The 121,896-nt window shown below is 44.9% G+C and overlaps 4 protein-coding genes and 1 long non-coding RNA gene across 7 annotated transcripts; 2 read left to right on the top strand and 3 right to left on the bottom strand.

Moving 5' to 3' along the window:
- Nucleotides 1-201: 201 nt before the first annotated feature.
- NUDT19 (nudix hydrolase 19) lies at nucleotides 202-8,148 on the bottom strand. The gene is made up of 3 exons (XM_010989101.3): nucleotides 7,258-8,148; nucleotides 2,350-2,557; nucleotides 202-1,485 (listed from the first exon to the last, which is right to left on the bottom strand). The coding sequence occupies exons 1-3, from the start codon at nucleotides 7,963-7,965 to the stop codon at nucleotides 1,280-1,282; spliced, it is 1,122 nt and encodes a 373-aa protein (XP_010987403.3). The 5' UTR covers nucleotides 7,966-8,148; the 3' UTR covers nucleotides 202-1,279.
- Nucleotides 8,149-10,887: 2,739 nt separating this feature from the next.
- On the bottom strand, nucleotides 10,888-17,512 carry RGS9BP (regulator of G protein signaling 9 binding protein). The gene has a single exon (XM_031458559.2). It carries the CDS (start codon nucleotides 16,652-16,654, stop codon nucleotides 15,941-15,943), a length of 714 nt encoding a protein of 237 aa, XP_031314419.1. The 5' UTR covers nucleotides 16,655-17,512; the 3' UTR covers nucleotides 10,888-15,940.
- Nucleotides 17,513-17,692: 180 nt separating this feature from the next.
- ANKRD27 (ankyrin repeat domain 27) lies at nucleotides 17,693-60,552 on the top strand. 3 transcript variants are annotated; one of them, XM_010989100.3, is made up of 29 exons: nucleotides 17,693-17,849; nucleotides 26,532-26,663; nucleotides 30,465-30,575; nucleotides 32,401-32,557; nucleotides 33,267-33,421; nucleotides 33,880-33,939; nucleotides 34,021-34,074; nucleotides 34,187-34,252; nucleotides 34,340-34,416; nucleotides 35,074-35,195; nucleotides 36,276-36,354; nucleotides 36,858-36,990; nucleotides 39,344-39,436; nucleotides 40,437-40,564; nucleotides 41,118-41,200; nucleotides 42,030-42,145; nucleotides 42,927-43,019; nucleotides 44,479-44,676; nucleotides 46,862-46,921; nucleotides 47,015-47,134; nucleotides 48,194-48,238; nucleotides 50,238-50,360; nucleotides 53,870-54,067; nucleotides 54,787-54,906; nucleotides 55,681-55,842; nucleotides 56,944-57,055; nucleotides 57,803-57,881; nucleotides 58,068-58,140; nucleotides 59,200-60,552. In XM_010989100.3, exons 2-29 carry the CDS (start codon nucleotides 26,562-26,564, stop codon nucleotides 59,416-59,418), a joined length of 3,138 nt encoding a protein of 1,045 aa, XP_010987402.2. In that variant the 5' UTR covers nucleotides 17,693-17,849; nucleotides 26,532-26,561; the 3' UTR covers nucleotides 59,419-60,552. The 3 variants fall into 3 exon arrangements, with proteins under 3 accessions (XP_010987402.2, XP_031314413.1, XP_010987401.2); XM_031458553.2 differs by having other exon boundaries at nucleotides 33,270-33,421; nucleotides 46,862-47,134; XM_010989099.3 differs by having other exon boundaries at nucleotides 46,862-47,134.
- A 2,547-nt stretch (nucleotides 60,553-63,099) lies between these two features.
- PDCD5 (programmed cell death 5) lies at nucleotides 63,100-69,770 on the bottom strand. Its single transcript, XM_031458560.2, has 6 exons — nucleotides 69,598-69,770; nucleotides 68,405-68,442; nucleotides 66,187-66,248; nucleotides 64,613-64,704; nucleotides 63,613-63,684; nucleotides 63,100-63,292 (listed from the first exon to the last, which is right to left on the bottom strand). The coding sequence occupies exons 1-6, from the start codon at nucleotides 69,661-69,663 to the stop codon at nucleotides 63,245-63,247; spliced, it is 378 nt and encodes a 125-aa protein (XP_031314420.1). The 5' UTR covers nucleotides 69,664-69,770; the 3' UTR covers nucleotides 63,100-63,244.
- Nucleotides 69,771-69,830: 60 nt separating this feature from the next.
- On the top strand, nucleotides 69,831-79,153 carry LOC105096701 (uncharacterized). The gene is made up of 3 exons (XR_837860.3): nucleotides 69,831-70,036; nucleotides 72,868-72,925; nucleotides 78,188-79,153. It is a non-coding gene; the product is annotated as an uncharacterized LOC105096701 (long non-coding RNA).
- Nucleotides 79,154-121,896: the final 42,743 nt, after the last annotated feature.

Genomic DNA, 121,896 nt, shown 5'->3' with positions numbered 1-121,896 from the left:
GATGATTCTTCGTCGTGGTTGGCTGTCCTGTGCATTGTAGGATATTAAACTGTGTCCCTGGCCTCTCCCCACTAGGTGGTGGTAGCATCTTACTCTCAGTTGTGACAACCAGAAATGTTTCCAGACGTTGCCAAATGCTTCCGAAGGGCAAAAGTGCCTGGGGTGAGAACCACTGATCTGGACGTATTCCACCAGTCAGGATTAAATAATCCACATAAACTTTATTTATCAATACATCTATTTCATATGTAGGAAAACCAAAACATTTCATGAAAAATAGAATTCATTGTACAATACATAATATAGTCAAAGATCTGAAATAGAATTAGTCTTAACTATTTCCCATCTTTAACCAATAAACATGTTTTTCTTAAGAGGAAGGTGAAAAAATTTTCTATATTAAAAATACTGAAAATAAACATCATTAATACGTACTATTAAATAATGAATAGTTCTACATCTCTCTAACCTCTCTGTATTCTATTAGTTAAGAGAATTATGGCTTTTGTCATGGCTTCATATTTCTTTAAAATAGTCACTAAAGTAATTTCCAATTTGGTAAATCTAATATCTAATGCCATGTAGTTTTACACAGAATTGTATCTTAATCATCAAGCTGAAGTCATATGAAAATAATGACACTGTCACTTAGAGGTTGTCTCAGGCTTCAGTTCACAATCTAATCAGACATCCTTAAATTTATCCTAGCAGAAAGTCTAAGGAATTCATGGCTCGATCTCCTAAGCACATCAAGCAAAGTGTTAAAGTTGCATAGTTAAAAGACAATGGCAAACAACAAGGACCTACTGTACAGCACAGGGAACCATATTCAGTATCTTGTAATAACCTATAATGGAAAAGAATCTGAAAAAGATGATATACATATACACATATATATTTAACTGAATCACTTCTCTCTACACCTGAAACTAACACAACATTGTAAATCGACTATACTTCAATAAAAAAAAAATTTTTCTTAAGACAATGGCAGTAGAACATCTTACTTAAACTTTTGACAGTAAAACAATACAGAAGTGGAAACCCTTGTGAAAATTTTTTTCTCATTCTGGCAACAAGATCATTAATACTTTCTACTTGTGTGATCCTGTAAGGTTCAAAGAGTAAAATAAGACAACTCCATAATACACTAGAAATATGAGAGGCTGTACTAGAACTTAGATAGGCACAGAGTTCCTTAAGTTCCAAGCAAGTCTGGTCAATTCTCATTTGTCGTGAGGACAACCTCAGGTAGGCCAGCGTACAAAGAAGCAGTTCTCTACAAACGGCTCTTACTTACTACGTAGTTCTTAGGATAAACGTGTTTATGCTTTGACTGAACAGTCACGTGGATGTTATAATCATGACGACTGTAAATCACTACTCGGTGAAACTTCTTCCCTTCCTTCATGATTTCGGCATTCTTTTTTTCAGTGGACATAAGATTTTCTAAAAAGTTTGAATCTTCTAAGTACATCTCATCTCCTGAAAAATAGTAATTTAATTCCAGTGTTATTTTATAAAACATTCCAATATATTAACATGTAAATCAGTATTTTTATCTATTTCACATGTTTAGAACTGAGATGGTTGTTAAATAATCCTAATTTTATGAGAGTACCTCAATTTCTTTGTGTTTTTTAATACCACCCCTCTCACCCTCCCCAGCTCCCAATTTTCCAGCCAAGAATTTTCTTTGGGCACATGAATATTTATGACTGGTATTTTTTTATCATAAACTATAATTTTTTATATTAGTTCATGACTCTCTTTACCCCAGTCAATATTAATGTTGGCCTTGACATCCATATATTTTTGGTGTTTCAATGTGGGCTGCTCTAACCATTGTAAGGTTAAATTAGAGAAATTATGATTTACACATCAAAACTGCTAAGTTGTCCCACTATAGAATAAGTAACAAATAATCACAGTTCTGAGAACTGAAGACAAGTACCCATAAGTAAGACAGGTCACAAAACTCCACTCTAAGCTGTCACAAAACTTCTCTCCTGTTCTTACTCAACAAGAACTGACCAACAACAAACTCTCTAATGCATTACAAGTTCTCATCATTCAAAACTAAACTGTAAAAAGGTGAGATAATATATGAGAAAGAACTTTGTCAATGTCTAGGAAATATACTTACATAAGTGTATGTAAAATACCCAGAATTTCTGTCTACAACAAATAATATGGATGTTTTGTTGACCTTGACCTTATTTAATTAGCACCTCTGTAGTGTGTACAACGCAGAATGTAATTCATGTCTCTGTGTGGGGCAATACTGCCATTCGGCCCAGAGCATTAAATGTGAATGCTAACAAGAACACTGATGCTTCGCTGATTTACCTGGTAAGAGATGCATCATCCCATCAGCAGTTACTAATGTGATCGGCATCCATCTCTCCACCTCTTCTAATTCATGATCCAAGCAAAACTTGTGCAAGTCAGAGAGAGAGGCGAAGTTTTCCAGTCTTCTTATTTCGTAGAACTGTGGGGGTGCAAACCAAATTTCTTTTGATGTGAAACTTTCGGTTGCCTCTGATGGCGATGACCACTGTGGAAGACAAAGGTAGGGTTTCCTGAGGTTTATCCCAGAGACAATCAAGATTTAAGATCCTTAGGTCAGTACCTAAGATCTGACTGAAGATTCCTCTGAAACAACATGAAAGGATTCGGTGAAAAAAGCTAGGCTGATTCCCTTCAGAGGTGGATTATTGGGACAATGATTCTGAGAACTAGTAAGTAAACCAGGAGAGATCACCAAGGGCTGATGTGGGGGAGTGTTCAGCACAACAGGCAGGCGACGCTGAGAAGGCAAGGTGGTCTGGTCACTCCCGAAGGAAGACCGAAGTGTAAACTCATGATAGCAGATTGAGAATTTAGTGCCCATTCATTCCTCCCATCCATGGGGACCTTGACTAGGCCCTGAGGATTCGATGGTGGATAAGACAACGCTCTCTCAGGCCCCAAAGGGCCCTTCAGCAACCAAAATGTAACATGATGTGTGCCACGTATTACAATGAAGGTAAAGAGTCAGGGGCATGAGATGCTTTCAGGAAGGTCAAGAGGCACGACTCAGTCTGTAGTCCTAGGAGTGTAACATCTGCAGGGTATTAACCAGGCAACTTTATCCATTTAACTGAAGTGGACTCACTGCTATGACCTGCCCTTTCCCAAGCCTGCCTTCCACACACATTTAGATAAAGAGCTGATTCAACGAATATGGGATAACCCCAAAAGGGCTTTCTTTGACTAGTTCACTAAATATCCATTTACACTGGGAAAATTGATTTTCACATCCCAAACCAGGGAGTTGAAACTGATTGCCTTGAATACCTATAGGCCAAAGGTTTACAAGCTTGTATGTGCTTAAACATCCCCTGAGAAGCCTGTTAAATCTTCGGTCCATGGCGCCCAGCAATCTATGTTTAACAAGCGCCTTGGATTATTCTGAAGTTGGCCAAGGATACATTTTGAAAAACAAAGCTTGGGCCTCAAAGGACCACCCAATCCCTAAGTTATTTACAAAGCATTCTGCTTTGTCAGTCCCACATGGGTTCAGTGATAACAATGAAGATAAACAGGCATCAACCCACTCAACCTGTTCAGGTTAGTCCAGACTGTAGGTTAAAATAACTTAAATAACTTACTGTGTGTTGGGTACTTGTTATTAGGAAAACATTGCTCAAAATACTTCACATAAAATATTTCCAATCCTTAGGACAGCCCTGCACACTCTCATTTTACAGATGAGGAAACTCAGGAAGCTCCTGTAACTAAAAAAATCTGGGCTTCAAACTTGGGGCAAGGGGAGGGAGCTGGCTCTGAATTCCACCGTTTCCCCTCAGTTTCTGAACCTCAGCAGTATTGACACTTTAGGCCAGATTACTCTGTTAGGGCGGTGGGGGGAGGGGAGGGGGGGGAGGGTGGTCCCGTGCACTGAGGATGTTTATCAGCATCCCTGGACTCCACCCAAGGGAAGCCAGTAGAAGTCCGAGTTGTGACAACCAAGAATGTCTCCTGACATCGCCAAATGTACCTTAGGCTGGGATGAGCAAAGCATACCCTGTTGAGAACCACTAGCATAGGCCAGGTTCATAATCATTTCTTGGAACCTTATGCTAGAATTACCTTTGCCCAACATAATGTAAACAGAGAAGCAGACAAATGCTATGAAATCACCATTTTCAGATGCTGAAAAATGCAGAATTATGATTTGTGAGAAGGTAAAAACCAATGAGGTGAATACCACCAATGCCCAAGCTTTCTGCCTAAAGGTAATCCCCAGACTGCTGCACAAGGAGAGAGAAGCTAATCATAGAGCATAGGATTCTCACTGACTTGGGGAGACAGAGATCAGAGTTTGGGAAGGCCTATACAGCATAGACTGAGAAAGCAATGTACCTGAGAGGAGGGATCTGCACAGCAGAGCTCCAGAAATCTGTAAAGGGTGCCCTTAAGTCTTTATAAACACGAATCAATACATGGATAAGGTGAAACCACATGACACTGGAAAACAATGATTCCTGAGAAAAGAACAATTATCTGAGAGCTTTAAGACTAACGATTCCCAGGGCTCACCTAGGGCCAGGACGTTTTCAAATTCTCTCCAACCACAATGGAGCTACCTTGTTGAATATAAGAGGTATTCAGAAGACCCCAGAGGGTCATACATTCTAGGTGCAGCTAAATTAGCCCGAGAATAACAGCTTCTATAGACCTACTCTAAAACCACTTAAAAAACAAACCTCAAAAGGCAAGTTAACTTGCAATAACTTAACTTCCTGCCAGGAAAAGTCTTTAAGGGAACAGGACAAAATCACACCTGAAAATAACAATGTCCAATCAAAAACTATAAGACCTATGTATGACAAAGCAGAAAAATGTGCCCTATAACTAGAAGAAAAATCAGTCAATAGAGACACACCCAGAAATTACAGAGAAGATGGAATTAGCAGAAAAGGACCTTAAAAATCACTGTTACAAGTATGTCCCGTTGGCTCAAAGGTGTAAAGGAAAATACAAACATGATGAGAGAAAGAATTTTAAAAGAACTAAGTAGAACTTCTAGAGATAAAAAATACACTGAACAGTATTTACAGCAGATTAGACACTATATAAGAAAAGGGAGAAAACTTGAAAACATAACAACAGAATCTATTCAAAATAAAGCACAAAGAGGAAAAAATATTGAAAAAAGATGAACAAGGCACCAGTGACTTATGGAACAATATCAAATAGTCCAACATACATGTAATTGGAGTCCCAGAAAATAGGGAGAGGTGAAAAACATTTGAAGAAACAAATAATTACTAACAAAACAAAAAGAAAACCATTCACATTGCAATCAAATCACTGAACACCAACAATAAAAGGAAATATTTAAAGTAGCCACACACCAAAAACACAAACACACATTATGCAGAGAGGAACAGAGAGTTAAAAGCAGACTTTTTTTTCTTTAATTTTATATCTATATGAGATGAGGGATGTTCACTAAACTTACTGTGGTCATCAAGTCATGATATATGTAAGTCAAATTATTATGCTGTACACCTTAAACTTATACAATGCTGTATGTCAAGTATATCTCAATAAAACTCGAAGAAACAAAGCAGACTTCTCAACAGAAGACTGTGCTAATCAGAAAATAATGAAGCAACATCTTTAAGTACTGACAAAAAAAGAAAACCTGTTAATTTATATTGAATTTCATACCCAGCCAAAATATCTTTAAAAAAAAGCAAATTAAAAGTATTTTCAGATAAAACTTAGATGATTCATTGTCAGAAGATCTGAAAAAAAGACATATTCGAGGAAGTTCTTTAGGCAGAAAGATACCAGACACAGACTTAAATCTACACAAAAGAATGAAGAGTGCTAAGAATGGTATATATTTAGGTAAATATAAAAGACATTTCCCCCTCATTTTCACAGTCTTTAACAGATTGTTTAAAGCAAAAACAATCAGACTGTACTGGAAAATGTATAACAGAAATAAATATAGGACAACAAAAGCATAAATGACAGGAGAGGAGACATGGAAGTATATTGTTTTAAAGTTCTGACACTGCACATGAAGTGAATAATGTATACTGCAAACCCTAAACAACCACAAAGTAGAGTTAATAAGTCAATATGAAGACAAAACAGATTCCTAAAAATACTCAATCTGAAAGAAGTCAGGAAAAGAAAGACAGTGCAAAGAATAGAGGGGACAGATAAAACTAACAGCAAGATGGTAGATTTGAATGTAACCTTACTGATGACAACATTGTATATACATGATCTAAACACTCCAGTTAAAGGCAGAAATTGTCATGTTGGATTAAAAAGCAAGACTATATGCTGCCTAGAAGAAACATACTTAAAATATAAAGATAGAGGTCAAAAGTAAAGAATGGAAAAAGATACGCTATGCTTTTGCTAATCAAATGAAAGAGTGACAAGATGAGGACCAGAGTAAAGTTCAGATTTCACAAGAAGGAACACTGCAAGAGATATAGAAGAATATTTCCTAATAACCAAAGGCTCAATCCATCAAGCTTACAAGGGAGCTTCAAAACAGATGAAGCAAAACCTGATAGAACTGAAAAGAGAAAAAGACAAATCCACAGTTACTCTCTGGAGATTTCAGCATTCCTCTCAGTACTAGATGGAACAGGTAAAGGATATGAAAGGCCTGAGGACACTATCAAGGAACATAACCCAACTGACATGTTTACAAACACTCCATCAAACACGGCCAAATACATATTCTTTTCAGGTGCAGAGGAATCAGTCACCAAGATAGACCATACTCGTGGCCATAAAACAAGTCTCAAATTTAAAGAGATTGAAATTGTATCAACTACGTCCTCTGCGGAAACAATTAAACTGCTGTGGGAGATGAAAGGAGTTAATGCATGTAAAGTGCTTATTAGGAAGGAGCCTGCTATCTGATCAGCACCAGCACAGCTCCTGGGATCTCGAGGGGCAGCCCGCTGGAGAAACCGCGTGGGGCGATGAGATACAGTCGAGGCTCTGGGCCTGGGAAGCCGGGAAAAGCAGAGCAGTTCACCCAAGTCACGGCCTTGGCCTGCTGGGCCGGTGGCTGCTGCTGGACCGCCTGGGTCCCATGCCCGCTCAGCCACTCATTGGCTGTAGGGCCCTGAGCAAGCTAATGACCCTCTCTGGATTCTGCCCATCGGGAGGCTCCGGGTGGGCCTGGGCCGCCGGCCGGGGTCCCCCCTCTGCGCCGTGAGGACGCCCTACCTGGCAGTCCACCACCTCCACCAGGTCCGGGAAGACCGGCGGCGGCTCGCGCAGGCAGCACAGGAAGAAGGTCGTCTCGAAGCGGCGGCCGCCTTTGCGCGAGAAGGGCGTGAGCCAGGCGCTCCAGTCGTGCAGCGCCCAGATGTCGGGAGTGCAGTCGAGGTGCGCGCACAGGCGCAGGAAGTGCTGCGGGTCGCGGCGGACGCGGGCGCGCCAGTCGCCCAGGCCCGGCGGAGGCTCGAGAACGCGGCCGGGCTCACGCGCGGCGGGCAGGGGGCCCCGGGGCCGCAGCAGCAGCACGCCCGCCTCCTCGAAGGCCTCGCGGATGGCGCAGATGCGGAAGGCAACGTCATCCGGCAGCGACGCGGTGTCCCCGGCTCTGGGCCAGGCGTCGGGCAGCGCCGGGAAGGCGGCGCGTCGCGTCCGCGCGGGGCCCAGGCCGAAGCGGGGCGGCTGGTGGTGTGGCGCGAAGAGGCGCAGCCAGTCGGCCGAGCGGTCTGCCGCGTCCAGCACCCCGCCCGGGAAGACCTGCGCCCCGGGCAAGAACCCTTGGCGCTCGGAGCGCTGCAGCAGCAGCAGCCGGAAGCCCTCGGGGGGCGGCAGGGGCCGCGATGGGGCGGCGGGGACCGGGCGCGTCCAGCCCGCCGCCAGCACCAAGGTAGCCGCCCGGCGCCAGCCGCTCGGGCCCGGCCGCAGGGGGCCGCTCATCGCGGGCGGCAGCACGCTGCTTCCGGACTCCGGTTCTGGCGCGGCTGGAGCTCTCCTGGGGCTTGAAGACAGAGGCCTGGGTCCTGCTGGGTGAACTCTGGGCGACGCGCGCTCTGGCGATCGGTGAACCCGGGCTGTTTGGCCTTCACCGGCGCCTGCCTGTAGCGGGGGTGTGGCGCCAGCGCCAGGAAGCACCGCCTCGAGTGCCCTTGTTCCCAGCCAGGTCTCGCGGGACAAGGGCTAGCACAGCCTCTTGCTAGGGGGGACGCATCAGCCCCACACAGGACTCTCAGGCCAAGAGCAAGAATGCTTAGGGTCACACAATGATCTATCGAGGTAACAGTGCGATGCAAACCTAGACCTGGTGACGCCTACCCAGCCAAACCTAAGGATTAGGACTTTCTCCATTAAACCATGGATGGACAAGAGAGTTTGTTTCCTTTGGCGGGGGTAGGGGTGGGGGTCCGAGCTTTACAGGCTCACATGAACCCCACCAATGAGAAACTGATGGATGAACCAGGTGCCAAATTATAAATTTCCCACTGCACAGCCTGAGTATGAAAGGGTCTTCCTGGAATCCCTGCTCCCCAGACAAGTTCCTGTCTTGTGTTCTGGACACCTGTTATTGTCAGGACACCTGAGACCACCTTAAGCATCTTGGGTCCATTTGATAATTTTCACTTCCATGTGAGAATTTTTTAAATTGAAATATAGTTGCTGTACAATATTGTATGTTACAGGGGTACAATATAGTGATTCACAATTTTTAAATGTTATACTCCCTTTATAGTTATAAAATATTGGCTGTATTTCCTTTTGGCTGTTGCCCAGAGGCCTCAGTTCCTCACAGCGTTGGCCTCTCCATAGGGCTCCTTGGATGTCTTTGGAGTCTTGGCATTTAACTTACCCGGAGAGAAAGATCCAAGAGAGAGGAAGGAAGAAGCCATGATGTCTTTTCTGACTTAGCCTCAGAAGTCACACTCATTTCCACAATATCCTATTGTTACACACTGGTCCGCTCTATTTTGTGTGGGAGGGGACTGCATGAAAATACTGGGAAGTGGGGATCATTGGTGGTCATCTTGGAAGCTGGCTACCACAGTGAATAAAAAATGAAGCTATCTAAGCATTAGAAGAAAACAGGTAAATTCCTCTATACTCTTTGACTCAAAATCTAGAAGCAATAAGGGAAATGATTGTTCAATTTGACACATTCTTCATATTTATAACTTTATTATGACAAAAGATACCATAAGAAAGTCTAAGATACGATATATTGGAAAAATTCTCTGTGATGCCTGTTACAAAGGATTGAGTAGAAAAAAATTGAGAAAAAAAACCTTGCAATTGTGTAGAAAATGGGCAAGAGATATGAAAACAGTTCACTGTGATTTAAGGTCACATGTGTGACAAGTGCTGGAATCTGTCTCCAAACCTATCAGCATGTCCTCTGAGTGCCCTGCCCAGTCCTATTCTGCCAGGGACACAGTGCCAGCTACCTAGGCCTTACCAGGTGCCCCTTGATCACATGGCATGAGTCATTTTGTTTATGACAACGGTTGCTTCATAGGTAAGGACACTTGACTCCTCGTTCTTATGTTCAGTGGGTCCTCCCTAGCTGTCCTTACAATAAGAAATACCCTTATTTCATTTATCAGAACATGCATAATCCTGAAAAAAAAAAAAAAAACTTTTCGAACACGTCATGGCGCTTCTCACCCATAGCTCCAAGAAGGCTTTGCTTTCAATCTCTAATTCAGTGAATCCAGATTCATTTCTGGTACTTAATTTATTGGGTTTTTCAGTTGAAAAGGAAAGGAAGAGAATGCAGGGCTAGCCATAGGGAGAGATGACTTCAGCTTGGAGAATCAACAGTAGGAGGAGAGTTTGTTCAACCTGCCTAGAAATTAAGCCATGCCACTGCAGTTAAACAAAATTCACCTATAAAGGACCAGTAACATCCAGTGTCCCAGGAATCACCATATAAAAATGATTTCTCAAAATGTTTCTTAGAAGCATTTTAAAAAGGTTCCCAACATTGTTTTCTCAAAAGAAAAAAAACCTGTTTATTCCATTTATGTGCCTTTTTAAAGAAGGCAAAAGTATAGGGAAAGAAATCAGATCAGTGGTTGCAGGATTCTGGGTGAGAGGAAAGGACTGTCTTCCAGGGACATGGGGGAACTTTGGAGTGGTGATGAAAACATTCTATATCTTGATTGCAGTGATGGTTACATGATTGTATACATTTGTCAAAACTCAGAACCGCACACCTAGGAAGGCTGAATATTACTGTATTTAAATTTTACCTTAATAAATTTGACTTAAAAAAGTGTACAGATTCCAGTTTCTAGATCAACCTGAATTTCCCTCTGTAACCTTGACCCTTTTATTACACACTTTCTCTCATTTGATATTTGTACCTAGTTTTAATCTTCAGATTGAATTTTAGCAGACTTAACCTAAGTTACAGAAAGTTTATGTTTCATATGTATTGCTTCTTTTGCCCAGGCACCCAATTTTAGGACTTCTCAACTCTTATTATAATCACAGCAGTGGCAGCCAACATTTATTGAGCCCTGTGCCTGAACAAAATCTTAGCTCAATATCCCTATGAAGTCTACTTGATTATTACTTCCCTTGTAAGGATAAGGAAATTGAGGTCAGGGAGATTAAGGAACTTATTTAATGAGATCAGATCTGAAGTCAGGTATACCGTATTCTATAGTCAGTACTCTTAACCTGGATACTATTCTGTCTTTGAAATGCTTTGAAGCATTTCAAAACATGCTTCTCATTACCTGGGGTTAAGATTCCAAAAGTGTTTTGCTTTGTCTTTGGGGTGAAGGTTCTGAAATTGGTTCTTATAATTGAGACCCTAACTGTTAAACTTTACACTTGAATAACAACAGCATTTTCTAGATGGTAAGAGCATTCAAACTTTTACTGTAAAAACAATATAACAATATGAAATAAGAATATATTGAAAAATATCATTCATAATCCCACCACCACCTTAAACACGTTCACGTCTGTGTATTTCCTCATAGCTCTTTTCTATATGCCTAACATACCTGCAGACAAAAGACATTCACATTTACTTTTGGATAACAGCATATTAAAAGGGCTCTTAAAAATCATTTTGCCAACAGGAGTTCTCATTTGGCTTATTTACCTTTGTCATATAAGCCTTAAGGTTATACAATTCTAAACTGAAACACCAAAGAAGGATGCCCAAGATCTCACAGTACTACAGTGAAAACCCAGAATCCTCTGTGGAATGAGATGAAAAGTAAATCAAAGAGAGGAATGCTTTTCCAGAAATCCACCTTGTCCTGAAGGACACAGGGCTGCAGCATGTGGCCAGTCCCTGCACCTTTGGTCAGTTCCTAACAGCCAAGGAAATAGTACTTGAACATGACTTTGGTCTATGTTGACCACAAAGATGGCTCATGTGGAGACTTACTTTCTTCCCAGATTCCATCTTGCATTAAAAGATGACTATAATTGTATTGTAGAAAAGCACTTGGAGATTTATAATCCTGGAGTATTTCTGAACATCTCTAAATAATTAAATCTGTGAAGGGTAGATATGTTACTAGGACATTTATTTCAATTCAAATGTGCACGAAGAAGGTTCAGAACATTTAAAAAAAACCGTAATAGTTGATAGCTGAATCATTTGACGCTGCCTTTTCCAACTAAGTTATAAATGCTGCATTTTATCTTTGATTTGTTATTTATTAATAACCATTTCGGTTAGAAGCATCATTCAAACAGCAGACGTGAAGCCCTCAATTCCAACTAAGAACTGATGCCACATACACAACAACCCATGCTGTGGTAGTTTCCCAACATCAGACAGCCAATGAAGTTATAGTTCTGAGGGTACCAGGCTGCGTACAGAATAGGATTTTCCCAGCCTCCATGACAAATGACATGATTTCACATCTGTAATTTACCCGAGTCAGTTTAGATTGCTTGGGTAAAACAAATTGTTTAATACACACTAGGCTTTCTTGGACTCAGACTTAAGAGTCTGAATTTAAATTCTTAATCTCTTTTAAATACTAATAAATAAGTAGCATTTGCACAAATTTGCTTTTAACCCCAGCCACTAATTCTGAGATGGACCAAAATCACAGTAAGCTTAGTTCATCCTGGTTTTTAAAATTCATATGGAATTTTACCAACAGATTAATTTTAGACAACAACCTCCGAATTGTCAGATTTGATTTCAGTTTGTACGAAAACCAACAGTAACAGCCCCTCCCCGCCCAATCCAAACAAAATAACCTTTCTTGTTTAATTGCATTCTGTTAAAAGCTCTGGAAGAGAACTTTTGAGTTAATCAGTCAGGAAACCCCCCTCCCCCATTTCACAAATGAGGCAAGTGAAGCACAGGGAGGTCAGTGACTTGTCTGAGGTACTTGGAGAGAATAGCAGAGCCTCTGCCATCACAGCTGGTCCTGGCTTGCTGGAGGACGCTCTCCCCAAAGGAACACAGAGGTTTGAGTCCTCCACTGCTTTTATTTCTCAGGCTGACATACATCGCTCACACTATGGGGCTGGCTCACCCTTAACAACCATTCATTACCGAACAGAGAACTGCACTCTGAAAAGCAACTGTGTAGCTAAAACTGCATCAACCTGCACACTGAAAAGGAAAATGTACCACTATCAGGTTCCTAATGCAAACCAGAACTCCCTTCAACCAAAATTGCTTCTTAGTCATGCAACATTGCACGTCTTCACAGCGCTTACTATAAAACAGGTCAAACAGGAAGTTTCTTCTCTAACCTGACTTACCAAAAATATTTTCCCTTGTGGTATTTAAAAGCATACATTCTTAGAGCACATAAAAAAGAATTTGCCAGGCATTTCTTTCTTCTACAAACATTAAGTTTTTCTTTTTTTTTTCCCCCTAATGACAATAGTTGAAAGTTCCCATGATAAATGCCTTGACCTTCCAAGTTTTCATCTTCTCAGAATCAGATAAAGCTGTGCTATTTTCCCAGAAGAGAAGCCAAGATTTTCTCTTTACAGGTATTTACAAGAGATTTATAATAGCACTTAACTTTTGAGGTAAAGATCTAGCCTTTAGCTTGTAGAAAAGTACATTCTAACGATGACCACATCATATATACCCTATATTAAACATTTGGAACTTTTTAAAATCACTTGTATCATGGTATAAGATCATATCAAATAGTTTTAGAAAATTAATGACTTTGATATCAAACATCTAAATTGAATGAGGTTTCTACCAGAAAACAACCTCTGGAATTATTTATAGAAGTGAGAATAGAGAGATATTGTTAGAGATTACTCTATGGTTACTCAAGCCAAAAGTGATTTTGCTCACATAATATAGCAAAAGTTCTAGTACGCAATGTTACACCTCCACATAATGCCAAATACTACTAATGCCTAAAATTTTCCAAGAGTTGTTTAGGTTAGCAGGTCCATAGGATAAATACGTGTATTGTAATTCAGCCTTGTGTGTATGTGTGTGCAACATTTTATCACTAATTTCCATGAGCAGAGGACTCCCAGAATCAGGTACACATGTGATCTCACATATAAGTAAATAATCCAAGGCTCTGCCAAGTGATTGGAAAGAGTGAAAACAAAGACATTTGTGTGTCCCAACTGCTCCCTATGGATTACACGACTTCTGGTGGGTTGTTTTCCTAATATGTTCTGATGGACAATTGTTTTTTTCACGAACAAAAACACCTTGATAAGAACAGGGAGTCACAGTCTTAGAAACGTAAGGAAAATATTTAGGGCTTGGTTTTTAGGGATATTTTCCAACACTGGGTCACAATATGCCCCAGCCTTCTCTTGACTGAGAGAGATGAGACTTTGGGGAAGGTGACAGCAATTCCATGTTGTGTTGTGTGTAGGATGAGGGAGCCGGGAGTTAGAAACCTTTCTATGTCATTTCTGAAGGTACCTTGGGAAGGCAGGTGCAAAAAGAAGTTTGACATGGCCCAATTTAGAGTCACTCAGACTGGCTGAGGCAGAAGGAGTTCCTTTTATTAGATATTGTTGTAGAACTTTTAATCAGTTTAAGACTTTGTGGGTCTTTTAAAACCATTATCAAAGACAGATTCTGTGCTTTCATTATCCATAGGACTGGAATGTGTGTGCTGAGGTGGAGGAGGAGTGGGCAAATGATGCTGGGGGGGGGGGTGCCCCTTAGGACTGGGTGCCCAGACAGCACTACTGCTCCTAATTGCTTCTGCCCCATGGCCTCCAAACTGCCCTTGTGAAAAACTGCCAGTTCCCTTCTGGTCCCATTTTTCTCTTCTCAGGTAACAGAGGAAAAATAGAAATTCTTTATCACTTTTCAGCAATCAATCTCTAGGTTTCATCCCAAGTTACATTTAGAGTTAAATGCATCTGTTTTCTGAGCTCTTCTTCCCCAACAATGCGCTCTCTGGACCACAGGTAGGAGGTGATGGTGCTATTCAGGCAAATTCCTGCCTGGGACCTAAGGTGTTTTCCACATTTCCTGATTTATTGCCCACAAGAGGCTGAGGTCACTTGACGTCTGTCATCTACGTCTGTGGTTCCAGTAATTTATGCTATGATCTCCTGCCTTAAGATCGATTTTTAAAAATGCAGATGTATGTTTAGTAACCTAAGTACATAAGTGAAGACACTATGTTTGACTCATTGGCACCAGTATGAATTCCTGGCCAAATGTCCTTTATTTAAAAAACCATCTTTTTATGGTAGCTCACAGAGAAAAAAATGTGACAATGAATATATATATGTTCATGTATAACTGAAAAATTGTGCTCTACACTAGAATTTGACACAACATTGTAAAATGATTATAAATTTAAAAATGTTAAAAAAAAAACCCCATCTTTGATAGCACACAATGTGGTCATGTGATTTTTCTTTCAAATGATGATTATTTAAAAAAATGCTTCTTAAATTCAAAGTTAAAATTGCTACATTCCAACCCAGTCTCAGGGCTAATTGGCTCAAAACCTATGTGTCCAGTGATGCCACTTGATCCTCTCAGGGGGCAGTGTCAGGGTCAGGGAGCTGTGCAGATCCCTCCAAAGCCAGCTCTCCTACTGGCCAGCAAGCAAATTCTAAGGGATAGACAGGATTAAGGGCTCCAAAGAGGATTCCCCGGCCCTCCCCCAAAGGAGGATCAAAAACTCTGGTCTAGTTCTGGAACAAAAATAAGCCCCTGTCAAGGAGAAAGCGCCTGTTTAGATAGCTTGTGGCCCTTCCCAAAGCTTGCGCCCCTCCCTAGCTGACTGGGCGGAGCCCTTTTCAATAGGCAAATGTGCGCAGAAGTGTGTACTCGTGTGCTATAAGAAAGCACTTTGCATGAACTTCTATTTGCACACTCTCCTAAGATTAGGCCCCAAAGGATTAAGGTTATAAAAACTGCTTACCTCTTACTGCAATTTGTTTCTTGCCCACGAAACAAAACCAACACACACACACACACACAAACACACACACACTCCCCCCCTGTCAAACACAGCCACCTTTTCACTTATTTTCCCTTCAACCTCTTTTCCAAACTGCCCCAAGCAGAGTATGGGAATCACTCTGCACGGGGTGGGGGCACCAAGCTCAGACTCAGTGTAAACACGCCCCAGCAGCACAGGCGGTAACCTATTAACTCGGAGGAATCTCGGGTCACTGTGGACGGTTTTCTATTAATAGGGGATAAAGCTTCTGCATACATTAGCGGTAATGCCCTGGTGGCCCGCGCAAAATTAACTCCTCCCGGGCCAGCAAGAGGAAGCCATGTTCTAACCAGGCAGATGTGTGCTTGAAATGCGCGTATACACATACACATATACACACAGGGTTTTAGAACCGCTTCCCTTAAACATGCCAGATCCCACTACCATCCCAAGTCCAGGCGGTGGCGGTCGTTCCCAAAGGGGTGCCTCCAGGGAGGGAGCGGTGGCCGCGGGGGACCGTCGAGTGTGGGTCAGCTCAGCTTCGCCACGCACACGGCCAAGGCCACAGCCGCCAGCAACACGGCGCTGAAGATGGTGGCGGCCAGGGCCTTACTCAGATCGCAAGGCCCCATGCGCTGTTGTACGGACACACCGCCCACCGAAGAGACGCCGGCGCTAGCGCTGGACAGGAGCTCGGCACCCGCCGTCTGCCGGGCCTGCACCGTCCAGCGGGGCACGTTGACCTTCATCTCCATGTCCTGGATCATTTCGCCCACCTTAAGGATCTCCCGCTCCAGCTGGTGCAAGTCTTCCACGTCGAAGTCACGTTCCCCCTCGTGCCGCAGGCTCCGGGCGCTCAGGGCGCGCGCCGCTACGCCCGAAGCGCCGCCTTCCACGCCCGTGCGCACAAGTGGCCGCCTGGGCGCGTGCAGCGGGAACTCCGTGCCCAGGGCCAGCGCGCGCCGCATGTCGGCTTCCAGCAGTTCCAGGCAGCCGGAAAAGGCCACCCAGAGGCGCTCGAACTCAGCGCGCTCCTCGGCGCCCAGGCCCCGGTCGCGCAGCGGGGGCGTCAGCCGGGCACGGATGGCCACCGCCAGCTCCTGCGCCTTCTGGCGCGTCTTCTGCAGCTCCTCTCGCAGGTTCTGCGAGTCCGCGGAGCCGCCGATGGTCAGCACCAGGTGGTGGTAGCATGCGGTCGCCTTGTTGAGCGCATCCAGGAGCGCCTTGCACTCCTCCTTTGCCATGTCGCCACTCTCCCGCGCAGCCCGGACGCCTGCACCCCTCTTAGCTTCACGCCCTCAGCGCAGCAGGAAGCAGCCAGCTCCGACGGCGTCCTCGGGTCGGGCGGCTCACGCACTCCTCATAGCCCGAGACGAGCTTGACGCTACCGCTGCGGTCGACAGAGCCGCTCGGGACCCACGACGTGCGCTTCTGCGGACCGGGGGCGGAGAGGCAGCCCCATTAGCTGTCTCCCGTCCCCTCGTCCATCCTCCCCAGGTGCGCTCGTAGTCACAAGCTGAGTCTCTGGGCGGCCCTCCCCTCCACGGTGGCCACCTGCGAATCTCGGGTTGTGGTCCCCATCCTCCTCCGGTGCCGTCGCCAGGGCTAGCCGGCTGCGGAGCCGCGCGCTCCGCCTTAGCCGCTGCCAAAGGCGGCCGGGTAGGGTTTCTTAGGATCCGCCCACCTCCGCCCGTCCTCGCTGGGCGCTTCCATCCCCTGGACCAGGGATAGGCGGGGCCCCGCGCGGGGAGGTCACGTGTGGCTCCATCTCCCCCTCCTCCGCATCCCATTACAGTCTGGAATATTAGCGCTCAGCAGATCCAACCCTCCTCTATTTTACGAACAGGGAAACTGAGGCTCAGATAAAAAAGGGGGCCTAGATCACGCGAAGTCCATGCAAGCGGAGGGGCCAGAACCCAGGGACTCTAACTCTTGGACCCTGCCAGCGACGAGAGTGGTATGCCTCGTAGGACTGGGCACCTCCATCCTCCAAAGCGAGCAGTAAAGGGCGATCCGTGGAGTGGGACAGCTTCCAAATCTCCCCATCCTGGTCCAGCAGGCTTTCCAGCTGCGGAGCTTGGACCCCACCCCTCTTGTCGGATCTGCTCTAGGCCCCGCCCTCTCTCGTTCCGGGCACGCGCAGCCGGTGGCTGTGGGCTGGTCCCGCCTGAGTAGGAAGTGCTGTGCGTCGCCTGAGCCCCACCCCCGACTGGGTGGGCTCAATAATTGCTCTGCGCACTTGTCGCTCTGATTAAGGACGGCCTCTCATTGGGTTGACAAGGGGCCTTGAGGCGCGGCTCCGCCCAACGGCGGAGTAGGGGTAGGAGATGGAGTAGAGCCGCCGCGCTGGGGTGGTGGGCCTTGAGGTCTGAACAAGGGCCCGGGAGGTGTCGCCGCCGCTCCGGAAAGGGCAGGGAGTGAAACTATGTAGCGTTTTAAGTAAGTGTCCTCCTTTCTGTCTCCTCTTGAACCTCCCTTCCCTCGGGACGGCTGCGCCTTGGGGCCCAGAGGCCGGGCGGGGCCGCGGAGCGGGAAGGGGGAGGGGCTCTTTCCTCTCTTCGGCCGGCGCCCCAGGCTGTGCTGGCGCTCCCCGGGCGGCCCCCAAGGCCCCGGCCCATCGCCGGGTGGACTGCCCCACCCTCGCTCTCCGGCTCCTGTCCGCAGCCGGGCTCGCTCTGCCCCTCGTGTGTGTTTGCGGGGCAGGGGGTGGGGTTGGCGAAGAATGCGTCCTCTGATCTCCCACCGCTCCAGGGCAGGTCATCAGGTTCGGGATCCCGGGAGCTCAGTCCTGGGGGCAGTGGGCAGGGTGGCCTCCGTGGTTTAAGGGAGGCCTGGTCGGGCGGCAGGAGGGGAAGTTGTGAGCGGGAGTCCGGAGCCTCGGGCCAGGCTGTCATGGTCCCCGGGGTGATGAAGGCGTGGGGGAGATAGGAGGGAATCCCTGCTTGCCTGCGTCTCGTGGGGCGGGGTCTCCTGCTTCTGCTGGGTAAAGATTACTTCGGAAAACTCTTAAGCACCAGAGTGTTCCAGAGCCTGTGTCTGTTCAGTTCTTTTCGTTGAAAACGGACTATCCTTAGGCGCTCGAGCAAGGTGGTGCCGCTTTGGCCGCCCCTAGAGGTGCTGGAGCGTGGTAACTCGCCGCCTTTGCAGGGCCACGGGAGCAAGTCGGGCGTCTTAACTGAAGATTTAGGACATTAAGGGAATGAGGGTCAGGGAGACTATATAGGGACTACGAGTTTGCCATGGGAGCTGGGATTTTCCAGGTTTGTGGATTTCCGGGAGAGAGGCTCCTATTTTGATAAAGCAATGCTTCTTCCTCCCCAGGCCTAGGTAGAGCAGCGGATATTAGCAGGATATTTATGTTTCCAGGCCATCTTGCTGGGCCTGGCGTTGAGGCGGACTTGGGGGCCAAAGCACTGGGTTCAGGGCTCACAGTCACTCAGCAGTCTGTCCTTTAACTGATTTTTTTGGCGGTGGTTTGTGGCCAGGGCTAGGATGTGCTCTGGCCCTTGGCCATTCTCTGGGGTGGAGGGTCTCAGTCACCTGTGGGCCAAATGGGGCCTCGACAGAGGAAGAGTAGTTTTTATAGGACAAAATGGGAAGAAGGCAGGAGAGTCCATCTCTTTGAGAAGCTTTGGGGACAGCAGAGGGAGATAAGGCTGCAAAGGTGGGCAGGAAGCCAGGAGGGAGAGGCCCTCCATGCCAAGTAAAGAAGTTGAGAGTTCGTCTGGTACAGAGTAGAAGGGAAGTCGTTGAAGAATCCTGCAGAGACCTCGGTGTTGGAAAGACCACTTTGTTGTCTTTTAGGTGGACACGTTTGCGTGACAACAGGAGGCAGGACCTTGGAGGGGGAAGTGCAGGATGGGAACAGAAACAGATACTTCTCACTAGCCCTAGTGGCAGGGAGGCAGTTGGGGCTCTGAAGTTGGGTGGACACCTTGGGTGAGCTCTCCTCACCTTGGCCTGTCACCTGAAATAATCCCACCTGGCAGGATTGCTGGGAGAACCGCAGGAGTGTCTGCACCAGGCGTGGGGTTGAAGTCTTGGTTGTGTCTTCTTATGGTTCTTGGACTGTGTTGCCCCCATGAGGGCAGCTGCTGGGGCTTTGTTCTTCGCATGTCTGTGCTCTGTTAGTGTTTCTGTTGAGGCTCTCCCTCTGTTTACAAATTATCAGGGTTAGGGTGGTATCTAATAACTTCCTCCTTTCCTAGAGGAGTAGGGGAATGTGACCATGTGATGATAGATCCCAGACCTAGAAAGGATTCAGACCGAAAGAATCGGATCTGATTGGTCCTGAGGTTGCTTCCATATCTGGGAGCCACTGAGAGGTGATCCTTGGAGCTCCTGCCCTTCTTCCCAGTATACTACAGGGAGGTGGCTGCTGGTGGCTCCCTGGCAACTCCAAGAGCAGGGTGATGGGGCGGCATTCCGAGGGCTCCTCTAAACTTCCCTGCTCCTTCGGTGGTCACATCCTTCTTTCAGCCCTAAGGTCTTCTCTCCTGTGACCCTCCACATTCCAGCCATCACTGTGCTCAGCCAGCTCTGAGCTCTGAGCACACCCTTTGTTTCTGGCTTTTTGCCAGTGACTGCATGACCGCCTGGGGCCAGCCCCTCACCCTTCCCTGCATATGGACCGTGGATTTCCAGCTCTTGTGAAAAATGAGATGATCCCTCCCTGGGAGCCTGATCTTCCTCTGACGCCTCATTACCATTTTGTTCAAGTGGACCCACAGTTACTGCATGCCTGCAGCGAGCCAGGCTGCAAAGCGCTTTGAAGGAGAGCTTTGAGAGACATATGGACAGGAGCCATATACGTTACAGGCCAGAAGCACATGAGCGACTGTAATACCACACATTACATCATCAGATTGCTTCCATTTGGTATTAAACATAGATGCACAGAAAGTTTTCCATTTTTGTCTTTTACTTCTGAGTCACAAATTAAGCCAGCTGGAGGATTTGGCTTATCAGTTGGAAACTATGCCCGGTCAGGGTCTTTGGTCAGGGTCCCGGAACGGCAGGAGTGAGATTTCAGCAGGGAGGGCATCTCTGGGAGGCGCGGACTTTCCTATGTTAGATTCTGCTGAGCCAGGCTGCACACTGTCACCAGATGGTCCCTGACCACCCGACTCATCCGGGCTGGCAGGACGGTTGAAGACCACAAAACCACGAGTGTGCACACTGTCTCCTAAAATGCCCTGTGCTGGTTTCGGGCCTCGCTTACTCTCCTGTTCAGAGTAACCTCAGATAACTCACGTTCAGAGGTATTTGGTTTCTCTGACTAACTTCACTGGATTGTCTGTAAATCATTCCATCATTTGCACTCAGGCAAGGGTGGAATTTTTTTTTTTTTTTAAGGAGGTTTATATGAGGATTCACACATCTTTCCAGTTTACTTTGCATATTATTTTAAAATATAAAACTCATTCCTACAAGTAAACTTGTCAGGGTGTTGAAGTATTTTTAAACATGTACGCCTATATGAGATTTCAACTCTGGCATTAAGCATTATTAACATATTTTTAACACTGGGACAGAAAGATTGGGAACAGTGCTGGCCAGAGCTCTTTGAATCCCTACTCCTCGACAGAGGATTTAGTTGTTGGCAACCAGGGGATTGATGTCCAGGAGAAAGCAGGTGACTTGGACTGAAAAACAGCCAGCTCTGTCCCCTTCACCAGCCATGCTTGCTGAGAGTCACGTGTGTTTACACAGTTCATGCGTTTGAACTGAATGTTTTGGCGTGGCATTCAGGGCCCTTTGCTTCCCTTGCTGCCTCTCTCTGACCTGCTCTGTTTGGATTCTTGTTATCTCTCGAAACTCACTTTCTCATCTGGTCAAAAAAAGTTTACCGTTGAGTTTTCTGTGCCCATAGGAACCTCCTGACCCTTTGGCTCTGCTGTGGTCCCTCCTAGGGACGCTTTCCATACTCCCCACCCCAGCCCCCTCCTGGCTGCTCCCTTCTCTGTGTGGTCCTTACCTCTCCTAGCACTGTTCTGGTTTGTTTGTTTGTTTTTAACTCTCCTGGAGCACATTCCTTGCTTCCCAGCCAGATCCTTAGTTCCTGCATCAAAGCCTACCCTCGTCCCCTCCATCTTGAGGGCAGGAGTGTTGGTGCTCTGCCAGCGTCTTATCTGAGGAGCAGGAGGAGTGTCCCTTCTCAGCTTTAGTCTGACCTTATCGCATCCTGTTTCTCACGTGGTTCCTATCCAAGGCATCTTATCTTTTGCGCTCTGTCACGGAGAACCAGCTGTGTCAGGAACCAGGAAGAATTTTGTTTTCTTGTGCTTCTGTCCCAGCAGAATTATCCAGTTATTCTGGTCGGGACTGTATAAAAGGATTCCCTGGGCTCCAGTAATAATTGAATTCAACCATTCAAATACCCAAATCGTTGCAGAGCTGGGGCCCAGGAAGGGATTATACGTAGCCATTTTCATGCTAGGCTCTTCTCCCTAAGAGGATTTGCTGGGAGCTCAGGGGCCTTCTTCAACAGCTCAGACTGGAACAGACTGAGGGAATTTGGTGAGGAGCCTGTGGGCTGTCTGTCATGGGGACTTTTCCTTTTGGAGAAATGAAGTGTGGAATCTGTGCATCCATGGCTCATGAAATAACCCTTCATCCAGGCATATTCATTTTATGTGATGAGTATAGTGGTTAAAGGGATGGGTGTTGGAATAAATTCTAACAACTGTCTAGCCTCGAGTTGACCAACTGACCTTCAGTTTCTTCATCTGTGAAACAGGGCTTATGATACCTACAGTTATTATGAGCATTAAAATGGGATGAGGATGTATAGAAGTTATCATAGTGCTGGACCAAGGATGCTCTCAAATGGTGGCTGTTTTTACCTTTATCCATAAGGGATAAAATTCATAATGCATTTATACATACTGTTCTGGTGTTTTCCCAAAGAGCCGTTTTGGAATATTAGATAGTGAGAAGGTAATTCAGTTTTTCACACATATTTTATTCATATGATTGTATCAAGGATAAGTTTATTTGATGTTCTTTAATAGTGGCTAATTTTCTCTTCTTAATGAAGAGAATAGGCTTCAGGCTCAAGTTCAGAACCTTTGGCAGGCAGTAGCATCTAGCTAGGTTTTAAATGTCAACTGGTTTTATAATTTTTAATTTTAAGGTGATCTGTTCTTAATGGGAAGTGGTACTGTTTTTCCATTTAAAGTAGTAATAAGGATTCTTTTAAAAGTAAATTTTAAAAAGGAGTAGATGGAGGGGAGGGTATGGCTTAAGCAGTAGAGTGCACGCTTAGCATGCACAAGGTCCTAGGTTCAATCCCCAGTACCTCCTCTAAAAATAAACAAGTGAACCTAATTACCTCCTCCCCACAAAAACTAGATAAATAAGTAAATCACTTTTCAAAAATTTACCATTTAAAAAAAAAAGGAGTGGATGTTTAAAGGAAAGTGTCAAACATTAACAACAGAGCCATTGTGTTCAGTTGTGCAGGTTGTTTATTGCACGAGTGCCCTTCCCTGGAGAAGGGGCTGTATTGGCAAACTGTGATACATAGCATATGAGTTGCTTACCAAGCCACGTGCCCTGGCACGGGACTGTACCCACTGGGAAGATGGGTGCCTTTTTCTGATTCTCGTAAAGGCACCATGTGAGCTAGCAGTAAGTGGCGGTACGCTGGTGTGCGGTGTGGCAAAAATCGCGACTGCAGCACGTAAACTGGAATCCTACGAGACTGCTGTTTATTTGTATTCTCCGTTGCATAGACTGAGATGGAGGCTCAGAGAGGTGGAATGACATGGCTAGAACTCTGACTCCTTCTCTGTGCCCATTTTTCATATTCATCTCTGGTTCAGTAGAACCACATGATGTACGGTAAGGGGAGCAGACCGGGGGCACTGGAAGCCCTATGCACAACAGGAGCAAATGTATACAGAATATAATGTTTAATAAACATATATGATCTATGATCTTTATGGAGAATTTAATTGGAGGATATAGAAGAAGATGTAGGTGGAAAGACATACCATGTTTATGGATGATAAGAGTCATTATTACAAAGATGCTGACTTTCCAGTCCATAGATTTAGTACAGTTCCAATAAAAATCCCAACAGGAATTTTCATGGAATTGATAAGCTGATTCTAATTCATGTGATATTATAAAGAATTAGGAATAACCAGACAATTTTGGAGAACAAGGGGAGAGACCATTTTTTCTATGAGATGTCAATGCTTATTAGGAACCATAGTCATGTAAAATAGTATGTTCTAGCCCTACTCTGTCCAATATAATAGCTACTAGCCACATGTGGCTATTAAACACTTGAAATGAGGCTGGCATGAATTGAGAAGAAAAATACACATCAGATTTTGAAGACGTTGTAGCATTAAAAAGAATGTAAACTATGTCATTAATTTAAATTATTCACATGATCACATGTTGAAAATTAATATTTTGGCTATATTAACATAAATCAAATGTTTTATTAAAATTGATCTCACCTGTTTCTTAATTCGGCTGCTAGAAAATTTTAAATTACATATGTAATGATGCATAATGTATATTTAATTGCATTTCTTACATAAATCTGTTGGATGGCACTAATCAAGACCATTGAAACCGTCGAGCCCAGAAATAAGCCAAACGTATGTGGGAACTTGGAGTATAACAAAGGTAGCATTATCAGCTCCTGTGAAAGTGATAAAATGTATAAAAAAAGATGTTGGGGCCATTGGCTTATGCTATGAACTGAATATTTGTGTGTGTCCCCCCCCACCTCCACCCAAATTCATATGTTGAAGCCCGAATCCTTAATGTGATGGTATTTGGAAATGGGGCTTCGGAATCTAATTGGGGTTAGATTAGGTCATGGGGGTGGGGCCCTCATGCTGGAATTAATGCCCTTATAAAAAGAGGAAGAGATAGGAGAACTCCTTCTCCACCATGTGGGGCTACAGCGAGAAGGTGGCCCCCTGCAGTCCAGGAAGTGGGCCCTTAACAAGAACCAGATCTGTTGGTACCTTGATTTTGGACTTCCCAGCCTCTGAAACTGTGAGAAATAAATGTTTCTTGTTTAAGCCACCCAATCTATGGTATTTTTTTATACAGCCTGAGCAGACTAAGACAGCTTACCTTTGGAAAAAAAAATCAGATGCCCAATTTATAGCATGTATAAAAATAAAAATGAATTGAATACCTGAAAATGAAGAACAGTAAGATTCTTAGAAATTACAGGAACTATGCTGTGGCCTTGGATTTGGAAATGATGTGGTTTCAGGTAGCCTTCGCTGCATAACAAGCCTGTCCCAAAATTAATGGCTTAAAACTGTTAACAGTTTGTTATTTGCTACTATTCTGTGGGCTGGCAGGATGGTTCTGCTAGTCTCACCTGGGCTCCCTGGTGTGGTTGCATTTAGCTGACAGGCTGACTGTGCTCACTGGACCACCTGGGCCTCTCTTTTCCGCCATGTTCTTTCACCCCATGGGCTTCTCCATTCCCCAAATGAATGAGGGTGAAATCTGCAAGGTGTCTTGAGACTGACACCCAGAAATCATGGAGCATCAATTCTCTCTCTTGGTTGGTTAAGGCAAGTCCCGGGGCCGGCTCAGGTTCAAGGGGTGGGGAAGTAGACTTCACCTTCTCATGGTAGGGGATGGTGAAACCAGTTTATAATGGGGTAAAATGATAGGATTTCCTAAGATCCAAAAAGCACTGACCAGTAAGGCAAAGATTGACAAGTTCAACTGCATTAAAATGAAACACTTCTCTTTCTGAAAACACCCATTTGGAAAGATGAAGAGTCAAGTCACAGACTAGGAGAGGACTTCTACAATATCTTTTAGTATCAGTGTATAAAGAACTACCAATCATAAGAAAAAGGCCAGCAACCCATGAGAAAGGTGGTCAGAAGACATGAAAAGATAATTTACAGAATGTAAGGAAATGATATTCCACTTCATTAGTCAGAGAAGTGAAAGTTAAAAATAGCAAAATACTAGTTCATACTCAGACCAGCAGAAATGAACTCACCTGACAATACTAAAGTGTTGGCTAGAATGTGATACGAGGAAGGGGACTGCTCATGGACTTTGCATGGAGGTAGGAAGCGGTCCAGCATTGTCAGCATCCTGGTGACGTGCAGGTGGATGCGCCCTGCAGTGCCTCTCGTAGCACAGGTGCTCCAGGAACACCTAGGGGTAGAGGCGTGTTCATTTCAGCATTGTTTGTAATACTGAAAATGTGGGAGCAACTTTAAGTGTAGGGTATTAGATAAATAAATTCTGTTATGTTCCCTTAAAATATACCGCACAGCAGAAATTAGTGAAGGAATGAGAGCTGTATGGATCAGCGTGGATAGAACTTGAAAACATTACGTTGATTGAAAAGGGTATGTCCCAGACTACTTATAGTGTGATATGATTTATGTAGATTTTGAAGCTCATAAAATGATGTATTATTTATGGATACATGAGTGTAAAAGGAACAGAAGCACAAGCTAGAAGGATATACAAACAACTTGAGGATAGTGGTTGCCTCTGAAAGGGGTAGAGAGAATGGCATCAGGGAGGGACACCTGGGGGAGCCAGTCTACTCTGATGTGCTTGGTTTCTGAAAAGAAAATCTGAGGCAAGTAGGTTTGCATGATTACTCTACTTTCCTGTATGCTTAAAATATTTCCTTTTTGCGGATTGGGGAGGTATAGCTCAGGGGCAGAGTGCATGCTTAGCATGCATGAGGTCCTGGGTTCAATCCCCAGTACCTCCATTTAAAGAAATTAATAAATAAATAAACCTATTTATTCCCCCCACCAAAAAAAAAGAGCAAAAAAAAAGTTTCCTTAAAAACATACGCATAGCTTTAAAATGTCATAATTTTGGTCATGTAGGATGTTCTAAAAATGGCCATTTTTACTTTTGCCACTTGGAATTCAACTTGATGTTTTGAACATAATTTATACATTTAAAAGTAAAAAAGTCATCCTGGAATTGGTGGGTTATCTTTAGGCTTTCCTGATGGTGTGTTAGGTCTATAGAGTCGAATTATACTACTGTGTCAGGGATGCTTTTTAGAAATTTCCAGATCAAGACTTTTATGCATTAGATCAATCTGAAAGTGGTCATTTATTGCTTTTCCCTCTCCTGTTCCAGGAGACTCGCTTGGCCCCATCTGAAGTCCATATGGCTCTGTATGATGAAGATCTCCTGAAAAATCCTTTCTATCTGGCTCTTCAAAAGTGGCGTCCTGACTTGTGCAACAAGGTGGCCCAGACCCATGGCATTGTAAGTGCATTGACCCTGTGGGCTGTCCTCCTCCACCAGGCGTGGACCAAGCGGTGCTGACAAGGCCAGAAATATGGTAGACTTCAGTTTAGAGGGAGTCAGGTACAGACCTCAGTGCAGCAAGCCCCAGACCACACTCAGTGTATGAACCACCCTGAGCTGCTTCCTCCAGGCAGCCTCCTGGGACTTCACCAGCCCAGAATGTAATCTTTCCTCTGAACTCCCAGCCCCTGTTGTCACTGGCCTCACAGTATTCACTTCTGTTTCTCTTGTTTCCATGTTGACCAGGAGGGCTTCTCGAGGGCAGAAATCGTATTCCTCCTCGAGGCCTCCTATGTCCTTGTTTGCTGAGGTGGGTGTGCACTCCCGTAGAATAAGGGAGTGTGTGATCACACATGTGTCACCTCTAAAGGCATTTTCTAAAGGGAAATAACTGTGAGAACTTTTGTAATAGAGGTCACAACCTCCAAAGCCTCCAGGAACAGGAACCAGTAGGGAAGCCGTGGTCTGTTGGTGGGGGCGTCTGCTGGAGGGAGGGCAGGCCCCGCACTGCAGGTCGTTCCGGTTCCCAGGCTGGTGCACTTGGCGGGAGTCTTATTTACACACCTCAGGGCACGGCGAGCTGGGTGCCCTGTGCCACCCGTCTGCGACGGGGCCTCTTTTCGTGTGTTGTCCTCCTCTCTCTCACACTTGTGTTCCCACCTCTCTTGCCAAGTGATGCAGCCGAGGATTTGAACCAAAGGAGAAGTCAGTTCAGCTCAGGGAGCTGACGTTTACCCAGTCCACCCCTCTGCCGTCAGAAGCCTGATTTCTCCAGGTCCCTTCTGGGTTTTATGACTGGTTTTGTGATTAATATCTTTTTTTCCCAGAATTTTTTTACTTTGGATTTTAGAAGTCATAAAGTTTATTATTTAAAAAAAAATGAGAGAATACAGCTGTTTCCAAAGTAGAAAATTAAAATCTCATGAAGGTCACCGAAGGTGTTCCCTGCCACCCCTTCATTTCACAGTAGTGAGTTAAGTGCTGCTCTCTGCAAGGTACTATGTCTGATGCTGGGGCTTCAGCCAAAAATGTGACTGCGCATCACTGTCTTTACCCTCATGAAGTTGAAATTCTAGCGGGAGAGATGGTCACGTTCTGGGTAAATAACGTACTAATTGTAATTGTGGTGAGTGTCATGGAGAAAAAGTACAGGGTGCCAAGCCATCCTGTTAACTGGGAGGGCCTGTGCTAATTTGGGAAAAAGTTCTTTCCCATCTTGGTTCTCTGATATCTTGTAAAATGGTGTCTAGATCAGAGTGTGTTATCACTGGTAACTGTCACTCACTTTGTAAAAATGCCACGCCGTGGAACGCTGTTCTCTCTCAGGAGGCTCTGGAGGGCCTGTCTGTCTTGCTCCCCACTGTGTTGCCAGCACTGAGCCCGGCTCCTGTCACCCAGTAGGTGCTTTTCCAGCTGCAAGTAGTAGAATCCCACACAAGCTCACTTTAGTAAAAGGGCAATTTTGAAGAAGAACTTCAGCATCTTGGACACATTCCTTTTGGGTTCGCTGAGGAGCAGGAGATGCTTCTTAAACGGCGTCACCCCGCCTTCCCAGGGGTGCCCTAGGCCCCTTACTCCGACTCCCCTGAGATCCACAAGGAGCCAAGTGGGGCCCACATTTGGCAGCGCTGGATTTCTGACCTTCCTTGGCCTTGTTCAGTGGACTTGAGAATCAGTAAGGCCCCCTTCTCAGCACAAGTCAGCTGTGGGAAGGGCCTAGGGATGGCTGCCCCGCTCAGCCTGCCCCCTGTTGGCTGTGAGGTGGGAGCTCCGGCTCATCCCTGTCTAATCTGTCCTAATGCTCCATCCATGTCTTGGTTGCATGAAACAGTAGAATACTCCAGTTGCCCCTAGAGGAGGGCTTGTCCTCTCAGCCACCTCTAAGGGATCCATGTGGCCTTGGCAGGTGAATGCCAAATTGCTTTCCATGGGGCTTGGCCACTGAGCCAGGTTTGGCAGCCCCTGAATCTGCCCTGGGAAGTCAAGAGTCCTTCACTGGACTCTGAAAATGTGGAATCACCACTTTTATGTTTATTTTGTATTTTTTAATTTCTTAATTTTAATGTTTTTATTGAAGTACAGTCGATTTACAATGTTGTGTTAATTTCTAGTATACAGCATATTGGCGTGTGTGTGTGTGTGTGTATACACATATATGTGTATATATATATATATGTGTATATATATATATTCCTTTTCATATTCTTTTTCACTATAGGCCATTACAAGGTACTGACTGTAGTTCCCTGTGCTGTAGGAATCACCACATTGAAACATGTGTATCCCAAGGGTTAACTGCCCCACAGCCTTCTTTCTCCCTGCAAGCTGAGCTCATGGGCCCCCTCATCCTCATGCAGTAGTGTGTGTGGCAGCCGAGGGTGCAGGTTGGCTGTTTTCTCCGCAACCTGCCCCAGCCCCTCCTCGAGTTTGACTTCCTTCCCAAACCTTCCTCTGACAGGGCTGCCCCCGCGTCCAGGCCAGCACCCCCTGCCATCATCCGCTCTCTGGTTGGATGGTGGAAGCCCTTTTCCTCATGTTCCGCAGAGTGCAATCCCAGAGGCCCCTGACACCCACATCCTGCTTCTAATAGTCACCCTGTTCTTAGAACGATCCAGCTAATTATGCGCTGTGGCTTCTGCAGAGCTGGCCAGACAGGCCTGCTGCTCCCCTGGGGCTCTTGTCCCGGGGGCATCGGGGGAAAGTCCTCCAGGTTCCCCAAGTGGACTGGGGGTGGGTTCATTTGCCTGTAGGAAAAAGAAAGATTATAAAAGGAGATTAAGTTCGTTCCTTTTATCGGAGCCCTTTAATTATGGGGTTCCTGGGAACCTAGCAGCAGGCTTCCGCATTCCAAAGAACTGACTTTCAAGTAAATATCTATGCAGCCCAACTAAGGACACTGAGGCCTGTAGCCCAGTTCTCAGGATTTGTTCAGTACAGGGATTCATCTGATAAACATCCAGCATCTCCTACCGTGCCGGGCACTATGCTGGGTTTCCAGGGTTACAAGGATGAGAGACTGCTCTTAAACACGAGTCCCGGGGCCAAGCACAGATCCTAGTGTGGTTGCTGGGGCAGAAGGCAGGTTGAGAGTCTAGCTCCTTCCCTTTGCTGTGTTGAGCAGAGAAACTGATGCCTGGTCAGCGTGGTGGCCACAGTGGGTCCAAACTTCACATTTCAGGTTGAGCCGGCCCCACAGATAAGAGTCTGGCACCCTCTCTGGTGGAGGTGGCAGCCTGCGATAAGCAGCAGTGATTCTGTGGCCTGTATTTTATCAACTGTAATCACAATTAGGCTTAAAAAAATGTAGGAAAAAGATGGGCAGGAAACTATCTTCAGTGTGCAGTGTTTACCCCCCAGGCGGTGGGATTACGTGTGACATTGTAGGTTCACTTTTCTGTACTTTCCAAACCATCCTTTCTTTATCTGGAATCATTCCCAGTCCTGTTGAGGACAGAGTGGGGCACCCGGGGTAGCTGTGGGGAGGGGCCCAGCGGTGTGGGAGTGAGCTGGCCAGTCTGGGGTCTGAGATGGAAGAGGCTTGTGCCACCTCCCTCTGCCCAGGGGTGGGGGCAGCCTCAGCTTCCATCACCATGACAACAGATCAGCTGCTGCCACCTTGGCCAGTGACCCCAGGTGTCCTCTCTGCCAGCAGGTCCCCACAGCAGTTCCAGCGGGAGCATCTTTGGCTGCATCCTGTTCTGCTAAAGTTGTAACTGACACATGTGTTTAAGAGTCACCCTAATTTTTTCTTTTTTGCAGATCTTAGTACCCTGCAAAGGAAGCCTGTCAAGCAGTGTTCAGTCTACCTGTCAGTTTGAGTCCTACATTTTGATCCCCGTGGAGGAACACTTTCAGACCTTAAATGGCAAGGTATTCACTCACTTCTGGTGGGTCAACCAAGGCCACTCACTCAGCATGTGGGAGCAGGGGAGGGGAGAGAATCCCGCTTCTCACCCTTTTCACGTCTCTGTTACATGATAGCTTTGACACCACAGCAGCCCTGCTGCCTGTCAGGGAAGAGGAGCTGGCAGTGGGGAGCAGGGCCCTGGCTGAGGCCCGGAGCAGGCGAGGGCCGGGCACCTCTCCTTCAGCCCCTGGGGCTTCTGCCAGGGAGTCGGGGAGTCATGGGACACCGCTGTCATGGGACAGAGAGACCCTGTCAAGGAGAGTTGCTTATCCCAGCGCCTTTGAAGGCTTGTCAGTTTCTTGACCACAGACCGGACGTCATGGATGATTTTCTCACTGTTGAAGAACTTCTTGATTTGAAATCATCTCAAACCTATGGAAGGTTTCAGTCAAGTACAGAGAACTCTCACATACCCTTCCCCTAGACTGACCAACTGTTAGCATTTTTGCCACATTTGTTTTATCTCCCCATCTGTCTGTCTACACACACACACACACACACACTATTACTTTTTCTGAACCTTTTTCAGGAAGAGTAAGTTGCAGACACCATGTCCCTTTACTCCAAAACATTGTGCATTTCCCATGTAACTGCAGCATAGCGATCACACTCAGAAAATTTGACACTGATAGAATACGATTTTCCAGCATACTGTCCTTATGCAAACTGTGCTAACTGTAACATCCTTTTATAGCAAAAAACAAAACAAACCCAAAAACTTATTTTGTCAGGTCCAGGATCATGCAGTGTATTCGTCTTTTTAGTTTCCTCCCCTTGGGAACAGTTCCTCAGTGTCTGTCTTTCATGACTGCGATGTTTTTGTCTTGCTCTGTCGATCTCCTGCCGTGTGGGTTTCTCTGACGTTCCCCCGCGGTGAGATTGCAGTTGTGTGTTTTTGGTGGAACGCCTCGGAAGGGCACTTTACCCCTTTCACTGTATCATGTCAGGAGACACGTGACGCCGGCCTGTCTCATCGTTGGTGTTAACTCTGGGGAAGGCATTTTCTCATTTTGTAAGCGGAAGCAGATGGGTTCTGAGAGGGGGAGGTTCCATTCCCCAGTGAGGACTGGCTGTGGTCTTCAGCCGACCCATGGTCAGGGGTCCCCACCAGTGATGCTCCTGCAGCTGGGCTTGTGGGCGCTGTGGGAGTTGAGGAGGGACAGGGTCAGAGGCAGGGTTGGGGGTACCAGTACACCAGCTCGGTGGGGGGACCGTAGCCCCATGCCTCCTGAGTATGCTGCTGTTTTCCTGCCAGGGATCTGCTCACCACAGCTGCCAGTCACTGGTCAGTTTACTTGTTCTCTTCGTGGTACCCAAATCTACCAGGAGAACAGAGGCATCGGGCTCATTGTGGCCGGTCTTCCCAGGCACCCCAGCCATGACCCAGTGGTGAGCCGTGCAGCGGATGCAGCTTGCATCCTCCGGCCCCTCCACGTTGCAGCACCGGTCATCCTGGTCTCTTATTCAGAGAGGAGAGCCTTCTTTTACCTTTCCCTGAGGGTACAGGTTTTCTTCTGCTCCGAGGAGCAGCTTAATGCTTTCTTGTTGCAACATGTGAAAAGGATCAGGGTACTACGTAGTCCCAGGGACAGGGTGAACGCAGGAAAGGAAGCATTTCAGGATCAGGAAACTAGAAAGGTTGGTGTCCCCACAAACCCACCCTGGAGGGAGGGCAGGCAGGTGGGGTGACGTGCCAGATTGTTGGGGGCCGGGGCAGTGGCAGGGCTGGCTGAGAGGTCGGTGGTCACACTGGCTGCTGCTGGTGCAGTGATGGCTCTCTTGTTCCAGGATGTCTTTATCCAAGGAAACAGGATTAAACTAGGAGCTGGTTTCGCCTGTCTTCTGTCAGTGCCCATTCTCTTCGAAGAGACTTTCTACAATGAAAAAGAAGAAGGTTTCAGCATACTCTGTATAGCCCATCCTTTGGAAAAGAGAGAGAGTTCAGGTATTCTGGGAGAAAGCCCCACTTCTCCTGATTTGGAGAAACATGCTTGTTGAATTTCCTCCTGACAGAGCTGTTACAAACATCCCATAAAATATTCAAGAGGCCACTAGAAACCCGTGCAACTGTTTACAGTAACTCCCCGTAGAACTTAATCAAAAAGTCAACTCGAGCTCAGGAGATATGGATTAGGCTGCTGTGCATGGTTGCATCTGTTGGATGTTACACCTGTAGACATCAGTGTCGCCCCCTGGAGTTGTGCAAAGTGGTAGCCCTGGCTTTGTCTCTGGGCCTCAGCTTTAGGGCTACCTTATAGCCACCCAGCCTCACTGCTGTGCCTCTTTGGAATCTCATTATTTTTAATGGATAATAATTCTTCAGTGCTCCAGGAAATTGAGGTAAGATTTAATGTGCCAAATGCTGTCTGAGACTCTTATTGTCAGGAATCAGGACTTCTTCACCAGATCCTCACGGGTCACGTCCATGGTCCCAAAGGAGCTGAGGTTTTGTCTCTAAGAGGACCAGGCTCTCTGGACCCCAGTTGTCCTGTAACTGGCCTGCTCTTAGGCAGGATGTTGAAATAAGATCATTCCTCTCCTCCCGTGGAAGATGGAGCCTCAGACCCTAGAAGAACAAGGCAAAGGATTGTGGGACTTGCCCTGGTGGAAACAGTGAAAGCTTCAGCCAGCCTGACCCTCAGTCTCTTTTTCAGAAGAACCTTCAACATCTTCAGATTCCTTTTCCCTAAAAACCATCGAAGATGTGAGAGAGTTTTTGGGAAGACATGCGGAGAAATTTGACAGGAATATCGCCTCTTTCCAGCGAACGTTCAGAGAGTGTGAAAGAAAGAGCCTCCGTCATCACATAGTCAGTAGCCATGTCTTGCTCTGCTAGGCGTGCCCCATCTCAGGCCAGCTCAGAGCACCGGGTTCCCCCTTGGTTCACTCTGTAACTTTGCTGCCTCCACTGTTGGCAGTTTTGTTTAAATGTTTCTTTCTACCTATAGCAGTAGTACAGAACACGTGGAAAACTTGAAAATCACAGAAAAGTGTAGCAATAAATGTTATCATCTATTTTAACCCTAGAGGGATTTTTTTTCTGCTCTTAATGCATATATATATACCTAAAAAGAAAAGTTGGCAAAAAAAAAAAATCACATCCTTGATTTGATAGGACTTAGGACATTAGGACTTAGAGCTTATCACCCAGGAAATACGTTTTTTTTTTGTGAAATGTTCTGCCCCAGGTTGCGTTACACGTCCTGGGTGTTGTGTTATGGCTTTGGATTATGAGGGTGACCTGTGTCTCTGTTCTGTGTCGCACAGGACTCCGTGAATGCTCTCTACACCAAATGCCTCCAGCAGCTCCTGAGGGACTCCCACCTGGTAAGCAGCACGACCTCCCAAAGGGAGAACTTGCCCGCGTGCCCGTCCCAGCTCGATAACTGTACTCCTCTTGTTCTCCAGAAAGTGCTTGCCAAGCAGGAGGCCCAGATGAACCTGATGAAACAGGCGGTAGAGGTAAGAGGCCAGGGCAGCAGCGGGAGGGAAGGCAGCAGCGGCGGGGGACCCTCCGTGTCATCCTCTGTGTCGCCCTCCGCGCACCTTGAACTGGGGCCCGTTGGTTTCACAGATGTACGTCCAGCATGATATTTATGATCTGATCTTTAAATACGTGGGGACCATGGAGGCAAGCGAGGTAGGTTCTACATCACCGTCGCCCAGGATGGAAGCTTTGCTCTGAGCTTTTAAAGAGATTTGAAGCTTCCTTAAAATTTGTTGTTAGGATGCTGCCTTTAACAAAATCACAAGAAGCCTTCAAGATCTTCAGCAGAAGGAGATCGGTGTGAAGCCTGAGTTCAGGTAAGGGATTGTGCTGCAGCAGCGGCGTCCTTGGTGGCCGGGGCGCCATGTCCCCGGGACTCAGGGCCCTCAGCAGTGGTGGCGGCACTGATTTCGTGTGGTTCGTACCGAGGTGCAGGGCAGTTATCTGTGACCAGGGATCAAGGGCTGAAGCTGGCAGATGACTGTCTCGAAGCTGTCACTCTCCCATGCCCACCTGCCGGCGTGCCAGTGGGTGGAGCCAGAGGGGATGGGGTTTTGCACGGCTGGTCTCTGGGCGGGCACGTAACTTGCCCAGGTGGGTCCTGCAGCCGACGGCTCTGTTCACCTGCCCATCTGAGGGACCCCTGCCATAGAGGCACCTCCTTTTGAATTTAAGTTCTGTTAGGATACAAAAATGTCTAAAGTGTTTATGTTTAAACTCTTCCTCCACCCTTTGGGCTGAGGATGATTGATTTTTTTTTTTTCTAATTTTCTGGTGCAGCTATATGATTGGGACCTTGAAAGCTGTCATGTTTTGCCACTGAGTTGAGTCAGATTACTTCTGAGTTCCTATTTTTGTTTTTCCTTATTTGCGGTTTGCTATAAGAAATGTAACTCTGAGGTATGTGCTTAGCTCCAAGAAGGCGGGCCCTTGCACCGTGCTCTTCAGTCGTCCCCTTCCAAATTATGTTACAGCTTCAACATACCTCGTGCAAAGAGGGAGCTGGCTCAGCTGAATAGATGCACCTCACCGCAGCAGAAGCTGGCTTGTTTGCGAAAGGTGGTGCAGCTGATCACCCAGTCTCCTAGCCAGAGAGGTCTGTGCCCGGGGAAGGGGCTGGCCGTGGGGTAGCTGCACGTGTCCAGATTGGAACATCTGTCAAGGAGCAGTGCCGTCTCAAAGGGTCATAAGGACAGGCTGATGTGCAACAGAGCATCCCTGCCTGAGATTCTGCTCTGAGGAGTGGGTGCCTAGGAACGGGGGTGAGAGGGTGGGTCAGGCGTGATTAGGGTAAGAAGAGGGTGTCAGAGAAGCAGTGGCCTCAAAAAACAAGCCAAGCTGGTGATGGGTACCTGGGGGCTCAACTGTTTGTTAGGTTGTTCTCTCTAATTTTGTGTATATTTAAAATTTTCCGTTAGAAGAAGTAAAACAGAACAAAATAAGCTAAGACAAAAGTAACGAGGAGGCAGATCTGTGTGTGCAGCTAGGGGACGGTGTGCCGAGCGTATTAAGTGAAATAAGCAGGAGTGTATAGGGTATACTTCCAGCAGCATTGCTGAGGTTGGGGGGCTGGACATCCACACGTACCACGGCGAGTCAGAGACTGTCTGTGGAAAGACACGTGGGAAGCAGCAGCAGTTGTCTCTGGGAAGGAAGTCCGGGAGGCAGGGGTGGGACAGACGTGCATGGTTTTTGCTCTTTAGGTACTGTTTGAAATTTTCACCATGTGGATGGATTACTGAAACAAAATTTCAACGAAAATGAGTAGAGTCCAGCTGCATGTGAACATTAGACTCATTAGGCTCCTCAGAGTGTAAAACAGAAATGATCCCAGGAGAAAAGAGGCTTTTGGCAGTGGCTCAGGCCCTTGTTCGAGTTGTATCCACCATCACTGACTTCCTGGGACTCATTATCTGTCCCGGAAGGAAGCAAGGGGTAGTCTGCTTGGAGTTTTCTGCTTTTACACGTGTTCTGAGGATGCCAGGCGTTAGTTTACCCCTGGGATCTGACGTCTCCTCAGGACACCAGAAAGGATACTGTGCAATTGCATTTCTCCCTGGTGTGTCACCTTCCTGGGTTGTGGTTTTGTGGGTTGAGTGGTGGCAGGGAGTTGGTGCGTGTGTCGGTCCGTGTGAATCCTGGGACGGCTTTGAACGTGTGTTTCCCCCCTTTGCAGTGAACTTGGAGACCATGTGTGCTGACGATCTGCTATCAGTCCTGTTATATTTGCTTGTGAAAACAGAGATCCCGAATTGGTAATCTTTTTTTGTTAAGATGCTTTTTCAAAACAGCAGCCCTGCACCGTGATTGTTGTAGTGCCCTTCTTGGAAATTGAGCGCCCCTTCTGAGCCTGGTGCCGTACCCGCCCTGCCTTCGTTCTGCAGGGGCTGCCTTTCAGTCCACTTACAGACGGGGAAACTGAGGCCCAGAGAGCTTTTGTTTCCCATTTCTGGAACGCGTGGCCAGCCAGTGGCTGAGCCGGAGGCTGACCCCAAGTCTGTCTGTCTCCAAAGCCCATCCTTTTCCCACAGAAACCCAAGTTCACTTTACAGTAACCAGCTTCCTAAAAACGAGCCTATTCCAAGACAGTGACAAGGAGCTTGACTGATTTTCCTAGGTGTGCACCCGCTAAATAGAGATACGGAAGCAGCCGTAGCTCCCTGTTGCTAAGCAACTTGACGACCAAGCCATTAGCCTTGTTTCCGCCCAGGTGTCAGTTGAGTCCACAACAACGGAACGTTCTCCTTCCTTTCATCAGGATGGCAAATTTGAGTTATATCAAAAACTTCAGGTTTAGCATCTCGGCCAAGGATGAATTGGGATACTGCCTGACCTCAATCGAGGCTGCGATTGAATATATCCGGCAGGGAAACCTCTCCGTCAAGCCACCGGTAAGCTCTCCCTCTTGCCCTTTTCCTTGTGGGTGTCATGGCATGTGTGATGGGATTCTGAGGGTGGTGTTGGGGACGGGCATTCATAAACGCTCTCCTGAGGACACAGGGCCTGAGCCCTTTGAAGGCTGCGAGGCTTCAAAGCTGCCCAGCAGACTGAAAACCTGGCACCCAGTTGGTTGTGAAAGTTGGCGGGGTGTCCTTGGCGCTCACGTTCCCCCCACTCCTGCTGCATTAATCCTTGTTGTCCTCAGAAGCACACGGGCAGGAAGGGAAGCTGGGAGCAGGGACCACCATCAGCAAGAAATGAGATTTTTGTTTGTTTGTTTGTTTTTTGGGGGAGGTAATTAGGTTTCTTTACTTATTTTAAATTAATTTTTTATTTTATTTTTTAGTGGAGGTACTGGGGGGTTGAACCCAGGACCTTGTGCATGCTAAGCACATACTCTAACGCCGAGCTATATCTTCCTCCAAGAAATGTGATTACTAACGTCTGCAGCTTGAGGACTCAGTGGCCCTCTTACTATTTTCTTGGTTGGGGAGCTTTGGCTGGCGGAGGCAATCCGTTTCGCACGAGGATTGTGAGACCCTTAAACCAAGGTTGCACTGCTGGCTTATTTCACTGTGTACTGACCAGCAGAACATGAGCGTCCTCACAGAAATCACATAGTTGAAATCAATCAAGTGAAGAGATTTCTGTATGAAAAACCAAGGATCCTGAGTATTGGACATTCACTTGATCTGAATTTTCTCCTGATGTTAGAAGCTCCTAAGTAATGATGCACAGAAACATCTGGAAAAGAACATAGGCCTGCCCAGAGAGGGGCCCTCGGGTACAAGAAGTTTCCCTGAATTCATTCATTATTAACGTGTTTGTGTATTTTTCAGTTTTTTTCCTATCTGTGTATACTTTACATCATTGAAGTGATATCGTAGCTAATCTTGTATACTGCTTTTTCCCCCAAAAAAGAATAGTTTCATTTTTTTTCTGATGAGAAGACTTCTATTTGCTTCTAAACAATATTTGAAGCATATAAAGTTGCAGTAGAGACAACAAAAGCCTCTCCTGAACTCACTAGCTGGGGGTGACTTTTATTAACACGTTGGTATAGTCTCTTTTTCTGTGCTGATACAGTTGTATTTTTATCCAGAATTTGAGCTTATGCTGCACTTGTTGGCACGCATCCCGACAGTATCAGGGCACTGGCTGAGGAATTAAGTTCTGTTCTTGTCCAGGGTCTGATCTGATCGCCCTTGGAATGTGGCTGTTGGCCAACACGTTTTATGGCGGCGGTGGGGTCTTTCATTCAGTGATAAAATTTAAACTGAAAACAAGCCAAAAATTACAGGGTTCTTTCTTTTCACTAAACAGGCAATTGAAATTCATGGTGTAAAACGTCCTGCATCTGGACGTCTCTGTTTCCTGGTTCCCTGGTGCATCGTGCATGGCTGGGTGGCCGTTAGCTTGGGTGGGCACAGCCCAGGGCGCCCCTCTTGACTGGGCTGTCAGACCCCGGTCCTGCCTTCCCAGATGGTCTGCCCAGACTTGGGGACAAGGTTTCATCATCCTTACGGCTGGCTGCTGAGCTTGTCCCTTGGGTCTTGAGTGGGTCAGGCCTGAGAGACGCCCTTTACCTTTATTGACAGAGCAGGTGTGGTGGCTTCCCTGTCTTTTGTGACACCCGCCCTGGGATCACACCTGTGGGGTTGCCCCTGCCTTAGTGCCGTTCCATCTAGGGACGTGCGAGGCCACGGCTCTGTGTTGGTGGTGTTTCCTGGGCAAAGAGCCCAGGAGTGTCTCCACACAGCAGGTGAGGTTTCTGAAAAGCATTGAAGACTAAGTGTTAATTAGTTAATTAGACTGTATTTTACCATCAGCTCTTCGTAAAATATAATGTAGTTTCACAGAAATTTTTTCCCCAAGACATAATTATACTTGAGATGACCATCAACGTTCTTTAAGCACGTTCATAAGTAAATGCAGGGGACAGGGCTGTGCAGGCATTAGGACGGACATTGGAGAGGAGGGGGAGGCCAGGACAGTCCAGGTTTTCCATCTGGAGGACGATGGTGTGTGCATGCTGTATTCCACACTGAGAGATGCCACATTCACACACACTCACACACACCCCCCAGATCCTAACACCAGAGCCCCACTCCCCGGAGAGGCAGTCGGGGCACCCCTCTCCCAGCCGGGTGAGGGTCTGCTCTGCGGCTCAGAGAGAGGGTAGAGGCACCGCTGGTCCTAATTCCATGGGAAATGGCCAGGATCGTTCCTGGGTCCTCTGTTTTCAAGGATCTGCACTGACAGCCCGGGGCATGTCATATAGCGGATTGTCGGGTTTTCCTACAGGAGTCTGAGGGATTTGGCGACAGACTGTTCCTGAAGCAGAGAATGAGCTTGCTGTCTCAGATGACTTCAACTCCCATTGACGGCCTGTTTCAGGTAAGACACCAGGAGGCCCCGTGGGCACAGCTGTGTGAGGAGTGCTGCCTCCTTCCTTGTCTCTTGTCTCTCTAGAACCCATCAGGGCAATCTGCGCACTTACACGTGGACATTCATTTTGTGCTCAAGTGGGTGGTAGGAAGGCTGAGGTCTCAACGGCTGCTCATCTCCCCTCCTGTGAGCTATGCTGTAGCCCCACTGGCCAGCACAGCCAAGGCACCAGGCCTCTGCCAGGGCTGTCCTCCCTCTCCATTCGGCAAAACACAAGTTGTTCTTTAGGGTCAGCTCAGTGGTGCCTCACGGGTGCCTCTTCTCGGCCCCAGGAGCCCGCATTACAGATGGTTGTGTGAGTGCACTGGGCAGGGAGTGTGGCACCTGGTGATGGCTTGATCCCCTGGTACCTGCAGGCAGCTCCCTTCCCAGATCTGATTGGTTGCAGGGAGGCTGGTGCGGTGCCCTGCGAGGTAGCCATCAGGAGGCCAGTGGGGCCAGAGTGGGTTCTTTGCAGGGTCCAGAGCTATGAGTCCCCCAGAACATCTCACTCCCTGAGGGGAACACCTTCATGAATCACAGGGGTGAGCCCTGTACATTTGTTTGTTGACAGGGTCTCACGCTAATTGTAGCTGTTCTGCAAACCAAGGCTCTGTTAGTTATAGGGTCAAAATCCACACCGAGGTTCAGGATGTATTGCCCCTCAACTCTTGCTGTTCTGGAAATTTTGTCATTTTTTTTTAGTTACGGAAAATTTCTAACATTTACAAAAGTGAAAGAGAATAGGGTAATGAATTAACTCCCGTGGAGCCATCTCCCAATCTTGTTTTATTTCTGCCCCCACCCACTTTCCCTCTCTGTCCCAGTTATTTTGAAACCAGTCCCAGAGAGCAAATCATTCCATCCACCCACACATGGATGTGTGTTTCTGTAAGGACACACAAAAATCCACACCTCAAAGGGCGAATAGTCCCTTAATATCAATAGTGTTTTTGATGTCGCTTTTTAGCACATCGCAGCAGGTGACCAGAAAGAAGTGGAGAGACTTCTGAGCCAAGAAGACCAAGATAAAGATGCCGTCCAAAAGATGTGTCACCCCCTGTGCTTCTGTGATGAGTGTGAGAAACTCGTCTCCGGGTAAGAGGGTCCCGGGCAGGCTCAGTGCCGGGATGTGGGGGACTTTGGGCCCTGGACGGAACTTTTCCACTTGTCTGCTGTGTGATTTTGAATGAGGAACATATCCTCTCTACACCCTGCTTCCTCTGCTGTGAGATGGAGGCTGCACCTCCGTCTCTCTTTGGAGAATCAGTTGGGATAAAGGTCATAAAAGTACCTGGCACACCGCTGGCCTGCTTGCCAGGGTAGGTGGGCAGAGGGCCTGACCGAGCCTCGGAAGATGGGTTGTTTTAGGATGGGAGGAATGTCAGCTTCTCCCAGTAACCTTTTTGGCTTCCCCTTATCTTTGTCAGGCTATTTTGCTGGGTGTCAAGGCCTAGTGGGGGTGGGGCAGGAGGAGGGGCACTGGAGCTGGGTGCCTGGTCCTCACCCTGCGGAAGCCAGGCTGATGCTCTCCGGGACACTGTGGAGGAGGCCAGCTTGGATCACACACACCCAGAGATCTGTCTTCTCGTCCCAGGACCCACAAGTCCATTCCTAGGGTGTATTTTGCTGAGCCTTCTTTCTGTTTTAGGAGGCTGAATGACCCCTCAGTGGTCACTCCGTTCTCCAGAGACGACAGGGGTCATACACCACTCCATGTGGCTGCCCTCTGTGGTATGTGATCTTGTGTTGGCCTCTGTGCGATCAGGGCAAAGGGATGGGGCCTGAGGGTGGCCCCGCAGAGGGTAGCTGACTGGGGGCGAATGGTGTCGGGTGGTAGAAGGGGTTGAGTCATGGCCCACCCCCCGGGGGCCTCTGTATGCTGCCCCCAGGCTGGACGAGCACGTATCTGTGCTCTTACTGTGTGGACGCCTGACACTGCCCCTGGGCTCGTGGGCCTGCCAGGAAGGGCTTGAATCCGAGCTGTGAGAATGTCCTCAGTATTGGGGTTCTTATATCCTGCTTTAAAAAGTTAGCTATCTTTCAGGGTGCACATTAAAAAAAAAAAGTGCCCATTCAAGGTAGAAAACACAGACGTCTGTAGTATCACCCCTCCCCGCCCTGTCGTTTTGATTTATGACTGAGGTTTCAGCGTGCTCCTGTGTACGTGTAGAGAAAACGTATGATACTGCGGGGATTGTACTGCTCTGCTGCTCTGGTCGGTGCTTTTTTTCACTTGGCAACATGTAAGAACATTTCTCCACGTCAGTGTTTTTTTAATGGTTGCACAACATTCCTGTGAACTGATGCACCACGGGCTGTTCTGTGGACGTCTGAGGCTCTTTCCTCCTACCTTCCGTTGCTGGGATGTGGGCTGCAGCCGAGTCCCCTCCAAGGGCCACCCCAGAGCATTCTGAGTCTGACTTGAACTTAGCTCTGGTTCCTCTCAAGCAGAAAAATGCCTCCTGGCGTGTCTCGTGCCCTGGAATGGGAGAGTGGATAATGTCGCAGCTTCACCTGCAGGATTTGGGAAGCACCCCCTGTCTTCCCTTCTGTTCTGTAGGGCAGGCATCCCTCATCGACCTTCTGGTTTCCAAGGGCGCGGTGGTGAACGCCACGGACTACCACGGCTCGACCCCGCTTCACCTTGCGTGTCAGAAGGGCTATCAGAGTGTGACGGTGAGCAGAGCCGCCCCCCTAAGCCCCCTCCGCCGAGCGCAGGCTTGGCCGGGCCGGGCTCTGCGTGTGGCTTCTCAGTTGTCCTGGCGCCTCCTCTGCTCCACGCTGGCTCTGCCGCTGCCCCGCGGGAAGGACTGGGGTCTCAGGCCCTCCCCAAGGGTCCGCTGGACCAAAACTGTTAGGTGTAGATTTGAAACATCATGTTAATCTGGGGGAAGGATGGTGGGGCTTTTTAATCTCCAGACTTCTCATCAGGAAGGATGAGAGTGATGATACAATTTTTTTTCCTGCTTTTTAAAAAATGTTTAAATTTATTTTAAATAAAAATATAGTTGATTAGGGTAGGGGAGGATGTAGCTCAGTGGTAGAATGCATGTCTAGCATGCAGAAGGTCCTGGATTCAATCCCTAGTACCGCCATTAAAAAAAAAAAAATCAATAAACCTAATTACCTTCACCCCCACCAAAAAAAAAAAAATTAAAACTACCAATGCCTGGATTACCCCAGCCCTATTACCCTATACTTTTAAATCAAAAGTATAGTTGATTTACAACGTTGTGTTGGTTTCAGGTGTACAGCACAGCGATTCTGTTATCCATATATACCTACACACATTCTTTTTCAGTTTATTTTCTGTTACATGGTTGATGCACCTTTAATTATAGTGTTAAGTAGATGAGACCAGCGATGTCCCCCTGCAAGACCCCAGGCCACGCCACTGAGGAGGCGTGTGCCTGCACCCGGGCTCGCTGGTGCTCACCTGGTCTCTCCTCTCCTCAAGCTGCTGCTCCTGCACTACAAAGCCAGCCCCGAAGTGCAGGACAACAACGGCAACACGGCCCTGCACCTGGCCTGCACGCATGGCCATGAGGACGTAAGTGGCACTCACTGTTCCCAGGGTGGCCGCTCTGACCCTCCCTCCCTCCCTCCCCCGTGGAGAAATGTGAATTTCCGATTAGTTGAATGTCATGTGTTACGTTGACAATGATCTTGACAATGATCGGAGCATTTGGTGGGCAGTTTTTTTTTTTAATGAAAACATTCAAAAACTTATTACAGATGCTGTGTTGAAACCGCAGAAATCTGAAACTTAACTGCCCATTGTCTTTTCCTGAGATTAAATGGTTTTCACGCATCCCTGCTTCCCATCTGCTTCCTACCTCTGTTCACACTCAGTTTCTGCATTTTGTATCTTTATGGTAACATCAAGGAATTTTATCATTTTCACTTAGTATTTAACTCCATGTTTGTGTGTGTCTGTGTGTGTGTGTGTGTGTGAGAGAGAGAGAGAGAGATTTCCCCCCCTCCTCTCCATGGTATATTACAGGTAGATTTATACTGACGGATGGTTCAGGCTGGGTTAGGTGGGGTGCGTGGGTGGTTCAGTGATAGAATTCTTGCCTGCCAGGCTGGGTTAGGTGGTTGTGTGAACACGATCACACCCCACATGTTTTTATGCAGTTTACTGTCGTAACTTAATACATCGTGGACGTCCCATAGGTCAGTAGATGTTGATCTGGTTCTGTAATCACTGCACGGTAATCTATTGCGTATGTTTTGTCGGGGTCCCTGAGAACACTCCCCAGTACAGTGATTCGGGCTCACAAGACTCAGCACAGAGTTGTACTCAGAGCTATGATTTATTGCAGTGAAAGGACTCAGAGCAAAACCAGCCAAGGGTGAAGACGGGAGGAATCAGGCGCAGGCTTCCAAAAGTGTCACCGTGTGGAGTCACACGGGACATGCTTATTCCTCCAGCAGCCAGGCCTAACAGCACAAGTGAAGTGTTTTCCGCCAGGGAGGCCCACTGGGGACTGGGTACCCAAGATTTTTGCTGGAGGCTGGTGGTGTAGACACCCTCTGCCTGAGCATCTATCAAAATTCCAGACTCCCAGAAGGGAAGTGGGTGTTCAGCATAAACCCCCATTGTTGCAAAAGGAACTTAGGTCCATTAAGCCCCTCTTATCGGTTATGGGACTCTGGGCACACTCCCCAAATCCAGACTCCCGAGGAACACCCCAAGTCAAGGGCCAGCCTTGCTGGCAGGCCTTTCAAGGGGTAGGGGTCTCTGGCCTGCTGTGGTGACCCGTCTGCACACGGTATGTCACAGTTTATTCAGCCATTTCTTATTGATTGGTAGTCGGGTTCTTTTGAGAAAATGATGCGACCTGATCAGGTCACCTGGAACCCTGGAGATCTGACTCTCTGTTAACGGCACGTCTGCTTGGCCAGTGGCGCCTGGATTGTATGGGGCTGTGGGGGCTGTGGCGTGCGCAGAGCTGCCCGAGGCTAGGCGTGGGACTTAACGGTGGCATTTCCCATTTTGTCTGCAGTGCGTGAAGGCCCTGGTCTACTATGACGTGCAGTCGTGCAGACTGGACATCGGTAACGAGAAAGGAGACACCCCCTTGCACATCGCCGCCCGCTGGGGTTACCAGGGCATCATCGAGACATTGCTGCAAAATGGAGCGTCTACAGAGATCCAGAACAGGCTGAAGGAAACGCCTCTCAAGTGTGCGTTAAACTCAAAGGTAGCCTTTTTCACCTTGAAGCAGCAACACGACTCTTAGAAAAAATCAACTTCCACAGATTAGGTCTTGGCCAAGCTGTTCAAACTGTGCATTAGTGTGCGAGGCTAGAACTTGGCCTGCACCCTCTCTGCTGCATTTGGGACCCGGTCATTCATGGGTTTTACATATTTACATTATTCTCAGCTTTAGTGGTGGCTTTTGTCAGTGTTGTGCCGAGAGCTGCTCCCAGCAGAGTTTACCGCGGCCTCTGAATGCTGCGGATTTATGAGCAAATGGCAGCGGCTCTGGCCAGGAGGAGCAGGGACCGGGCGTGGGAGCAGGACGTGTCCTGCTACTTCACTCTTAGCTCCTGAAGTTTAACTTGGCTGAGCTTGAGCATCACCGGGTATAGTTTCCTTCATAAGTGCTTTGTTAAGGACCTACTCCTCTTTTCCTGCTAGTAATTTCGGGAAACACATAGCTCTGGGCAGCATGTCGTGACGGTACCCACCTCGTGAGCGGTGGATGGGGTACGCAGAGGCCGGGCCTCTGTGCCTGTCTCCCAGCAGCAGCTCTGGTGAAGGGATGTCTTCAGAGACGCGTGTGGCCAGCTAGCCAGAGGGCGCATAGCGCCACGTGCAGTGGACGTCCAAGGTCATCAGACCGATGTGTCCAGAACATCCCAACTAGAGGCTCACATAAGTAATTCCAGTTTCTAAAAATTGAAGTATAGTCGATTTACAGTGTTGTGTTAATTTCTGGTGTAACAGCATAGTGACTCAGTTATACATATATATTCCTTTTCATATTCTTTTTCATTATGCACTGTTACAAGGTGTTGACTATAGTTCCCTGTGCTCTACAGTAGGACCTTGTCATTTACCCCTTTTATACACAGTAGTTAGTATCCGCAAATCCCAAACTCTCAATTTATCCCTCCCAACCACCTTTCCTTTCTGGTAACCATAAGTTGGTTTTATGTATCTCTGAGTCTATTTCTGTTTTGTAAATAAGTTCATTTGTGCCATGTTTTTAGATTCATCATATAAGTGATATCATACAGTATTTATCTTGCTCCATCTGATTTATTTCTCTTAGCATAATGCTCTCCAAGTCTATCCGTGTTGCTGCAAATGGCATCGTTTTATTCTTTTTTATGGCTGAGTAGTATTCCGTTGTGTATATGCCACATCTTCATCCAGTCATCTGTCCGTGGACACTTAGGTTGGTTCTATAAGTGATTCCGTTTCAATACAGGCCTCCAGTCGTCTCCCTTGGCACAGGTCCTGCTTTCTGCCTCTTCATGTTTCATTGGCCCCCTTTAACAATTTCCAACTCTGTTCTAGAGAGTTCTTTCAGTTCATGTCTTCTGCTAGGAGTGGCACAGGTTTTCCTTTTAAGCTGTTTTATTGAGATACGATTGACGTACAAAAAGCTGTTCATCTTTAATGTATATGACTTGATGAGTTTGGAGCTAAGTCCACGCTCATGAGACCAACACCACAACCCAGGTGTAAACGTGTCCATCCCTTCCAAAAGTTTCCCACTGCCCTCTTTTTTTTTTTTAAATTATCATTATTATTTTTTATTGTTGTGTTACTATTTTGTTTGTGTGATAAGAACACGATATGAAACCTATGGTAGCGCGGTTTTTGATGGTTTAAATCCCTGCTCGTGACCTGGGGGGCCCCAGTGGTGTCGCCCGTGTGCTCCTGGGGTCTTGGCTTTGTAGCAGCCAGAGCCTCCAGACTGGCTGATGCCATCCTTGGCCCAAGATGCCCGTGGCGAGCCTGAGGGCACCTCTGCACTGTAGCTTCTCCCAAAGGCCCTTCCAGAGGGAGATGTGCAGACGGAAGGGGCAGACTTGCCTTCTGCTTTCAGCTCCGGCTGCTCCTGCCTGAGGCCCGGGACTACAGGCGGAAAGGTCACATTTTAAGCCTGAAGGCAGACAGCCCGGGCTGGACGAGGCAGCCTTTGAGTTCCTCTCTGTGCCTGGCCTTGTCTTGTCCCCTGAGCCCATTCCTGGGAAGCACCAGCTCCTCCTGTAGGACATGATCAGCATGGCCCCAAGACGGTTCCCTGTCTCCCCGAGGGGGCAGACGGTTCCCTGTCTCCCCGAGGGGGCGGCTGGGCTGCGGGGTGAGATGGGTGATGAGGCTTTGGCAACCCTCACTCAGGGCTTTTCCCGCCTGCTTTGTCCTCCTAGATTCTGTCCATAATGGAAGCCCATCACCTGTCCTTCGAGAGGAGGCAGAAGTCTTCGGAGGTGAGTGAGCGGGGCTGCGTGTATCGGCCGTGTTTGAGCGCAGCCTGTCTCTGGCCCTCACCTCTGTCCCGGCGTCCGGCTCCCTTGCCGCAGGCGCCCGCGCCGCCCCCTCCGCGCCCCGTGGACTCCGTCAGCCAGGGGTCCTCCGCCTCCAGCTTCTCCTCCATGTTGGCGAGCCCCAGACAAGAGGACCCCAAGAAGGACTTCAGGGAGGTGAGGCCCCCGGATGGGAGGGCGCGGGGGAGGGGGGCCCCTGTGTTACGGGGGCCTGATGAGGGCCGCCCCGTCGCTGGGACAGCCGCGTCTGCTGTGGCGGAGGTCAGTGCCCTGGAGGGGAGCCCGGCCAGCCTCAGCCTGCCTGCCTTTCATGGCCTGCGCCCTCCGCGGCTCTTTGCTTTGTGGATAGTGTGTGTGTGTGTGTGTGTGTGTGTGTGTGTGTGTCTGTGAGCATGTGTGTGGGATGGGATGGAGGAGCATTCCAAGAAAAGTACAAGTCGAGTCACCCAGAGGTCCCCTGCTGTAAGACGGTTTTACAAAGTAAATTCTCTGCCCTTCCCTCCCACCTCGCCCGCACCCCTGTTCCCCTGAGGTGTGTCGCCCCTGACTGCCTGCAAAGTTATGTAGACGTTTACACGTACTCACACGTTGTGTTTTGTAAAAGCGGATTTATAGCCTGTTTTGTTTTGTTTTTCCATCTAACCTGCCATAGAGCCTGTCCAGTGTCAGTCACTGTGCAGATGTTTCCCCATCCCTTTGCCCCGTCCCCTGTGGGTGGGGGGCCCCTCCTACCCCGCCACCCCCAAGCCATGATCTGCTCTTGGAGGGCCCAGTAAGCTTAGCTCGATGCAGAACCACAGCAAAGGAAGCTGAGAGACATGCTCTGGAGTCTGACGGAGGCCTGGCATCGTTCCTAGGGGTGTGGGGGCATCCGCCCCGGTGGTCCCCGCCAGTGTGGACAATGAGGGCTGAATAGATGCAGCTCTGGGGGTGGCCACCCTCTTAGGAAGCTCTTGTTCTTTCAGGTGGCCGTCATCCCACGGTGGCACATGAATGGCAGGTCATTCTATAGACCTTAAATGGATGGGTTCCCTGCCCACTAGCCCCACCCTGCAGGCCCTGTCTGGGCAACTTTAGGGATGTGTTTGAAAGGTACTGAATGAGATGTCAAAACTCCACAAATCAAGAGACAAATGAAAGCTACTAGGTCTCCAGGATGGTGTTTTTTTAATTATTGAAACTATTTTCCTAACATTCTTTTTTCCTTTTATCAAGGTAGAAAAACTTTTAAGAGTGGTTGCTGATGGAGATCTAGAAATGGTGAGTGTTTAGAAGTGCGCATAAAACAGCTTGCTCTCGGTTTAAACAGCTGTGCCTGGGTCTCTTGCCTCCAGGTGAGTTCGGGGCTGTGTGGGTTCTCGTTCAGTCTCACACGGAAAGGGTGCATTTTATATAAATAACTTGATGGTGGGAGGTGACATTTCCCCCTATGAGTAATGAGGCAGGCGGAATAAAGCCTGAGAGCGAGCCTGTCCCTGCGTTTTGGACATTCATGTTCCAGGAGGGTGGTGAGATGTGGGCAAGAGGGCCAGCCTGTGTCTGGAGGCACCGAGAGCAAGGCGAACAGACAGGGTTGGGGAGGGGCGGAGATGGCGTTGGTGTGGCCCTGCCGAAGCTGTGGGCGGCTGCGACACCCTGGCCAGGAGGCTGAGTCTCAGACTTGGGCTTCCAAGGAGTCATGAGCAGGTGTCCGGATGAGATGGCGCTAAGGTGTCTGTTGTAACCCTCCCTGTCAGGTGTCCGGGAACATCTGTGGTGAGGTCACTAAAGCCTCCCGTGGGCAGTTCCCCTGGCTGGCCTGTGGCTTCCTGAAAGGAGTTTGTTATGTCTCCTACTTTAAAACGGAGGAGTAAATGAGCGCTCACCAGGTTAGGAGCTCTGAGTGGAATGGATTTACAGGAGAGCTTCGCAGTGATGTGTTTCAAGAGTGCTTTTCTCGGATGATTGAGTTCAAGGCTGTGGACAGAAATGACTGGGATCTGGTTGTAACAGCCTCCGGGGTGTGAAGACTTGGGATGTAGCTTTCAGTGTGTTAGCTTTGGCCCAGGGCTGCTGTTCCTCCATCAGCTTGGCGAGCGGTTACCCTGAGGGGAGGACGCAGGTGTCTGGACCTGGCTGGTGCTGGTTGTTCCCTTGGTGAGTCCAGCCCCAGGGGACCCAGCGTTCTTTGGGGGAAGCAGAGGAGGAATTCTTCTGGCTCCCCACCCGCTGCAGTGAGAGCCGATGTGGAGAAGAGAATGTGACTGTCCCTGTGGCAGGACACATCTCTTCCCCCTCCTGTGGGCGGGCCAGGGGGTCAGGCCACTTGGGGAGGAGAGGTGAGAAACGGCTGGTGCCCTGCGGTCCCATCCAGACCCACCTGCACATGTGAGAGCCTCCAGCCCGCTGCCCGAGGCCGCCGCCCGCATCTCGTTCCTTCTAAGCACCAAGAGGAACTGCCCTCGGTCCGGTCTGTCCGGATCAGCTTGTTCGGTGAGGCCTTTGGTGTTTTTACCCTGAGGAGCATCTGTTGTCAGACGTGGAAGGGACCAGGCTGGGGGAACGTCTGTGGTTGAACAGAGTCCTGCTTGCAGGCATAGGCTGACTTCCTCAGTGCTCAGAACCAGGCCTGGAGGTGTTTCTATATTGTTTTCTTTTCTCCAAATCTAATAAAAAACTAGAAATTAGTCTTTCCTGAAACAGGAATCTGATCTGTTTGGGGTCTTTTCAATGCTTTCACCGGTGGGCCAGGGCAAGTGGAAAAGACCTCCGCGTGGAGTCAGAGAGCTTGCATCTAGGTTCGGTCACCAGTTACTTGTAGCCTTGACCGAGTTGTTGGCCTCTTGGAGTGAGTTACCTCCCCCAGCTGTTGAAAGCAGACGGCTGGATCGTGTAAGAGGAAGTGCTCATGAGATGCCCCAGGGCCAGCAGCGCTCTGCCCCTTTTTCAGATAGAAGAAGAGAATCATTCTCTGCAGGAATGGTGGCTCGACCTGGGAATGTCACCACTGAAAGGATTTAGAGAGGCTTGCTCGAGTGCAGGTGAACCCTGGAATCCTTGAGAGGGAGCTGCAGTCGTTTATAAGTCGTTTATAAGTTACTTTGGTGGCTGAGGAAATGCAGGTCCTGATTTGGGAACAGTTGAGAGAGAGGGGGGGGAGGGGGAGAGAGAGAGAGAGAGAGTGTGTGTGTGTGTGTGTGTGTGTCCGTGTCCATAGCTTGCAGCGGAGCTGCAGGATGAGTTTTTTCAGACCCCGTTTCTCTGTACCTCCCGACCGCAGGTACGTTACCTCTTTGAGTGGACAGAGGAGGACCTGGATGAAGTGGAGGAGGCTGCTGGCGCAGTGGATGTTGAATTTTGTCACCCCTTGTGCCAGTGCCCCAAGTGTGCTCCAGCTCAAAAGGTTTGGCTTTTCTTCTGTTGAAGGGTGGGGGTGGATTGTCCTTTTTCCCCTTAGGCAAGTTATATGCGTCTCAGCCAGCTAATGACCAGGCATCTCCTGAGATACGGTGGGGAGTAGCCAGCTCAGGGCAGGGGAAAGGGGACACGTGTGCAGGATCCGGCTCGGGCCGCCTGCTTTCGGAACAAGGCAGGTCAGGGAGCAGGGCAGGGACGCGCTCTCAGGCTTAGTGTCTGAATGGCTCTCAGGGCCCCTGAGTCACAGGGCAGGAGCTTATGAACAGACGTGCCAGGGGTCTTTGTCCTCGTGGCCCTGGTGCCCCCAGCAAGATCCATTGCCCGCTGCCTTTGCTCACATTGGTGCACCCGGCTGCAGGAAGACCCTCCCTCCAAGAACAGAGAGACCCCTGTTCCGTCTGCTCCGTTTCCCCCAACAGTAATAGCTTGCAAAACCACGGTACCGTATCCCAGCCAGGATATCAGCGTGGGCACCGTCCATCCGCCTCACTCGGGTTTCCCCAGGTTTACTTGTGCTCGTGTGTGTGTGTCTGCATGTGCACGCATGCACACATGTGAGTATTTCATTCGACCCAGGTTTATCCCACGTGTAGGTGTGTGTATCTGCCACCACCTTCAAGGTACAGAACCATTCACTCACCACCAGGAGAATCACTCGCGTCGCCCTTTAAAAGCCACCCCCACCTCTCTCCTGGTCACCCCTCCCCACCCTCCCTGACCCCCTGGCAACCACTAACCTGTTCTCCAGTTCGAGAATTTTGCCGTTTCAAAACTGTTGTATAAATGTGATCACACAGCCTAGAACCTTTGGGGATTGGCTTTATCCACTCCGCCTGCTTCCAGCTTGGTGCGTGTCATTGACGGTTTATTCTTTATCGCTGAGCAGTGCTGCATGGCGTGTTGGTGCCATGCTTTGTTTAGCCTGTTTGACCTGTTGAAGGACTCGGGGTGGTTTCCCGCTTTGGGGAACTTTTCAGCAGCAGCATGATGTGTACATTGGGATATGCAACTTCTGTTCCGTCCCCAGGCCACTGGTTATGTACCATCCAAAAAATGACTTCCCTTGGGCGGGCTGCTGTGGAAAACAAAGGGATTAGAAAAGGCAGGCGCGGTTCCCAAGGCCGTGATGTGGAGCCGCACCGCCCACAGGCCTGGCCAGTGACAGGGTGTGGCTGGAGGCGGTCACTGTGTCCCTTGTTGTCCTCGCCACTTACCTGCACTCTGTCCTCCTCCACCTCCCGCTGCATTAGTTGTAACAAGAAACTGAGTTACGCGTCACAGTGTCTGTCGAATTTATTGGATCAATTTATGTTCCCTGCTCTTTTAAATCCTCTTTATCTTTTTTCTCTTTTTGTCATTTCTCAAACAGACGCAAAACTAAACTGCTTCATACTGTGATTAAATTAAAACTATCCCCACCCCCGCACCAGCCCCATCCTCTGCTAGCCCAGGGGTGCGTTTAGAGTGAGTTTGTTAAAAAAAAACCCATCCTGGAGTATAACTTATACCCAGTAAAGAACATCCATTTAAGGTGTACAGTTTGGTGAGTTTCCACAGATGTGTAAACCCACGAAGCCATCCCCACAGGCAAGATGCAGAAGGTTCGTACCCCCTCCAGACCGTCCCTGCCCTGCTCTCAGTCCCTTCCTCGTCCCTCCTGCCCCCACCCCGCATCCCAGGCAACCACTCATCTGCTTCAGTCATTACAGACTCGATGGCATGTTCTAGAATTCTGTGTGAACGGACCCACACAGTACACACTCTTTCCTTCGCTCAGCAGAATGTTTCTGCAATCGTGCTGGCTCAGTTCATTTCTCTTTATGGCGGGGCAGCATTTTGTTGAGTGTACTGTGATTTGTTTATCTGTTCTCCTGGCTTTGGCTTTGTGAATAAAGCAGCTGTGATTATCATGTGTACAGGTCTTCGTATACACATATGTTTGCTTGAGTGATGACCTAGGAGTGTAACTGCCGGGTTATACAGGAAGTATATGCTTAACTTTTATAAGGAACGGCAAATTTTCCAGAGTGATTGTAGCATCGTTCGTTCCCGCCAGCAGGGTGTGCGAGTTCCCCATCCTGGTCAACATTTGCTATTTTGACTTTTTAACTTAATTCTGGGCAGTGTGCAGTGGTATTGCCCTGTGTTCCCCATCCCCTCCCCCAACTTCTTTGTTTTTGATTTTTGGGGTGTCAATTACATACAGTAAAATTCATCCTTTAAATTGAGCATAGTCTTTTTTTTTAAGACGATTACATTTTCAATCATCAAAAAGTGAACTAGATGACCCAAGTTTTAATCCTTGATCGGTCACAGAAAACACTGACATATTAATCCCACTATCAACTGTATGATTGATAATGGAATGGAATGTTTGTTTTTAGTTATACTGGTTTATAAATCAGTTTTGTTTGCCCTGCTAGTTTCTGATTGATTGTTTTTATATCCGCATGATCGATTGTAAAACCACTGTGAATGCTAAGGAAGTTTCATGGTAAAAATGAAGGTGAACTATGGAGATAAGCAACAAACAGTTGTGTGGGATTTGATAAGCGAATTCGTGGCCGGGTAACCACCAGCACGGTCAAGATACAGACCGTCTCTGTCACCTGAAATATTCTCTCCTGAGCCTTGGAAGTTTTCCCCGTCCCCTGCTGCATCCCCTGGCCATCACTGTTGTCTTCTGACACTTTGGTTTTGTCATTACTGATTTTGATTTGCATTTCCCTGACAACCAAAGATGTTACTTTTCTGTGCTCATTGACGGACCATTCAGCTGTCTTGTGAAGTCTTTTCAAATCTTTTGCCTATTTTTTTTTTTAAAAGCTGGATTGTCTTTTTGAGTTGCAAGAGTTTTTTATTTTTTGTTTCTTTAAAATTCCAGTTGGCACAAGTCCTCCGTCAGATATACATATGGCAAACATTCTCTCCCATTCTGACTTGCTTTTTCATTTTCTTAATTGCCTTTTGCAAAGAGCAAACATTAAAAATTTTCATGAAATCTAGTTTATCAAACTTTTCTTTCATGATTTTTGCTTTCTGTGTCTTATCTAAGGAATCTTGGCTTATCCCAATGTTGCAAAGATCTTTTGTGTTCACTTCAAGGAGCTTAATAGTTGTAGCTTTTACATTTGGGTCTGTGATGCATTTCTTGGTGGTGTGTGGTGTGAGGCAAGGGGGGGGGATGTGCAGTTTTCCGTATCTGGATATCCAGTTGTTCCAGCACCATCCATTGAACAGACTCCCTTTCCTGTTGAATTGCCTTGGAATCTTACGGTATCATTTTAGGGGCCTTGCTTTCTTGAAAATGCAAGCTAATCCTGTGATATGTCATACCTTTCTTAAGTAGTAATTCACCTGTGGGCAACCCGATTCAGGATCCTGCTGTGAGTCCCAGTTTGACAGAGGGGCCGTGGGGGACTGACGGCCCTTCAGTTCCTTCAGCCGGGTTTTGCAAATACTAACATTTCCGTTTCCACCTTCTGCACTTACTAGAAGCTGGCAAAGATTCCTGCCAGTGGGCTCAGTGTGAATGTGACCAACCAGGATGGCTCCTCCCCACTGCACGTGGCTGCCCTGCACGGCCGGGTGGACCTGGTCCTCCTCCTCTTGAAGCACGGTGCCCGGGTGGGGGCCAGAGACGCCAGCCAAGCTGTCCCCCTTCACCTGGCCTGCCAGAACGGCCACTTCCAGGTCAGGGTTCTGTCTCTGGGGTAGAGTGTACACGGTTAGAACCCCGCTCGGTGGGAATGCTGCAGAGGGATAGGGGTTTGGTGGCCAGCCTAGAGGACGGGCACATTTCCTTGCTCCCAGCCTTGAGATCCTGAGATCCCCACGGCAGGACCACTCAGCAAGGGAACCCAGGACCCTGGGCCTTCTGGGGGCGGAGCCAGCCCCCTCCCACTGGCATTCACGCCTGATTCTGACCCTGGCGGGAGCTGTCGCTCTCCGACTCTTGGGTGTTGGTCATCCAGGGCCCCAGCCACATCTGACCACCTCCACGTTCCTGCCGCCCTTGTCTGTGCCGAACGGTTTAGTATCTCTCGAATTTTTCATTTTCCTTATTAGGTCTACTGTAAGCTTTTTAAAGACAGGAACCATATTTCCAGTACCACCTAGCACAGTGCTGCAAACATCATTGTCCCAGCATGTAAAACTGGAGTCATCCTTCCAGCTCTGCATGGAGGAGATACAGTGATTCAGTGAAAACATCTGGTGCCTAGCACATTGCCCGGCGCACAGAAGGCCCTCAGCAAATGTTAATTCCTCCCCCAGTTGGTCTGCTTTCTCCTGAGGGTCACACGTGTCTAAAGAGCCTTCTAGATAAATTTAGAGAAAAGTCAAAAGATTGTCAAGTTACAGGATTTCTCTCCGACAATTTTAAAGTTGACAAATTCTCCTCTCCGGGCTAGGTGGTGAAGTATCTGTTAGATTCTAACGCAAAACCCAATAAGAGGGATATAAGTGGAAACACACCCCTCATTTACGCCTGTTCCAGAGGCCACCACGAGGTCGCGGCCCTGTTGCTGCAGGTAAGGGCCCCCCAACCCCGGAGCTGCCAACAGGGGCACAGAGGGGAGGGGCGGGGGCGGGAGGATTTTGCGTTAAGCTGGCCCCGGGACGAGGAACTTCGCACTGCGTTTCCACGCAATGACCCTCTGATGGGAAATGGGGTCTCAGCATCTGTGCTGCATCAGATTGATTTTGCTGAAGGTTGGGACCTGGCCTCACTCACCAGGTAAGTTGAATTGTTACCTGAAGTGTGAGCTGAATGTCCTTTGTCACTGCTACTTTTCCCCCCCTCTCTTGATGAAGGTAATCTGTGTTGATTATACAGAAGGGAGAATTTTAAAAGTAGGGAAAAAACTCAACTTTTCCGTAACCCTTTTACTCAAAGGCAACTAAGTTTGGTGACTTTTAAAAAATGGGCATAATTTAGATCAGTATTGTCTTCTTTCTTTCTTGTTTTCACTTAATGTAGAACATTATTCACTTTACTCAATTTTTAATGGTTGCATAATTATGAATGTACCATAGTTGTTTTCTCCTTTTTTTTAATCTGTTTCTGCTCAGTACATTTAGGTGACTTCTGTTTTTTTTTCCCTGCTATAGTGATAAACACTGCAATGAATATCTTTGTACACAAATCTTTTTTTCTCGATATTACTTTTACCCCTGACGTGTTAAGAAAAATGTCAGACATACAGGAAAGTTGGAAAAACGTTACAGCGCACCCCCATCGAGGTACCACGTTGATTGAGCACGGACGGTCTGTGGTGTCCTCACTGTGCTGCTTCCCTTCCCAGCACGGGGCCTCCATCAACGCTGCTAACAGCAAGGGCAACACAGCGCTGCACGAGGCTGTGATAGAAAAGCACGTCTTTGTGGTGGAGCTGCTGCTGCTGCATGGAGCATCAGTTCAGGCCTTGAACAAGAGGCAATGCACGGCTGTAGACTGTGCCGAACAGGTGAGCGGGAGAGCGGAGTTGCTGCGAGCATCCCAGGCTCCCTGAGAGCTCACCCGGATTCCTTGTGTTTAAGCCAGGTCCGAGGGCAGTAGCCAGACCTTGGATCTGCTGTGCCAGGCTGAGCTGGGGCACGGGCAGGGACTTCTGCCGCTATGCTTGCACACCTGACCTGGTCCTTGGTCCCCTGGTCAGTGGCGGCCTGCTCAGGGAGCCAGGGGCCCGTCCTTCAGGGGTGGTTTTCAAAGGCCAGGGTAGAGGTGCCCCCCGACCCACTGCTGGCCTCGGCACCCTGGTCTGGGCCGCTGACAAGCAGTCAGGCCCTCGCGGGGAAGGAGCAGGTTGAGACGGCGTTCTGGTCCCACCGTCCCTGCACTGGGAACACAGCTGAGGTCTGAGCAGCACAATGGAGGAAGTTTGTTCAGTTAGTGAACAAACCCTGCATTCCGTAAGGAGAACTGTGATGAACAATTTACAGGTCTTGCAGCGCGTGGACCTGCGCAGTGAAGGGGTGAGGGTACAGTCTCCTCCTCCGGGGGAGGAGCTAGCTCCTTACTGCTCCTGTTACCACGTGGGAGCCTTACCTTGTTTCCTACTCAGGTGGACGACTATTAGGCTGTTAAATGACACTTACTGGCAGGTTAAATCACCATGAATGCAACCTACGGAGAGGCTTAGTATATTCATTTCTAATTTTCAGTGGCATTTAAGAAATGTTAAGAACAGAACTGAAATATTTTAAGCTTTCAGTTTAGCACTTTCTCTCCAATGATGACAGTGAGGAATCTCGTTTATTGAGTGCTTACTATGTGCTGGGCCCTGGATAACCTCATGATAACTCTACAATAATAGAGCCTATTATTGATCGTCAGCCCAGCTGCACAGAGCAGTGAGGCACGGGCCCAGAGGCCTAGGAGAGGGCAGAGCCCGGCCCCAGAAGCAGGGCTGATCTCCAGCGCTAGGCTTTATGGCCTCGAAGTTCTGTCTGTAGTTGAGTCTTAGCTTTGCTGCCTGGCCATGCAATTGACATTGAGAGCAAAACCACGCGATAACCTGCTAAGAAAGAATTTAAAATGTTAACTTTCTTCCCTTTTCAAATTGTAGAATTCAAAAATAATGGAATTACTTCAAGTGGTACCAAGCTGTGTGGCCACATTAGATGATGCTGGCGAAACAGACCACAAGGAGTACGTTACTGTTAAGATCAGGAAAAAATGTAAGAACTTCACCTTCTGTGATTCTCAACTTGAGTTCATTTGGAAGTTCATGACTAGTTGCTGACTGAGGGTGGGATATAGGCACCAAAGAAATGCATGTAACATCATATTTCATTGGTTTTTGATGCTAGTTTTCTGGTGGATTGTGAGGGACAGTCTGAGCATTAAAGTTCAGCACCCCCTCACCCCCGACTGGAGGGGAGGAGCGACCTCTGGTAGTTTCTTTCATGCCTCACGTTCCAAATCCAGGCCTTTTTTAAAGCATTTCCTGGACGTCTGGGGTAGATGCTACCTTTAACGATTCCTTTGTAAATTTGCAGGTGTACGGAAGTTGACAGTAATTAGGACAGCATTTGCCAAACGGGTGGGGCTGAAGCATTTTCTTCTTTTTGAAAAGTTGTTATAGTTTAGTTTTGTTCAACTTTTTTCTTTAAGTTGCAATATACTTTGCCATGTAATAATGTGAACCCACTCCCATATCTGGATACTCCTGAGGCTGTCTCACCATAACTGGCTGTGGCTGGGGAACATCAGTGTATTAAGGTCTGATCTGTTTCCTGGGGGTTCACGTGGTAATAAACAGGTTATCTACTAATATGTCTCTGTAAGCAAAAGCAGTGCTTAATTTTTTAAACTCTTTTAAACTTTAGCAAAAAGAAAATTGAAAATTTGCATCTATGCTTTAATTTTAAAACAATTCTTAAACTATTTTGGAGGTTTTCAGATGTTTATCCTTTTCTCTACAGGGAACTCAAAAATGTATGATCTACCAGATGAACCTTTTACAAGACAGTTTTACTTTGTCCACTCAGTCGGTCCGTTTAAGTGAGTATGAAATTTGAGTTGACTTCTGTGCTTTTGGTCTTCACTTTACTCCCAATTCAAGCAGGTCATGTGTAGCTTTAATGGGTTATAGATAAATCTGCACTTGGCAAACACTGCCACCTTGTGGCCACCAGAGTGTTTCGCACCAGTATCCGAACATTTATTTCAGTTTGTTCTGGGTTTCAGGGGAAGGACTTCGAGGGAGATTATGTCCAGAGATAGAAGTGTCCCTAATTTTACTGAAGAGTCTCCGCAGGAGGTGAGTTATTAAACACTGGCTTATAATCTTATTTTTTAAAGTCTAGATTTTTCAAAACTAATCCATGGTAAACACATTTCTCATTTCATTATTCCCTTCACTGTTAAGAGTTAATAACAATAAAAATGAGTTCTTTAGAGGCAGTGGTCAAGAATATAGACTTCATTTATTGTTATATTTAATAATATATTTCTAAGCTGAGAAAGGAAAGTGAGGGAAATTGGAAAGTAGTTAAAGCTGCACTGTCTCAGATTTCACCATGCAATAAACAGATTCACTAATGTGTTCATCACGAATATAAGAAACCACCACTGTTTACTGTAGATGGGTAAAAAGCTTCACGTGTGGTATAAAGTTGCTCATTTAGACAAGCCTGTATGTGGCCATCTTCCTACAGCGCTGTTTAATATTTAATTATAAAAAGATGCCTGCTTTACATTCTGTGGTGCTATTAGGTGGCTTTTCTCAGAAATGTGGCTTTTCTTACTGCTGCTCGCCAGTATAAGATATGACTTATTTATGAGAATTAGAATTTACAGCACGTGAGGCACAGGCTTGTTGGAACAAATATACAAAAGTTTTAAATCTTTTAGAGGATTAAAGTGATTTTTGTTAACATGACCAACTTTGATTTCATATTTAAATCTTTCTTGGTTTTGCTAACAGACTTGCCACTGGGTGGGAAGCCCAGAGACTTTGAAACCTGCCCGGGTTCTATCAAGTGCTAGCTTTCCCTTGTGAGCCAGGGGACTCTAGGCAGACCGCTTGATTTTGCTGATCCGGTTTCCTCAGCTCTAGGATAGCAGGAGTAACAGCGCACACTTGTTAGAGCTGCACAGAGTAAACGTGAGAACACGCAAAGCATTTACATTGTGTCTGACACTTGGAGTGTGCACCTGTCATATGTTCACTGCAGGGATGTTAAGAGTTGAAATTATGCCTGGAAAGTTCTGAGCACACGGGGTGATGCACAGAAGCAGTCAAGGGTAGCTGTTACTATGGTTGGTGGTTTAAAGCACGGTGCAGACGTGAGCTGTTTGAATCGTACCTTTTCTCTAGCCAGGGAAGCAGAGTTCCCCACAGAAGCAGAATAACCTGCCGGACCAGGGCAGACCTCAGACTGCTGACAGAGGAAATGGGGACCAGCTGGAGAGGCCTGGACTGAGACAGCCTGCTCCTGGGAACAGGCGAATGCTCCGGAGACACACAGTCAATGATGCCGTTGTCCCCAAGGGCCCGGAGACTGCTGGCAACCTGACCACTCCCCCAAGAGGCTAGCATTTCCCAGTCTTAACGGTAATTAAAGAATCATCTGCTGCCAGAAGTGAGTCCTCAACAAGATGCCAAGCATGAATACAGCTTAGAACTAAGTGTACTTTCTCTTTGGCTTGAGAGAAAGGAAAGTTCTGGAAAGCTTTTCTGTGGCTGATGGAAAGAATGCAACAACAAAAAATTATCACCATTTCTTTCCTCTTTAAAACTAATGAATACACTTGAAAAGGAATGGACAAAAATTCCGGTGGTGTCCCGACCCTTAAGACCAGGCTGTATGCTTCTCAAGTAATTATTAAGGTTTCCTTGGTTACAGTGAGAGGTTCCATCACCAGATTCTGACCTCCTACTGAAAGGTGCTAAACCTCTGTGACGTGTATAAACTAGCAAACCACAAGCTAAAAGAAATCCTCCCTCTGGGATAAGCTGAAGAAAAGCAATTTAGGTTTCTTGATACTGTGGAGGCCGGGCAGAAATGCTGCATTTGAATGAAGGAAATAGGACCTGAAAAATGTCCCTTTGCAAAGCAACACTTGAACCCAAAGATGCCTAAATGCCATTTTGATGTTCACTTTAGTGAGAAGGACACATATGATGACACGTTCTACACTATGTATGTGGGGAAAGCTGGGTATATTTTTCCTTCCAACAAAGTACAGATGACTGACCACTGCACGTACGCACCTGGAGCAGTGTCTCTAGAAACTTCCCGTTCCGTTAAGAGCCTCCCTTTCTTTAATGTCACACCTGATGGATGGTTACTGAACTAGAAAGTAGACTTGGCACATCTTTTCTTAAGTCTTTTGATTCAGATTCAAAACTTACAGCACAAACCAGGTCAAAGTTTAAGTTAGGATTTATTGCCATTTATTCCTTTTTATAAATTTCTATAGATTTTACTCTTATTTTTTTATGTTATTAATTGGTCTAGAGCTGCAAACACGGATTTGTCCTGAGTACATTTTCAAATAACTTTGTAATAGGGAAATGGTTTTGTGCACGTTCTTGGAAATACTTGCGTATGTACAGAAGGGAGGGGCTGATTATTTTTCTACAAAGTAATTTATGATTTTTAATTTTCTAATGTGCCTTGGATATGTGCCAAATGATGGGAAAGAAACAGTAAACTTTATGATTCTTGAGCGTGTTATGGTGTACTTTTTTAGTTTCTGTGTTGCTACGGAGAGATGTTTCTTAGCCTTTCTGCTATAAACACGTGCTTAGTATATGGAAAAAAATCTTCCCTCATTGGATCATCGGATGGACATACGTTTTATTTTTAGGTTACTGATGTGACTGAAATATGTAAACTGGATCATTCAGAGCAGATCATTATCCAACTACCTTGAAAAGGGCTAATCTAAGCCAGTAGGCAAAGTGCCTAACACAAAAGTGCTTTCTAACATCAGAACAACAAAAAAAGAATATGGCTTTTTAGCCCAAACAGGAAATAGTTCTTTGTTCTGATTCACCTCCTTTCCCCCACTTTTCAACAAGACCACCTTATTGACTTACGCTGCTCAGTTCCTCTACCATCCTGACCGAGAGGCCACCTCCTATGCAGTTTATCAGCACAGCCATTTCCAGGCTGCAAATACATATTATTTAATACCACCTAATTTTGGTGGCGGTGCAATGTAATTTTGAAAACTTTCACGTATACCCCCAATTAATTCTAACAGTTGCACTGGTTGGTAGAACTGTCAAACGAAATAGTTTCATGGAAGTAAGGGGGGCTGGTTTGCTTGTACTGTCAGAGCTGGGGTCAAGGCCTGACTGGTGGTGTCATCTGAATTGGCAGTTTCCAGCTTGGTGCGCCCTTCCTCTGGAGTAACATCATGAATGGGACTGTCAGTCTTGGGGGAGAAGATTCCTCTTAAGCTACTCTGGTAAATAGCAGCGTGGGCAATATGAAGTGATTACCTCAGTTATTTTAAAAAATACTTGTGTTTTTCTCCAGTTACTTTCCCACTTAAAACTAAATTTGATTTGGCAACTCAAGAAATTAGTAATGCTCAGGTTTCTATTTTGTATACAAATATTTTGAATTCAAAGTGTTATCAGTTAAAGTTTTAAATTAGAAAGTTTAGAATAACTGCTCCCCAGATGGAAACGTACCCCACCCCCTTGATGTCAAGAACCTCTATCTCAAGTGTCTTTTGAAGAACAGGAGTTTGACTTTTTTTTTTTTTTTTTTAAACGATGCTAGCCTTATTTCCTTTTTTTTTTTAAATGGACATACTGGGGATTGAACCCAGGACCTTGTGCACACTAGGCATGTGCTCAACCACTGAGCTATACTCCCCACCCCCAGGAGTTTGACAATCTTTTAAACACATTCACATCAGTACTTGCCATCAGGACAGTGGTTATTCTGCAAAAGCAAGCGTGTAGCAAAACTTGTTGAGAACTGTCTAGGCTCCCTCCAGCATTTTCATGTAAATGAGACATAAAACAAAACTTACCTGTAATTGGGATTTTTTTTCCAAAATCCTTCATCAGCTTTTACTTTTGATGATTTATTCTGTTCCTCTGAAAAATTTTTGATGTTCTTAATGGTTCTAATCATTTGTTTAATCAGAAATACTAGACATTTATTACAACACCAACTTTCTTCACTGTCTATGGTTACAGATTTCAAGTCTCAAATATAGTAAAATCTCAAATATACTTTAAACATGTGTCAGCAGTGTACAAGCTAAAGCAGAGACTGGGACTGTAAACCACACTTCCCATCACTTTCCTGCTACTAATCATATCATCTCATTAAATGTTACGAACTTCCTCCTGGGTTAGGTCTCACAGGACTTAAGACATCTACCAGGTTACACCAAACAGCTTACTTGAGAGTTAAGTTTATGATTAAAATTTATGAGCAAAGTTTTTCATAACCTGGTGGGGATAAAGCACAATATGAGAGATGACATTTGCTTTAAGTTACCTGCAACCTTATCAGTGAAGGACATTTCTAGGAGAGGAGGGTATAGCTCAGTGGTAGAGTGCCGGGTTAGCATGTATGAGGTCCTGGGTTTTAAATAAAATAATAGATAAACCTAAATACACTCTCCCCCTGCCCAAAAAGAAAAAAAAAAAAAAATAAGGGAAAAAAATATTTAGAAAAAGAAGACCCAGAACATTTCTACCAAAATGTTTAACTGCTAAACGAACTGGATTTTAATCATTAGAAATCATTTCTCTCGCAGACATGTTTGTCAGTGTTGAAGTGCTATTATCAGTATGTCCCCGTTACTTTTGTTGTTTTTTTCCAATGGATATATCCTCTAATTACAGAGGTGGTTTGGATAAGGATAATATTTAGACTCGATGCCTTTGAAAAGCAGATTATAAATGAAACCAAAGCTAGGAATTTCCTTACATTAAACATAAGTACTATCTGCAGGAAGAACAACAGCCTTCCTGCCATGGCCTGGAAATGTTAAGGCGGACTCAGCTTAACCCAAAAGTCTTAGCTCCTGTGATGTTACCAGGCTGCTGCTGTTTCCTTACTGAAGACTGCTCGAGCAGCTTTTACTTCTGCTAAGGCCATTTTCCTAACAGTAATGACACAGTTACAACGGATATATTCATGCTGCTACACATGTTCAAGAACTTCTGATGGGAAAGGAAAAAATTAAAAATGCAGATCTTCTGTTCATTCAGCTACAGGAGTAAAACAACTTTGCCCAGTTTGTTTTATTTTGCATAACAAGTTTATTTTTAAAAGGTATACAGACAATAAACAAAGTAAACACTCAACCAGATCTTAACTTCAGCCAAGTATTATCTATCCTAGAATTGTTCCATCAAGTTCCAGTCTCTAAACATCGTAAATTCAATAATCATCGTCTTCATCAGAGTCCATTACTTTTCTTCTGTTGAACTGGGGGGGAAATTAAATGAGCATCATAACATGTTTAATAAAGTATAACTCATTTTCTGAGAAGACAAATTTCTACTACTATAGCAAGACATTCTTGTCTTTAAAACAACGTTAAGTGTTTAAGATCTAAGGGGAGGGGAAACAACAGAAGAGCCTTAAAAATAGATTCTCAATATATGCAGCCTTTCTCCCCAAACTTCCCTGTTGTAAGATGAAAATGTCTGTGGGCTGAAATATCTTTTTTGACACAGTAGGCGCATATGCAATGCTTTTTTAAAATATCAACCCTTCTTTTGCCGTGTGCATTTGGGGAAACTTACTTTAACTGTTGTTTTCTTTTCTGTTTGTTGGCTTACTTTTTCGAGGATTTCTATTAAACCTTGTTCTGATACCTAGAATAACCAGAAAGAAAAACAGCACTTTTTAAAAAACAAAGAACTGACCTCGGCAGACTGAATCATTTCAGTCCTTCCGGGGTGTGGGCGTAGAGGTCAAGAGGGAAGGAGAGCGGGACAGCGGGCTGAAACTACTGGCCATTAACTCTTGGTTTAAGTTCCACATAGCATCTACTCTGCTGGCCTTCATTTGAGACAGGAGGAAAAGTATCCACCAGTTAGCTTCCTTGGAACACCCAAAGTTAAACAGGTATTTCAGAACACCTTTATCAGCACTAGCAGACAAGGACACCACCTACACCACTATCTTAAGTGTCAGGGATGGAGACACAGCTTCTGCCCTTGAAACCTCGAGAAGTTTAGAAGCAGGAGACAAGTCAGTCAAAAAAGATGAACCACTGGTCGTCTCTTCCACACACGTTCTCAGTGAAAGGGGTTCAGTGGGGGTTGATCCCTGCAGGTTGGCGGCAGCAGAGGGCTTCCCAGTGCAGGTGAGGCTCGTCTGGATCTTGAAGGCAGCTCCGCGTTGCCAGAATATCCCACCATGCCATTACAGCAATGCACATAATAACCAGGAATTTCAGCACCTCCTCATTTGCAAAACAAGCGTAACTTTGCCTATGAATTAGCATTATTGACAACCCTTGTTTCCAGTGTAGAAGCAGCTTAAGCTGGCAGCCCCTAACAGTCACTGGTTCCCATATATGGAACGCTAACAAGGTTCCACAGTGATGTCAGGAAAGCAGCAGAGGATTTTAGGAAAAAAAAAAACGTATCTTTCAGGATCTACAGTAGATACAACTATTCTCTCCTTTAAAAACAAGAATTCTGTAGCCAGAAAAAGATGAAATTGACCTTCTGAAGATATGTTTTGAGGAAGCAGGTAACAACGGGTTAAAACTGCCTCCAGGCAGTCCAAGCTTACCTTCCCACTTAGTTGTCCGTATCGCGCCATCTGTATAAGGTAATTCTCTACTGCTTTAGTTTTCTCAGGCTTTACAAGTGCTAAGTTACTCACTAAAAAGGAAAAAAAAAATAGACACACATACCCAAAAAGAAGTCAAAATTAAATGTATTTACGTTACACCTAGTAACTAAGCACTGACGTTGCCAAAGCACTTCATACTTACACCTGTCTTAAGACTAGCAAGGCAGAGAAGGCAAGGACTACTGTTACTCCTCTTAAAATGAGGAAACTTAAGTTTGGCTGTGTTAAACTCAGTTAAGACCACACAGAGGTAGTGGTAGAGCTAAGATTAAACCTGCATCCTCAGATGCTAAGCCCCATGCTTTCAAATATGTATGTGTGTGTTTGTGTATATATTTATTTTTTAATACATATAATCACATATATATGATTGCCTTCTGGAAAGCAATTTACGTATCACTACGAATACATACTCATAGTGATCCATCTAAGGCTGCCTCTTCCAAGCTGGGCTTCAAGTTACAATACAGGAGATGCTGGTTCATTCTGAATTGGCTCATTTAATTTTTTTTCTACCTGATTTTCATTATGAAAAATTATGAACATATCTAAAGCAGAGAATATAGGCATGCCTTTTTTTATTAAGCTTCACTTTTTGCGTGTCACACATACTGTTTTTCGTTTTTTTTTTACAGATGAAGGTTTGTGGCAGCCCTGCTTTGAGCAAGTCTATCGGTGCCATTTTTCCAACAGCATTTGCTCACTTCATGTCTTTGTGTCATATGTTGGTAATTCTGGCAATATTTCAAGCTTTCTATTATTATATTTGTTATGGTGATCTGTGACCAGTGATATTTGATGTTACTACTGCAAAAAGATCATGACTCACTGAAGACTCAGATGACAGTTAGCATTTTTTAATAAGCTATTTTTAAGTTAAGGTATGCACACTTTTTCTAGACATAATGTTACTGCACACTTAACAGACTGCAGTACGGTGTGAACTTAACTTTTATATACAAAAAATCTGCATGACTTGCTTTATTGTGGGAGTCTGGAACCAACGCCGCAGTATCTCCAAGGTCTGCCTGTACAAACAACCTGAGCCCCCGTCACCCGTGTCGATTACTGGCAACATTTTGTGACTGACCCGAAGTAAGAGTTGTTTCCTATACATTTTACCTAGTATAGTCAGTCATCCCTTGGTATCCACAAGACATTGGTCCCAATACCCCCTGAGAATAACAAAATCCAAGGACGCTCAAGTCCCTTACATAAAATGGTGTAGTACAATCAGCCCTCTGTACCTGTGGATTCTGACCCCACAGATGCGGAGAGCCAACTGTATGCACTTGGTAAGAGAGAACAGAGCTGGTACTTTTAATAATAAAGATTTAAGTACATTTCTTTAGGTTTATAAATGTCACACTTCTTACACATAATCTATCTTGCATGTTTTTAGGTTACAAGAATATTAAATCTAGAGAGAGTAATAATTTCATACATATATCTCCATATTCAAATAACTCAAAGTCAATTTTATGGAAATAAAGAAAACTGAAGATGCTTACAGCGGGCCCGGGCTGACTGGTCCAGAACTTGGGCTAAAATACTGTTTCTCATTTCTGCTTCCCTACAACAAAAACAGGTCAAGCAAAATTAGAACTAGGCTGTCAGCATGTCTATTGAACACAGAGAAATGTAATGAGTCCATTCTTAGCCTCAAAGGCCAGCTTTATATCATGTGAGTGTAAACCTACGAAACTGACAGGTAAAATTTCACATTTGCATAATTCAGGGTGGAGTTTCAGTTCAACCATCATTATAAACATTTATTAAGTGCCTAGTGTGTGAGAGGTGTTAGAAATTTATAGTGAGATTTCAGGCAATTATAAGGACCTAGTGATTAATCCGTGTCATTTTCTCAGAGATGAAGCAGCTGAGATCCACAGAGGCCATGTTAAGGAGACATAGGTAACTGTGGCCAAGGTAGGACCAGACTCCATGTTTCAAGACTCTCGGTTCTAGTTTTGGGGTCGGGAAGGGAGTGAAACTGTAACTCTGTTCCTATCCTTGCATCTTCCTACCTATCCAAGTAGGAACTAATTCATGTTCATAAGACAGCAGTTTCAATTTTTTTTTAAGCAGCAGAAACTGTTTTTCAAATGAAATCCTTCAAGGAACTTAATACATACACCAGGCAAAAGCAGAGATTCTTCGGCCGAATGGGAAGGGGAGCTGGGGCTGGCTGTGCCTAAATGCCCCCATCTGAGGACCCTAGGGCTCACGGACCAGAGGCCACTTCCACAGGCCACTGCCTTATTGCTCGTCAGTACTTTGATCCTGCCACAAACTATTACTATATTTCACTGCATCTAAGATGCCATCGACTGTAAGATACTGCACAGTATTCTGTATCTCTAAGAATGAAAAACACCCTGGATGAAGTGTCTAAGAGGAGACCCTCACTCAAAGCTGCGGCATGAAAGAGCAACATCCTCAGCACAAGGTAAACAAGAAACGAACGCGCCATGCAGAGAGGGACAGCAAGGATGTGTGCACGCATCAGTGTTGGCCCTGAGTGGAGGAAGAAAAAGTGTCTCTGAGGATTTAAATTTCAAGCTTTAGTCCTGTAGGTCTGCTGTCTGAATTCTCGGTACCGGGGTGGAGGAAGGGGGGAACCTCAAGCAGAGAATTCTAAAAGGTCTCGGGTTAGAAATGATCCAAATGATGGCAGAAACAAAAGTAAATCCTTTCTGGAAGAATCCAGGACAAGAGCAATAGAGGATGAGACACATTCAAACTTCAGATATGTTACAATGTGAAAAAAAAAAATTCTCATCTTCAGAATCGACGACGTTCATGTAGTAGTTTTATTTTCTTCTCAGCGCTATCCCAGGTGCTTACCATCTGGCTTCTCCCACTAATGCAATCTATGTAAGAGCAGGAACCCTCTCCACCTTGACTATTTCTGTAGACCCAGCACGGTGCCTGACCCAGAGCAGATGCTCAGTGAGCATCTGCTGAATGAAGGGATGAGTTAAAAGATAGTGTGGTGGGAGAAGGGGAAATGGGGAGTTGTTTAATAGGTATAGTTTCAGTGCTGCAAGATGGAAAAGTTTTAGAGATCTGCTGCACAATAATTGAGAATATAATTAATAAAAATAGTTAAGATGGTAAATTTTACCTTATGTGTTAACACAGTTAGGAAGAAAAGATAGCATGATGGCGTAACTAGGCACTCTTTCAATAAACCTGCCAAGTGTGAGGTGCTCTGCCACGTGCTGGGACAAAGTAACCATGAAAACAGAGTAAGAGTCAGTATTTATTGAGCACTTACTACACGTGAAGCACTGTACCCATGCAAGCCTCACAACATCCCCATGAGACAGTCCTATCATTACGCCTATTTTAAGGTAATCACAGTTTAGCAGAGAAACAAACATCAACCAGTAACTGCAATACAACATAGTAAGTCATGCAGGGTTCCACACCTGTTTGTTTAATCAATAGCGAAGATATCCTGATTTTTGAAAAAATCACTATGCCAAGAAAAACTTTTAACATTCACACACCTATTAAAATAACTAAAGTTAAAAAAAAAAATGGGGGGGGAGGTTAGGGTATATAGCTCAGCAGTAGAGTGCTTGCTTAGCATGCAAGAGGTCCTAGGTTGACTCCCCAGGACCTCCATTAAAAAATAAAATAAATAAACCTAATTACCACCACCTCCCTCACCAAAATTTTGGTAACACCACCCTTCAAAAAGTTGAGAGTTCCAGCCCATACCTGTGCTTTGCCTCCTGTTGTGCTGCATCGCCAGGATCCTGAAAAAATAATTTTATCCTTTAGTTGAGTAATTTCAGAGGAAAAATAGTAGGCATTCTATTTTCTTTTTTCAATATCATTTTCTCAGCCACGATTCGCTCTTTGCAATGGCTCTAAGTACCTTGCAGGAGACTATCTTTTGACACTTAACATCCTTTCCCACTCCTTTCTTTCTTTCATTTCTTTTAGTGGAGGTACTGCGGGTTGAACCCAAGACCTAGTGCATGCTAGTCATGCGCGCTACCACTGAGCTATACCGTTCGCCCTCTATTTTGTTTCTGGTGCCTAATAGGCTGCTGCATAGGTAGAGACAGCTTACCAAACAGTTAAAAGCCGGACGTCACAGAAGTCAGAGGGATAGTTTCCACTTACTACAACGTCTTGAAAAGCTTCTAAGGTCACAATCTAATAGAATGTCTTAGAATACAACCAGCCATTAGGGAGAAGAGTCCCTGTACTACGAAACCGTATTTGAAATGGTAAGAATATTTCTTGGAAAAGAAAACGGACTTCGGTACTGGGGACGCTGTGGACTCAAACAGCACTTCCTTCCCGACCGTCCCGCTCCATCCCTAACACGTTCCTCTCCCTCTCTTTATGGGAGAGTCGCTTCTTGGGCGTTTTATCTACGGGATTAGTGTCTAGTGTCCAGCCCCTCCCCGGGACTGTCAACTCCGACAGAGTGGATGTTCCCCGATGTACGCTCGGCACCTGGCACACAGCAGACGCTTAAAAAATGTTTGCCGACCACTTGGGTCAGAACAACTTAACTGGAAAAGTCATTCGGCTGGAACAGTAGACGAGCTAGATCCAAGAGCTAAGGGCACCGAAAAGACCCGAGTGGCTGAGCATTCTGTTTGGGACCAACGCCAGCCCGGGCGAGACCGACCCCCTGCCCGGGGAGACCCCCCGCGCCCGACCCGCCCGTGGCAGCACGTGGTCGGCTTGCCGCCCGAGCCCCGATGCTACTGAGAGAGGGGCCGAGCCGGCTAGGAGGCGGCCAGGAGGCCGCCGGGGACAGAGGCGGGACCCTCGGCCCGCGGGGAGAGCACGGGCGGCGGCGCTCGGAGCCTCCGCCGGAGGCCGCGCCCTCCACCTCGGACGAGGGCGGCGCCCGGCAGGGGACGGGCCCGGCGGGCGGCGGGCACGCTCACCCCATGCTTCGCCTGCAGCTCGGCCAGCCTCTGCTTCCTCAGCGCCTCGAGCTCCTCCTCCGCCATGGTGCGGCCGTCCAGGGCGAGCAGCCGCGGCCACGCTCCGGCCCACTCCGCGGGAACTCCGGCAGCCCCCTCGGCGCGCGCCCGTGCGGCCCTCCAAACTGCGCAGGCGCCCGCAGCGCCCAGGCATCACCAATCCAGCCCGGAGCCCCGCCGCCCGCCCCGGCCAGGGCGCGGGGAGAGGCCCGATTCCGCGATCGCAGGCGTTGGGCGGGGGGACCGAACCGCTGAGCCGCGCCTTGTCTACCTGAGTCCCGCCTCCCCGCCTCTAATCCGTGCTTTGCGCGCGCGGGCGTCGGCCGCGTGGATCCCGCTGCGTGTTGGAAAAGATAGTAATCTCGAAACAGGCCTTCACCAGCAAGTGTAAAGATAATAGGTAAAACTTGTTAGTGGCCTATAACGTTCGAGGTTTCTGTTATCTCCATTTACAGACGAGGATCCAGGGGCTTAGAAAGGCTGAGTGGAGTGACAAGAAATGTGCTAAACCTGGATGGTGGTGATGGTTGCACAGTTCTTAAATTTTCTCAAAAATATTAAATTGTACACTTAAAATGGGTTGGGGGGAGCTGGAGCAAGAAGAGACTCGCTTGTCACCCTGCTGTTAAGAAGCCAAGTCAAAACAAACTTGGAGACTGAGATTTTCCTCAGGCGGGGGCTGTGGGATGTGGTGTGAAGCAAGCGCGCGCGCACACACACACACACACACACACACACACGGCTGCCCGACGGGGTGAACTCCCTGGTGGACACACACACACACACACACACTCCTGCCCGACGGGGTGAACTCCCTGGTGGTAAGAGCTCGGTAAGAGCTCGCCCTTGGAGTGGAGGCGTTGGTTTGTGTTGGAGGGATAGGTCAGCTTCCTAAACCTGTGACATGTATTGCTGTTTTTTTCAGTTGTGGCAAAATATAAAATGTTTAACCATTTTTAAGTGCACAGTTCAGTAGTGTTAAATCCATTCACCTTGTGCAGTCTCTACAACGCTTTTCATCTTGTAAAGCTTGAAGTATGCCCAGTAAATAACGACTCTCCCATCTCCTGTGCCCCCAAGCCCTTGAAACATCCTACTTTCTGTCTCTATGAATTTACCTGTTGTAGGTATCTCATATAAGTGGAATCATACATTTGTCTCGTTGTGACTGGCTTATTTCACTTAGCATAATGTCTTCAAGGTTCATCCATGTTGTTGAGTGTGTCAGAATTTCCTTCATTTTGTTTATCCTGTCATCAATTGGGTGGTCTCCTCCTTTTGGCTATCGTGATAACGGCTGCTGTGAACATTGGTGTACAAATATCTCTTTCAGTTCTTGAGTATAGAGAATCCATATGTTTTGAATTTGACATTTTTAAACATTAAGGATGCCTTTCTTCTAATATGTAAACAGGCAAGATTTGGTGGGGAGAAATGATAAAAGTGGAAGTCTGGAGTCTTGATTTCTACTTCCGAGTGTCACCGTTTGAGACCCTTTGTGGATCTTCTGTGCAGTGGGTGATGTGATGGGTCATGTGACTTCTCTTCACAGACATCAGCCTTGGGTTGGGAGGAGGCAGCCCCACCTGGGCTGGTACCTGAGTGGCCCACACCCATGAAGAAGTGAGGAAACCAGATCAGCAGAGACAAGACTTCTCACCTCATCCCTAAAGTCAAAAATACATTCCCAATGGATTAAATATTTAAAGGTTTACAAAACAAATCACAAAACAAAGATACATTCCTCATGTAGTTGTGACTATTTTAGGGCACAAATGAAAGGACTCTTCGTCAAACCATCTGGGCTTGGCCTCTCTTTTAACAGCTTCTCATTTTCTTCATCAGCCTGTTAAAGTTTTCTGTCTCTTCTCAAGATAATTGTACTTGCTAGAGACCTATTCCTTTCATTCAGGGTTTCACATTTTGGAAATCTATGCCTATCACATCTGTACCTGGGGGGCTATCCCTTTTAGGGATTGCTGATTTGATGGTTTATTTGGGTTATTGTTTCTTTCTGTTTCCTCATCATACTTTCCAGCCATTTTAATATTTTGCTGTTTTTTACACCAAGACACTCAAATTTATCAGTATTGATTTTTCTTCTTTTATCTTTATTTCTACCTCCTTTCCATATTTCTGTTATTTTCTTTCCAGATCCTTCAAGTGAATATTCTGTTTATTTTTATCCTTTCTTATTTAAGAATGAAAACATTTAAGAAATGAATTTACTGGTTTTTTTTTTAAATAAGGAATGAATTTACTTGTGAGTACAGTTTTGTGTGTGTGTATATATGCACATATATAATGTTTTCAGTATTCTTATTTTTTTCTCTTTCACAATGTTGTAAAACGTTTTTCTATTTTTTTGTTTTAAAATTCTTTTCTTTTTTGGTGGGGGAGGGAGGTAATTAGGTTGGTTGGTTTGTTTGTTTGTAAGTATTATTTTCAGTGGAGGTGCTGGGGATTGAACCCAGGACCTCCTGCATGCTAGGCATACACTCTACCACCGAGCTATACCCTCCCCACATTTATTATTTTATTAAATATATATTGAGTGCCTGCCTCCTATGTGACAAACAGTGGTTCTAGGTACCAGTGTATACAGAGGTGAATAAAAACAGGCAAGCATCACCGTACTCTCCTCCCCTTACACAGTGCTGGTGGATAGGAGTATTGTATAAATATAGAAATAGAAGACAGAATATGTATGTTAAATGTGATAAATGAAGTGCCACAGAGAGAAAAAATAGTCCCGTAATTGGGAATAGGGTGTGATGGGTCAGGGAGGTGTTCATTGAAATGATGACTTTTGAATAAAGATGGGAAGGAGAGGAGACAGGGTCATGAAGATATCATAGGGAAGAGAATTCCAGGCAGAGGGAACAGAAATGCAAAGACCCTGAAGTAGGAGCCTGCCTGAAATGTTTACAGAACTACAAGAGAGCCATTGAGACTAGCTGGTCAACTGTGGGAGTGGGGAGAAAGCCAATGCAGAATCAGCAAATGAGTTAAGAGGCTATATACTTAAATAATCTGCTTATGCTGTTATGTCTTAATTTATATGGTTTAACATTTTCTAATGACCTCCTCCCTTGATGGATAAGGATTTAACAGGTTCCACAACCCCCATTTCTCTTCCTTAGTTCCTTAATATGCATATTACTCTTTCCAGTTGTTTGTTGTTTTATCTTTAAGCAATGTACTTACACCTTCTGTTTCTTATTCCATCAGGTGTAGACAGTGTCTCTTGACTTTAAAAGATGAAGATAGCAGCATCTCCACCCTTTCAGTAAGTTCATGTCCTTCTTTTCTACATCTCAGCTTCTATTATCTATGCATTTTGTTATCTGTGCTACATCGCATTGATATTCCCATCTGTAATCATAATTAAGTCTTTTTTCCTTCCAGTTTTATTGAGATACAATTGACCTACAGCACTGCAAAAGTTTAAGGTGTACAGCATAATGATTTGACTTACATACATCGTGAAATGATTGCCACAACAAGTTTAGTGAATATCTGTCATCTCATACAGATACAAAATTTTAAAAAATTTTTAAAAGAAAAAAAATTTTTCCTTGTGACGAGAACTTTTAGGATTTACTGTCTTAACAACTTTCATATATAACATGGCAGTGTTAATTATATTAATCATGTACACCCCTAGTACTTGTTTATCGTATAACTGGCAATTTGTAACTTTTGAACAGCTTCATCCAGTTCCCCCATCCCCCAAAACCCCCCTCTCCCCGCCTCTGATAACCACAAATCTGATCTTTTTTCCTGTGAGTTTGTTTGTTTGAAGTATAATGGACCTACAACAGTATGTTAGTTTCTGGTGCACAACGTAGTGGTTTGACATTTCTATACATTACAAAATGATCACTGTGAGAAGTCTAATTACCGTCTGTCACCATACAAAGCTATTACATTGTTATGACTGTATTCCCTATGCTGCACATTTCGTCCTGTGACCTGTTTATTTTATAACTGGAAGTTTGTACCTCTTAAGTTCCCTCACCTATTTCACTCATCCCTCCACCACCCCCTCCCCTGGCAACCACTTGTTTGTTCTCTGTATCTATGACTCTGTTTTGGTTTTATCTGTGACTTTTAGGTTCACTTGCTTTGTTTTTATTCCATGAATGAGTGAAATCATATGGCATTTGTCTTTCTCTGTCTGGCTTATTTCACTTAGCATAACATCCTCTAGGTCCATCCATGTTGTCTCAAATGGTAGGATTTTCTTCTTCTTTTTTTTTTTAATGACTGAATGGTATTCTGTTGTGTGTATATGCCTCATTTTCTTTATCCATTCATCCACTGATGGACACTTAGGTTGTTTCCATGTCCTGGCTCTTCTGTATAATGCTGCAGTGAAATTGGGGGTGCCTGTATTTTTCTTTATCAAAGAAAATTGGACATTTCTAAACTTAGCATCAGATCATCTGTTCTGACAGACTCCACTTTTGTTATCAGACACCTGTCTTATAAAGGCCTCCATCTTTAACCTGGACAGGTTTCTCCATAGGCCTGTTGCTTTCCTGTGGCTCTGGATTTCCCTTTGTTGCTATTTGAGGTTGTATCCTGTTTCTTGGATTCCCTGTCTTCTTTCCTGGTTTAATCCCTCATTTTGTTGAAGCATATCATCAAATAATTTTCTACAAAAAATTGCTGGTCAGTAAAATTTCTATGTTCTTGCCTGTCTGAATATTTAATCTTACACATGACTAATTGGTTGATTAGAAACTTCTAGACACAGTAATTTTTCCCCTGAATTATTTTAAATTACAAAAATTTAAATCATTTGCTATTTTTCCTTATGACTTTGATACGTATGGGTTGTGTTTCTTAAACTCCTTACTAATCATTTTGAAAAATAGCAAATCGTACCTACCTGGTCGTTTGGAAGCAAAGGAGAGAGACCTCAGGAGAAACCAAACCTGCCAGTGCTTGATCTTGGACTTGCAGCCTTCAGGACTGTGAGGAAATAAATTTCTGTCGTTTAAGCCTGTGGTAATCTGTTAACGGCAACCTTAGCAAACTGATACACCAGAGTGGTCAAATTCATAGAGACAGAAAGTACAATGCTGTGGGAGGAGACGGGAACGGAGAGCTGTCTACTGGGCACAGGGTTCAAGTTTTGCGAGATGAGTTCTGGAGACGGGTTGCACAACAAAGCAAATGTGCTTAACACTACTGAACTGGACTTTTAAAGATGGTTAGGGCGGTACATTTTATGTTGTGTATATTTCACCACAATGAAAAAATAAGCAAAACAGCAGAACAAAACACTTCCCTTGATGCTACAGCCCCTTCTTGCTACAGCCCTATTTTTCTCCTCTCCTTTATTGCAAAACTCCTGAAAAAAAGTCATTTCTCTTTGCTGTTTCCACTTTTTGACTCCTTACTTTCTCCTGAATTATTCTAATCAGGATTTTCTGAAACTGCTGTGTTCAGGGTTGCTGCAATAATTCCAGTCCATCAGCAGCAGTTTTGATCTCTCACTCCTTGAAATACTTGCCCCCCGCCACCGCCATGGCCTCCAGGTTTTCCTCGTGCTTGTTCTGCGTAGGCTCCGGCTTGCTCCTCCTCACTGTATCCGTGAGTTACCCCAGGGCTCTGCCTCAGGCTTTTTATACTCACCCCCTAGAAGTCTTATCCAGCGCCATCCACACCCGGGTGACTCTCAGATCCTGTCTCCAGCTCCACCCTCCCTTGGAACTCAATGCAGGACATCCACCTGCCTGCTCCACATCGCCATGATGATGTTCACCAGGCATCCGAAATTCAACATGCCTTCAGAACCTGCCCCCTCCACTGTTTACGATCTCAGTACATGTTACCACCTGGCAACCAGGTCAAAAAGCAGGCACCCTCCTAATTGCACACCAAAGAGCTTGGAGTCACCTTGGCCCCTCTCTCTCTGTCTCATCCGACATCCAGCTCACCTGAATATCCTCTTGTTTCTCTTCAAAATCTCTCCAGGGTCTGATTCTTCCCTGTGACCTTTTCCACTACCTGCCTTGGCCAAGTAAGCTTCTTCCCCCATCTGAATGCCTGTGGTGACTTCTTAGCTAAATGAACAAATGAATAAATGCTATGAGTGTTGATGAGAAATATAAATGTGCATTCCTGAGGACAGCATCAGAAGTGTAGTTGAACATGTTTCTATGCAGACTGCAGGTGAGAACAGGTGATCGTGTGTCAGCACGTGGCACCCAGAGAACTAGCAGTGTCCCTGCTCCCCTCTCTCCCAGAAGCTAATGTATACCCAGTAGCAGGATGCTAGTATCACCGGGAAGGCTGCAGACACGCACACACACGTGCATCTCTGCTGACTAACTGAAAGTAAATGAGAATGGCCATTAGAACTTTAAGAGAGAAATCAGAGAATTTGAGATCCTGACCATGCAAATAATCAGATTATCAGAGAATGAGCTGTTTTGCTCAGGATGGTTGATGATTCTGAGAGGAGCTAGTGTGGTCCTTGTTTCAAAGAGTGTAGTGTCTGCCCCCACCCCCCTGCTCTCACCCCCACACCAAACCTCATCCACTTCCCATACCTCTCTTGGTAACAGAAACAGCTGGAGTTCAAGGGTTTTTTTGGTTTTTTGGAGGGTTTTTTTGGCCAAAAGGAACACATCAAAGTGGTGGCACTGGAATGTTTCTGCTCTGGGGGTGGCTGCTTCATTAAAATATCCTGTTGCTGAGAAGAAGCAACTGTTAAAGTCAGACCGGTTGGGGAAGGCTAGAGTGGGGTGTGGCCAGGTGTGTTGAGAAGCGTTGCTTACTGATGGACGGAAGGTGATAGACCCTCTGGGTGATGCAGTCTCCTGGGCACCACATGCGTCAGCTACTGGCTGTGCCTGAACAAGGCAGAACCCAGAGCAGTGGCAAAACTGTTGGCAGGGATCTGAATCAGAACTGGAGGAGTTTCCGGCAGTGGCTGGTGGCTGTGTAGAAGGTAAAAGAAGGAGAGAGAGAGAGAGAGGTCACTCTGGCGGGGGTTGCTGCCTCCCAGCATCACTTCTGTGACATATTTCAGGAAGGATACAGGTGACGCGGGCGGGACATCTTCCGGTTTCTTTGTATGTTCCATCACTCCCACTTCATGTTTCTGTGGCAGCACAGATAGTCCCAGTATCCCACAGAGGCAGCGCCTCCAGATCAAGTCTGTCTGAACGTTCAGCCCATCTTTCTCCTCCCAGGACAGGCCCGCCTGCTCTGCCAGGTCCCCAAGGATCCCTGAGTGCGTGGCATCCCAGTGTCTCCTGCCAGCAGCAGAGGGAGCCCACACTCTACCGAAAGGGATTTAGTTTCTCATTAGAATAGAAAGTAGAAAGTACAATAACTTGGTTGTTTTTTTTTTTTTTTTTTTTTTTTGCCACACAGTATGTCCTTGCAGATGAAGCTTTAATCTCCCTCGTACATCTCTGTGGCTGTAAATTCATGCTCCATTATGGTACCATAAGCCTGGATTCGCTGGGAGAAAGCCACAGCAAGCTTGGCGGCCTGCTTAGGCTTCTGAGCTGTTTGTGCCGCATGTTGAATTGCATATGATCTCACACTTAAAGGTTATGTCTGAATAAGCTCTTTTACAGCAGTTTATTCTCCATGCAATTGATCGGTTGTGTCATGGGAAGTACCACTGAACTCACTGACACGAGATGCAAGAGGCTGAAGGAAAGTTAGGCTCAAAACACAGCAGAGTGGGGTTCAACTGACTGTCTGGCAGCTGCCGATTTGCTTCTCATCTGTCTCTAAGTGATAGTTATTGATGCTTCTCTGCTTGGAGCAGGGCTGCTTTACATCCAGTTGCACCCAGGACATGGAATGGCATTTTTTCCAAATCCTTCCCAGATCACTGCTAAAGCCAGGCACAAGGTCACATGTCAGGACTGAGGGTTACACTTGGGGCTAAGCCACACCACCATGGTTAAGAAACCTGTTTGCCTTTTTCTCAGACCCTCTCACTTCCTTATTTCCCTCCCAAAGCTACTGACCAAGTTCTGAAACCACTCTTAGGAGGGGGAAAAAAAAGAAAACTCAGGTCCTGGATCCTTTGTGATGACAGCTATCATATGTGCCTGGTGGGAAAGGGGGGCAAACAGGAAATATTTAGAAAAGATTTTCTCACCTAAAACCAGTCGTGGAGGCTTTGGCTTCAGGAGCAGCTCTGTTGAAGGTTTCACGGCCACTTGCTGGGAGGGCAGCTTCCTTCCGAGGACGATTTCCGCGCCGTGGGGCGAGGGCCCCCTGTGTTACCCTGACTAGGAATTCCCTCTTCTAGCTGGAAAGCTACCAAGCCTGGGGCCAGTCTAAGAGCCTCCTGGGCCCCAGAGGATTTTACTTTTGGAGACTCCACTATATAAAATGTCAAAAATACTGAAACGCACCCCATCCCACACTAATATAAGGTGTAAACAAATAATAAGTGAAAATACGGGCCTGGAAGCTAGTTGACATAGTAAGTCTCATCAAGCGTGTTATCCTGATGCTGCATTTTTGTCTCTATAGTTTGGTGCTGATACATTTTTTTGCCTCCCAGGCTGTGTACACGCCCTTGGGTCGCTGGAAAGCTCTGGGCTGTGGGCCCTGCTCCTGGCGGGGCTTGATGCAGACGACGGACGTTGAATGGTCAGGGGGGGCCAAGATGAAGTTTGATACTCGTCCTCACCAGCCTGGTCCCAAGAAAACCAACCTCAAGGGAAATTAGGATGGTCCTGACCTGTCCTTAAATAAAACCAGACTCACCTGTCCATGAAAAAGTGAAGAAGGGATACTTTTTCTGGCAAGATGTTCATTTATTCATTCATTCAAAAATATTTTAAAAAATTGTTTTTGGTTATTTTCTTGGGAGGAGGAGGTAATTAGGTTTGTTTATTCATTCATTCATTCATTCATTCATTCTTAATGGAGGTACTGGGGATTGAACCCAGGACCTCATGCATGCTAGGCATGCACTCTACCACTGAGCTATGCCCTCCCCCCGCAAAATTTTTTGAAAGCGTACTATCTGCCAGGTCTAGTGCTGGACATTTGGGAAACAGAGGCCACTAAGATGCAGTGCCTACCTTAAGGAGCACAGAGCTCCTCAGTCCTACCGTCCTGGGGCTGCTGTTGGTCAGCCTTCCAGGACCCATCCTTGCCTCAAAAGCCTCCTCAGGTATTTCTGGCTGTTATGAGCTGAGTCCTCCAGACATTCATGTATTGAAATTCTAGCCCCCAGTACCTCAGCATGAGGCTGTATTTGGAGATAGGGCCTTTAAGGAGGTGATTATAGTGGAATGAGGTCATTGGGGTGGGCCCCAATCTGACATGAATGGTGTCCTTGTAAGAAGAGATGAGGACACAGATACACTCAGAGGGAGACCATGTGAAGACCCCGGAGACATGACCACCTGCAAACCAAGGACAGAGGCCTCAGAAGAAACCCACCCTGTTGACACCTTGAACTTGGACTTCGAGCTTTCAGAACTGTGAGAAAATAAATTTCTGTTGTTTAAGCTGCCCAGTCGGTGGTCCTTTGGTTGTGGTAGGCTTAGCAAACTAACGCACCAGTCCGGTCGGACGCCCAGAAGACTTCCTTGGATCTTTCTTGGGAGAAGAAAGAGAAGACACTCAGCCAGTCCCTCCCCAACCTGGGACCTGGTGGGAGCGCCTGCCAAAGGGCAACCGTGTTGTGCACTTACCCTGAACCTCCTCAGCCTCGTTTCTCCTCAGTTGGCTTCCTCCAGGTGTAGACAGATGAGTGGGGCTTAGGGATTTTGCTGAGGATGGAGGGGATCAGGGTTGGGGGGCACCCTTTCCTCAGCCACAGGGATTTTTCTCTCTCAGGCTTCCTGTTTGTTGTTCCTTGGGGGAGGGTTTCACTCTGCTGCATCTTTGCTGCCTCTGGGGGACGTTCGGTCCTCATTTTTCTTGACCCCTGGGCACTACTAGGTTCTCTAGCGCTCGGAGAGGGCTTTCTGGCTCATGCTCTTTGCTACCTCTTGTACCTCCCGGCGTCTGTTCAGACCGTTCACTGTGCTGGGAGCATCTCTGCCACTCACCAGCCTATCTGCTGCTCAAGCTGCTCCGGTCCCATGGGGGATATGCCAGGATCCAGCATGGCCTGGTGACCATGTGTCAGAGGAAACCCTGATTTGTCCCATTTGCTGCTTTCCGTGGTGAAAATGCTCCCATCGTGCCCAGTTTCTGGCTACCAAGGTGAGGTCCCTGAACAAGGAGCTGAATTGAGAGGAGATGTCTACCAGCATATCATGATGTTGTAGTCTCACCATCGAGATAGGACAGATGTAAATACCAACAGATGTAAATAACCTCAAGGGCAAAGAAGGCAGAAAACCATAACAATAAACTAACTAGGAATGATGTTTGGGGTACGTATTACTTTTGTATTTTAATACAGCTTATTTAATCGTGAGCGCATATAATTTAATTTTTTTATAATGACTACAGTTAATAACCAGCTTGCAGATTTTCCGAAAATATAACAGTTAACTCTTGTAAGCCAGTAGGAGCTGGCTCCAGCACACAGTGAGGGTGATAGTCTTCTGGGTGGAATAGGATGGTATGGGGATATTGCAAAAGGGGTCGGCGTGGTGAGCGATTGACCCTAGGCTGCGAGACGGTGTGGATTGTGAGTAAACACACAGCCATCTGGAAGCCTCCGGTGGGAATGAGTGAGCAGACAGCACCAGGGCCATGAAACAACTCGAAGCCCTGTGGCACAGCCTTGTTCCTAGACAGCCCTAAGCCCTGCCTTCATGCCCTGGTCGTGCATTTTCCTGGGTGGTCCTAGGTGGACCTTCCAGATGCACACCTCCATCCAGATAGCCATGGCCTGGCCCCTGGGCTACCCTGACATGCCTGGGCTTCCCCTAGGGCCTAAGTGACTTTCCTGGCCCAGGGAGCACATTCTGTTTGGCCAGGATTGATTTTGAGTAATAAGGAGCAGCAAAACTCTGTGCCGGGGTCCCCGTCTCCCCTGTGGGATGCTACAGAGCAGGGTGATTCCTGGAGCTGAACTGCCTTCCCTGCATTCATTCATATCCATTTCTTCCTGGGGTTGTGTCAGAATGTTTTGATTTATGAGAAACTGATCCTTTATTCTTTAAATAATAGTGCATTTACTGCGATTAACTACTATTGTAAAATCACCAAAGTCCGCAATGAATACTAGATTCATTAATTAGATTATTCTTAACTAAAAATGCATGGATTCTCTTTGTGGTAGAATCACTTCAGAGTGAAAATCAAGTGGTTGTTAAAATATGTCAAACAGAGATAAACAGCAAGTTCATGCTGTATAGTGCAGGGAAATATATTCAATATCTTGTAATAACTTATGGTGAAAAAGAATATGAAACCGATTATATGTATGTTCATGTATGACTGAAGCATTGTGCTGCACACCAGAAATTGACATAACGTGGTAAACTTGACTATACTTCAGTAAAAATTTATATACAAAAAACCCCCCGAAAAACAAAGTGAAAAAAATACCTTGTAATAGCCTATAATGGAAAAGAATATTAAAAAGAATATATATATGTGTGTGTGTGTTTATAACTGAATCGCTAAGCTGTACATCAGAAATTAACACTACATTGTAAACTGACTAGATTTTAATAAAAAAATTTAAAATATATATGTACATATCAAACAAAATGGTTTGTTTGGCCAGTACATATTAATAGCAATAAAGTGACAGTTTCAAGGCACATACTTCCTCTGCTGGGTCTAGAAGAGGAAAATGAGAGAAACAAGGGGCTGGGATTACCCAGGTCAATTAAGGGAACGCAAAGCAATAAGGCCCGTCTTTCAAGGAAGGCATCATGAATACATAGTCACTACTCTAGGAGTACCTGCTGATTGACTGACCAATGTTAAACATCAAGTTATCTGGCTTGGGCTGCTGAAAACAAGACCGGTGGTAGGATTTTAATTCACAAAGGTAATAAGCAAAATCAATATGTCTTTTTCTAACAACAAACATTTATCTCGATGTAAAAGCTTGTATATATGATATATATCATATATGCATTTATGTATTATGTACGGGACATATAGATCATATATGTACATACATGGATGACAGAGGGTTATGGGACTGAAATAACTGGATGAAAAAATGAAAGTTTCAGTGAACTGACTGCTGTTTCCAAACACTGAACATATAGCTTCATGAGGACGGAGCATTGGAGCTATGATTTTCCCCTCCTATTAGTTACTTTAACTTCTAGGCTTGGCTTTCCTCTGTGTGCTGTGGCCAAGACATGCCTCCAGGTGAATGGGATCTTTCCTGCTCACCTCCTGTACAAAGGGCTGAGGCTGAAAGTCTGCTCTTGGGGAATTCATCAAAGATTTAGATAAAAGAGGCTTTGAAAAGTGCAAAAGACTCATTTCCTTTACTCTCAGCTGATAATTACTACAGAGGCTATTCATCTCAGACATTATTTTAATAGACGAGTGAGTTCTTGGATATTTTCCGAGGATGACAAAGGTGTGCTGGTTCAGGACGGAGGACCCTGAGTTGTAGCTATGTCTGGGCTGGGGGACCAGCGGATGTTTAGAAGACATTTTCAGGTTTGTCTTCTCTGGGCTTGAAGTAAAACAAAAAGCAAAATACTGAACAAACTGCGCTATGACCCCCAAATGTTTTCTCAAGGCCCAGGTACTGTGGAATTCACTGAAGTCTTTATTAGCTTCTCAAAGGATCTTCAATTTTATATTGTTTTTCAAAAATCAAATGTATCAAAATATAACTTGGATACAGTATAATTCACACACTTTAACTGTATGGTTTCATGAGTTTTGAAAATGCATAACCATGAAACCAAATCGCCAATCAGTATGCAGATAATTTCCGTTATTCAAAATATTCCCTTGTGCCCAGTAATATACTGGTAAATATTTAACAGCAGGCTCTCTGGAAAAAAATATTACCTATTTAACATCTACTTATTTAACATATTAATAATTTAACATATTAAAAGTATAAATTTTGCTGATATAAAGGATATTTATTGCATAATTTATAAGTAATAATAAAATGTATGGTATTTTTAATCATAAATTCCTTATAGTCAACTGATTATCACAAAATGTTTTCACTGATTTTTGCCAGAGTCTCATATCTATAGCCAACCAAAGTTTGCAGTTAGCTTGTAGTGTCATTCTTTTTCTTTAAATTTTTTTTAACATTTTTTATTGATTTATAATCATTTTACGATGTTGTGTCAAATTCCAGTGTTCAGCACAATTTTTCAGTCATTCATGGACATATACACACTCACTGTCACATTTTTTTCTCTGTGAGTTATCATAACATTTTGTGTATACTTCCCTGTGCTATACAGTGTAGTCTATTCTACAATTTTGAAATCCCAGTCTATCCCTTCCCACCCTCCACCCCCCTGGTAACCACAAGTCTGTATTCTCTGTCTGTGAGTCTATTTCTGTCCTTTATTTACGCTTTGTTTTTGTTTGTTTGTTTATTTTTGTTTTTGTTTTTTAGATTCCACATATGAGCGATCTCATATGGTATTTTTCTTTCTCTTTCTGGCTTACTTCACTTAGAATGACATTCTCCAGGAGCATCCATGTTGCTGCAAATGGCATTATGTTGTCGGTTTTTATGGCTGAGTAGTATTCCATTGTATACATATACCACTTCTTCTTTATCCAGTCACCTGTTGATGGACATTTAGGCTGTTTCCATGTTTTGGCTATTGTAAATAGTGCTGCTATGAACATTGGGGTGCAGGTGTCATCCTGAAGTAGATTTCCTTCTGGATACAAGCCCAGGAGTGGGATTCCTGGGTCATATGGTAAGTCTATTCCTAGTCTTTTGAGGAATCTCCACACTGTTTTCCATAGTGGCTGCACCAAACTGCATTCCCACCAGCAGTGTAGGAGGGTTCCCCTTTCTCCACAGCCTCTCCAGCATTTGTCATTTGTGGATTTTTGAATGACGGCCATTCTGACTGGTGTGAGGTGATACCTCATTGTAGTTTTGATTTGCATTTCTCTGATAATTAGTGATATTGAGCATTTTTTCATGTGCTTTTTGATCATTTGTATGTCTTCCTTGGAGAATTGCTTGTTTAGGTCTTCTGCCCATTTTTGGATTGGGTTGTTTATTTTTTTCTTATTGAGTCGTATGAGCTGCTTATATATTCTGGAGATCAAGCCTTTGTCGGTTTCACTTGCAAAAATTTTCTCCCATTCCGTAGGTTTTCTTCTTGTTTTACTTCTGGTTTCCTTTGCTGTGCAGAAGCTTGTAAGTTTCATTAGGTCCCATTTGTTTATTCTTGCTTTTATTTCTTCTAGGAGAAAATTTTTGAAATGTATGTCAGATAATGTTTTGCCTATGTTTTCCTCTAGGAGGTTTATTGTATCTTGTCTTATGTTTAAGTCTTTAATCCATTTTGAGTTGATTTTTGTATATGGTGTAAGGGAGTGTTCTAGCTTCATTGTTTTACATGCTGCTGTCCAGTTTTCCCAACACCATTTGCTGAAGAGACTGTCTTTATTCCATTGTATATTCTTGCCTCCTTTGTCGAAGATGAGTTGACCAAAAGTTTGTGGGTTCATTTCTGGGCTCTCTATTCTGTTCCATTGGTCTATATGTCTGTTTTTGTACCAATACCATGCTGTCTTGATGACTGTAGCTCTATAGTATTGTCTGAAGTCTGGGAGAGTTATTCCTCCAGCCTCTTTCTTTCTCTTCAGTAATGCTTTGGCAATTCTAGGTCTTTGACGGTTCCATATGAATTTTATTATGATTTTTTCTAGTTCTGTGAAATATGTCCTGGGTAATTGGATAGGGATTGCATTAAATCTGTAGATTGCCTTGGGCAGTGTGACCATTTTAACAATACTGATTCTTCCAATCCAAGAGCATGGATTATCTTTCCATTTTCTAAAGTCTTCTTTAATTTCCTTCATCAATGGTTTATAGTTTTCTGTGTATAATTCTTTCACCTCCTTGGTTAGATTTATTCCCAGATATTTTATTACTTTGGGTGCTATTTTAAAGGGGATTGTTTCTTTACTTTCTTCTTCTGTTGATTTATCGTTAGTGTAAAGAAATGCAACTGATTTTTGAACGTTAATTTTGTAACCTGCTACCTTGCTGAATTCTTCAATCAGCTCTAGTAGCTTTTGTGTGGACCTTTTAGGGTTTTCTATATATAGTAACATGTCATCAGCATATAATGACACTTTTACCTCTTCTTTTCCAATCTGGATCCCTTTTATTTCTTTCTCTTGCCTGACTGCTGTGGCTAGGACTTCCAGGACTATGTTGAATAGGAGTGGTGATAGTGGGCATCCTCGTCTTGTCCCAGATTTTAGTGGGAAGCTTTTGAGTTTTTCACCGTTGAGTACTATGCTGGCTGTAGGTTTGTCATATATAGCTTTTATTATGTTGAGATATGTTCCCTCTGTACCCACTTTGGCAAGAGTTTTTATCATAAATGGGTGTTGAATTTTATCAAATGCTTTTTCTGCATCGATTGAGATGATCATGTGGTTTTTGTCCTTTCTCTTGTTGATGTGATGTATTACACTGATTGATTTGCGTATGTTGAACCAGCCTTATGTCCCTGGGATGAACCCCAGTTGGTCATGATGTATAATCTTTTTTATGTGTTGTTGGATTCTATTTGCTAAAATTTTGGTGAGGATTTTGGCGTCTATGTTCATCAGTGATATTGGCCTATAATTCTCTTTTTTTGTAGTGTCTTTGCCTGGTTTTGGTATCAGGGTGATGGTGGCTTCATAGAATGAGTTTGGGAGTATTCCCTCCTTTTCAATCATCTGGAAGAGTTTGAGAAGGACTGGTATGAGTTCTTCTTTGTATGTTTGGTAGAATTCCCCGGTGAAGCCGTCCGGTCCTGGACTTTTATTTGTAGGGAGGTTTTTAATTGCTATTTCTATTTCCTTTCTAGTGATCGGATTGTTCAAGTGTTCAGATTCTTCTTGATTCAGTTTTGGTGGACAGTATGTTTCCAGAAACTTGTCCATCTCCTGTAGGTTATCCAGTTTGGTTCCATATAGTTTTTCATAATATTCTCGTATGATACTCTGTATTTCTATTTTGTTTGTTGTAATTTCTCCATTTTCCTTTCTTATTTTGCTAATTTGTGCTCTCTCTTTTTTCTTCTTTGTGAGTTTGGCCAGAGGTTTGTCGATTTTATTTACTTTTTCAAAAAACCAGCTTTTGGTTTGGTTGATTTTTTTCTATGGTCTTGTTAATCTCTATTGTATTTAATTCTTCTCTGATCTTTATTATTTCCTTCCTTCTGCTGCTTTTTGGGGCTTTTTGTTCTTCTTTTTCTAATTCATTCAGGTGGTGGGTTAAATTGTTTATTTGAGATTGTTCTTCTTTTTTGAGGAAGGCCTGTGTAGCTATAAACTTCCCTCTTAGCACTGCCTTTGCTGTGTCCCATAGGTTTTGAGTGGTTGTGCTTTCATTATCATTTGTCTCAAGGTATTTTTTAATTTCAGCTTTGATTTCCTCATTGATCCATTGTTTTTTCAATAACATATTGTTTAATCTCCATGCTTTCCTTTTTTTCTCCTTTGTTTCTCTGTTGTTGATTTCCAGTTTCATGGCATTGTGGTCAGTAAAGATGCTTGAGATAATTTCTATCTTCTTAAAATTGTTGAGGTTTCTTTTGTGCCCAAGTACATGATCGATCCTGGAAAATGTTCCATGTGCACTTGAAAAGAATGTATATCCTATTTTTTGGGGGTGTAATGCTCTGAAAATATCCACCAAATCTAGTTTTTCTATTGTAGTATTTAATTTCTCTGTTGCCTTGTTTATTTTCTGTCTGGAAGATCTGTCTAGTGATGCTAATGCAGTGTTAAAATCTCCAACTATGATTGTATTCCCATCAATATCCCCCTTTATCTCTGTTAGTAATTCTTGTTTGTACTTAGGTGCTCCTATATTGGGTGCATATATATTAACGAGTGTAATATCCTCATCTTGTATCACTCCTTTAATCATTATAAAATGTCCTTCTTTATCTTTCTTTATGGCCTTTGTTTTAAAGTCTATTTTGTCTGAAATCAGTACTGCAACACCTGCTTTTTTGGCTTTTCCATTTGCATGGAATATCCTTTTCCATCCTTTCACTCTCAATCTATATGTGTCCTTCTCCCTAAAGTGGGTCTCTTGTATGCAGCATATTGAAGGCTCTTGCTTTATTATCCAGTCTGCCACTCTGTGTCTTTTGACTGGAGCATTTAGTCCATTAACATTTACAGTAATTAATGATGGATGTGTGTTTATTGCCATTTTGAACTTATCTTTGCAGTTGAATTGGTATATCCTCTTTGTTCCTTTCTTCTTCCTTTTGTGGTTTGGTAATTTTCCTTTGTATTATCATGGATTTTATTTAATTTTTGTGACTCCTTTGTAAATTTTTGGCTTGTGGTTACCCTTTTTTGTAAATTTATCAACCCATTACTATAACTGTTTTTATTAAACTGATAGTAACATGATCTCAAGCCCATCCTACTGTTAAAAAAATTTAAAAAAGAATGAAAAAAATATTCTATATTTCCCTGCCTCCCTCTCCCACTCTCAGTGATTTGTACGTCTTCTTTTATAATTTCATGTTTACTTTATTTGTAATTCATGAGTTACCTTTCCAGTTGTGTGTTTCTCATTTCTGTAGCATCCTGCTGCTTTTCTATTTAGAATAGCCCTTTCAATATTTCTTTTAGCATGGGTTTAGTGTTGCTAAACTCCTGCAGCTTTTTTTTGTCTGTGAAACTCTTTATTTCTCCTTCTATCCTCAAGGATAGCCTTGCTGGATAAAGGATCCTAGGCTGCATCTTTTTTTCATTCAGGGCTTTGAATATATCTTGCCACTCCCTTCTGGCCTGTAGTGTTTGTGTAGAGAAATCAGCTGAGAGCCTTATGGGGGTTCCCTTGTAACTTACTCTTTGCTTTTCTCTTGCTGCCTTTAGAATCATTTCTTTATCCTTGACTCTGGCCATCTTGATTATATGTCTTGGTGTGGGTCTATTTGGGTTCTTCCTGTTTGGGACCCTCTGAGCTTCCTGTACTTGGATATCTGATTCCTTCTTTAAGTTTGGGAAGTTTTCAGTCATGATTTCTTCAAAAACCTTTTCAATCCCCTTTGATCTTTCTTCTCCTTCTGGGACCCCTATTATGCGAAGATTGGGACGCTTTATATTATCCCATAGGTCCCTTATGCTATTTTCATTATTTTTTATTTGCTTCTCTTGTAGTTCTTCTGAATGGGTGCTTTCTGTTGCCCTGTCTTCTAGATCACTAATTCGTTCCTCTGCATTATCTAGTCGGCTTTGCACAGCTATTAGATCATTCCTCATCTCTGTCAATGAGTTTACCCATTCTACTTGGCTCTTCTTTATAGCTTCAATTTCATTTTTGACATATTTTATATCTCTAAACACTATCTCTTTTAATTCCTTCAGCAATTCGATCACTCCTTTTGTGAAATCTTGATCTAGTAGGCTATCGATGTCTATTTTGTTGATCTTTCTTTCAGGGGATTTCTCTTGTTCTTTTAATTGGGAAAGGTTTTTCTGCTTCTTCATCTTGCTCATACCTCTTTGGCACTGTGGTTTATGGAGTATCAGTTGTTTATTTTGGTCCTTAAGGATTTTATCTATCTGATGCCTATTTAGGAATAGAACTTAGGAAAAAAAGAAAAAAAAATAAGAGAGAGAGAGAAAGAATTTTAAAAGAAGGGAGAAAGAGGGTTTGAAAACAGTGTATAATGAATAATAGAAGAGTGAGTTGAAGCAGAGTATTAATCGGGTTGAGACGTCCTTTTGAAACCTTTACAAAAAAAGGGGGGGGAGATGAATAGATGTATTTGAAACCTGTGTCTAATCAATAGCAGGACATCAAAACCCAAGAGAAATAGAAATGAATTAAGAAGTAAAGATTAAGAGAGTAATAGAAAATAGAACAGGTAAAAACAGATTTAAAAAAAAAAGGGGGGGGGGGTTGTCGGTGTTCTCCTGGAGTCTGTGTGCTTTTAATGTGAAGTCTTTCTGTCTTCGTCCTGTTTTGGAAGCTCAGCTTGCTGTTTTCAGGGGCCCTCCGTTGGCGCCCTTGTCTGTGCTGCTCCCAGCACCTGTCGGCAAGCAGATCGCGCCTCCTCCTAACACTGGGTCAGGTGCAGCTCTCTGCTGTGGGCGGGCGGGTCGCTGCCCCTCCGGATGCCGCAGTCAGATGTTGCAGACTGGCCAGGTAGGAGGGCGGGTCGTGCCCCCTCCCAGCACCTTGGTCAGGGGCTGTGTTCCTGCCCGAAAGGCGGGGGGCCGCTCTCGCTCTACCTGCGCCGCCGCCGGTAGCTCCGCTGCTCTGTGCGGCTGCTCGCTCCGCCCGGCGCTCCGCCCTGGTCGGCGCTCCACGGGTGGGCTCGGGGAAGACCGAGCGACAGCCCTGTCCCTGCTCCGAGTCAAAACCCAGCTCCTTGTTTGTCTTTGTGGAGCAAGTTCTCTGAGGGACCAGGATGGAAGGATCCTATCTGCCCCGGGCTGCAGGCCAGTCTCAGTCTGGCCTTTGAGGCTGCTAAGCCCTTCGGTGCGGATGCAGGTTTCGCCCCCGCCCCCGCCTGGGTTCTCAGCGCCGGGGGATATGGCGGCTGTGCCTGCGCCCCGCCTCTCTTCCCCCAAAAACTTTCCGCGGGTTTTCAGAGATGGGAGTGTGCACCCTTCCCCTGAGAGCACATCAACCTTGCTGTTTTATGGAGGGCCCAGGTTGTTCTGCCCTGTGCACCCACAGCCACGGCGCGTAGCCCCTTGTGTTCCCCCGGGGCTGCCTCCGTGCAGCCACTTCCGTCCTCCGGCCGGCTTGTGCAGCCTGGCCCTGCCCGCGGCTGCCGGCCCGCGTGTCAGGCTGGGTGTCGGGGGGACGCTATGTGCCCGTTTAACTTAGTTCTGTTAGTCAAGGGCTGCCCTGTACAGATCCGAGCCTCGGAGGCTCCGCCTCCGTCCCGCTGTTCTCTCAGTTGGAGAGGGGAGACCCAGCGAGCGAGCGCCAGTCCTCCTTTGCCGCTCCCTCCCCGTGGGACCCGTCCTGCGCTGCTTTGCCTTTTGTTTTCTTTTTTCCTTTTCTCCTACCAGATTTTTGGCGTCTTTATCTTTTGAAGAGGGCGATGTTCTGTCGGAGTTCCACAGGTGCTCTGGTTGGCTGAGTGTGTCTGTAGATGTGGGTCTTGGTGTATTTGTGGGAGAGGGTGACCTGCGAGCGTCCTTCTACTCCGCCATCTTCCTTCTTCCCTTGTAGTGTCATTCTGACCTAACTTTTGGTTGCTGTTTTTATTTACTTTAAGGAGTAAGACAGAAGTGAAACAAGACGTATGTTGGAATATCACTTGTTTGCTAATGACATAAGCAACTTCTTTAACTGAGAGTCAGATAATAGTTTTAAATGCCCAAGAATATTTTCTTAATTTTTTGTGCTAGTCATAATGTAACAGCTGTGCACACTACTCACTTTTAATTGGCATTATTAGCATCTTTTGCATCCCTTTCTTTGATCTGGACAATTAACAAACAAATAAGTCAAGGCCTGCTTTGTAGTGTTTGCCAATTTCCAGTACTCCCCCCATGGCTGATTCCAACCTGCCAGCGTAATGTCCCTGAGGGTGGAGTTGAGTTTTCCCGTAGAATGCATGCCACTGTAGAGCATTTCAGTCCTGCAGACATGATAGCTGTAAATTACTTCCAGAGCATAGCTAATAGTAAAATATAGTAAAAATGACTGAGAAGAAATGAAATTTGAGTATTTATTCTCTTTGTTTTTCATGTAACTTAATTGTAAGTTTATCTAATGTAATTTTTAAATAATGGCTGTGTTTAACAACTGGCTCCCAAAACCCCTGGAAATTTAACAGTGGACTCTCGTGGGCCAGTAGGAGCCCTCTCCGGGACACTGCTCACTGTTATGCCCCTCTGCAGTCTCTGCCCTCCTCCCCATCTCTGGTAAACTACCGATCTGATTTCTTTCACTACAGATGAGTTTCGTTAGTTCTTGAACTTCGTATAAACAGATTCATACTGTATAAGCTCTTTTGCCTGAATTCTTTTGGGTAACATAGTTTTTTTTTTTTTTTTACCATAATGTTTTCATAATGTGTGAGTCAGTAGTTTTTTGTTTGTTTTTGCTGGGAAGTCTTCCATTGTACAGATACACCAGTTTATTTATCCATTCGTTGGTTGATGGGTGTTTGTGTTATTTGTAGTTCTTCACTATTACAAGTAAATGTGTGATGAACATTTGTGTCCAGCTCTTCTTGGGGTTATGTTTTCATTTCTCTTGGCTAAATACTCAGGAATGGAATTGCTGGGTGATGCTGTAAGTGTGTCTTTAGCTTTATTAAAAACCACTACCCTGCCTTCCAAAGTGATTGCACCATCCTGCCTTCCCACTGGCAGACAGACAGCTCCATTTGGTTGATACCCTCATCAACACTTGGAATTGTCAGTCTTTTAAAATTTTAACCATTCGAGGGTGTGAATGAGTATTACAAAGAAAAACTAGAATATTCTCAGATGAACGAGGGCACTGGGAACACCTACAGACTGTTCTGTCTTTATCCTGTATTTGTCTGATCAGCTCAGAGTCTTATTCCAGAAACTCACCCTAATGGGAGAGCCAGCTCTCAGATGGTCCGAGGTCATTGGGTGGCCAACCATTTGAACATGCTGTCTGACAAGATCTTCCGGGAGAGATGCATCACATATATCTCCTGGAGCCCTTTCTGCCTGCCACAGTAGAGGCTCCACAATGTGCTTGTCCTTTGTTGCAGTTTCCAACACGCAGTAAAGTCAGTGCCCAGGATGCTGGGCTGATGTTCTCAAAAAACCAGTGGAAGACACTGGAGAGAGGCACCCCAGGATAAGAACTAGACTAAGGAATGGGAGAGCCGGGCAGCTTCCCAGGGCACCAGTCTAGAGGGAATGTGAAGGTATCTCTGAAACACATCAGAAACATGGTGCCGGTTAATTCAGGTTTCTGCATTCGACTCTTCACATAACTAGCAATGTGTAAATTGCTCCTGCAGTGATGGGAACTGACTCTACACAACAGAAGCCTCCCGTACCACCAGGGAGGCTCCCAGAGAGGTGACTGAACCGAAAGGCTCACAGGCCAAATTCAGATGCTTGTTACGTCCATTTTATTGAATCCATTTAAAACATACAGCGAGAAACAAGGGAAAACAGAGAAGGGGCCTAATAGATGGAAGGTGACCGGGGTCAACACACGCTTGGCCTATTGGAAGAAGGCCGGGGGGTGGCCATAGCTCTTGCTCGCAGGTGACCTGCTGAGCTGCCATGACTTTTACCCACGTGTCCCAGGAAGGGGACTCAGAGGACCAGAGTGGGTGACATCAGTAGGTGTCATCAGTGGGGCTTGCAGAGCTCAATGAGCTGACATGATCTGCGCCTTCTGAAGAAGTGAGGTTCCCTTGGCCCTTCCATGCCTTTCTATCTCAAGGTAACATTGGTTTGTTCTGTCCTTTCCTTCCGTGCTCACTGCACATAGGCTCTGTTCGTCTCTCCCGTATCTCCCATGTGCCTAATTTACAGACACATCTTAGGAGTTTTCCTACTGCCCTACTCATTTGTTTCATTCTATACATCAGAACTGAGTGTTCTCAATAATACAGCCACATCCCTTACAATCCACTCCTGGTTATTCCATTCTCTGACTTAGATGCATCTTCCAGTTAAGTTGAGGGCTATGAATTGTTAAAGTTACAGCCCACAGCAGAACTTGGCATCTTTAAACAATCCACCCACAAAACACAGGTCCATTCAGTCCCAAGGTGAGACCTGTGTCCAGATGATGTGGTTCCAGGCAGTGTGTTTCTTTTCCATGTGCTCAATTTGTCTCTTCAAGGCCAAAGTCCCTCTTTGGTGTCAGCCAACCCATGTTCAATTATCTTCTGTGCTTTGTGTTGGAAGCATCATCCTTCTTTATTAGTGACATTCATTCTGGTTCCATGAGTCCCCTGCAGATGTGCAAGTAAAAGCCACGATGCTCAGCGGGTTGTCAGCCAACTTCAGTCTAGGCCAGGGGTCCTCCGTTCCCTGTAGCTCCTGGCAGAGTGAGTGGGTGCAGACACCTGCCATCACCCTAAACTCTGGTCTCCATCCATGGGGAAGGCCAATGCCACTGAGCGAGGTGGGAGGTAAACGTTGGGTAATCCAGGACTCAATCAGCAAGGTCCTCCCATCACTCTCTGTGCCCTATTCTAAGTGTGCTGACCTGCCCCATTTCCTTCTCTTTGCTTCTGGCTGTCTTTTCTGTTGTTTCAACACACAGTATAATTCCAGCATCTGAACTTGATCATCACCTCTGGGATAGGCCGCCTGGAAGTGACTGGGGAGGCTGCCATTACATCTGGGCAAGTTCCCACCAATGGTTTTGCTCCTGCTCAGGTGGATGGTAGCCAGGAGTAGAAATGTAAGCCCTCTTCTTGCTGACTGATCTAAGGCGTGTCTTTGACATTCAGTACAAGTAGCTAGCATGGCTGTAGGTACACAGCTGTAGGTGAGGCCAGCTGGACGGCCGGCCAGCTTGCACTCAGCTGGGATTCTGCGGGGACTCGGCCTGCTCCACTGGAAACAAATCAGTTACCGTATTTACAATCTACATTTTAATTGGTATGATGAGCCTCCAAAGAAGTTGTGTAGTATGGAAATAGGTATAAAGCTATTTCTATACTTCTATACATTTTATATTTTTTTATTTGAAAATCAAAGAATATCCGTTTGGAAGGGTACCTACTTAGAGACCATGCCCAGGTGCTCAAGAACCTGGTCTGACCCTGCAGGGGTGACCTCTGGTGTGGGTTTCCTGCCTGCCCCTCTGTCCAGGGACCCAAGGGGGAGGAGGGGGGCAAGGCAGCCAAGGCCTGGGAGGGGCTGGAGTGGGAGGGTCACTCCTGTCTTTCCCGCTGCCTTCCCCTGCCTGGAGACCCCTCTCTGGCCTTCCCTTTGCCTGCCTTCCAGCCCCTTCAGGCAGAGAAGCAAGCAGAATGAGGGACAAGAGGTCTCAGATCCTTGGCACTCCTGCTTTCCGGGCACTGGACGGAAGAGCCCAGAGCAAGCCAGGCTGCAGACCCAGCTGGGTGTCACCATCTCCCTCTGTGGCAAGGATCTCCGGCCTCAGGAGTCACGTGGCGGCAGCGCTGGTCAGGGAGGGGCAGTGCATGGTCTTGCCTGGACTCTGCCCAGAGCATTTAGGCAGCCTTCTTGCCACAGCCTGGGATCCTGGCAAGCCCTGGAAGAGGGGGGGACCCCTGGCCAGGTGTCGGAGGTGGTCAGGATGGGCTCCAGCACCAAGACTGGGAGTGAGAGGGCACCCCCCTCGTTGCACGGTGGCTGCACACACAGGCGCCACTTACCTGGGAAATGTGCCCTTTACCAGCCACTTGTGGAATTAATTTTGCAACCGAGACATTGGCACAGTAGAAACCACATTGGGTTTTTGGCAGCAGCTTTCACTCTTCGGAGTCAGACCAGAAGGGTTCAGTGGTTAACCGAGACTGCGAAAATGAGCCATTGTTAAGGCTCACTCTGTGGATGGAATTGAAAGACTGTGGGTGATGAGCTGTTCTCAGTGATGAGTTCTCCCTCCCACCGAGAGGGGTGTCAGGGGGCTTGGCCAGCGTCCCCTTCCTGCAGTAGGACCCCAGCTCATCAAGCTCGGGGGATGGGCTCCAAGGGCACCAACCTGATTTGATCCTGGGGGCAACAGCCAGGTTTCTGCGCGGTGATGGGGAGGAAAGGCAAGAGACCGCTGTGCACAGAAACATCAAAGGATTTCTCTTTAGCACTGGGGTGAAACTTCCTCTGATAAAACCTCATGTTTCTGGGTTGCCCTTAAGGGGCATGAAGTTCTTCAGTCTTCTTGGGGCTTCTGCTGCAGTGGTCGGGCAAGCAGAGACTGGGCGGGAGAGTCAGAGTAGAAACAGAGATGGTCCCCTCGACCCTGCCCTGCCCCAGGCAGGGAGGCATCTTCCTGCTCAAGGGGGCTGTGGAAGTCCTGAAGGACCCGTAGGCATCTGGGGTGCAGGCTTGACTGCAGGGAGACTCCAGCAGGGAGGGAGCCTGGAGGGAGACAGTATTATTTGGCAGCTTGACAGCTACATAAACATACTTTTCAGAGGGAAAAAGAAAAATATTTCCCCCAGTAAATCTGCATTTTAGAGCTAACAGATATTTGTCTTAAAATCATTGTTTTAGCAGAAATGGAGTGATGCCACTGAGAGAGGGTGAAAGTCAGGGACAAGTTGATGGGGGCCTCTTTGTTTTCTGGAAAAAGCAGCAAAGCGTTTTCCAGGTAATAAGAATAATGTAGATAATACTTGATGCGTCCGGAGCATATTTCATGTGCGAAAAACTCCACTCCCAACTCCAGGGGTGCACAGGGTTCAGGGCTGAGCAAACCAGCAAAGCTTAATCTCCTGGCCACAAGGACCCACCTGGAGCCGAGAGGGAAAGGTGAGACTGAAGCTGAAGGAGAGGCTGGTTCTCTGCCATGAACATGGGAGGGCAGGGCCTGCCTCAGCCTTCTGCCCCCTGGTGAAGCCAAGTGGCAGGAAGTGTCCAGAAAGGTGCTGGGATTCACCGATTGGACCAATTTGGGTTACTGGCCAAAATGGCAACTGTTCACTACAGTTTGTTTATTTATGGTTAGTCCAAAATTCCATGATTTATGATAAAAACAAAGTTATCGTTTGTTATTTATTGCCCTTTAAAAAAATTTTTTTGGAGGGGGAGGTAATTAGGTTGATTGATTGATTGATTGGAGGTACTGGGGATTGAACCCAGGACCTTGTGCACGCTATGCATGCACTCTACCACTGAGCTACACCTCCCCTCTGTTACCTATTACTGCGTAAGTAGTCACCCTAAAATTTATGGCTCAAAATGTCAACAGTTTATTGTGTCTTATAAGTTTTTAAGCTGTCTGGGTGGTTCCTCTGCTGATTTCACTTGGGATCAGTTCTGGGGCTGTATTCAGCTGGTGGGTCAGCTGGGCTGGAAGGGCCAGGATGGCATCACTCAGGTGCCGGGCAGTTGTCCTGGTCCCTTAGTCCTCCTGCACACTACCTCTCATCCTCGGTGGGGTAGACGTTTCCTTAAGTGGCAGTGCTGAGGCAACATTCCAAGAGAGGAAACGTGGAAATTCACACAGTGTCACTCCCACACATTCTGTTATCCAAAGTGAGTCAGGGGTAACCCAGGTCCAAGGGCTGTGTAAATAAATTCTACCTCTTAACGAAAGGAGGTATAAAATATCATGGCTTTGTTCTTCAGTGTAGACAGCTATTTTTTTCTGAGTATAACTGTGTCCCCGTTGGACAGATTTTGATATACATTGCTCTTACTGTCATTTGTTTATAGATGCTGACTTTTGTTGATTATCAATTTGACTGGGAGAGTGGCTTTCAGTTTCTAAGTCATTCGATTTTATTTATTTATTTAATTTTTTGTTTAACCCATCATTTCACTTTTTTTTTTTTCTTCATTGTGGCCAGAGTATGTGCCCTGTTATTTGGGGAATTAATTTAGGTTTTGTTTGTAGCTTAGTAGGATGACTGTGTGGATTTATTTATTTAATTTTTTTTGAGGGGTGGGAATTAGATTTATTTATATATTTATTTTTTGATGGAGTGCTGGGGATTGAATCCAGGACCTTGTGTATGCTAGGCATTCACTCTACCACAGAGCTATAACCTGCCCTCCAGTATGATGACTATTTATATATGCACTATGGACATTTGAAAAGATTGCGGGGTTTTTTTTTCTGTTTAAAAAATACAGAAATTGATAGATTCATTGGTTTGTATTTTTCAAATGTCCTGTATCCACTCTGTTGTTCTCTCTACTTGCCTAAAGTGTCATGGCTCTTTCTTCCAGGATTCTAATGGCAGGCAGAGTTGGGGGCCTTCTGCTGGGTGGGTGAGGAGGAGTTGAAGTAAATAAAGGAATGATGATTTTCATTGTGACCACAGCTGACTCCAGTGGGGGAAAACTCAAGAGTAGAGAACAGGTTTATGCAAAACCCAAATGCAAGTTTACTGTATTTCGTAGTCTTAACAATGATCATTGCAACAGAAACAAGAGTGCTAATTTTCAAAGAATGCCATAGAGGTTTTGAAGACAGTATGATGTGTTCTTTGTTGGGGATGGACTAGAGAACTGACACGGGGAGACAAAAGTAACATAGCAAAAATATAAGGGAAACTACAGGAAGCAGCAGGAAGCTGTGAACCAAAGAGGGTGACAGACAGAGATGAGCAAAGCTGCAGGGAGGGATTCAGGATGGGGAGCCTCTGGGCCGGTGGGGGGGGGGGGTTGGGCTTAGATATCTGGCTTGAAGCCTGGGCATGGTTTCCTCTCGCCTAAGGGAAGGGTTGCTCCTGAAGTGCTTAAAGCACGTAAGCAGTGTGAATTGTGAACCAGCAGGTTCCCATTTCTGGTGGAGGCTTTTTGCTTTGAGTTTTTGGTGGCTGCCAATATACCTTGTGAATGTCGATATACAGCAAAACGAAGTCTGATCTGAACTTCGTTGAACAGAGGTGCTAAGAGTGACCAGTTTGGTTTTCACAGGACAGGGACTTCATGCTTGTCCTTAATCTTACAGAATCATATGGTGATTCTTACAGAATCACATGCTCTTTACGAATAAAGAACTTTTAATTAAAACATGGGAGTACAGCTCTTGTTGTTGCAAACTGTAACTTATTTTCTTTTTTTGTCTTCTGAAAATGTTTGCTACTTGATAGTTAAAATTGACCCTTTTACCTGCCAGGGTGATGCAAATCTTAGGCCACTTAAGAATTCAAGAACAGACTTCCTGTGGGATGTCTTTTAGTGGTCCAGGTAATGACCAGTTCAGCAAAGGGCCAAGAATAATCATGATGTGGAATAAAATGCATTATGCAGGGTGGTTCAAACCCTGAGGAGGTCTTGAACTACTGTGCACGTCTTGATTGCTAATTAGAAAAAGGTGCTTCAGCCCAGAAACCACTGAAATATGTGAACTGAGAGGCATTGGTTTTGGAAATTAAAATCAAAGGCATCAAGCTTTGCATTTCTGATGACATATTCAAACCATACAATTACAGTGTATAAAATGAATTTTTACTCTAGTCATAAGTAGTAATTAGAAATAGACTTCTCAAATTCAAATCATATTTGTATTGGATGAAATTCTTCCATTTTTTTCACCCTCAAGCAGAAAAAGACCTGAATGGGAAATGCTGTCCGCTCCTTCCTTCATAAATAGTCCTTAACCTTCTTGGTTATAACCACCTTCAGCCTGAGGACATGTACTGGGAGAGAAATGAAGATGTCTCCTTTCAAATGTTGTAACCACTTAGATCCATATTTTCTAATCTTCAGGGCTTCCAATATTTTGTGAAGGATTTGATGCAAAAGAAGGGAGAAAAGAAAGTGGAGGGTGGGGTGGGTAGAGAAATGATTAAGACCTGATTAAATAGCAGAGAACATCTCTTTACCAGAGTAAGTAAAAAGGGCCCAGAACCAATGAAAACCCCTGGCACCCAGACTGTGGTCTCTAAATACCATTCCTGACTTACAGGAAACAAGGCTTTTTGGAAAACACTGGATTCCACGTCTGGAGCAGGAAATGTGCAAACTGAGGCCAAAGTGTCTTCTTCCCAAATGCAAGGACATGTTCCAAGATTGATGGGAACGTGGTGAAAGGACAGAGGAGCTAGCTTGGAGGCATCCCTACTGGGCACATCTGGGACAATATAAGCATAAAGAATGATGACAGGAAGATAGAGTATAACGTATGGAATAAAAAATAGCTTGAGTCATAATTATACTACCACTCATAAACCTACTCCCTAAAAAAGAATGGCAATAAACACAGAAGAAATGGTAATCCTAGAAAATCACTTTTGCAACAAATTTTATAATTGATTCAGATAAAACTTATCAATGGATTACCATTGAGTAATAGGTTGTTGCAAGAGAATAGTCATATGGTCCCAAAGTATCACCCCAAAAGACTTATTAATTACAAAGGGGAAAGAGGGTCATTACAAATCTGGTAGATTCCACTGTAACCAAATGATCAAACTTCATCACTGATGGTGGGACCAGCTGATACCGTAGGTCTTCTGATGAAGGGCATGATAACATCTGTACGTAACCTTGCCAAAAGTGTTTAACCTGAGTTTAATCATGAGGAATCAACTGGAAAATCCAAATTTAGAGACTTCTTGCAAAACATCAGGCCTAGATTCTTCAAAAACTCAGTGACCATAAAGACTGGGAGAGACATGGAGCACATTCTGGATTAAAGGAGACTAAGAGATGTGACAACTAAATGCAACGTGTGATTGTTGGCTAGTTAAGAGAAAACAAGTATAAAGGGGACAATTGGGATAACCTGGGAAATTAAACATGGACTGTTTATTAGTTAATAATAAAGTTAAATTTCTTGATGGCAATAACTTGCGGTTTTGTAGGGAATGTCTTTGTTCTTAGGAGCTACATGTTGAAATACGTAAAGGTTAAAATGTCATGATGTCTACAACTAATTCTCGGATAATTTATCCAAAAAAAGTGGAAATTCTTGTGTGCATGTGTGTATAAATATATATAAAGACTGATAAAGCAAATGTGGGAAAACATTAAGTGGTGAATCTAGAAGGAGGATGTGTTTATTATGCTCTTATTTCAAATTTTCTTCAGTTGTGAAAATGACTAAAATTATAGGCTGGGGGACAAGGGCTGGCCAAATACGTGTGACCCTGTTTCTCCACATAATATGTTAGGTGAGTTTTGAGTAAAATGAATACATTTAGATGCAACTACATTTTATTTGTTTTAGTGGAGGTACTGGGGATTGAACCCAGGACCTCATGCATGCTAGCCATGCACTCTACCACTGAGCTATACCCTCCTCTAAGATGCAATTACATTTTAAAACTAATGTCATTGTGACTATAATAATGCTTGCCTTTCTTAAAACAATGCATTATTAACTTTGTACATGTTTAATTTTTAAATAGAAGTATGTTCATATGATTTTTTAAAAAAGTATATGAAGAAATTTCTTTCCATCCTTACTCCCATCTGCTCTGTTTCTGCTTCAATTCCCTCTCTACCATTGGTTTCACATATACCCTTTTAGAGAATATTTATGCATACATAAAAATATAAAATATATATTTTGCTTTTCGTCCTTGCTACACAAGATCGCATATTCTACATATGGTTCTGTATCTTGCCCTTTTCACCTAACAGTATCTTTGATATCTTCCCAGAACTTTGTCATTTTCATTCTTTATTACAGCTGCATAGGACGCTACTGTATGCTCATACCATAACTTATTTAACTTCTGACAAACTTTAGATTGTTTCTTGTCTTTCGCAACTGCATGCAATATGACACCCTTTAAGCGATGCCTTTTCACATACGTAGACTGGTGTGAATTTCTGTAGAATAAAACGTCAAAGTGGGATCCCCCAGTCATAAGAGATGCGCTTTTGTCATTTTGATGGCTGTTGCTGATGGAGAAATAGAGGCCCCTTCAAATGCATTCCCACCCCCAGGGCAGAAGAGTCCTTCCCCACAGCCTTGTCAGCAGATGTGCTATCAAACCTAAGGGCTGTTGTCAGTTAGACAGATGACAACTGTATGTTGGGAAAATTTTCGTTTGCCTGGTAATAAATGAGGCTGAGGAGCATCTTTTCCCGTGTTTAACAACCATTTGCATGCAGTTCCTTTTCTGTAAGCTGTTTACATCTTTTGCCCCTTTATTATTTGATTATATTTTATAGGAATAAGGGGTTTACGAGAGGAATTAAGGCTTAGACAAGTGTGGGAAATGGAAGATCTGGCATAGGGGCGTCCAAAGTCTCTAACCGCAACAGCCAGGAACACAGCTGGGCAGATCAGAGCTTGTGGGACAACCCCTGAAGCAGGTGTGTGGAAGGGGAGGTGGGAACGCAGTCCAGGACTCTGAGGTGGGCTGGGGCCACTGTTGGTTGATGGAACCTGAAATGAGGAAGTGGTGTCTCACCAACAAGACCATCCAAGAATAATGGCTTCTGCTTTTCTACCATCCTTTCGAAAATCACACGAGTTCCTCTCTTGGCCAATGCTCGCCCAGGACCGTGCAGGAAACTGCTTTCCCAGCCTTAGACCAGAGTGGTGGTGCCAAGCTGAAAAAAAATCTAGCACGCCCCGTCTTTGTCATCTTGGCATCCATGCCCACTTCCTGCACCTATACTTACGTTCCAGATAAAGACAGGAGCAGAGTCACACTTTCACCTAACATGATGCAGCTGTCCCCCATAGAACCAAACCTGTACTCTCTGGTCCTCAGGAGAGGGTACACAGTCCTGTTTGTCACCTTACCCATCTTTAGGAGGTGTTTATTCCTCTTCTACCTGAGTCACAATCCACACCTTTGATACCCTGTAATTTAAAAATTGAGATACAGTGTTAAGTACTGTTGTAGTGAGTTTGGGCTGTAACAGAATACCATGGATGAGGGGGTCTTAAACACAGGCATTTCTTTCTCACAGTTTTGAAGGCTGCAAGTCCAAGATCAAGGTGCTGCCAGATTCAGTGTCTGGTAGGACCCTCTTCCTGGTGTGCAGATGACTGCCTTCTTGCTGTGTCCTCACATGGTGGAGAGAGAGGGAGGGGGTGGGTTGGGAGAGGGGGAGAGAAGGAGTGAGGAAGCAAGCCCTCTTGAGTTTCTTCTTATAATCCCGTTCGTGAGGGCTCCGCCTTCATGACCTAATCACTTCCCCAAAGGCCCCACCTCCAAATACCATGGCGTTGGGGATTAGGCTGCAGCATATGAATTTTGCTGGGACACAAACATAGTTACCCATTGCTGCATAACCAACCACCCCAAAATGGAGGGGCTTAGAACAACCACCCTTTTACTTGTCTGTGATTCTGCGGATCGGTAATTGGGGCTGGCCTCAGCTGGGTGGTTCTTCTGCTGGTCTCATCCGAGGTCACTCAAATGGTCATAGTTATCTGGTTCAGCTGGGGCTGGATGGTCTAAGGTGACCTCACCCACGTATCTGGTAGGTACTTATTGACTTCCTACTGGATTCTTAGAGTTTTTCAGTCAATTCCCTTGAATTTTCTAATCACATCATCTCCAAATAGTGATAGTAACCGCTTCCTTTCTGATTTTTATGCTTCTAATTTCTTTCCATCAAATAATTGTTTGGCTAGTGCTGCCAAGATGGTGATATGGAATAGGGGTGCTGGGGCATCCTTGCTTTCTTTAATGACACTAATGGGAAAGTCCCTAGTGTATCCCCACTATGCTGATGCTGGCTTTGGGGTTACATTTTTAAAATCATGTTGGAAGTAGATGGAAATTTCCTTATTTCAATGTTTGTAAGGAATGGCATCGAGGGTGGTAGAGCACATGCTTAACATGCATGAGGTCCTGGGTTCAATCCCCAGTACATCCTCTAAATATAAATAAATTTTAATACCTCCCCCTCAAAAACAACAACAACAACAATGATATTGAATATATCCTTTTAGCATTTATGGATGTGATCATAATTTTCTCCTTCGGTTCATTGATATGAAAAGAAACAACCTGGTTAGGAATCTATTCACAGAATTCAAACCAGTTTTCCCATTTAATACTGGCAATAGACGTTCTTATAGAGAGCTAAGTCCAGGCTGGAAATGATAGCCGTCCAGGATCAGGGTCGTAATGGGAGAAGTAGATGAATTTGAGTTACATTTTGGAAGTAAAACCATTGATGGATTTAGTGTGGAGTGTGAGCGATAAAGCGGAATTAAGGGTGATTTCTGGGTTTGGGCTCAGACAGTGGTCACCAGTTATCCCTGACTGCCAAATGCAGTGGGAACTTTTCTCACTTTACCCAGCACCTGAGGTCTAAGACCCTGCCAACCACTCTCTCCACTTTCCGTTCTGTAGCACCAAGGCCTCCTCCTTTACTGCTCTCGCTGTTTCTTCTTCATGTCTTCGTGGGCTCTTTTCCACCTGCTGGATGCTCAGGCTGAGACCTGCACCCTCGGTTCTGTTCTTAGCCACTGTCTCTCCCTGAACATCTTTGGGCATTCTCATTCCTCTCCAGGGTTTCATGTCCCACCTGTAATCCTGATGGCTCCCCAAACTGTGTCTCTAGCCATCATCCTCCTGAACTCCCGGGGGAAGATCCAGTTGCCTATGGGATTTCTCTCTACATGGGTGTTCTGCAGGTGTCTCAGATCCTTTGAATCTAAACCAAATTCCCTATCTATTCCAACTCTGATACCAGTTCTAATGTCTTTTTCTACATCATTAAACAATTCTTCAACACCAGAGGGATGTCCTACAATTCAACTCAATTCTGACACTCTCTGCCTGGAGATACCATCAGATCCCTCAGTGCTACAAGACCACCCCCACGCCCCCTTCAGATGCCAACTGAAAGTCCAGGTTGTCACCTGTGCTGCTGACTCACTGGCTGTAAACTGGAGGATCCAACAATCCCCTTTCCTGAGTTTGATTAACTTGCTAGAATGACTCATAGAATGCAGAAAAATATTTTTACTTTCTAGATTACCAGTTTATTATAAAAGGTTTTAACTCAGGAACAGGCAGATGGAAGAGATACATAGAGCACGGTATGGGGGAAGGGCGTGGAATTTCTACATTCTCTGAGGGTGCTGTTCTCGCCACATCTCCACGTGCTCACCAACCCTGGAGCTCTCCAAACCCCGTCCTTTTAGGACTTTTATGGAGGCTTCATTAACAAAGGCACGGCTGATTAAATCATCGGCTGCTGGTGATTGATTCAACCTCCAGCCCCTCTTCCTTCCCCAGAGGTCAGAGGGTGGGACTGAAAATTCCAAATCTCTAATCACTTGGTTGGTTCCCTTGGCAACCAGCCCCCATCTTTAGGCACTTCCCCAAAGTCGTCTCATTAATACACCCAAAAGACACTTTTTATCACTCTCATCACTTAGGAAATTCCAATGGTTTTAGGAGCTCTTTGCCAGAAACAGGATGTGGACAAATATATGTATTTCTTATTATAAATCACAGTATCACATCTACCTTCCCCCAGACATGATGGGGCTGGGGCTTGTCATAGGTTCTGTTCTCTCCTTCACCCATTTTCCTTATCAATCAGTCACTAAGTCCAGAAGATTCTACCACCTCAGATCAGTTCCTTCCAGCCTCTTTCCGGGTCCAGTCATACTGGGACTTACATGAAAGCGTCCTAGCTGCTCTCTCTCTACTTCCTTCCTACATTGCTCCCTTACATCCACCATTTGTTTCCCTAGAATGTTTTTTTAAAAAATCTATTAAGAAAAATTTTTGTGTGTTATAAGAGACTTTAAGGATGAATTTTTGCTGGAAAAAAAAAACAATGATCACAGGAACAGAATGCTGGGTCCTTCCTCACTCTTTATTCTGACCATAGGAAATCGGGACACCAAGATCCCATAACCTCGTGACTGGTGCTTTGTAGAACTTCATGTGTTTTAAAGAGAATTTAGTTGACCAGCTCCATCGTAACTCACGTACAGAATTCTAGCTTGAACTGGTCTCTGTATCTATTTGGGTGTCTGAAGTACACTCTCTTACTGATGAGGGTGAGATGCCTTGCGGTTCCATAAACTGCTCCCCTATTCCCAGCACTTGACTTTCAAGGTTAACGTTTAGAAATTCGTATGAGAAAATTTTACCTGAAGTAGTTTTAACTAATCACAGATACCAAGAACCACAGTCTGCTGACACTGGCATTTCGAATGACACTGGAAGAGGTGTATGTCCTGGAGGCCAGTCTGGGGAAAGGGGCCATGGACTTGTAGTGGCAGCCAGCCTGTGGGGCTGTGTGGCTTCTAGGGCAGGACTTGGCAGCCTGGCAGGTGTAGGACTGGGGCAGGTGGGCCATGAGACTGAGGCAGAGTGTTGGGGATGCCAGAGGGAGCCCAACCAGCCCTGGAGTTCAGTGTGGGAGGCCAGATAGGGAAGGGAGCAGGGCCAGGAAGTTTGGGAAGGGGACATAGAGGCTCTACAAGCTGATGTTCTCAGAAGGGGAGTAATCTCAGTTTAAGAGAGCTCCTGGAAAGAAAAGGAGAGACAGAGACAGAGATGAACACAGATTCTATCAGGTGAGCAGCAAGAATCAAGAAGATTGCCCACTAGGCAGAGAACTTAATTAAAGTGTTCTATCTGTGGAATTATTTTAAAGTGGTAAAAGATAAAAAAATACTATATGTTAGTATTATTATGTAAAAATTTATATGTTATATATATACTATCATTACATAATATATATTTTACCACTTTAGAATGATTCAATATATATTTTTTCATTTTTTATATTCATAGAAAATAAGTAACACTTATTTAAGGCTCTGTGGGCCATGCACTGTGTTATGTGCTTCTGGTCATTACTGATTTTAATCCCACTGCAGTCCTGTTACCAAGTCCAAACTCGATCTGCTCGCCGCACAACAGGCCAATAAATCGGGAGATGAGGTGTTGGGGCAAGGAATAGCGACTTTATTTGGAAAGCCAGCAGACTGATAGGATGGCAGACTAATGTCTTGGAGAACCATCCTGCTCCAGTCAGATTACAGGCTCCTTTTATACAAAGAAAAAAACCCCCAACCAAACCAAACCAAACCAAACCAAACCAAACCAAAACAACAACAACAACAACAACAAAAAAAAAACAAAAAAAAAACAGGGGAGGGGGTGTGGTTGGTTGTTGCAAACTTTTTGGTGTAGGAATTCTTTGTTCCTGCAGCTGTCCACGTGGGTCAGATCATGGTGCTCCTGCAAAACCTCCAACAAAACAAATGTTATTCTCTGTTCTGCAACTTGTCATCTTTACATGAGTGCAGAGCTGGCAAGACTAAGCGTAGAAAACAGGGCACAGTGGTTAAATCTAAAGGAACAGATCTAATCTAGAGTCAGACTTGTTCTTTTCTATTACAGTCGTACTTTCCAGATGAGAAAGTGGAGTCCAGCGACGTTGAGCAGCTGGTCATCAGAGGAGCTGGTACTGCCGCCCTCCAGCCTGAGCTGTTAACTAACAGCTGCTCTGGACAAAGAGCCATGACTGACTTAAGTTTAAGCACTTGTGTAGGTTATTACGAGGTACCTTGGACAGTTCTGTTTCCAGTGCTGTCGAGTTTGAAAGAGTAAATGGTTAATTCAGGTGGCTGACTGATCTCCAGTTCTTGTTGCTGCCTTTGTCCTATTTGGGGCGATGAAGGTTAGACTGTTGACCAAGTGTTAAGATGGTCAGTAAACAGGTTACAGGCATTTTAAAATAAGGTGCTGAATTGGATATGAGACATGACATCCCCACCCCCAAGAAGCTTCTGATTAAAGTCATTTAAGGAATCAGCTCTTCATAGGAAGCCGATAGCCACATCTTTTTCTCTTTTTCAGTTTAGAGCACCCAAATTAAGAAATTGGACTTAAAATCACTAGATAACTTTATAAGATTTTAATGTCTAAGGCCAAATTAGCATCTCTGTCCAAAGGGTATGAAAAACTAATCCGAGTATAATTATCATATAATGTGGTACCAGGGCAGGGACCAGGAGCTGGCTGCCTGTGGACCTAAGTTATTAATGAGGGGGTGGGAGGCATGGACCTCTACTGACTCCATCAGTCAGACTCCCATTCGGAGCAACTTAGGAGAGCAGCTGGAATGGTGACCCTTGGAAGGTCTGAGAGGGGTCAGCTGCTACTGAAGGTTGATGGCTTCATAGGTGAGCCATGCAGAAAGATTGCTTGGAGTCCTGGAAGAAAATTCACATTTATAATTCAGATTTGAGATGCTCTCAGGGGGAAAATGTGCAGTGAGAGGTGTGACTAGGACAGCAGGAGGGGAGGGGTCTGTGAACTGTTGATCGAATGCTACCTGCCCTTGTGCATCAGATCTGCCTTCCGGCTGCTCCAGGGAGCTGACCTGTGTCTTCCATTTGATTCTAAGGGGTGGGGCCACTTCTAATAGGGCATCAATAAAGCTTCAGGATAATTAAGTGCCTAATTGAGTGTCTAAATTCAGCTGAAGCAATTTACATGGCATCTTGCCAGATCTGCAATGCCTTTTTCACTTATGTCTAAGAAGTCACATGTTGGACTTTTTATTTTGCTTCTTAAATTCCTTTGATGCGACTTTGGCTGCCTTTGCGTATTTATGACATTGGATTGGTTGCTGTGGCCACACTATGCAAACCAAAAAAAAAAAATGCAGTAGAAAAATAAGATGGAAATCTAAAAAGGTAAACAACCTTTTACTTTATAAAGTGTTTACAAACACTGGGGGGTCAGCAAAGAGTTTAGACAAGAACCCAGAAACTCCTTAGCGAGAGTGACCCTCAGAGGAGCACTGGAATATTTGAAATACTGGCACTTGTTCCTGCCAGGGAACTCTTGGCTTTTTGTTGGAAATTATGTACATTTGTATTATGGCCTTTATCAACAGACCTCTTGTCTCTCTTCTGGGGGAAAAGTTACTGCCTTTCTTCAGTATCTGTGCTTTGGTTCCCATGCATCCAAACATTTATTAAGAGGTTTGTGGTTAAGTGCACCCCCACCCCTATGTAACTTCCTCAGAATGTGTGCTTGGCAGGTCAGTTTTCTAGATCTTGGCACAGTTGAAAACACTTGATTGATAGTTGGCCTGGGTTAGAAGTTCTTGGATCAAAAGTATTTTCCCTAAGAACTGGGAAGGCCTTTTCCCATTGAAAAAGTAATCTGCAAGGTTAATTTCCTCAGCTGTTATTACAACGGTGCTCACATTTGAGTACTGAGGATTTGAACAGTGCCAACCACTGCTCCAATGTTTTCATCAATATCAGATTTAATTCTTAGCCCTACGAAGTCTGTAGTATTATTATCCACACTGTATGGATGAGATAACCTAGCCGTGGAACTTGTCCACACAGGATTTAAACCTCAGAACCTGCATTTTGAACCTGGCAGCTTTCTTCTACCTGCACCTCCGGTCCAGGACCGCCCTACACAGCCCCAGAGCTCCTGGGGTTCCTTCTCTGACCCATTCAGGCCCAGGAGTAGCAGCTTCCCAGGGTTGCTGGTCCCCAGTGCTTCCCCACCGTCTGTGGGTCTCCAGGCCCCAGACCACACCTTTGAAGAGTCTTCTCTTTAAACAGCTTTCCTTAAACCTTTGGAGCACCTAGCAGGGACCAGGACTGATGCAGTCCCACGTCCTCTATAGAAATAGGTTTAAGACAGAGGAAGACAACAGTTTAGAAGCTGTAGATGAGACTGATGAAAATTTAGGTTAGTGTGTTGAATTTAGTATTGAATATCCCCATATTGTAAAAAAGAAAGCTGTTCTAATATTGTTATAATTATCACACTGTTCATTGTGTCATTTTTATTTATTACTACATCATATCTGTGTAGTAAAACAGTTGATCTCAGCAACATCTCTTTTTACAAAAGTGTCATATAACTTTAAGTTCTTGTTTTACCATTTTTGAAGTGTTTTGAAAACCAGTGAGGGTCTCCCTGTGGTACATCCTGGGGCTGCCAGGTTCCCCCCACCCCCAGTTGGTTTTACTTGTCACCAAAGAGCAGAATGGTAGTTCTCCAGAGTTTAGACAACTGGTCCACAGTGAAGACATTGTTTCTGAAAGAGTTACCATGACAACCTCCCTCATCAAGGTAAGCATTTGAGTTTTATCAAAACAAAGGACTTGGCTTTGTGTTAGATTGGTCCCCATGGTAGTGTTCATCACGCCATGCATGCTGTATTAGCTGCCTTTGCTCCTGGTGTATTTTTTCCCTGAGATTTAGGGGCTTAGCTCATGACTGGGTGGCCACCTCCTAGCATCTTGGGCTCAGACCAGAAGCCAGATCTCTTCTATGAAACAAGATTCATCTTCCCTAAATAAAGCAAGCTCTCTGTTGGTGGATATGGTGCCTTATCTTATATTTACTGTTTCCTCTTTGAATACAGGCTCTTAGATTTGGAAAGAAAAATTTATTTTTGCACAGACACTGCCTTTTTTTTTTTAATTGGTCTGGCATCTCTCTCTTCCTCCCCTTTCCCTGATAATAGCATTTCGCTTCTCTTGGTGGATTGGTGCATTGATTAGTTAGTAAGTTTTGCCTGGACAACTGGTTATCCATTTGGGGAGAGGTCACTTCTCTGCTTTCATGTTATTTACAAAAGCCTGAATGGATTAAAAATCAAAAATTAAAGAATTTCTAGAGTAGTAGAAGAAAATACAGGCATCTGTTTTCATAATCTGAGAGATGGGAAAAAAGAATCTAGAAGCAATAGAAGAAAAAAAGAGGGGACCCCCCAACTTAAAACTTGTATACACAACCACATCATAAATAAACAATAAACGACAAACTTGAAAACATATTTATGACATATGGCAGAGTGTTAATATCCAGAAATGTGTAAGGTGCTTCTAAAAATAGGTAAGACAAATATATGGTAAAATGTACTCAAGTTTATGAATCAAAGAGATATAAATAAACTGGCAAAAATACCACTGTTGGACCAACCTAAACGTAAAAATTTAGAGAAAAATTCAGTGTTTGAAACAGTGTAAGGAGAATCATTCCTTCTCTCTTGATGGGAGTGTAAAATTATACCCTCTTTGGAATCAGTAAATGTTGCAGTTTTTGTCCATTTAAAATGCCCATGTCTTTCAGACCTCCAATTCTCCTCATAAAAGTCTATCCCACAGAAATACTGATACAGATTAAAGATGAGGGTGTGCAAGAAAGTGTGTGAGAGGGTAGGACAGTGTGTGAATGCGGGAGTGCGCATGAAAGTGTGACATTGTTGGTAAATTTGCTCTCAGTCTCTCTCCTCCACTAGAAGCTCCCTGAGGGCAGGGTTCTGGTTGGTTCCATTCACCCCTTTGTTCCCAGCACCAGGGATGGAGCCCTACCCCCACATGGCAGATGATCGAATACTCGAATGAATGAATGAATGAATGTCAGGCAGCTGCAGGGAAAAAACGGGGATTATGTGACTAATATGTTCTGTGGATTTGGGCCAATGTTTTCATGATACAAAGGATATGATTCACAGTGAAGATGGACACATCACCCACAAAGATGCAGTAAATGACTGAATTTGAAATATACAAAGCAGAAAACAAATTAAGGAATACATTGTCATAAGGAAAAGGAGAGTGAGACACTCGAACACATGGTTCTCAAACTTTGACAGGTCAAACAGGAGAAACAGGAGAGTTAGAGGCTTTGTATAAGGTTGACATATATAGACAGATCCATGGAACTCTGTGCCCTGTGCAAAATCAGTTGCTTGTTTCAGAACCTACAAAACTCTCCAATCCCACAAGGAAGGAGTCACGTAGGGCACATTTTCTGACAACAATGTAATAAAACTAAAAATCAGTTACTTAAAGTTTATTTTAAAAATTCAAGGCTTGGAAGTTAAACAAATAAGTCTTTTCAGTAACCCTCTGTCAAGAGTTAACATCTTCCAGACAGCAATTATGGGCTCCTTAGAAGTTAAGAACTTGGAGAGCAGGGGCACCAAAGCTTATGAGAGATGCAGGCAAACTTTGCTCAAAGCAAGAAAACGAAGCGTTTTCATTATTAGGCAAGAGGGGATGAAAATAAATGAAATAAGGATTCAATAAAAAGCTGGAAAACCAATAAAACAAAGCCAAGAAAAATAAAAATGGAACTACTGGAGACAAAATTAGAGAACAACAAATTAGAGAAAAAAATTAGAATAGGATTTTTAATTCAGGGAATGGGTCTCTGGAAAAAGTTAAAAATGACTTCCATTTTAGCAATGTTAAGAAAAAAGAGAGAGAATATTAGTAAATGGTAAAGGGCGTGTAACCACAGAGACGGGATGGGGAGATGAATACCGTTACAACATGTCCCTCCATCCCCTGTACTCCCACAGCCCAGCTCTCTGGGCATCAGGGGCAGTGAGAGCCCTCGAGGCAGCCGCCCCTGAGCCCTGAAGTAGTATATGGTAATACAGATACAGAAATGTCACAACCACGTCCTTATCCTCCAGTGGGCAAGGGGCAGATGCTGGAATCATACTGGTGGGTGTTTCTCCTGGAATGAAGATTCTTCAACTCTGGTCAACGGGACCATTCCTCTAAATTAAGAATATGCAAACTTGAGAGCAGTTTTCCCTCAGGATGTGGAAAGAGCCATTCTGAGACAGGCTGGGACCTGGCACCAGGACCCTTGACTCGAGTGCTTGCACCTGGCCAAACGTCTCCTTGAGCACCAGGATACAAAATAACTATAAGGGATTAAAAATAGCTGCACACAGGTGCAGTTGGGGCAAATGATGAACAGTAACATAAAAAAATGGCCAAAAGCCAACTGCCACTTCTGAGGCGCCAGGAACAAAAAGGGAGAGCTGGGCATGAGCCCTGCACAGACCACCACCACGGGGGAGACCACCTGAGCCACGCCTCTGGCCCCACCCACGATCCACCCCTACCCTCACTCTATTTAAGGCACTAGCCCGCCCTCCTCGGAGAGCAAGTGAGGGCACCTGTGGCTTGTTTTCCCTCCCTCATGCTGCAGCATAGAGTCCCAGTAAAGCCTTGTCTGAATTCTTTGTCTGGCCTCTTATCAATTTCTACTGATTAAAGAGTCCAATGACCCAAGCCGGTAACAGTTCAGCCAAGAGGTGAGTGCAGCAGTGTGGGGACCAGTGAGGTGAGGGGAGAGGGGGTGAGAGAGAGAGAGATTATTTGCATGTCTGTGTGGGAAAAAATCTTTAAAGTTGGCTCAGAGCTGTAAAACAGCCCAGTCAATAGAAAGGCAATCACTGAATGTGCACCCAGCAAATCTCATTGATCTGTTTTCAAGTTTTGGATAGCTTTTACGATCCTTAAAAATAAATCCCCCCCTTAATCTAATTGGGGAGGAGTTTGGGGACTCAGAGCCTAAAGGTCTGGTGGGAAGGAAGGGAACTGATCAGGCGGGAGTGGCCAGGTATGGAAGACTTCATGAAGGCTGAGCAGTCCTCAGCCGTTTGGGGGACCAGCCCAGAGCACACAAACTGCCAGACAGGCTTCCCTTCCCATACTTCTAAATCAAGCTCTGTAAAAGAACAACATTCGAACAAGTATCAGTGGGTTTTAGTTCATTATAAATCAACCAATCAAGCGATCAGTCATCTCGTGTATCTGAGAGGCAGCTAAGCGATCACGAAGAAGTTGGAAGTACAGTCTACCCTGGGTGTCCCTGGGTTCTGCATCCACAGATTCAAGAACTGGTTAGTTCCATGTTTGGTTGAACCCACAGATGCAAAATCTAGGGGTAGGGCCGGCCGGCTGTACTATGCCATTTTACATAAGGGACTTGAGCATCCACGGGGTTTGGTACCCACAGGGGTCCTGGAAGCAATTCCCCATGGTTACTGAGTACCTGGCGGAAGTACTCTAAGACTACTCTGTACAACTTCATTGTTGTAACGAGCACATGAAGTTACTTCCGCATGTATCACCATACATGGGTTATTTTTTTCCTAGAAACTCTTTATAGTCATAGATGTCACCGTGACTTATGGAGAGAACAGGAATAGTATGTGAACTAGCAGCAGTAATTTGTAGAGAAAAAAATGAGAAAAAGACACATCTGGTGGTTTCTAGCACCACAGAGACTTTCCTGGGAGACTGGAGATTTAGAGATGGTGTCTGTTACCTAGGGCTGCTGAACAAACCACCCCCAAACTTAAAATGTTTTTAACTTCTAATTTCTTACAATTCCATGAGTTGATTGGGCTCAGCTGGGGGATCCTTCTGTTGGTCTCACCTGGTGTTTCTCACATGACTCTAGTTACCTGGCAGCTGGAGGGGCCAAGATGACCTCCTCACAGGTCTGGAGCCTTGCTGCTGGCTGTCCGCTGGACCTCTCCCTCCACTTGGCCCCTCATCACTTTGGAGTCTAGTGCAGACTTGCTCACATAGCAGCTGGAATGGTCCAAGAACCAGAAGTGGAAGCTGCAAGGTTTCTTTCTGCCTAGCTGCATGTCTGTTGCATTCTATTAGCCAAACTTGCAAAGCCAGCCTAGATCCAAGTGGTGGGGAAGCAGACCACACCACGTGATGGGAGGAGCCCCAAGGTCACGTGGAAAAGGATGTGGCCCCAGGGAGGTGTGATGTATTCGGCGTCTTGTCTTATCTACCGCCAAACCATAAGGTAGGTGCTATTTACAAGGTACAGACATTTGGCACCCATGCTACCTGCTTAATTCAGATGACTACACAAATGGGATAGGATGATCTTAATAAACATTTCCTGTATTGAACCAGACTGAGAGAATTTAGACCCAAAGTGTTTCTTCTCCTGTTTTGTAACCTTACCTTGTACAGTCAATGGACTAAAAACCCTGAAAAAGGTAGTTAAAGGATTGAGTAAAATCCTCTTCAGAATTTTTCATTCTACTTAATTTTAACAAATAGTATATATATCAGCTAATGAATATTTCAGTCTTTCATGTATGAACCAAAAATGTAATTATGGATTTGATTTTACCAACGTTTGCTGCCTGCAGTAGTCAGTGATCACAAATCGCATTAAATGAAAGGTGAACCCCATTATGGTATCTGGAAAATGGAGCTTAATAAGTTATGTAATTATGGGGCAAATCTATGCAAATTGCAATTTTTATTAGGCAATTTTCCATCTTCATCTAGGCTCTAATAGTCTATTAGACTTGTGGCAGTTCAGTGCTTTTATTAAGGAAGTTCTTTAACTTCTTTTCTGTTTGGTTCCTTATAATAAAGAAATTGTATTTGGGGGTAAAATGGCCACAGGCCTTCTTTATTTATCTTTTTCAATCTTATTACAAATAAGAAGCTGAATTCTAAGTTAATTATTCAGCTCAAACTCTACAGAGCCAATTTACATCCATCTTATATAAGGACTGAGAACTTAAGAGAATTTTGTGCCAAAAAGAAAAAAAACCTTACAGTTGAGGTCTTTTCCATTTACTGCACCATGTTGGAATGTTGGTCGAAAGAAGAGAACTTAATTTAAAAATCTTACCAGGTCAGTTTTTCATCCTAAAAATGTTGTTTCACTTCTTTGGTGATTATGAAGCTATCAATGATTTTATAAGCTGGGAATTCAAACTTGACACATGAAATTACCCATCACATTACCTTTTTCTGTATTACTTTATGGTTGTGGCAAGATTTTTATGATACACCAGATCCAGTAATTCTATGTTTAGCAAATTAGAGGGTTTTATTGTCATTTAAAAAGTTTTGTAATATGTTTAAAATTATGATTTGGTAAGAAAATGGTCCTACATATCAGGAGCAAGCCTCAGGGAGAAGGTTTTTCCAGGTGGCTTGGTGTTTCTGTGTGCAGTATTGGAGGTGGCTTAGGTAGGACAGGGCTGGGCTGGCTGTGAATAACTCCCAGTGCAACAGAACTCACCTGACTCGGCTCAGGGTTGTGCATACTTCTGATTTCATTTTAAGGTTTTGTACAGGTGCTGATGTCTCCATAACATTCTAGATTGTGATGTGAAAAACACGGCTGTCTCTTCCAGCAGGCTACTTTACATCTTTACATGTTACCCTTGCAGATGGTGCAACCAACCTTTCACTTGGTGGGGTGGGGGTTCCCAAGTAAATGATGAACTGGGTTTCCTTGGCATCACTGATCCGACAGAATTACTAAATTGATCAAGATTTCGAGTTCACAAGCATCCACGTTGTAAGACCCTTGATGGCTTCTCCTTCCGCTCCTGTTAAGGTCACAAGGGAACGTTACTCTGATAACTGAGATTTAAGTATATGTGTGTTAGTATCTTTCTTCACTACTGTGGTGCACTTCCTGACTCCTCAAAGTCTGTGTTTGTCACCTGGCTCTTACTTTTGAAAGATAATTGGGCTAGAAATGGTATTCTAGGTGTGGAAGAATTGTCCCTCAAAACCTTGAAGAAGTTGCTCTGTTGATGCTTGGAGGGCACTTTGACCTGGGGTCTCAGGTTTCTTCAGCTAAGATTACTCATCCTTCATTTTTTTCTTCTCCTCCCTTTTCCTCCTGGATCTTCAGCTGACTTGGTGATGAAACTCCTGGATCTGTCTCAGGCTCTCCATCCTGGTCTCGTGTGCGCCCAGAACCACACGGGGCTCACTCACTGGCTCCTCAGCACTGTCCGTTCTGTTGCTTGGCTCACCCCTTCATTTCCAAGATTTTTACAGGTTCTTTTTCATACAGCCCATTCTTGCTTTTTGGATTCCCAGGACCTCACCCTCTTTGCTCCTGCCCATTCTTTGGCATGGCCTGGGGGGCAGACTGGGTGGACCTGCCTGGGTGTCACTGTTGCAGTGTGACCAGCACCTGTTCAGACACCTCCTGGAGGATGCAGCCCCCTCCTGTCCCAGCACCCCAACTGCCCCCACAGTCCACAGACATCCACTCTTGTGCGTGTTTGGCTCACTCTTTGGGTGAGTCCTCCAATTCAGGCCCGTCTGCCTTCTAAATTTCAGGGAATCTTCATAATTGCTGGTTTATTTGGAGACATTCCTTCTTTTTTGAGGACTCTGTCATAGATTAATTAATGCACACGTACATGCGAGTATGTGCATGCCATTTTTAGACATTTGCAGTTAAAGGAAGCTGGATGCGCTGTCTTTATCTAGTCCCTTTGTGTTCTGAATTTTTTCCCCATTAAGTGATATATTTTTCAATATCCTAAAGTTGTCTTTGAGAACAGGATCCTTAGTGGTTGTTGCATGACATTTTGTTGTATGTCTCTACCACTGTTTATTTAACTAACCCCCTGTTATTAGAATACAATTTTGACGATCATATAAAGGTAGAGAACAAGTACCATATAATTAGAACTGAGAACTTCTCCCCAGTTATTACCTCTTCATTTGCATCTCCCTGTGTTGTTATTCATATATCTCATCTCCTGTCTTTTGTATTATTGCCTTTATTTCTTTTGGCATTTTTATAAATCACATTTCTTTCAAGAATTTTCCATGTCTCTTAGGGCACCTGGTGTAAGATTCCCTCTCATGGGGAATTACTGGGTCATAGAATATGCGTGGATTCAACCTTATAAAACTGCTGCGTTCTTTCCCAGAGTGGTTTTGGCAGTTCACACTCTGATCAGCAGTGGGGCAATTCTACTGGTCCACATTCTCATCAACATGGGTCAGGCTTCTTAATCTTGGCCAGTCCGTTGGGTGGAAGATTGTGTCTGTTATGGGCTGAGTTGTCTTCCCCCCAGGTTCACATGTTAAATCCTAACCACCAGAACCTCAGAATGTGACTGATTTAGAGATAAGCTCTCAGGGGGAGGGTATAGCTCAGTGTGGGAGAGTGCATGCTTAGCATGCATGAGGTCCTGGGTTCAATCCCCCGGACCTCCATTAAAATAAATAAACCTGATTACCCCTTCCTCCCAATAAATAAAACCAACCAAACAAAACTTAGCTCTAGAGATAAGCTCTTTAGAGAGGTAATTAGGCCAAAATGAGGTCACTAGGGTGGGCCCTATTCCAGTATGCCTCGTGTCCCTGATAGAGAGGAAATTAGGACACAGACAGAGACGCAGGAAGAAGGCAGCTGTCTGCAAGCCAAGGAGAGAGGCTGCAGCAGAAATCAACCGTGCTGACAACTTGGTCTCAGACTTCCAGCCGCCAGAACTGGAATAGAATACATTTCTGTTGTTTAAAGCTCCCAGCCTGTGACACTTTGTTATGGCTGCCTGACAAACTAATATTGTATCTAACTGTAGGGTTTTTGAAAACTTTTTATTGTGGACATTTTCAAGTGCTTGTAAGTAAAGAGAACTGTATAACTGGCCCTGTTTCCCCGTCACCCAGCTGCGTCTATTCACTGGAGTGTTTGAAGGCAGGTCACAGACGTCGTATTCACTGTGGTCTTCAAGTGCATTTCCTGGATGTTTTACAAGGTTGAGCATCATGTTTATGTTTATGGGTCATTCTTGTGTGAAACGACTGTTCCTATGCTTTTATTTTTGATTTTAGTATTTTTTGTGTGTATACCTTTTTTTCTATTGGGTTGTTTGTATTTTTTCTTATGGACTTGTAGAGTTCTTCACACAGTCGGGGTATTCATCCTTTGGCTGCTATGTGCGTTGACAATATTTTCTCCTATGTTTGTGGCTTGTCTCTTCACTCTCTCTATACTTTGTTTTAAACTTTTTATTTTGAGATAATTTGAGGTAACTAATGGAAGAGTTGGAACATCCTTCAGAGAGTTCTTGTGTACCGTTCATCGACCTTCCCTGCTGTTAGCATCTTATATAACTTGTATGGGGGTGGATATAACTTAGTGGTAGAGCACGTGCTTAGCGTGAGGTCCTGAGTCCAATTTCCGGTACCTCTATTAAAAAAAATTTCATGATGTTTTTGGATGAACAAAAGTTCTTAATTTTAATGTATACATTAATACTAATATTAATATTAATAATACTTATATATAATCTATATAATAAGATAAAATAGTATATAATGTAGAAAAGAAAATATTTACTATATAAATTGTATACATTAATATTAATATTAATAATATTTATATGTAATCTATATAAGATAAAATAATATATAATATAGAAAAGAAAATACAATATAAATATATTTAACATGTATTTGTATATAATATATGTAATATTTTAATTAAAATATATAATATATAAACATATTAAAATAGGTATACACTTAGTATAAACATAATAATAATATATAATATTACTGTTTTCTTATACAATTGGTGCTTTCTGTATCTCATTTAAGAAATCCTTCTCTACTCAAGGCCGTATGGTATTCTATGCTGTCTTCTGGGTGTTTTTAAAGTTTTGCCTTTCAGATTTAAACCTTTGTAACCCATGAAGAATTTTACCCATCAGGTAAAAAGGTAGGGATTCAGCTTCATCTTTTTCTCTACAGATTGTCCCAATACTATTATTGAACTTTCCATCCTGTAATACTACCTCTGTCACACAGTTTCCATATTTGCTAATGTGACAGGTGAGAAGGCACACTTCGGTGTAGGTTTAATTCACATTTCTCTTATGCTTTTGGGGGTATCTCTTAAACAGCATTTTCAAGACATGAGAAGTGGTGGTTGGGGGAGGGTATTAACAATTGCTGAGAATCTGTGATGTGCTGGCCTGGATGCATTGCTTCATTGAATTCTCATGGTAGCTTGATGAGACTAGAATCATTACCTTCCCTGTTCTCAGTGAGGGCACTGTGCTCATGGAGTAAGCAAGTGGCTGAGCAACGGCCCTGACCCGGACTGTCTGGCTCCACAGTTCCGTCCCCTACAACTCCTTCAGACTGGTCTGGTGTCGGAGGTGGGGTGCTGCCCACTGTGCTTCCTCTCCTGTTGTTGAAATGACATCAGTGGAGGGCTGGTTAACCACAGAGGCACTTGGTCTCTGCGGAATGTCAGCTCTCTCCTTGCCTGACTCGTTTTCTACCTTCTCCCCATCAGGACATAAAGCTTTATTGACAGAAGTAAGTTTGCTTTAAACAGAAAAAGCTTTATGCTCTTTCTAGAGAATTAAATATATCAATCACTAAGATACTGTGATTTATAGGAAATATATATTTGATCATTCAGATGACCAAAATATATTTCTGGTATATATTTGGTCTTCATCCACAGTTCCTAACTTGTAGCTCCCCAAACCTTGGAATTTCCTAAATGTTGGGAGTGATAAAGGTGTCTTGTTATGTGAATGTGGTGACTTATAGAAGCACCTAAGGATGAGGGCTAGTTGCCAAGAGAATGAGAATTTTCAGTCCCACCCCCTGATTTCTAGGGAGAGGGGAGTGGATGGAGGTGTAAGAAATCACCACTGGCCCATGATTTAGTTAATTATGACTGTGTAGTGAAGCCACCATAAAGACCCAAACCAGCTTTTTGCCCCTTTTCATGTCAGGGAAACAGAATGCTTCTGAGTGCCACCTTGCTGTGCCCCAGGCTCCACGAGGACAGAAGCGTCTTTCTTTGTAAACTTACCCTATGTATGTCTTCACCTGGCTGTTGATTCAAATCCTTTAATATCCTTTTATGGTAAATTAGTAATCGAGTGAGTAAATGGCTTTTCGTGAGTTCTGTGAGCTGTTTCAGCAAGTTAATTTAACCCGAGGAGGGGGTTATGGGATCCTTTGGTTTATAGTCATTTGGTCAGAAGCACAGGCAACAACCTGCGCTTGCTGCTAATGTCTAAAGTGGAGTGCTGCCTGGTGGGACTGAGCCCTTTATCTGTGGAGTCTGATTCTGTCTCAGAGTAGATAGTGTCAGAATTGAGCTGAATTGTAGGACACCCTCCTAGCATCCAAGAATTGCTTGTTGTTGGCATGGGGAAGCCTACACACACACACACACACACACACACACACACACACACACACACACACACACACACACACACACACACACACACACTGTTGAAATTGGGTCCAGGAGTCCTTTCCAATCACTGACTATAGGAAGAAGTTGCAGAAACAATCTCTTGATTTAGGCAAAATATTTTTTTAATTGATAATTTTGTTTGAGGAGAGTTAAACTTGAGTTTTTGTGACTTTAGGATAAAAAAGTTATGACTCTAAATTGCTCAATGACGTATTTGGCAACACTTATTTACTCGTGTGTCTGTTTCAACAAATTGTATATGACACTCATCTGATACCCTAGAGCTTTTGAATGATGTGCTTGTGGTATGTAAATTGTCTAGAGCCCTAAGGGTCTATTTCTGTGTTGCCTACAGATTCATTTTTATTTAATGTGCAGGAATAAAGCAGAAGCAATCCCAGCTGACAGAAGGGTCTTAGAGGAGTGATTTAATCTCTTGCTTCTTTACTCTGTAGACAATGTGCATGAGCACATTTTTATCAATGACATGAGTGATAAAAAAAAAAACAAAGGCTTGGGACTTCTGGTCTCAGCTTCAACATCTAAAGAGCTTAAAATAACTAGATAATCCACCATTTGGAGATTTAAACTCTTCTGTCAGTAATTGGTAGATCAAGCAGACAGAAAGTCAGTAAGCATATAAATGATCTGAGCATTATCAATCAACTTGATCTAATTGACATTTATGGAACATTCCATCCAGCCACAGCAGAACATTCACCAAGATAGGCCACATCCTTAGCCATAAAACATACCTTAACAAATTTAAAAGAATATAAATCATACAAAGTATGTTGTCAGAACAAAATGGAATGAAACTAGAAATCAGTAACAGGAAGTTGGGAAGTTGCAGAAAGCAGTAAAGATAGCTGGAAAATTCTGAAATACTTGGAAATGAAAACGTGCTTCTAAATAACACATGGTTTGAAGAAGTCTCAAGAGATACAGCTGGCCAATAGACACATGAAAAGATGTTCAACGTCACTAATCATCAGGGAAATGAAAATCAAAACCACAATGAGATACTACTTTATACCTGTTAGAATGGTTGTTATCAAAAAGACAAGAAATAACAAGTGTTGGAGAGCACGTGGAGAAAAGGGAACAAATTTCCAGTTACAAAATGAATATGTCATGGGGATGTGATGGACAGCACGGTGACTATCGTTAATAATACTGTGTTGCATGTTTGAAAGTAGCTAGGAGAGTGGATCTTGAAAGTTCACATCATTAGAAAAGAAAAAAATTTGTGACTGTGTGGTGTTGGGTGTTAACTGGACTTACTGTGGTGATCATTTTGCAATATATACAATACATCATATTGGATGTCCCAACTAGTGCAGTGAGACCAAAAAGAAGTGTACAGATTGTAAAGGAGGAAATAAGATTATCTTTATTCACAGGTGATATGATCATCTATGGAGAAAATCCAAAAAAATCTACAAAAAGCAAAACAAAGCCATACCCCCTGGAATTAATAAGTGCATCCTGCAAGAAATGTAAGGTTAATATACAAAATGCAGTTCCTTTCAACGTCGCTGAACAACTGAAATTTGAAATTAAGAAATATCATCTATAATAGCACCAAGAAAAAGCACTTAAATATAAATCTAACAAAATATGTACAAGATAACATGTAGAAAACTATAAACGCTGATAGAAGAAATTAAAGATCTAAATAAATGGAGAGATACCCCATGTTTATGGATTAGAAGACTCAATATTGTAAAGATACCAGTTTTTCCTGACTTGATCTATAGATTCAATGCAATCCCAATAAAAAAAAATCCCAGCAAGCTATTTTGTAAACATCTTAGCTTGGGCTGCTATAACAAAATACCATTAAACTGAGCGGCTTAAATAACAGACATTTACTTCTGATAGTTCTGAAGGCTGGTGGGAGGCAGGTGTCTAAGAACAAGGTGCGGGCTGATTTGGTTCCTGGTGAGAACCCTCTTCCAGTTTGCAGAGGACTGACTGCCTTCTTGCTGTGTCCTCAGATGGCAGGGATAGTGGGGAAGAGAGAGAGAGAGAGAGAGGGAAACAGAGAAAGAAACAGAGACAAAGAGAGAGAGAGATCATCTCCCTCCATACTCCAAAGAGAGAAATGCTTGAAATATCAGAGGAGAGCAATGGAAAAGATTTGCAGGCAACATTCCCAAGTCAAGGTAGACAGTTACTCTGGCTCACTCGCCCCTCTCATCCATTCATTCTCCAGCAGCTGAAGGAGTGAACAGATACTTCCTGATAAGTAGTCAATACTAGTTCTTCACTTCTTTTTCTAAGGGAAGAATTGAAACAATGCTCAGGATCACAGGGGAAAAGGGTAATGACATCATGTAATTCTCAGAAAGCCACTCCCACTCAGTGATGACCAGAAAGAAACCAAGGTGGGACTTAGGAATAATTATTACAAAAATGAGGGTAAAGCATGTAGATACACAGTTGAACAAGAATTAGCTCACACCACTGAAGACACATTTAGATAAAACTTCTCCAAAGCCTCAAAGAAATTATCTCTAATCTTAATCATGGGGCATGCCTATGAAGCAAGGGGTCAAACAAAAGCTCAAAGACAAGGGCATCGAACATCAGAAAGAGAAGGAAAGTGGCTCTTGGAGAATTAGCTGAAGGGAAAGCTTTGTAAAACAAAAACTCAGAATCACATTGGAATCAATTTGTGCTGCTGCCATGGAGATGAGGTCCAAGGGAAAATCCATCAAGTGCAAGGGGCATAGGTGGAGGAGAAACGTGATTAGATGATGGATATGGAAGCTGACAGTCATGATGT

This window comes from Camelus dromedarius, chromosome 9 (assembly GCF_036321535.1).
Source record: "Camelus dromedarius isolate mCamDro1 chromosome 9, mCamDro1.pat, whole genome shotgun sequence".
In the NCBI taxonomy this organism is placed as follows: Eukaryota; Metazoa; Chordata; class Mammalia; order Artiodactyla; family Camelidae; genus Camelus; species Camelus dromedarius.
The sequence above is the reverse complement of the archived record's forward strand: the minus strand, read 5'-3'. Positions and strand labels throughout refer to the sequence as shown.

Bases quoted from the DNA above. Each gene is read 5' to 3' on its own strand.
- NUDT19 (XM_010989101.3), bottom strand. From the start codon at position 7,965: ATGAGCGGCCCCCTGCGGCCGGGCCCGAGCGGCTGGCGCCGGGCGGCT. The intron at 2,558-7,257 runs GTAGGGCGTCCT...TGTCTTCCACAG, and splicing joins TGGAGGTGGTGGACTGCCAG to TGGTCATCGCCATCAGAGGC. The intron at 1,486-2,349 runs GTAAATCAGCGA...ACTATTTTTCAG, and splicing joins GATGATGCATCTCTTACCAG to GAGATGAGATGTACTTAGAA.
- RGS9BP (XM_031458559.2), bottom strand. From the start codon at position 16,654: ATGGCAAAGGAGGAGTGCAAGGCGCTCCTGGATGCGCTCAACAAGGCG.
- ANKRD27 (XM_010989099.3), top strand. From the start codon at position 26,562: ATGGCTCTGTATGATGAAGATCTCCTGAAAAATCCTTTCTATCTGGCT. The intron at 35,196-36,275 runs GTCTGTGCCCGG...CCCCCTTTGCAG, and splicing joins CCAGTCTCCTAGCCAGAGAG to TGAACTTGGAGACCATGTGT. The intron at 47,135-48,193 runs GTGAGGCCCCCG...CCTTTTATCAAG, and splicing joins CCAAGAAGGACTTCAGGGAG to GTAGAAAAACTTTTAAGAGT.
- PDCD5 (XM_031458560.2), bottom strand. From the start codon at position 69,663: ATGGCGGAGGAGGAGCTCGAGGCGCTGAGGAAGCAGAGGCTGGCCGAG. The intron at 66,249-68,404 runs GTATGGGCTGGA...TTTTTGTTGTAG, and splicing joins CAACAGGAGGCAAAGCACAG to GGAAGCAGAAATGAGAAACA. The intron at 64,705-66,186 runs GTAAGCATCTTC...TTTCCTTTTTAG, and splicing joins CCAGTCAGCCCGGGCCCGCT to TGAGTAACTTAGCACTTGTA.